Source organism: Schistocerca cancellata, chromosome 2, assembly GCF_023864275.1.
Source record: "Schistocerca cancellata isolate TAMUIC-IGC-003103 chromosome 2, iqSchCanc2.1, whole genome shotgun sequence".
In the NCBI taxonomy this organism is placed as follows: Eukaryota; Metazoa; Arthropoda; class Insecta; order Orthoptera; family Acrididae; genus Schistocerca; species Schistocerca cancellata.
In genome coordinates, this window is record NC_064627.1 from 33704321 (window position 1) to 33848499 (window position 144179).

The window sequence follows — 144179 nt, forward strand, 5'->3', positions numbered from 1 at the left end:
TGGGATGGTGGCAGTTGTACAACATTGTGACATCTTCATACTAGTAAAAAAAGATGCTTTGTAATACAGCTGCTCCAACACAATTAGTAGCAAACATATTGTGATGGAGACAAATTGAGGCATGAATTCTAGGAGATCATTGTGCAAAGATACTTTGTGTTGTTACTGATCAAATAAATGATAGTATAATAGTCTTTTGTGTTTTTCTTACCGTTTTGAAGATGAGTGCGGAAAGTGGTTCGAAAAGAAAGAAAAATACATTAAGAAAACAGAAAATAAAACGAAAACTAATGACTGGTGAGTACAGAATCATCGAGCCTGACCCAGATCTCAAAAGTTCAATTTGGTCAGTGTTTAAGCCCGTAGGAGATAGTGATGGCAACAGTGCTGCCTGTCTTTGTTGTGTGGAGTGCAATGCACTTTACTTGCATGGTAAAGGGTCATGTGACACTTTGCATATTTCACACCATTTGTGTGTGTCTAACACACAGGTGGCATGTGTTGACCAAAAATGCCTTCCCAGTTGTGCTCAGAGCAAATTTACTGGCAAATGCGTGGTTGTGTGTCCACGAGAAGCTATTAGAAGTGAAGGATTTTTGGGTGTGGCTCAGATTATGATGATGATGATGATGTTTGGTTTGTGGGGCGCTCAACTGCGTGGTTATCAGCGCCCGTACAATTACCCAATCTTTGCTCAGTCCAATTTCGCCACTTTCCTGGATGATGATGAAATGATGAGAACAACACAAACACCCAGTCATCTCGAGGCAGGTGAAAATCCCTGACCCCGCCGGGAATCGAACCCGGGACCCCGTGCTCGGGAAGCGAGAACGCGGCTCAGATTAGTAGACATTGCAGTGACTTATGGAAAAATTATACGCAGAACCTTCTAGGCCGCATCCCACTACTCTCTCACAACACATCACAAAAGAAGCAAAAAACCTTAGGAAATTATACCTGAAGTAATTTTTTATGTGAATGAAGGTGAATGTTCAACGATCAGATATGTGGACAGTCTCACAAGGAGAGATCGTTACCTTACATGTACTGTTTCTTATTTTGTTAACTGAGACCTCACATCACACTTCTTGTTTATGACCCCCTTTCCAGATGAGCCTAAAACACTTGAAAATATCAGAGAGGAATTGTTGGAAGATTTATCCCCCTTGGTATTCATGAGAAAAGTCTTGTCAAAGATGTACGTTTTATGACTAAGGTGCCAACATTACTGCCGCTCTTTGTAGATATTCTACACTGATTTGTTCCTGTCACATTCTGAACAGAATACTAAGAAATGTATTTAATACTCCATATATCTCATCCAATTGCTCACAACTATTTTGTTCTGACTTCAGTGAAGGAACGTGTGACATTTGTAAAGCAAAGTGGCCTTGTTCATACAGGGTGTATACGACCTGTGACAACCGGGAGATCCGGGAAAAACCTGGGAATATTTTCATCCAGGAGAAAACTGGGAAAAACCCAGGATTTTTTAGAATTCCGGGAATTTTTCATTGTTTTAGTTTTCAGTTAAATTTTTGTAACATTGACCGGTAAGAACCAATACTCTAACAGTGGATATTACTGTATTTCGCTACTGCAGAATAATACTGCAGCAATAAAACTTGAAAGAGAGAAAAAGAAACGAAAATAAAACTAAGTTGCCAAGGAAATGCGCCATATACAGCAACAAAACACAGTGCTCACAAAAGCGTCTGCCAACAGCAAAATGTGTCAACGGCTTTAGGAAGACTATGCAATGCTTCATAACAGCAAGTTGCCTCCAATGAGCCTGATGTTACTACTGCTTACAGTAGATTCATTTGAGCAGTTGCGAGCGAGCTCTTGCACATGCGTAGTTGAGTCGCGTATGACTAGAACCTTCTCCCGCTTTTTTGCTAGAACGCTACACTGGCAAGGGCCAGTTGTACAGTCCCAGGCTAGCAGCCGCTAAAGTTCTGTTGTGGGAGCAGCGTGGAAAATGCATTGTACGAACACCTAATAATGCCTAACTGGAGAAAAAAAGCGGGATACCGTAATTAAAACGGTGATTGTGGCAGGGTTAGTCAAGTTAATCAGAGAATAAGTGTTAACCATGGCAGGAATAGTTACAGAATTAGTGATGACAAGATTTTTTGTTAGAACGAGGAAGGAGAAGAAACGGGAACACCACACAAATTATGGAAGAATATGACGACTCCAAATTTATATAAAAATTTTGTACTACTGCTTCAGAAGCTAGAGCGTACGAATGAAATGTGAAACTATTACTTAATGTGAAACGTTTTGCTTGTAGTAGACCTAATAGGCATTTGATATTGGTACTTCATGATTATATTCTGTCGTGTTATAAAAATGACTATTTGTGCCAAAACAGTGTCGTTTATTCGGTGTGCGTTACAACTGCTGCAATATTAGGCAGAATAAGATTTCGTGACAAAATACACGTAATCAGATCGAGAAAGCACACTAGTCTTGGGTTCTATTCATGTTAATAGCATTTTCAGTATTAGACAACATTTGGTTTTTTCATGTAGCAAAACATTTAACAAACTTTGATGAGCTAATAGATTTGGTTTTTTCATGTAGCAAAATGTTTGACGAACTTTGATGAGCTAATAGATTCTTACTGAAAAGGAAAGCACGCCATGTAAAGCTGTACTAAGGTTAGTGAGAAAAACAATGCAAGGACTTAAGGACTGAAGAAATGTCTACTGTCTTGCTTGTCTATTGTCTTTACTGGTTTTTGTATCCTATATTTAATTTTATGTCCCACAAAACGTAAAGTTATTAGCTAACAGGCAATAAAGAGTGCAAATTTTCTGAAGAGTTACTGTTCTCCCTGTTACAAATAATCCCATCCAATATTTATTGTGAGTTTTTTAAACAGGGCAGGTTGTCGAACCGGCTGATTGGGAGCAGGAAAGGCACCACAGGAAATTTTAATTTCCACTGTCCTGAATATAGTGTGATGGCACACATTACTAAATGTTACATGTTTGAGTTCCACAGAGTGAAATACAGTGATGTGCGATAGAATGCTGTGTGAATAGGCGTGGAGCTGCACTTTGGCACATTTAAGACCAAAGAATATGTCTTACATTTCAAATGGTTCAAATGGCTCTGAGCACTATGGGACTTTACTTCTTAGGTCATCAGTCCCCTAGAACTTAGAACGACTTAAACCTAACTAATCTAAGGACAGCACACACATCCGTGCCCGAGGCAGGATTCGAACCTGCGACCGTAGCGGTCGCACGGTTCCAGGCTGTAGCGCCTAGAACCGCTCGTCCACCCTGGCTGGCCTCTTACATTTCCTCAAATACGTTTGTTTTATGTATCAGACTCTTCAGAAAGAAGTGCGCTACAAAATGGTCATTTTTTTTGAAAAGTCGATTTTTTTAAATTTTTGGTGTCCTACTTCAAAAGCTCAAGGGAGGGGGGGAGCACCACTATCTGGTATTGCCCCGGTTCAGAAATATCGTAGATCCGGTACAGATCTACAGAGCAATCTTAAGTTGTTATGGGAAAGTGTGTAGTCTCATGTGACCCATGTTTACATTTAGTGATTTTGCTGTTTCCTTTTCGTTTTTTGCTCTTACGTCAAATGAAAACAAAACTGATTTCTGAGTGATTTCTGAAGTGAATTACATAATTGCGGAAGGCTAAAATGTGTTATTAGTTTCAGATTTTATTTTATTTCCCCATTCTGACAGTCGAGCATTAATCACATTGCAGAACAATGAAGTTATTTTCGTCGGTTTGCTAAAGAAATTTGGTTTTTATTAATCTTTTGCGCTGAACCAACCAATTTATTTGAAACGGAATGTTTAATTCCACACTATTGGCTGGTTTCAACTGTTTACGCTGCATTTCAGGTGCATGTTTTCGTCTCCTAGAACGTATGGCATTATGCCATAGTAAAGAACCATACATGAGATAATACAGTACTGGTACCCCAAGAGTATTTACATCCGTATCTGGACATATGAATGTGCACTTTCAAGCCGAATGATGCATTTTAGTACAGTTCACGAAATACCCGTGCTCTTAGAGTATCCTCTGTCTTGTTTCTTTTATGACATTATGTAAGACGCTTGTTATCAGGCGCCCTCTGGCAAGCGCTGAAACAAACCTATTTCTAACAGGTCGCGGGAAAATATTGGGAATGGTGGTTTGAAAACTGTTACTTTCAAAGTAAATTTTCTTTTACGCAATATGAACTATGTGCGAGAATGTACGATGAATTTCATAAATCCCAGAGCTTTTAACTCTTCGTTTAAAAATCAACTCTTTGAGTACGATGATTCAGAAAAATTTCGAGCCCAGAAGATCTAACATTTATGTCGTTCTTAAACATTTTTACTGGCACATTTGTGTGATGTATCTTAAAGTGTAACACGTGCAAAAAGGGGCAATATGATATGTGAAAGCTTTTCTTTTCTTGTGGCAACATTACGTATATTAATTTAAACCATTAACTTTCCCTATTTGTGTGTTCGCGTTACCTAACAGTGATCTTGCTTTTGGCCGACTACATCACGCGTCCTTTTTCTGAATATCCTCTGTTATCGGCTGGCGACATCACGTGACGTGAGCTATGACTGGCTTACAAAAGCGCATCGCAATCACGATTTCAATGCTTCGGAAAGTAACATGCGGTGTTTGGTGGAATGCGAATTTATATTTTTGTAATATGAAAATATGCAGTGTACAAGTTGCTGCACGTCAGACATCTTCCCAAAACGTGTTTGGTTTCCTGAGTTGAGTTTTCTAAACTGCCGGGAAATTCTATGCCCATGTATAAAACCATAACCATTCAAAAGACTAATAAGTTTTACAGTTCCGAGGAAAAGTATACTCTCACTTAACACGGAAAAAGTGTATTTTCACCCGGGAGGAAATGTAATTTTAACTGAGAATTACGGGAAAAATCCATGAATTTTTTTTCCGCGTCCACGTATACACCCTGTCATAGCCTAGAGAGAACACTGGAGCAGTCAGACGATACTTGCTGGAACCCTCGAATGACCATGCCTGAATTTATCAGAAGGCAGTATTCTGTACTGTGTAATAATGCTCTTTGAGAAATGAAAAACAGAGAGGGAATAGAAGGAATTGACACCACATTGGACAGACTGATTTCTGTTCTGATGATATGTACGTTGTGGTATTTTTATAATAAACTGATAATGCATATATTCCCCCCCATGAACCATGGACCTTGCCGTTGGTGGGGAGGCTTGCGTGCCTCAGCGATACAGGTGGCCGTACCGTAGGTGCAACCACAATGGAGGGGTATCTGTTGAGAGGCCAGACCAGCATGTGGTTCCTGAAGAGGGGCGGCAGCCTTTTCAGTAGTTGCAGGGGCAACAGTCTGGATGAGTGACTGATCTGGCCTTGTAACACCCTGTTAACCAAAACGGCCTTGCTGTGCTGGTACTGCGAACGGCTGAAAGCAAGGGGAAACTACGGCCGTAATTTTTCCCGAGGACATGCAGCTCTACTGTATGATTAATAGATGATGGCGTCCTCTTGGGTAAAATATTCCGGTGGTAAAATAGTCCCCCATTCGGATCTCCGGCCGGGGACTACTCAGGAGGATGTCGTTATCAGGAGAAAGAAAACTGGCGTTCTACGGATCGGAGCGTGGAATGTCAGATCCCTTAATCGGGCAGGTAGGTTAGAAAATTTAAAAAGGGAAATGGATAGGTTAAAGTTAGATATAGTGGGAATTAGTGAAGTTCGGTGGCAGGAGGAACAAGACTTTTGGTCAGGTGATTACAGGGTTATAAATACAAAATCAAATAGGGGTAATGCAGGAGTAGGTTTAATAATGAATAAAAAAATAGGAGTGCGGGTTAGCTACTACAAACAGCATAGTGAATGCATTATTGTGGCCAAGATAGACACAAAGCCCATGCCTACTACAGTAGTACAAGTTTATATGCCAACTACCTCTCCAGATGATGAAGAAATAGATGAAATGTATGACGAGATAAAAGCAATTATTCAGGTGGTGAAGGGAGACGAAAATTTAATAGTCATGGGTGACTGGAATTCATCAGTAGGAAAAGGGAGAGAAGGAAACATAGTAGGTGAATATGGATTGGGGGGGAAGGAATGAAAGAGGAAGCCGCCTTGTAGAATTTTGCACAGAGCATAACTTAATCATAGCCAACACTTGGTTCAAGAATCATAAAAGAAGGTTGTATACCTGGAAGAATCCTGGAGATACTAAAAGGTATCAGATAGATAATATAATGGTAAGACAGAGATTTAGGAACCAGGTTTTAAATTGTAAGACATTTCCTGGGGCAGATGTGGATTCTGACCACAATCTATTGGTTATGAACTGCAGATTGAAACTGAAGAAACTGCAAAAAGGTGGGAATTTAAGGAGATGGGACCTGGATAAACTGAAAGAACCAGAGGTTGTAGAGAGTTTCAGGAAGAGCACAAGGGAACAATTGACAGGAATGGGGGAAAGAAATACAGTAGAAGAAGAATGGGTAGCTCTGAGGGATGAAGTAGTGAAGGCAGCAGAGGATCAAGTAGGTAAAAAGACGAGGGCTAATAGAAATCCTTGGGTAACAGAAGAAATATTAAATTTAATTGATGAAAGGAGAAAATATAAAAATGCAGTAAATGAAGCAGGCAAAAAGGAATACAAATGTCTCAAAAATGATATCGACAGGAAGTGCAAAATGGCTAAGCAGGGATGGCTAGAAGGCAAATGTAAGGATGTAGAGGCTTGTCTCACTAGGGGTAAGATAGATACTGCCTACAGGAAAATTAAAGAGACCTTTGGAGAGAGGAGAACCACTTGTATGAATATCAACAGCTCAGATGGCAACCCAGTTCTAAGCAAAGAAGGGAAGGCAGAAAGGTGGAAGGAGTATATAGAGGGTTTATACAAGGGCGATGTACTTGAGGACAATATTATGGAAATGGAAGAGGATGTAGATGAAGACGAAATGGGAGATAAGATACTGTGTGAAGAGTTTGATAGAGCACTGAAAGACCTGAGTCGAAACAAGGCCCCGGGAGTAGACAACATTCCATTTGAACTACTGATGGCCTCGGGAGAGCCAGTCATGACAAAACTCTACCATCTGGTGAGCACGATGTATGAGACAGGAGAAATACCCTCAGACTTCAAGAAGAATATAATAATTCCAATCCCAAAGAAAGCAGGTGTTGACAGATGTGAAAATTACCGAACTATCAGTTTAATAAGTCACAGCTGCAAAATACTAACGCGAATTCTTTACAGACGAATGGAAAAACTGGTAGAAGCCGACCTCGGGGAAGATCAGTTTGGATTCCGTAGAAATGTTGGAACACGTGAGGCAATACTGACCTTACGACTTATCTTAGAAGAAAGATTAAGAAAAGGCAAACCTATATTTCTAGCATTTGTAGACTTAGAGAAAGCTTTTGACAATGTTAACTGGAATACTCTCTTTCAAATTCTGAAGGTGGCAGGGGTAAAATACAGGGAGCGAAAGGCTATTTACAGTTTGTACAGAAACCAGATGGCAGTTATAAGAGTCGAGGGGCATGAAAGGGAAGCAGTGGTTGGGAAAGGAGTAAGACAGGGTTGTAGCCACTCCCCGATGTTATTCAATCTGTATATTGAGCAAGCAGTAAAGGAAACAAAAGAAAAATTCGGAGTAGGTATTAAAATTCATGGAGAAGAAGTAAAAACTTTGAGGTTCGCCGATGACATTGTAATTCTGTCAGAGACAGCAAAGGACTTGGAAGAGCAGTTGAATGGAATGGACAGTGTCTTGAAAGGAGGATATAAGATGAACATCAACAAAAGCAAAACGAGGATAATGGAATGTAGTCAAATTAAGTCGGGTGATGCTGAGGGAATTAGATTAGGAAATGAGACACTTAAAGTAGTAAAGGGGTTTTGCTATTTATGGAGTAAAATAACTGATGATGGTCGAAGTAGAGAGGATATAAAATGCAGACTGGCAATGGCAAGGAAAGCATTTCTCAAGAAGAGGAATTTGTTAACATCAAGTATAGATTTAAGTGTCATGAAGTCATTTCTGAAAGTATTTGTATGGAGTGTAGCCATGTATGGAAGTGAAACATGGACGATAACTAGTTTGGACAAGAAGAGAATAGAAGCTTTCGAAATGTGGTGCTACAGAAGAATGCTGAAGACAAAGTGGGTAGATCACGTAACTAATGAGGAGGTATTGAATAGGATTGGGGAGAAGAGAAGTTTGTGGCACAACTTGACTAGAAGAAGGGATCGGTTGGTAGGACATGTTTTGAGGCATCAAGGGATCACAAATTTAGCATTGGAGGGCAGTGTGGAGGGTAAAAATCGTAGAGGGAGACCAAGAGATGAATACACTAAGCAGATTCAGAAGGATGTAGGTTGCAGTAGATACTGGGAGATGAAGAAGCTTGCACAGGATAGAGTAGCATGGAGAGCTGCATCAAACCAGTCTCAGGACTGAAGACCACAACAACAACAACAACAATGTATATATTAACACATAAATCATTCCAAGAGTTGTAAAGTAGAGATTCTCACATCCCTTCAAGAAGACTTCAAAAGAACTGGAAATGGGAAAAAATTGCTTGCTTTGCTCTCCTGTTGCCATGGAAGATGATGCTCCCGAAACACTTAAACAGGGTGTATACGAACCGGCAAATCCGGGAAAAACCCGGGAATTTTTTCACTTGGAAGAAAATCGGGAAAAGCCCAGGAATTTTATGTTGTTTTACTTTTCAGTTACATTTTTGTAATTTTTGACCGGTAAGGATCGATACTCTAACAAAGGATATTACTGTATCCTGCTACTGCAGAAAAATGCTGCAGCAATAGAACAAGAAAAAAATATTAAAATAAAGCATAAACCACATAGGAAATGTACCATATACAACAACAAAACACAGTGCTCATACAAGCTGTTTGCCAACAGCAAAATGTGTTATAGGCTTTAGGATGTCTATGCAATGCTACATAACAAATTGCCTCCGATGAGCATGATGTCACAACTGTTTACATTAGATTTGTTTTAGCCGTTACCAGTGGGCTCATGTGCATGCGCAGTTGAGTGGTGTATGACCTGTACCTTCTCCCCCTTCTGGCTACATAAATGTTACTGTTGGCTGTGTAAGCAGTCGCAGCTAGATGCAACCAGGAAAAATTTACTGCTGCGCCGTAGCTGCCAGACTCACACATGCACAGCAGGCCCGGATCTATGAGGGTGGGGGACAAACCGAGGTGTCTGACCCAGGCAAGAATTGGGGGAGGGGAGCGCCAAATTCATCTTCTTGAGGGGGGCAAAAAAACCTTGTTTCACAAAGCACCTAGCATCCAGTGCACGATGGTCTATCGATTACTCATACGATTTTGAAACGCATCCCTGTTGGTTGAACACACTCTTAAGTTGATTTCTGAATGAATCACAAGTTGATTTTTGAATGCGTGCATAGTGTACGTGATATCTGTCAGGGGAATCCTAGTTGCATCTATTATTTTCACTTTTCTGACAGTCGTGCATTAATCACATTCTAGAACAAGGCAGCCAATGTGTTTGAAATGTTTAGTTCCACACTATTGGCTTATTTCAACTGCTTGCTGCGTTTCAAGTGCACGTTTTCATCTTATAGCACATGTGGCATTCTGCCATAATAAAGAATCGAAAATGAGTTAATACAGTATTGGTGCTCAAAGAAATTTTACATCCCAAAACCCCCACTGAAAAGCTTAATATCGGGTGGAGGCCAACTTCATTGGGAATCTGGATATACAAATGTGGTCTTTAAGTATGCACTTCAAATGTGCCATTTTAGTACGGTTCAGGAAATTCCGATACTCTTGGAGTATCCTCAGATGTCTTGTTTCTCTTATGACATAATGTAAGATCTTTTAATGTTTTACAAGTACGAACATACGGGCTTCCTGCGTCATCGTAGCTGCCAAAGCGCGGTGGCGCCTGTTATCTGGCGCTTTCTGGTAACTGCTAAAATGAACCTATTTCTAACAGGTCGCGGGAAAATATTGGGAATGGTGGTTTGAAAAGCGTTACTTTCAAAGTAAATTTCCTTTTACGCAAGTTGAACTATGTGCGAGAATGTATGATGAATTTCTTAAATCAGAGCATTTGATGAGGAGCCATTTGGAAGTATTTTGAGCCCAGATGATCAGACATTTATGTTGTTATTATGAGCAAATTGATGTAGTGCTATGGGAAGCTATCCCTCCTCTGTGGTAGCTAATTTATTTGTGGAAAACTGTGAGGACAAGTAACTGGACTCTTCTAAAAATTTTCCTGGCTCCAGTATCAGAGAAAATGAATGAAGGAATAGGTTACTGTAATATTTTTTCACATCACATTTTATGTCCTCTCTAAATTGGTTGTTGATTATTGTGTGTCGGCAATTAGTGTAGTTACAATCATTTTACATGAAAACGCTTAATTTGAATAATCCATTGACATGAAATAGTACTGTGGACCCAGTGTAACGTCACACTCCATTTTTCTTTAGCACAAAACAAAATGGTTTGACATGACAACATGCTTCTCAGAAAACTAGATGTTCAGTGCCTACTTTATGCAGTCACATCAACTCTCAGAAGTTTTTCTTATTTTTATCTGTTCGACCGAACAGAGGAAACAGTGCTGCTTTTGGGTATGTTATAGTATTGCCAGTGTCAGTACATTTCATTGTACTTGTCAGTTTTGGAATTCAGTTCTGGATATGTCAAAATCTAATTTGTCTGTGTAATGGCAGAGAAATCTATAGAAATGCAACCCTTAAAATGAAGATGTTCAAAGTGTAAACAAACATATCTAATCAGATGTGTTAGCAATTGCATGTGTGCATTTTGGCAGCAAATAACATTTCAAAAAAATTACTTCAAATATATTGTTGAGCATTTATTTCGCATACATTGTGTAAAATGAAATTCTTTTCACAGAGAAAAATACTTCGGCCTCATCAGTACTGTGTTAAGTGCTGTCGAAGGTACGTTGGGAAAACCCTCATTGGGAGGAGGTAACAGCACATCTAGAGTGGTAGAGTTCGGTTTGCAGTGTGGGATGTACGTTTGATACGCTGTCCGGCCCATACAGTCTGGTGGGCTGTGGTAGACTGAGCAGCCGAGTGCTACCTGCTGGCAATGTGGCCACGACAGCTGAGGAGTTCAGGCTGTGGACTGGGCTGGTCAAGCCTGTGGGCCAGCATTGCTGCTAGGCGGGCTGCTGTGCAGGATCATGCCACAAATGTTAATGAAGAATCGCACATTCAGGTGGAATGTGACTCAGCAGCAAAGTAATTCATACTTCTTTTCCCATTCAATCTTTTGTTAGATCTCAATCTGACTTCCCTTCAGTGAACTGTCATCTCCACCTGGCTGAGTGAGTAGTTACTCTACAGTTGGCACGGCTCTTCAGGAGACAAAATTCTCAGAGATCCAACTCCTTGCTATTATAAATTGCAAATCCTGTTGTACAACTGGCCTTTACACTGAGAGGGCGACTGCACATGCCTGCATGCTCATACACGCTGACACTTTCACTGAGTAGTTGTCACTGACCAGCAGGTGCCACCAACCTCTGACAGCGACTCCCCTCCCTCCCCCCCCCCCCCCCTCTCTCTCTCTCTCTCTCTCTCTCTCTCTCTCTCTCTCTCTCTCTCTCTCTCTCACACACACACACACACACACACACACACACACACCCCAACCATCGATCTATGGAGCATGCACCACATTTTTCACTTAGGACAGCAAACTCTATAATTTTCGAAACCCAATAGATGCAGCTATCTGAGAGTGTTTCAGGGCACTTAGATGCAAATGCCATCCCTCTGTGGACCAGTTAATGTCATTCAAGAGACTTCAAGTGAAGGCATGCTTTCTATTAAAGAAGAGAAAGCAGGAGCATTGGGAACTGCAACATTTGCCGCCACCCACCATCCACAGTCCCCCAGAGGGCTCGCCACTCTTTCGCAGGTTCATGCTTGGCCACTGCGGGGCTCCAGCCTTTGCAGCATGTTTTCCCTTCTGGGATGCATATCTATCTTCTTGCTATTCTTTACGTCCTCCCTTGGGGAGCATGTGGGGGGTGCTGTTGGGAATGTTCCACATTGTCTGTTGCTGACATGATCACTATTTTCGTTCCCTTTTCCTTTGTTTACCTTCTCCTATCTGTCCTCCACTTCGGCGTTTGACGCTCCTCTTTCTCTTCTTCCTCTCTGTGCGATCCTGAAGGCCGACCCACGTGTCTGATGCGTAACAGGTCACTGGATAACACGTAATTCCCAGCCCCAGGTCAACAGGTAAGGATCACGTGCACATCCTGATACAGGCCAGACACAGGGAGGGATGATTGCCTGTGCTGCTACCTTCCCAAATTTCTGATTGGCCCCTCTGCCAGGTGTTCAGGGAGGTGTGAACAATCACCTAAGGCAGTGAAGGGGGTGCACAGTTGAAAGGAGCGTGCCATCGGACAAACTAGAACCAATCATCTTCACAATCAACATCCACAAAACCTAAACGGAATGAGGCTACAGGTTCAAAGACCCTTCCACCTGCACCACAGTTCCTTGTGATTTCACGTACTGAAGACAGTCAGTCCTTTGCAACGGTAAATCTGTTTATTATTCGAAAAGTTGTTGGTGCCATTGCCGACCCTATGAAATCCTGCTTTAGTTTACGGAATGGCACTTTGCTTTTGGAGACTGGCATAATCTGGATCTTCAGGTGGAAGGGAGGGGGGTGGGGGGGGGGGGGGGGGAGGGGGCTACCTTCGTAGTCTTGGATGTTACTGAATGTAGCATATATTAAAATCCAGGAGTAAGCAAGAAACACATACTTCTTTCTTTTCTCCAAAATACCGGCCTCCAAATATGACACTGGACACACCATTCTGAAGATGTGAATTACGGAAAAATTTTAATATCCTGCTTCTCTGTAACAGTTGTAGATAGTTTGTTAGTTTTTTTATTTTAAAGGTAATAGCTTTATGATTACAATGGTATCCTCTGTTTGGACATTAATCAGTCAAAGTTCTTTCACTATCCCTTTTTGAATTTTTGTAATTGAAAAAAAAAATTTCTCAAAAATGCCAATCCAGAAAGCTTAGATTTTTCTGTTGATTAGTTCCATGTAGTACTATATTCTCTTTAAAGGGGAGCACCCACTTCTAAGTCGGGCAGGTTTTATTTTAAAAAAATAAAAATTAAAAAAAATCATTTTTAACTTTCAAGGGTAATGTATGTCTTAGTAGGTTTTTTACTAATTTCTTTATTACAATGCTTATTTCCGATGTCTCTGTTGCAGTTACTTCTTTTCACTTTCATTGTTGCAGATATTTCTTACAATTTGTTGTGGGTTCTTGTCAGTTTCTTTGTTGTGGTTGTTCATTGCAGGTTTCTGTATTGTAGTTGTTCAGTGCTAATTTGTTTAGTGAAGAGACTACTAAGAAATCTGACACCATCCTGTGAGTTCTGTGTTTCCGTGAGGAATTCGCCAGTAGACAAAGTTGCAGTGTGTTTTGTGGAAAGGACTTACTTCACGCCAGCCTGCGTGAGTTTAAACGCGTGCATTTCGGCCTCCTCTAGGAACACGGTGTTGGCTCATCTGCCAACCCTTCATATTAGGCAAATAAAAACGCAGATTTTGTTCAAGGTGGTGATAAGTTTTCTCATTGGAAGATTCTCTTTCAAAATGGTGTTTCCAGTGACTACTTTTGTGTCCTAAATGTTTTGACAGAATAACAATGATAATATCTGAACAAGGTGAAGTCTCCCATGATGCAGATGATGCAGATTTTGCTTCAGTAGAGGAAGAATTAAATACCCTGAACCAGTCAACTACAGAGGTAGGTGTTAGTCCTGTTAAGAAACCATGGTCAGTGAAGTCGAGTCATAAGCTCTAGGCATCAAGAAAGTGCAGAGAAGTCACTAAAGCTGTGGGTGAATACACTATGCAAAACTGACCACATTCTTCAAAGTAGAAATTCCATCTTCAGAAGAAAATGAAAAAAGCACTCGTGCACCTCTTGCCAGGAATTTTTCACAAATATCAATTCAGCTGCTGAATATTGTGCATCCTACAGTGAAAAGGTGGAAGTTTTAACTATTATTCCAGGGACATTTTGGAAAAGAATTTTGAACCATGTTCCATCAGTATCAGAGTATGTGATAGACAAATCAGGAAATGTGAGGTCTGTAAAAGGAGTCTTTGGAAGACCAGATCCCTATTATTGTCATCCTGTAGAAGCAACTAAAGTTAAAATAGTGCAATCATTTTATGTGGAAGATAAATGGGGCTGTTATCGCCATACTGCCAACAAAACAGTTGAAGGTCATAAAGTTGTGAAAGTGAAGAGAGACATGACTTGCAGTATTAAAGAAGCTTTTGCAATTTGTAAGAGCAACTATACAACTTACATTGGAAGATTAAAATTTTATGCACTATGACCTAAGTGGGTAGTTAATCACTTAGAGATGTCTGTCTGTGTGTACTGTGAGAATTTTTGACTGTGTGGTAACTTTGAAGAACTTATTGGAGCATGTGACATATGACACCTTGGTTGGGTGTCTGAAGTCGTTAGTAGTTTGTGACGTAAAGTGAGAGACTTGTTTGTTTCAAGAATCTGATGACTGCCCTGGAAAGGGGGGACTGTCTTTACAGACACTTGGCCCGGAAGACATAGCAGATAACCCTGCAGAAATTATATACGTGGCTTGGGAGGAAAATGAACTAATTAAGAAAACTGTTGCCTTTGACAGTTTCATTGATGAACTTGGTAAATGGTCAGTTAAAGCAGTACCACACAAACATCTGAAGAAATTGCAACACCACCACATTGCAGAAGTGCTTCACTGTGATTTTGCTGAGAACTGTTCTGTAATTGCTCCACAAGAAGCACAAAGGTTTCAATTTTTACAAGAATGACATTTTTTCAAAACAAGATCACAAGTGTTGCAGTAATAAGCGATGGCACAGGACATGACTCAGTACATGCTTTTCTAGCAATGCGCAAAATTCATCTGCAAACAGGGGCTGAGAAGATCATCATTATTTCTGATGGTGCTCCTAGTCATTTTAAAAATCGTTACCAGCTGTTTGAATTGAGTAAGTTGCTTGTGCCAACTGACTGCGTATACAGTGCTACTGGTCACTGGAAGGGGCCTTGCGATTGTGTAGGCGGCCTGCTGAAGCACCATGCTACAAAACTTAATTTTTCCAGAACAGATACAGCTGTGATTCAGAATGCTGAGGATTTTACGAGAGTCGTGAAATCTTACATATCCATATCCACAGCCCTCATTCTATTGTCTGAAGAGGAAATCGAGGAATTCTTTGAGCAGAAAAAAGAACGGTCGAAACAAACTATTCCTGTGAAAGGAATTCAGAAGACACATTTTTGGACTCGGTGATGGGTGAACTCATATTGCACGCACTTAAAAGAGCAAAAAAGAAGAAATTTAGTTTGTTCGGCCAATACCTCAGAAGCAGCAGCATGATATTCAGATTCACAATCTGAGAGGGGGATGTTTGTGGCGTGTTTATATGAGTGTGACTGGTGGATTGCAGAGATTATAGGCACCAGTTAATCGAAATTGTAGTGAACTTTATGTAAGTCTTTGGATCTTTCAGATACATTTTGAAACCATTTAAAATGCTTGAAAAATGAGTCTCTTACTCATCTTTCAAAACTAAAATTACGTTAAATAAAGCTAGTTTTTTTTATTTTGTTTAATTTTATGAGCCTGTTGTGTTCATACAACAGGTTTTATGTATGGCAAAAATTTCAATTGTTTATAAAACCTGTTCAACCTAAAAGTGGAAGCTCCCTTTTGCATGGCATGTAGAGCTACATGGTACTAATCAACAGAAAAAATCAATTTTATGGATTGTCATTAAAAAAAAATCCCATAAATTATAAAAAAAAGTTCAGAATGCTATAGTAAAAGAACTTGATCTAAGATTTCTTTGTAATCATAAAGCAATAATATTTCAAATAAAAAAAGCAACAAAAATATATAATTGTTCCAGAGATTTAAAAAATTTTTTTTCCAAAATTTGCATCTTCAAAATGGTATGCGCAGTGTCATCTTTGGAGGGCTGCGTCTCGGAGCAGAATTTTTTTTTGCATGAAACAAAAAATATATGTTCCTTACTTAAACCTTCATTTTAACATACATTAAGTTCGATAACATCGGAGAATATGAAGGAAAGATTTTTTCCTAGCCCCTGAATTCATATGGACTATGCCGACTACTTCTGTTTCTTAAGCTCAACAACTGCTTGCCCCCTCGCTTCTCCACAGTTATCTTGTTTGTGTTGATATCCATACAACTTTGAATTCTTCCCATGATGTTATTTACACCAGACTGCTCAATGGTCTGGCTGAGGCTGAAATCCAATCCTCTCTGATCAGGATGTCATTGCTGACCATCGGGTGATGAAAAAGGTAGATTCCTCCTTAGCGCCCACACGCACTCTTTTTCTCATGTTTGATAGAGTGGTGCTTCCGTCTATGATCAAAGCAGGCTATGAAATTATCACAGTCCAGCTCTACATTCTGAACCCGATGCACTGCTACCAGTGTCATTGTTTCAACTACACTAGAATGTCTTGACACCTAGCCAACTGCGTAACCTGTCGTGGGGATGTGTACTAGGGCGATTGTCTGCCTCCTTCCCCCCTGTTGTATCAACTGCAATGGTGGCGATGCCACCTCCTCTCGAGATTGTCCCATGTATCTTGATGAACGGTTTGTCCAGAAGATCTGGGTAAAGGAAAAAGTGCCTTACCTGGTTGCTCGCAAGTTACTGGCTAGCTGCAAACCCTGGATTCTACCATCTGACACTTACAGTAATGTTCTCGCTACATCTCGCTCCGTGAAGGACATAGACCCACACATTGGATCTGAACTTCAGCTCTGATGTTGTGAAATCAGTGTCATAGTAGCATCACCGTCCCCTCGTCCAGCTGTGCAACTGGCCATCACACTCTCACCTCAAGGGGCAAAGCCACCAGCTACACAACCAGCAGGCTGGAAAGGACAGAAGTACTCCTTCTGTGAAGACTTACTACGTCCCTTCAGTCAACCAACACCTGTATTATCCCCTGCTTACCGGAAAGGCTCCAAGAATTCCAACAAAGGAAAACAGTCTTCTCGTTTGCTGACTCGAAGATCCTCTTCGATGGTGTCGCCGTGTGATATCTTCACCCAACCGGCGTCCATGTCGCCAGTGCACACCAGCAACCGTTTTTCTGCTTTGGGCTCCACAGACCGACAGCACAAGACAGCAGAGTCTTCGCAGGTTGTCACTCGGCAGAGAAACCTACATGGGTGAAGCTGTGGGTTTTACGGTGAAACAATAAAAGCATTCAACAAAATTTGTTATGTGAACTTCTAGTGGAGGACATAAGTCATACATAAATTACTTAAGAATGGATGAGCAAGCATTTCAGTATTCGCTCAGTGAACTGTCTCGTTGTATCACGAAGTACAATACTCACTTAAGAACTGCTATACCTGCAGAAGACAGACTCACAATAAGATTTCTTGCAACAAGGGAGTTACTCTGGCTTACAGTACAGCACTCGAATACCACAGTGCACATTAACTAAAATAATACCTTAAATGTGTGAAGCAATTTATAAAGCACTAAAGGACCAATATCTGAAAGTAAATAAATGTTCAGTGCACTTTATGTGCATTAAGAACTATTTTTATCATAGATCAAAGTAATAATTCCATTTTGCCCCACAACTACCAAATGTATGAAGCTGATGAGGTGCTTTACAATGTGGAGCATCCTGAGTAGTGTAAAGTGCCTCATCGGCTTCATACATTTCCATTAATGTTGTAGTTGACGGCACACGCAAATTAAACTTCGCAGCCATGTTAACAACCACTAGTGACAGAACATTGCAACGATGTTAGCGCTACAAGTAGTAACATTTCACATTGCGGTGAACAGAAGACAGGCAACTTTTATGATCAAATCTACTGCGAGGTCATAGATTTGATCATATTTATTTGACGGCAGGTGACATTTGACGAAGTTCCGTATTACACCATGTAATACGGACATAGATATTTCTGTGACATAGATATTTGACATATCAACTTTGATGAAGAAATATGATATTGTAATACTGGCGTTAGCAATGACGGCATAAAACATCCCTTTTCACCCCCACCCCCAAATGACTGTCATTTCAGCTCTCCACAGACCATCTGATTCATTGGAATCTGCAGAGTGCAGTGATTCTGTGCATTGCCAACATCTAATTGTGGAGGTCTTCGACGTACAGAAGGCGTTTCATACCACCTGGTGCCATCATATCCTCTACACTGTGTGTGTGTGTGTGTGTGTGTGTGTGTGTGTGTGTGTGTATGTGGCTTCTAAGGCTATTTACCCATTTTTATTCAGATTTTCCTATCCTTTGTACTGTTCCTGGTCTGGATAGGTTTGACCCACAGCAGCCCAAACTGGGGTCCCTCAAGGATCGGTTCTGAGCATAACTGTTTTTGCCATCGCAATCAGTGGTATTGCGACTGCAGTGGGACCCATGGCATCACTGTCGTGGGTCATGAATGACTTTTGCCTGTGCTGCAGCTTTCCATCATCCGCATAGCCATTGCCAATCTTGGGGATCATACGAAAAGTGCTTACTAGGATCCTGAATCATGGATTTTAGTTTTCTCCCATGAAAACTCACATCATATACTGTAGTTGACTCAGGACTGTCCATTCACATCCAGAGATTTACCACCGCAACTAGTTGATTCAAGTCATTGAAACTTTGAACTTTTTAGACCTTTTATTAATAGGTAAGTTAACATGTTTACCATATGTAAACCAGATCAGGGCAAATTACCCTCACATTTCTCAGTGACACCACCTGGGGCACAGACTGTACCGTTCCTCTCAAATCCTAAAAGATTTTATTTAATCCCATCTGGACTATGGGTTGTTGTGTACGGTTCGGCACCTCCATCAGTACTGTGCTTGTTTTGTTAGACCATGCCCACAATAGCGTTGTGTGGTTGGCAGCTTGGGTGTCCCATATGAGACCTGTCGACAGCCTACTGTTGGAAGCTGGTATCACATCACTGAGGGTCAGATGCAAGGAACTCTTGATCTATGCAGTCACTGTCAGATGCCTACCCATCTGTGTAATATGTCTTATGTTTAACAACCAACAGTTTAGACTTTTTCCAAATTGCCCAAAAATGGGCTGACCAGCTGGGGTACATTGGAAGATCTATGCAGGACCTCAAACTGCTGCCTCTTGTCTATGCTCACAGAGTTCCCTCTTGGTGCCCCCACCCCATGTTGTGGGGTAGTCCTATGATTCAGATGGATCTCCCTTGTGGCACTAAGAAAAATGCTGATCGCACTATTTCTGTTCAGTTCTCAGCGACGACCCAAACTAGACGTCTATCTAAAAGGATTGAAAGTCATTGATAGGATCAGTTTTGCTTTTGCACACCCAAAGGACATAAGAAGTGTTGTGTGTCAAGTACATGTAGAATTGGTTGCCATATAATGGGCTCTGCAGTACATTAAAACTCTTGGCACAAGGGATTTCATATTTGTAGTTACTCCACGAGCTGCTTAAAAGACCAGTTTCAGTGCTACTCCACAAAACCTTTTGTTCGCTAACACTGGAGACCTGTTAGTTGGCTGCCACATCCCCAGAAAGACAGATATATTCACCCCAATACAGAGCCACGTGGGTATTCTGGGAAATGAACTTGTTGGCAAATTAGCTAAAGAAGCAACCACAGAAGATAAACTTCATTTCTGGGCACAGACATAAAGTTGCAACTACATCAGATTGTGAAGACCTGGGATATGGAATGACAGTAACGATGAACCTCAACAAGCTGAGAGCAATCAAGGGGATCACCAAGGCATGGCATGCTTCTCCAGGCCTCCTGGAAAGATGCCTTTGTACTGTGCTGACTGCATATCAGTCACACCAAATTTACTCATGAGTTCCTGTTGTCAAGAGGACTCCTCAATACACCTGTGGTAGTCATCTCAAGATTGTCAATCTGAGACAAGCAATAAACATGTCTACATCACTGTCAGATACTTGCAGATGATGGGTTAGCAGCTACCAAATTCCTACAGTGCCTGAGGCAAAGCGTATTTTATAACAAAATTTAATTGAACCTTCAAGTTTAGTGTAAGGTGTGGTTGTGAGGGGAGTACCTCCCCCTGCATTGTCCCCGAGTGGTATCCGGCTTTTTTATCCCTCCACACTGTCATGCATCTTTTAAATTTTTATGTTCGTATTTTGACTATTCAAGCTAATTAGCTCTTTAGTCCCTATAGTGTGCATTGTCTCACCCAATTGTACCATAGTATTAACCAGAGTATGACGACCTTGATTATGAGACGACCCCTCCCCCCCTCCTCCCCTAAGAGGCCGATTGTGAAAAATTTATTTTTAACATATTCTGACTAATCAGAATTCCAAACTGTTTTATTCACATAAAGTATCTGCCTAAAAGGTTAACATTATACCTGTTCTAAATGTATGCCGTTTGTTAATAGGCTACATTTTGATAGTACAAGGAGATATAAAATTTATGAAAAGAAATGGTGTACATTAATATGCAGACAATTTCCTTTTCTACAGTTTTTGCTTACTGACCCTTTCATTTGTGCTATCGTTATTTTTAATGATCATCATCCCCATTGCCCAGCTAAGAAAATTATATCTTTGTTATAACAAATATTTGGCTGTTCTTTTCAAATATGTTAACTATTTTCGAGTTTGTGATTACTGTAGGACCTGAGAACACAGCTGTTATTATCCAAATCGGTATTGAATTTCTCTTCTATACTGATGTGAGAATGTTACAATGTCTCTTTCTTATAAACATATTGTCTGCCCACTGTTCTTTCATTGGCTGTATAGAACCAGCAGCTGACAGCCCATTTTGCTCCTGTTGTACATCACATTGAGCGTCGAGAACACTGCAGCATGAAATACATAAGTGCACCACTGGCTTCTATCTAGATTTTCACTGTCACCTGCAGAAGTGAATACTCTTGAGTATTTGTGCAATTTTAAAGTCTGTTTAATTCTGACTACAAATGGATTCAGGCAAACTGTAGGTTAAACATGGTGCATGTTCCTGAAAAGCCCAAGTATGTGGTATACATTCCCATGGTTGAAGAAAGACATAATTTGCTGTCTGCTTCTTACTCCCGTCCCTGCCTTCATAGTTATCTGCCAAACTGATGTCATTGTTTCCCCTCCAACCTTTCTGTACTGCAAAGCTTGAGCAGCTGTGAAACAAGGACTGCAATGTATTCCAAGGTACAAGTTGTGCATAGCAAAAGCATAGCAGAAATAAAAGATTGCAATCATGATTCAGTCCAGTTCACGTACTTGCACGTGTCCCACCATCTACTGACATCTATTACCATCTCCAACTGCAGGTCTCATTGCCGGAATTTAATCTTACAGCAAAAATTACAGTCCGTTTTTAATTTGTTAGACATTTCATTCTTGATAAATTTTTGTTCCTTTTTTCATCTGAATGTCAGCACCATGTTCTAAAACTGATTAGAAGCAGTTAACATTTTCACCTGGTATTCTAATTGTGAGCAGTGACTGAATTTCTTATTTGAAACCTAGTTAGTAAATCATTAGTGTCTCATAATCAAATAATATATTGATCTGGTTTCAGAAAAAAAGTAATGTATGTAGAAAAAGAGAATTTTTGCTTTTGAATGTTGTTGTTGTTGTTGTCTTCAGTCCTGGGACTGGTTTGATGCAGCTCTCCATGCTACTCTATCCTGTGCAAGCTTCTTCATCTCCCAGTACCTACTGCAACCTACATCCTTCTGAATCTGCTTAGTGTATTCATCTCTTGGTCTCCCCCTATGATTTTTACCCTCCACGCTGCCTTCCAATACTAAATTGGTGATCTCTTGATGCCTCAGAACATGTCCTACCAACCGATCCCTTCTTCTGGTCAAGTTGTGCCACAAACTTCTCTTCTCCCCAATCCTATTCAATACTTCCTCATTATTTATGTGATCTACCCATCTAATCTTCAGCATTCTTCTGTAGCACCACATTTCAAAAGCTTCTATTCTCTTCTTGTCCAAACTATTTACCGTCCATGTTTCACTTCCATACATGGCTACACTCCATACAAATACTTTCAGAAATGACTTCCTGACACTTAAATCTATACTTGATGTTAACAAATTTCTCTTCTTCAGAAACGCTTTCCTTTCCATTGCCAGTCTACATTTTATATCCTCTCTACTTCGACCATCATCAGTTATTTTGCTCCCCAAATAGCAAAACTCCTTTACTACTTTAAGTTTCTCATTTCCTAATCTAATACCCTCAGCATCACCCGACTTAATTCGACTACATTCCATTATCCTTGTTTTGCTTTTGTTGATGTTCATCTTATATTCTCCCTTCAAGACACCATCCATTCCGTTCAACTGCTCTTCCAAGTCCTTTGCTGTCTCTGACAGAATTACAATGTCATCGGCGAACCTCAAAGTTTTTATTTCTTCTCCATGGATTTTAATACCTACTCCAAATTTTTCTTTTGTTTCCTTTACTGCTTGCTCAATATACAGATTGAATAACATTGGGGAGAGGCTACAACCCTGTCTCACTCCCTTCCCAACCGCTGCTTCCCTCTCATGACCCTCGACTCTTATAACAGCCATCTGGTTTCTGTACAAATTGTAAATAGCCTTTTGCTCCCTGTATTTTACCCCTGCCACCTTTAGAATTTGAAAGAGAGTATTCCAGTCAACATTGTCAAAAGCTTTCTCTAAGTCTACAAATGCTAGAAACATAGGTTTGCCTTTCCTTAATCTTTCTTCTAAGATAAGTCGTAAGGTCAGTATTGCCTCACGTGTTCCAGTATTTATACGGAATCCAAACTGATCTTCCCCGAGATCGGCTTCTACCAGTTTTTCCATTCGTCTGTAAAGAATTCGTGTTAGTATTTTGCTGCTGTGGCTTATTAAACTGATTGTTCGGTAATTTTCACATCTGTCAACACCTGCTTTCTTTGGGATTGGAATGATTATATTCTTCTTGAAGTCTGAGGGTATTTCGCCTGTTTCATACATCTTGCTCACCAGATGGTAGAGTTTTGTCAGGACTGGCTCTCCCAAGGCCGTCAGTAGTTCTACTGGAATGTTGTCTACTCCGGGGGCCTTGTTTCGACTCAGGTCTTTCAGTGCTCTGTCAAACTCTTCACGCAGTATCGTATCTCCCATTTCATCTTCATCTACATCCTCTTCCATTTCCAAAATATTGTCCTCAAGTACATCGCCCTTGTATAGACCCTCTATATACTCCTTCCACCTTTCTGCTTTCCCTTCTTTGCTTAGAACTGGGTTGCCATCTGAGCTCTTGATGATCATACAAGTGGTTCTCTTATCTCCAAAGGTCTCTTTAATTTTCCTGTAGGCAGTATCTATCTTACCCCTAGTGAGATAAGCCTCTACATCCTTACATTTGTCCTCTAGCCATCCCTGCTTAGCCATTCTGCACTTCCTGTCGATCTCATTTTTGAGACGTTTGTATTCCTTTTTGCCTGCTTCATTTACTGCATTTTTATATTTTCTCCTTTCATCAATTAAATTTGAATGTTATCTTGAATTATAAAGCAGCATAGTGTATATACACAGAATCTATTATGCATATGAAAACTTTTATTCCAAACCTGTTCAAATACAAGAGTTTGTAAGATGATAGAATTTGGTGCTATTTCCTCCCATGTTTTCAAAATTATCAAATTTTAACCAGAGCAATTTAAATGTCACATGATTGTTCGAGCAACATCGATACTGTAGTGAGTGCTTTGGCATATCGGGAAACTTTAGCCTATTCGAAGGCGAATTTCATTTGCGCAGTCTGCCCTTCCGAATTCTTAAAAATTAATGTACACATGAGCTCAATAGCCAAAGCTTCATCTGTAGGCTAAATGTGAAATGATCCCTACATACCCTGTTAAATAACATAAAAATTTTAATCTCAGCAGCAGTAGTTTAATCTGTGAATATAATATGACACTGATTTCTTGACGGATGAATAGGGGGAAAAACCTCGTCTTACAATCGGGTAAATTCGCTAGTTTCTTACCCCATTTTAGATGTACTGACTATAATAATCCTTCTTGGTGTATGATTCAGTGACCATTATAGTTTTTAGCTGCCTGGATTTTATCTCATCTTTAACTATCTGCATAAAGCTACTGTCTCACAAATTTTCAACCATGATGATGTGGCTACAGGCCTTGGAACTGAGAATTCTCCTTTTAACATCATTTTCCTGTGAATCGACAGACTGATAAGCAAGGAGTTTAGTCCTCTTAAACAAATAACCGCCACCACTCTGGCGGGTCTTGTAGATAAAAGAATAAAACAAGTGGTGAATATCTTAAGTAATGGTTCAGCATGGCAGTGGCAGAGCCTTTAGTTTGTTGGGAGGATGATTGTAAATCAGGCCTTTTCTTAATGTTGGAAAGGGACCTAGGAAAGAAGGGTGAAATGAAGATGGAAATAAAATTTTTGGAAAGTAACCAGGGGGTGGCTAGGTTAGTGTGGGAGCGGGCCATGGTTGGATGGAGTATGAACTGGAAGACACTGATTCACTTCTTATTACAGAAAAAAAGAATAAATATTGCTTAGACATTATTCTTATATGTGCAGGAGCCATGTATATTTATGTTTACTACTTACCAGGAGGCAAAGATGTATGTGAAATCAACTTAGATACCAGTTCGAAGGCGGAAGAGGAGGAAGCGTTTCCCAGCAGCTATAATTGAAGATGACTTGAACTCCAGTTTTTATTTGTTCAATGCTTTGAATGCTGACAGTATAAAGTAGTTCAAAGCAGACCAGAAATGTAATCCAAAAAAGAAAAGGAAGCCTAAAAAGTTGCAGAATAGTGTCCATTTTGATACAACTACTGTAAGTACCTTGTTTATATTGTGTTGACCTAATTCCAGTATCTCATTTTGTAGGCTAAACTAATTCATTCACCCTGCATACAATTATAGTAGAATTTGTAAATATATCAGGAAAGTTGAATGTTCATTTTGACTGTACAATGCAGTTACAGAATAAAGTTTCCCCAGGTAGATTTGAAAGCAGAGAAAGAGAACAGGAAAAAGAGTAAAATGGAGGGAACTATGAGGAAAGAGGGTGTTGCTGCAGCAAAAAAGTACAAATTTTTCCAGCCAGAAGTAAAGGTCTTCAGCGATGTCACACACAGCCCAAACACAACATTTGATAGGTTACTTCACAGTTCCAGGTAGTTTCAATGAAATTAAATAATAATTACATCATTGTTAACTTAGTTTTCATGTACATGTTACTTTTGTGCTGCATTTACAAACTAAATTCTTAATGCATTATTTGTAATGATCTGTCTTAAAATACACAGGTATAATACAGTCAATGAAACATTCATTTGAAAGTGCAGATTCCGTTTCATTAACTCTCTAATTGAGACTGTTAGGGGAATTTCATATTAATTAAAATGAAAGTAATTTGAGAAGAAAACAGTACAGTATAATAGGTTACTATTATTCATGCATGAAAAATGCTTAACCCTCTGCCAGGCACTATTCTGGAACTCCTGTGTTCGGGGACAAGGAGCTTGAAGGACAAAGGTTTTGAAATTGGCTATATATCTCATATTTTCAACTTTAGTAACCTAAATGTAACTAGTGGCTTTCGTGGGAATGTGTCGAAGCAGAACATGAGGCTAAAAAAAAAAAAAAACTTTTATTAAAAACAAAAGAATAAAATATAAATGACTGAAATTTTAAATCCACTACCGAACAGTTACAGTTTTCAGCACATAAATTTTAGTAAACAGTAAATTTATGTAAAAACGTCCCGTTTCAAGGCACTATTTTGGTGCTGGTGCCTTTCCCACTCACTGAGGATTACTGGAAGATATACATTGGGGGGGGGGGGGGGGGGGCAGAGTAGCAAAGTTGGCAGACCATGTTTGCATGGAATAAACAGATTGCATTGTGGCAGTTTTTACATTTGTAGTTTGACATTCTTTTGCGACACATTTCTATAGTGCAAGTGATGCATCTACGTTTTTTAGTATGTGAGAGAGGTGGTGACTTCTCTCTGTCTTTTGTGGGGATTAATCTTTTGAGTTGCCTTTGCAAGCTGGAGTTCATTCCAATCTTCTTCTTACTACTTCTGCATAGCTCTCTAAGAACAATTTTGATGTTCCATCAGTTTTAGGTACACTCCTCTATGTAGTTTCTTCAGTTGATTTCCAAGGAAAGTAACTTGGAAGTTGATACCACCCACATTCAGCAGGATGTGAAAAAAATAATCATTGGCCAGTACTTTGTTTCTCTGCTCACACTGTTAAGTAGCATGCATATGATCTGTGGTATCAACATCTTTTGTTGAATTGTAGTGTGTGACTGTATTTGGTTTATTGTTCTCTCCAGATTAAGGATCAGTGACATTGTCATTGTGAAACAAAGATATAAGAATCACATTGTTGTTCTGGTGTGGTATGTAGGAAACCAAAACCTTCCCATCATTAATGCCAAACATTCTGCAGTATTGTTTCTTTGTTTTACATCAACAAAATCTGATGGCAATTGTCTTCTATTTTTTGTGACAGGTTCAAATAGCCAGTGAGGTCAAAAATCAGAAAATCAACTATCAGCAGTGATATTTCGACTGCAACCAAATACAGATTTAGTCATTCTCTTGACAACTTCATTTGGTTTGTTGCTGACAGAAAGGACCTGCAGGCTGTAGTGCAACATAGATCTCCATGTTTACAGTGTGTATCATTTTAGCCGCAACAAGAGCAAAAAGTTTTATTCAATATTTGTTTGGTTTTGAGAGTATGTACTGCTGAAAAACACATCTTCCACGAAAACCAGGAAGCATAGGACAATAGCTCTTCTGATAATTTTCCACAAATGTTTCAAAAAGTCACAAATAAGAGCTAGACAGCCAAATTCTTTTCGTTGGTCTCTGATAGTTCAGTCATCAAAATGAAATCAAGGTAACAGTCGTAAACTGTCTGACTTTTATCAAGAGACCATTATTCAGCGCAAAGACCTTCGGTCCCCAAAGTTCCTCCAGGCTTTGACAATTCCCTAGGTGCAACAAACCAATAAATGCTTTTAGTTCAATTACATCTGTGGAACTGATTTTCTCTCTCTCTCTCTCTCTCTCTCTCTCTCTCTCTCTCTCTAGAAACAACCAGTGATAGTGTCAGTGTATTGATTTGCATATTTTTATTCCCGTATTCAACTGCACTTTTAGTGTTCTTAGCATTTGCTATGACTCCAGGGAGGTGAGTGGTGGTGATGTCTGATTCCATATGATGTGCCTTCCCGGGTGGCTTTTTGGCTGCCATGGTCTTCTTATTTCTTCCCAAATTAAGTTCATTTTATTCTCTCTTTCTTTTTCATTGTCAGCAGTATCCTCACCATCCTGCTCTGTTACAGAATTGCATTCACATTCTTCCACCTCGTCTTCTGAATAAATGTCTCCTCACCAAGATCCTCAGATAGCATGGGGTCTTCATTGTCATCACACTTCAGCAAATCCTGTATTCCTTCAAGGTGATGTGGATTAGACAAGTCGTAATAATTATGAGCCTTGTCTGTGGAAAATATGTAGTGTAAAAGAGAGACAACAAGTATAACAACATTATTCAGGCACAATGTGCCTGAAAGGCTTAGCTCACTGTACTCTACATTTTCACAAGCAATTCACATTACTCATCCATCAAGCGAGTAAAACAACAACTCTGGTTGAAAAGAACCAAAACTACACACCTCTGTAAGTGAGATGTATTCGAGCGCACTGAGCTCGAGAGGCCATTTTCTGCTCTCCCCGAAGGTTGTGGAAAAGCTAGTGGAGCGTTGTAAACAGCACCTCAAGATAAGAAGGTACCAATGGCGGGGAAATCCCATGCCGACTATTTGGGGAGAGGGGAACAAAAACATTTCAGCTGCGCCTATCAGGCCGATTGCACTCGATGAAGGGTTAAGAGAAATAATATAGTTCGAAAAACAGCCTGAAATTGAAATACATCATTGACAAAAATGTAAATTGAAAGTGGAGAGAGGGGGGGGGGGGGAGAAAGGAAAGGGGGGGGGGGGGAGTGGAGTGACACTGCTGTCAGCTGCATTAGGACATTACGCAGAATCGGCTGAGACAACTGAAAATGGGTACTTGACTGGGATTTGAAGCCAGGATCTCTTGCTTACTAGGCATGTGTGGTAACCACTGCGCCATCTGGGACACAGTGTTATTGCAGCTGCACAGACTATCTCAGCTTGCCTCACGGCCGGTCCACACTCCCATCAAGCACCACCTATCCGCAGCCACTGTCCATTTCCTCCCTATGCCCTCTTCTGATTGTGAGTTTGCCAGGAGGTCGGATGTATTTGTGCATTCTCACTGAAGGAGGTGGATTCACTGCCCAGCTAGGTGTAGCAAATTATGAATGTGTGGTGACTGTTTCTTTGGACATGTCAGAACAGACACCACACATTCATACATTGACCACAAGTAAGTACTCTGGTGTAGCCTACAAATAGTGAAGATTCATGTGAATCATAGATCTCTACACGAATAAAGCACAGTGAGATGTTTTTAAAAGTGCAGAAGAAAAGTGTGAATATGATATGTTATGATGTAAGCCTCTTGGACATAAAATTTCTTTTGTCGTCCTAGCTTCATCCTTTCTAAATTCTGTGTTCATGTTTACAGGAAACCATTGGTCGACAAAAATTCGTTGAGTGGTGTGAAACATCAGGTTGAACACAATGACTCAGGTGAGATCCAAAGTTAAAATATATGTATATGTGCTTTCTTTCTTGTAGCTCAAGTGTTATCCTAACAAGAATTAATGCTGCCCATAATATTTTGGATTTGTAAGGGGGGGGAGACGAAATTGTTTATCACTACTTTCTGCTGCTTCCGAAGAATATACTGAGAGAGATTCAGATTTCATCTACAACAACTCATAATGTGGATGTAGTGTTTCAAACTTGGGGTAGACGAATCTTTAAGACATAATTGGAGGCATAGATGATGCATTCAACTTTGTGTATGAAATGTGAAGAATAGAACCTGAATTTTTATTAATTTGCATATGCACATGAAAAATGTAACTGTTCCTGGATTTTTTACCAGTGTTAATTTTTCATTTTATTGTTGTGTATTAATATATTGCTTGTCTTACGTATTAGTGCTTTTTTACCGTACTACTTACACCTTGTCCTCCGTTCGCCGCTCCTAGAAAAATTACACTTTATTAACAACACTTGAATTTTCACACCACAAAAGGGAGTTGATAGTTTCCTTCTTCCATCTACATAATTAATGAGCTTTCGTTGGCGTCTTCTGTCATATCCTGTAAGCATTAAAATGCATAAAATCAAAATTATTAGACAACTCATTGGCATGTGTTGTCTCAAGGAATCTCATTAATGGGTACCAGTAACACTGGATTTTAGTAATAAATTTATACGTGCCATTTCCGCATAATTGTTTTCAACTTTCCTACCAAATGCTGACTTTTTACTCCATTTAATTTCTTTATTTCATTTTCCATAGTGCAGCCACTTCAAATGCAGCTGATTGCAAAAGTTTTTCTTCAAGATTCTAACAACTTGTTGCGGTTTTTTTTAGTCAGCATGCTTTGCATTATGAAGAATTCCATATCCTTCATATTTTTCGATAACCATTGTGATGGTACCCACACACGAAATACTTTCGATCGTTATTTTATAGGTGAAAGGTGTAAAGGAAATGAAGTGCCAAGCATACAATTGCAACCTTTTATGAAAGTGAGTACGTTGCTCAGATTTTTGTCAAAGATCTTTGATAAAAGAAATCTTTTATAAAAGCACACATAGAATTGACTTTCAAAGATTTGACCAACAAGCATTTATAAAAAAAACTTTGTCAAAGATCTTTCATGGTATAATATGAGCCTTAATGAGAGGGTTTATGTGGATTGAAGCTGTTGATGTTATGAATAACATTTTCAGGCTGTGAAATCTGCTTTAAGTACATGATGCGCTAAATGCTATCATTGTACCTTCAATCAAAAATGCTATGGTGTACATCCATAGCAACTTTGACTTCCTTGTTGGCACCGTTAAAGAATTTGAATCCATCAGCTTGCCTTCACAGAAATTGATTGGAATGTTAATTGCAAGCTCATTGATGTTAGAAGTGATATTAGGCAGAGGGTAGTAATTAAGTTTGACACTGTCTGCAAGAAATCCAGGCCATTCAACTTTTGATACTGTGCAGTAACGTCAGTGGGGGAGAAGTAGGTGCTGTAGTGGACATCTCTCGAGGAATATTTAATCTCCAAAAATTATTACCATCATCATCTTGTGATGATTTTCAAAAGTTTGCAGGTATGACAGTGTCAAAAATTTAGTTGCTAAGACACACAGCAAGTTTTTTAAATGAAGAAACCTGCCAAATTTGTAGTATAGCTAGCCACACAAGTGCAGAAGTGTACTCTCTTACCCTAGCCAAAGCAGACAGTACATGAGCAACACTGCAGATCCACATCCTTGGTTGATGGCATGTAAGTAAACAGACAACTCGGTACAGTACTACTGTGATGTGTAACGTGAATTTTAGTTTCCATTGATAATTTTTCTTACACAATTGCTCAGGTACTATTTGCTCAAGTTTGCAACTCACTTAATATCCCTAATGACCAACTGTTGCCTTTGCAGTATTGCAAGTGTTAACCATGGCAGTAAAGCTACCCCCTGCCACCCATATGCTTGCTAATAGCATCTGTCTTTGTGCAGGTTGCAGATTTCCCAGCAATGTGAAATCCAATTAATGTTCTCAACTTTGTAAAGGTGAAATATGAAGACATTCATTCAAATGATCTCAGTATTTTGTTAGAAATTGTGAAAACATGAGAAGAAACTGGAGGTAACTCTGAATCTGTGAAATGTGGCTCGAACAAAGGAAAACATGTAAAGTAATAGATTTGAGTAACAAAGAAGAGATTTTAAATTATTTGATTACATGAAGGAGAGAGAAAAAGCCTAAAGTTAAGCAGTGTGCAGTCAGTTTCGTTTCGAAAAATTGGAACATGTATAAACCTAGGAGGCTTTACATCAAGCACGAAATATGTGCCAAAATGAAGCTTGAAAAAGTGTGAAAGGAGAAAAATTCGGAAGGTTTACAACTGTTAATGAGCATCAGTGTACCATTACTGAGGGAGATTACTGATTTCCAGTTTTCTTTGACCCGGTTAAACAGATACAAGAAATTACACTGAAAAGGAAGTCAGAAAATTATGAACTTTCCTTAAAGTAAACATGTAGAGGAGATAGCTAATAGTATAGAGCAATTCGTAATTGATGTGAAGACAAAGCTTCTTGCTGTTCATAAAACTAATTAGTCAGGTTTTGTTCAAGAACGGCGTGCAAACTACTTTATTTTGAGCAAAAAACAGTCAGTTGCTTGTGCAATCAATGCTTACTATGACATGTTTCATTACTCTCATCTCACTTTTCCAGATTTTACTATGTCGATTACAAGATTTTTGTCCCTAAACACTACTTGTTTTAAATTTTGGTCCTAATGTGCCTTGATGTGAAGAGAGATATAAAACTGTGTAATCCACTCATGCTTACCACAGGCACTGGCTGTTTAATGGCAAATATCGTGTAATTGTGGTAAAATCTGGAAAAAAGGGAGAGAATAATTTGATCAATATTACGTCTGAAACGCCTTCTTCCCATTTTCAGAAAACAATGCATTGCTTTTATTGGAGTTTTGACCTGGACATGACATCTCCATCTTTTGGATGATGATGATGATGATGAAAAGACTGTTAATATAATTTGGATTCCACCCAGAACTAATAGTGCGGTTCAGCCTCTCCATAAAGTAGTTGTTTGACAGAAGAAAGCAGTTTCTAGAAAATTGTTGGACAACATAAATTCCAATAGCTCTTTGTACTTTCAGGTTTACCATTGGAACAGTATTGTTAAACTTCTGTCATTTGTGCATTGTCACTTTGCGTCAGCACATTTTGTTACGAGGGTTTCACAGAAAGTAATGTACCACATTTTTTCCTTCAACATATCTTTATTGAATATAATGAGAATTATAATCACAAAAGAATGGTGTTTAAGCCACATACCATATTTTTCCACATAATTTCAATCCGATTCTATGGCCTTCTTCCACTGTGAAACAAGGGCGTTTATGCCTCTTCAGTACCAGTCCTTGTCCTAGTGGCAGAGCCAGTGCTTCACTGTATGAATCACAGCCTCATCATCCTCAAAATGTCTTCCACGAATAGCATCGTTTAATGGCCCAAACAAGTGGAAGTCTGAGGGGGCTAGGTCAGGGCTGTAGGTTGGGTGGGGTAGCACTGTTCAACCCTGTTTTGCAATGTGTTCAGCTGTCCTCAGACTTGTGTGGGGCTGAGTATTATCGTGTTGCTGCAAAACATCTCCTGGGTTGCTGTGGTGCCAAAGTCACTGGAAGTGAGTCTTTGAGTTTTGTTAATGTGTTGACATATGCTTATGAATTAATGGTACCAACTCTTGGCATCACATCAATGAGAATCACACCTTCACTGTCTCAGAACACAGTGATTATGACCTTGCTGGTGGAAGCAGTTGCTTTGAATTTTTCTTCTGTGGGGAGTGGGAATGGCGCCATTCCAGCAACTGCCCCCCCCCCCCCCTCCCCCCTGGACTCAGAATGATGAACCCAGGTTTCTTCACCTGTCACAGTCCGGGACAAAGATGCCTCACCTCAGCTTCAAAATGTTGCGTCAAATCAAGACTAATGTTTTTCTGTGCAATTTGATCCACTGCTAGACGCCACGGGACCCATTTTGCACACACTTCTGGATATCTGAGTGTTTGGATAATTGCATCCACACTTTGTTTGCTGATCGACAGATGCAGCACCAACTGCCGAGTCATAATGCGTCAGTCTTCGCGAATGACATCAGCAGCTCAGTGCAACATGTCTGGTGTGACAGCCATGGGTGGTTACCTAGACCGCCTTCTGATGACCTCACCCTCTGTGGCCAACAGCTAATTGTACTTCTGTTGACAGCATATGCTTTGTAGACTTTGAACAAGTGTTTGTGAATATTCCCCACAGTTTTTCTTTGCAGTGAGAAATTAAATGACAGTACGTTGTTTGTAATGTACAAACTGTCCTGCAGCTTCGCTATCTCTCGGAAGTGATGGAAACTTGGCATGCTTACCCAAGAGATTTCAAATAATACATACGTAATGTTTCACATTCAGAGCATTGTTTTTGTATGAGAAAAAAATGTGGTGCATTACTTTCTGGGCAACTCTCATAATTTGGACATGTACACCTGGTATGCAGCACAATGTACAGAACATGGTCATGACTGTTTCTTACTCCATCCCAATTCTGTCTAAATAAAATTAGTAAGCACTGAATTTTGTTTTGTGACATTTGCCTGGTGTAAGGAAGATATTGATTTTTGTCATCCAGTGCACACATTCTATTTTTGTGACAACCACAGGGAATAAACAAGGAAATGTTTCATTGTTTCTGAAATATACATTATTCAAAAATTATCATAAGAACTGTGCTTCAGGAATTATTATTAAAAATGTTTAATGTCAACAAATTAGTCTCAAATGATGGAAGCATATTTAGTATAACCTCATAAACTGCATTGATTTTCTTTCCTCTGCTAGTCACTTATGCAATACTTACATTTGCAGCAGCTTAGCTGACAGTATGATCTGCAAGTTATTCCAAACGTTAATGATGTGAGAGACAATGGTGTGGCGTAAGTGCTTAAAATTTGTGTGCGCGCAGTTTAGACTTCATACTACATGGTCCTACATTCTTGTAATGGCCACAACTGCTTGTTTTTCGATTCCCATCTAGGCAGAAGGGCTGTACAAATTACTACTTCAAGCAGTTTTTCACGTGACAAATACTTTTTTAAATACTTGCAATGTGCCTTAGCAACTAAAATTTGGACAGTGAATTTCTTTGGCAAAATCTTTCTGTAGGCAAAATTTTAGGGTAGATTTTTGACATATCAGATTGGAGCAATCCCACATTAGTAAGTTCACGAAAGATGGACATTTTAGTAAAAAAAGGAGACCAAAGAAATTTTTCAGTAATGCAGGATGGACTTCCAAAATAAAAATTAATGTAAAATTACCATCTTTGTGCACATTCCTTGTTTCTGGTTAATTAACATTGCATATTATGACAGTATAGTAGGCTATGGTGTAATTTGAAAGTTGATTTCAATTTAAATTGTCTTATGTTCAATTTTTAATACAATATTTTTGGAGTCATGTTTTACTGTTAGTTATTTTTACTGCTTCATATTAAGAAATTATATAATTTAATTTGTTGTAAAAACAGTAGTCTGTATTTTGAGCAATATATTTGATTAATTTATTTATTTGCTTTTCAGTGCTACTTTCACCTTGGCATTGTCTACCAATAGACAAAGGAAGTAACAGAACACGCTCTCCAATTTTGATTTCACCTGTTTTCCCAGCAGTTTCAGTTCGTAATAAACGAAGGAACAACAATAATGATCTGAAGAGAGATGGCAGAAATATGTTGACACAGGAGTTAAGGAATAGTATTGAAAATATTGAGAAATCTTCCCAACACCACTCTTCCATTTTGGCTGCCTCTGATTCCACCTTTTCACCTTTACCGCTTCTGTGTGATGCAGATGACACTGATGGATCCAATGTGGTCAGATTTCTTGAATCACGTGGACATATTTTTGAATGTTTTTGTAACTAAATTGTAGAACAGTGTAAATGTGAGGATAGTCCCTTCTCCCAGATTGCAAAAATGAATAGAAATAGTATTGAAAATGAGAACATTGATTACAAAATTACACATCAAGATTCTTCTGGAAATATTTCAGGAACGAGAATGAGATCGAGGAGAACTACGGCAAGTGAAAATGAAGGGCCTAATAATACTGATAACTCATTTAATCCTGATGAAAGCTATTCATCAATCAAAATAAAACATAAAAGGAATAAGAAAACAAAGAATGGACGTGACAAAGTTGATAACACTCGAAGTTCTGATGATTTCCTTTCGCCAATTTTCACAAGATCTAAGAGAACTAGTGAGAGTCAGGGTGTAAGTGAGAAAGCTATTGGAGTTCAGGAATTTATAAGTGTTCATGATTCTAATAAAAGGTCTGGTAGTGACAGTGTGTATAATATAGGTAAAAGCAATTGTCGAAGGCATACCTTCGTCAGTCAGAATTAAACATAAGAGAATTGAGAACAGATATCAAACATGTTCTAGTCATCAACATCGTGAGAGTTACTTGGTGCCACTAGTTAGCGGTTCCCAGCACAATGAAAGTGGAAGCAATGGTGACAGCACAACTTGGGATAGACCAGAGTTTGGCCAACTTCAATTTGCAATGACTTGTGAAAGTCCTGACATGTTCTCTTCTGTGGATGAGATTGAAACTGATATGGTTGCATTTCAATGAGGAACTGTAGTTCAAAAGAACCATTTGAACTTCCATGACGAAAGTGCCTCAAGTAGAAATTTGTCTTCAGACTCTGTTATTACAAACAATTCTCATGAGTACCATAGGTCACTCATGTCAAGTGTTGCACATTCATTTAATTTACATGTAAGAAAAGCAGAGTTCAGCCACTCAGTATCTTCAGTGGAAATCAAAGGTAACAGTGACGTGGATAGGAAGTCAATAGGTAACATCATTAACTTATCTTCACAGGTTAGCAATACACTTAACCTCACCAGACCAGTACATGCAGGACTATCAGATTCAATAATTACTTCAGTACAGAGTTCAGACTGTGATAATGTAGTAAATGAAGTGTGTGCTAATAGAAGTAAGTCATTAGAGGCAGAATTTGACAATGGTGGCTATTTTAGAGCTACTACTGCAATTAAAAATTTAATGCCAGTTGATCCTGAAGTAAATCGGTGCAGCAGAATAACTTGGAAGTCTGCTCGTAGTTCTTAAAGTGCTGCAGTGTTATCGTCCGCTTCACACATTGAGACATGCATACCTTCACACAAAGATACGTGTACAACTAACATGTTGTCACAGGCAACTTATCAAGAAGAAGAATCAGAGAATTTGTCTGATATTTTATATCGAGCTGCTGACAGCCACGAATTGAGCTATTGTAAAGGTTCGTTCAGAGTAACATTGTAAAGACATGTAGTCATGTTTTGTGTACCCCTCAACTGAAATTGAAAATACTATACTTCCTCATAAGCCTGTCTTCAGAAGTTTTTTGATTTGTCACATAAATGTTTGTATTTCTAAATTTTCCCAAGTGTTTGTAGTGATCGTTGAAATAAGATTGCCATAGTCAAGCTGCTGAAAGAGCGTCCCTCGCATTTCACACACATGGAGCGCATTGTTAATTTCTCTCAAGCCCAGGAAAGTAGGTTGTTACCTTAAATATTCAGTCTCATAAACCTATGTGTAATATACAGTGATATTCTGAGAAAGAAAGATAGTGTTGGCCCTCTTACACCTTTGTTGAAAGTTGTCAAATGAGTAGTTGAAGCTCTGAAAATTAGAATGAACTCTATGAAGAAAATAATGAGGGAGAAATGTGCTGGAGAAGTACTGCCACTCTTTCTACTCCAGGAAAAATCAGAGTATGTGCTGCCAGAAGGCAGAACTCGGGAATTTTCAAGAGAATGGTCTTCGGCAACACATGTAGAACTGTTAAACACGGAAAGAATCTCTCACCCGGAAGAAGCTCCTGGTCTTAACATGAGATAGTCAGTTGTTTTTCTGAGGAAAAACCAAGCCTTGAGTGATACTAAAGAAGATAGGGATTTGATGGAAAACATTTTGTGGAAGAAGAATTCTGCGTGGATGGAAGGATATCATTGCCAGAATATGCTGCATTCTGAGGGAAGTATCCAAATGCAAATGTTAATAAATCGTATGGTTGGATGAAGCATGAGTAACCCGTGATCATTCCAGGCTGACTGCAAGGATTGATGACACTGCATGAGAAACAATCAAAGCATCAGTTGCAAAAGGCAGTTGGCCGACTCGACTGGAACAATCAGTGGGTTTATTCTAAATGCTTCGTTGTTTACATTAAAGAATCTGAGGATTTTAGAGGAAAAATGGTGACAATGAATTTTAAAGTGTGTTTCATACACCCTTTGCTGCCAAACAAAGAAAATAACTGCACTATAAGATCAGATTGTGGACCATAACACTCCTCTCAGTTAAATGAAGAACCTACATGCAGAAGCAGGAAGAATGTCATATTGGATTGGCTAGAAAACAACAATATAGATTTATTTGATAGGGAAATGGAAGAGTCAGAAATGCTGGAAATAATGAGGGCATATGTCATATAATCTCTTACGTCATTGACAAAATTGCAGAAGAAAATGGTCGTAGTGTGTTGTCTTCTACAATATCATTGACATTTCAGTGCAATGGAAGTCGTGTGGACTCAATTGAAATTGGGTTCTCTCTCCCGACAGAAATAAAAGTTTTAAAGTAAGACATTGGGCAATATTACTCCCACAACACAGAACAGTGTGGTCATACACTCTTAGCACATCTTAGAAAAGATTATATCAGCAGAAGCAGGAGGGAAGATAGTGATTGTGACATAGGAAATGTGGCTAACGAATACGCTCTCATTGACTTTGAAATAAATTTGCTGAGTGCGAATAACTTACTTGCAGCTGTGTTAGGTATAGATGTTCTACTATTTTCATATGTCACCAATAGGTAGTGCATCTGTACCTAACACAGCTGAAGCCAAGTTATTCGTGTTTGGCGAATTTATTTCAAAGTAATTTTGGATGACTTTCTATTGTCTGCAGTACCTGTTCATCCAGACATGCAAGTAAATCACATTAAAGACTGTGGTTCTCTATCCTCTTCCTTGTGATAACAAGTAAGAGATTAACCAGTGCATTAAAATATGTACTTAAATAGTGAAAATATTGTAGTCTTCCTCTCAACATACATTTCCAAACGTTAAATTCTTCTTAATTACAGAGAAAGGGTGTTTCATTTCTCCAAGGTTGTCAGTGGTTTTCCGTGCTTCAGTAGTACGGCACTGCAACAGCTCTACAATTTACATTCATAATCGGGTGATAGACATGGCATAATAGCAGCATTGGCAACATAGCTGCCGGCTGTTGTGGACGTCCTTTTGGCAGCTCTAGTATAAGTGCTTGACTTGTTTTAGTTTATATATGTCCCTACATTTTATGATGAAGTATTACCAGTTTTATTTATGGTCTTGTTAGTAAGCAGTGTCTTCCAGAACACCCCTTTCATACACAACACACATAGGCATGTGTTTTATATTTGTCAGAAATTCTTGAATTTGTCATTGTGGTTGGGTCATTCTGTGCTTAGTGTTGATTGATGTTGACCCTTGACACTTTTGCAAATCCAATTTCAGAAATTACTCTAACTCTTATTAGTCATGGCCAATTTTGTGTACTGATTTACCAGTTGCATAACAACAATAGAGTACAGTATTTAATATATTAGTTGACTAGTCTGTCATTCATACAATCTTTCTGCAGGGCAAAATTTGGCCCACAGCACGAGTCTGTACTGTGGAAAAAATGCAGAACTGTCATATCGTAATCCCAGCAGGAGGTCCAGTCTGTGCAGGAGGCTTTCACATGTGGTAATTCCAGAAAGGTGGACACGAGGAAGTAATAATTCAAATGGATCATTGCCAGCATCTGATAAAGGATCTGTCCCCCTTTCAGGTATGTCTGCCAGTTTTGATATTTGAGCAAGTGTACACAACTTTGTGTGCAAAGTGATATTAACCTGTGGGTTTGTGTTTTACATTTTTCCCAAATAATGGATTTTATCGTCTCTGTAATAATAGAGGAAGATGAAGATGAACTGGCTCCTGAAGTTGTGACTCAAGGACTAGTTTCTGCAAGGGACATGGCACTGGACAGGTGTAACCAGCCGAACCCCTTAATTTTTGAGAAGGCCTTTCCACCCAGGTATGACACCCTTCCTCATTTAATGCATTTGTAAATGAGTCACATTATTTTGATTTAATTTGACAGTTAAAAAAATTTAAGGCACCATACATACTTTGCAAGTAGTGAGCATTAATGACGTTTGCAGTAACTTTTCTGTGTACACTATAGTGTGACATAGCTGTTAGTATCAAAAAGTTAGTAGACATACAGAAAGACAATATCCTACATTGAACTGACTGGTCTACAGCCTGCTTCAAATAATATGGCACTTCCATGCATAGAGGCGGGGCGATAAGAAGGCGTTGGGGGGATGAGGTTCGTACATGCACTGCGGCACAGAGATGTAGACGAAGTCTGTGTTGCTGAACTGTGTTAATGTGGACAACAATCAGGTTCATTTGCATTCGGTACATTGTATTCTACGTTCAAATCTATGAGGGAATAATGCATTTTAAAACAGATTTCGATCATTCGTCTACATGAGAGAAATCTTACTTCTGAGTCTTGAGGTTGTATCCACTGCTTCACAACAATTAGTCTGTGTGACATCAGAAGGCGAGAACAGCTGATACAGTTTTGTGAAGATGTCGAGCAATTTTTCTCAAAAAGACGATTGTCTAATGACTTGTTGAAAATAATTGCAATAATTGCCATTTATTGCAATTTATTGCAATTTGGACTGTATTATAAGTAAAAATGTAATAAGTAACAAAATAAACTACAAACTCAAACTGAAATCATTATATTTGTTCGACAACTGCTTCTGCTCCACATAATTTTTTTCAATGGGTACGATGCGCTTATGTAGGTGTGTTTCACTGCTGTTCAGTGTAAACCACTATGTGTAAAAAAGAATCACTGGTAGCACACACTAGAGCAAAAGACTATCATAAAAATTGTCAGTATGATATCATATTTTTCGGTGTCAACAGGTATTATGAGTTTAAACTAACTTGTTCATTACAGTGGGAGAATGCATTTATGATCCATTGAACAAGCTAACAATTAGCCATCTTCTAAGAATAACTCAACGGAATGCTGACTGATAACGTCGAAAGCCACCGATATCTCAACAGGTAACCCCCCCCCCCCTTTTCATTTTTAGGCATTTTCCAATTTGTGCTATGAAAATGGCAGGGGTTTACATGTCAAAATACTGGGGTGTTTGATGAATTTATCCACCCGCATTCTCACAAGTGATACTGTATGCTAGGAAAAGCTTAACTTTTCCTTGGGCAAAGTGTTGAACATTATAGTTTAAATACTTCACAGGCTACTCATTCCTAATCAATGAAAGCTAGGAAGTTCTCATGTGCAGTGTATGCAGTTAATATGTTGACAAAGTTTTTAAACCATGCATCTTTAAAACCAAGAAAGATCATTACTTTGCTTCAGTCTACATCGTAATACCATCTACTATGTGAGTCCATGTCCAAACCATCTGATTGTAAATTTACGATTATATGTTCAAGACATTTATCCATCTTTACCTTCCTGTGAAAGTATATTTTTGAAACTTTTCAGTGTGCCCACGATGAAGGGGATGCTGTCTATTGCTGCAAGCCTAAGCCTTTCAGTGTCTGTTATCTTATATGCCCCCCCCCCCCCCAACACACACACACACACACACACACACACACACACACACACACACACGCGGAATGATTCTGATTCACCCGTGTTCCATCAAAGTAACACACTCTAGAACTACCTCCTCCACTTGTCTCGTGCATCTCTATAATGGAAGTGCTTCGTGCTGCTTCCATGCCACTTCTTTCAATTAAAAGTTCTCTTCTTAACACCGAGCGAGTTGGTGCAGTGGCTAGCACACTGGACTCGCATTCGGGAGGACGACGGTTCGATCCCGCGTCCGGCCATCCTGATTTAGGTTTTCCGTGATTTCCCTAAATCGCTTCAGGCAGATGCTAGGATGGTTCCTGTGAAAGGGCAAGGCCGACTTCCTTCCCCATTCTTCCCTAGTCCAATGAGACCGATAACCTCGCAGTTTGGTCTCCTCCCCCAAATCAACCCAACCCAACCCTTCTCTTCTTAACATGTTTGAAATCAATGTATTTTAAAATTCTTTACATTGATGAAATGCTACATTTGAAGCCAATTTGCTCAGGCATAATTGTAACAAGTTTTTGTGATGTTGGGTATTCCCTTGTTATATGCATTTCAAACATAGAGTGCTTTAAAACATCATTGTCAAAACCATCTATTTGTGTTACAGATTTCTTGCGACTTTGATGATTTTCAGGCGACACGAAAACAAAATTTCCTGAGTTTTTTACAGCTCCATCAGTTTTGTTTACTATTCTCTGTCCAGTTCTCTTGAGTGTTGAAAATGTCCAAAGTAGAAGTATCGGTCTCAGATTCAAATTTGAAGTTATAAATGTGGGACGTAAACTACCTCGACTGCTTGTGAAGCATTTACATCTACATAATTACTCTGCAATTCACAATTAAGTGCCTGGCAGAGTGTTCATAGATTCATCTTCAAGCTGTTTCTCTACTGTTCCCCTCTCGAATAGCGCACATGAAACATGAACACTTTTATCTTTCTTTGAAAACTCTAATTTATCTTATTTTACTATGATGAACATTCCTCCTTATGTAGGTGGTCACCAACAAAGTATTTTCACACTCTGAGAGAAAGTTAGTGACTGAAATTTCATGAGAAAATCTTGCCGCAACAAAAAAGCCATTGATTTGATGATTGCCACCTCAATTCTTGTATCATATCTGTGGCAGTCTCTCCCCTATTTCACGGAAATACAAATTGAGCTGCCCTTCTTCGAACTTTTTCGATCAGTTCTATCTATGGTGGATCTCTCACCTAACAGCAATACTCCAGAAGGAGGCAGAAAAGTGTGGTGTAAGTAGTCTCTTTAGAGGACCTGTTGCATTTTCTAAGTGTTCTACCAATAAATCCTACCAATAAATTGCAGTCTTTGGTTTGCTTTCTGCACCATGCTATCGTTGTGATAGTTGCATCTTAATCTATTCGTAATCATAATCCCTAAGTGTTTACTCGAATTTACAGCCTTTAGAATTGTGTGTTTTATCCTGTAAATCTAATTTAGCAGATTTCTTTTAGTAATCATTCAGACGACTTCAGACTTTCATTATTTAGACAACTGCCACTTTTCTCACCATACAGATATGTCATTTTCTGATTTGTTTAATCTCTGATGACTTTATAAGATGGTAAATCACAGCATCATATGTGACAGTTTAAGAGGGCTAAGTTGTTTATTAGATCAGGAACAGGGAGTGCCTATCACACTTCCTTGCAAAAGCCAGATATCACTTCTGTTTTACTCCATGATTTTCTGTTGATTACATAGGTGTTGCATAGGTGTGCAATTTAATTAAAGTTGCTTCTGAGGAACTTCACGTTTATTGCCGTCACATTACATTTTCACTTGGAAATCACACTGTTTACAGATACACATCCACATCTATGCTGCTACAAGAAAGTAACATCAACATCTGAATGAATAATTCGGTCGCTCTGTGAATGAAACTGCAATGTCGCAAAATACGGCAACAGCGCAGCACGTGGGAGAGATTCTCACAGTCTAGTTTGTAACTCGCAGTTAGCCACTCGGAAAGAGAATGAATCTTATTGGCTACTAGCAGTTAACAGTGGGGGATGTGCAAGAAGGCTGAAAATACAGTGGGGATGCGCAGGAAGGCTGAAAATAGGGCCGCCTTCCAACATGATGCGAGCTATAGTGTTGTCAATATTTATGCAATTTCATAAGGGCAGAAACATTACATAGCAGACAAATGTTAGACCTTGCTATGGTTGCCTCATTGGCTAAGGTTTCGGTTCTTGTTTGTGCTTTCCAATTAATAGGTCCAAAGTTTTTTGTTTCAGTAAGTCACTGGAATATTGTTGCTTTTTGACAACATCAGTAATTATTCATAAATTCTTGACGCTTTCTAAAACTCCACTTCTTAAGTGAATTACTTGTGCAACATTTCATCACAACACAAATAACTTGATAGTTACATAGACCAATCTTGACAACAGCTGAAACTATTGTGGCATGTTTGGTGCCTAAAATTAGTATTAGTATTGCATACATAACTTTCAGATACTTCTAGAACAGAATGTAGTTAAAATGAATTTTATTATGACTATCTCAACTGAAATTGCTTCACAGGTATAAATTACATAATGTTTTCTGGAAATAATTATTTATATGTCTAATAATTAATAACGAAAGTTGCAAATTTTGACAATACAAAAACTCAGCTTCCTGTCTGTGTGTAACTGTCAATTGAATTATTGATCGCAAAATCAGAAAAAATTTCTTTACATTACGACTAAATCATAATGTTTAGTCTCACTGTAGCAGTATTATGAAAAGGAAAGTTGCTACTCACCAAATAGGGAAGACACTGAGTCGCGGGTGGCCACAACAAAAATACTGTCACAATAATAGCTCACACACCTGACTGCAGCCTCTGGCAGCATTGCAATCAACAGCTTCAGTGCATGATGGGAGTGGCAACTGGGTGGGGGTCTACATCTACATGGTTACCGTATTTACTCGAATCTAAGCCGCACTTTTTTCCGTTTTTTTTTTTAAATCCAAAAAACCGCCTGTGGCTTAGAATCAAGTGCAACGTAAGCGGAAGTTCTGAAAAATGTTGGTAGGTGCTGCCACAACTGACTTCTGCCATCAAATATATGTAGCACTACACAGGCATGCTTTGCAGGCACAAAGATAAATACTGGCGCCAAAACCTCTGCGTCAGTAAATAAATTTAAAAAAGGTGGAAGACGAGCTTTTTTTCTCCGCCCCGAGTTTCGACCAATGCATTTTCATACATTATCCATCGAAGTAAATACAAATTCCGTGTTGTTCATCTTTGAATGTATCAGCATTTCAATGTACTATGACAATCCGACTGGCAAGACGTTTGGGATGTTTGTCAATATGGCCAACTCTACGTTCTGAATTTTTTCCTACCTGTGAGAAGAGATGGTTGCTAATAGGAACTTTAATGAACTGTGAATCACATGCAGTATTCTCTTCACCATAAGAATAATATGAATATAAACATTTTGCCATGTATTGTTTCGTGTTTGCTGGCATCTCATTTAAATCCTGTCTGCCTAATAAACTACGAAACTAGAGTGAGACAACAGCAAACGTGGAAGAATATACATATCATGTCATGTTTAAATTCATATTATTCTTATGCCTAATAGTGATACAGTCAGAAATGAAGCATGGCAATTGACTAGATTTTTAAATCTAAGGTGACTCTAATTTCTGCGCGGAATGTTATGTACTAAAGAGGCGTCTGCAAAGATTTTCAAACGGAGAAAAATTTTCGCTGAACTCTCGTTCAAAACTTCTATCATATGCAGTATATTGTTTGGTTCTTGTTGATCATTGTCAAAGAAAGCAGCAGTGTAAGTAATATCAAAGATCAGTCTCTTGCCATTGTTTCGCTAACGAGATGATTCCTTTTTTTAAGCGGCTGTAGCGTGCACAAAAGCAAGCCATGCCGCGAGTGGCAACAGGCAGTAAACACTCATTATCAGAATGCTACAAACAGTGCATGACACAGTACAGTAATACATTTTCAGCTTAGAGTGACGTAAACACCTGTAACAAAGAGAACGGCGCTTATTAGATCAAAGAAAAATAAACAATCAATTCAAACCAGACGAAGCACGTAAAAAAGAAAGGGTACCCGTATAAATACAGATGGAGCGCCTGAAGCATAGCAATGGCTACCTGGTAAGGCTTAACTGCTAAGCTTACGACTCCAAGCAAACTACTGTAGCTGTATCGTCATTCATTCGACCTAAATTGTGTTTCATATTACAATGGACCAAATTAGTTTCGATTTGGATGTGTGGCCTAAAACTTTTCTCTCCCCTTGAATTTCGAGTCTCAAATTTCAGGTGCAGCTTAGATTGGGGAAATTTTTTTTTTCCTTGATTTAATCTCGTTTTTTAGGTGTGGCTTAGATTCGAGTAAATACGGTACTCTGCAATTCACACTTGGTGTCTGGCAGAGGGCTCATCGAACCATTTTTGTACACTCTCTCTCTCTCTCTCTCTATTCGTTTAGTCGGTTCCGACTCTTCGTGATCCCATGAACCAAATCACGCCACTTTTTCCTGTCTTGCACTTTCTGCCGTAGACCTTCCACGTTGGAACACCTTGCTTCTGTGATGCCATCGATCCATCTCATCCTCTGACGTCCTCTTCTTCTAGTTCCTTCAATCTTCCCCAGCATTAATGTTTTTTCCAGCGGGGCATGCCTTCGCATTGTGTGTCCAAAGTAGGTCAGCTTTTGTTTTAACATTAGACCCTCCAGGGATAAATCTGGTTTAATTTGCTCCAATATTGATCTGTTGGTTCTCTTTGCAGTCCATGGAACTCTAAGAAGTTTCCTCCAACACCACAATTCGAAGGAGTCAATTCTTCGCCGTTCAGCGTTTCTAATGGTCCAGGTCTCACATCCATACATCACAACTGGAAAGACCATAGCCCTCACAATACAGATCTTTGTTGCTAGAGTTATATCTCTGGACCTTATAATCTTGTCAAGGTTTGACATCGCCTGTCTACCAAGCAACAGGCGTCTCCGGATTTCATGGCTGCAGTCGCCATCTGCAGAGATCGGGGAACCGAGATAACTGAATGTGGTCACCACCTCCATGGTTTCTCCTGCTATATCCCATGAATTGGTAGGTGTAGTTGCCATAATTTTCATTTTCTTCACATTCAGCATAAGACCGACCTTTTCACTTTCATCTTTCACCTTCAGTAAGAGTGTTCTCAATTCTTCTTCACTTTCTGCCAACAGGATCGTATCATCCACGTACCTGAGGCTGTTTACATCTATTCCAGCTATTTTAATTCCTGTTTCTCCTTCATCTAGCCTCGCATTCCTCATGACATGTTCTGCATACAGATTGAATAAGTACGGTGACAGTATGCAGCCTTGCCGGACCCTTTTCTGAATCTTTATCCATTTCGTTGTTCCATGCATAGATCTTACTGTGGCTTCTTGGTCAAGGTATAAACTCTGTATCAGATGAATGAGGTGATCTGGTACACCCATGTTTTTCAGTATGTTCCATAATTTGTTGTGATCGACGCAGTCAAAGGCTTTGGCATAGTCAATAAAGCAGAGGTACACATCTTTCTGGAATTCTCTCGCTTTTTCCATAATCCACCAAATGTTAGCAATTTGATCTCTAGTTCCTCTTCCTTTCCTAAATTCAGCTTGTTCTTCTGGTAGCTCTCAATCTAGATATTGGCGAAGTCTATTTTGTAAGATTTTCAACATAACTTTGCTAGCATGTGAAATAAGTGCAATTGTTCGGTAATCTGAGCATTCTTTAGGACTTCTCTTCTTTGGAATGGGGATGAATACTGATCTTTTCCAGTCTTCTGGCCACTGCTGTGTGATCCATATTTTTTGACATATTGAGTGCAGCACTTTCACTGCATCCTTTCCAGTGGCTTTAAACAATTCTGCTGGTATTTCGTCATGTCCACTAGTTTTGTTATCAGCCATATTTTCAAGGGCCCACTGGATTTCACTTTCCAAAATATCTGGCTCTAGTTCTAAATTAACATTTTGTACTACTTCTCTACAATTCCACTCTCAAATAGTGTGTAGGAAAAAGGAACACCTAAATCCTTCCGTTCCAGCTCTGATTTCTCTTATTTTATCATGATGATCATTTCTCCCTATGTAGGTGGGTGTCAATAAAATATTTTTGCATTCGGAAGAGAAAGTTGGTGATTGAAATTTCATAAATAGATCTCGCTACAAAGAAAACCGCCTTTCAGTGACTGCCACCCCAACTCGCGTATCATACCAGTGACACTATCATCCCTATTGCATGGTAACACAAAACGAGCTGCCCTTCTTTGCATTTTTTGGATGTCCTCCGTCAGTCCTACCTGGTAAGAATCCCACACCAAGCAGCAGTGTTCCAGCAGAGGACGGACAAGTGTAATGTAGGCTGTCTCTCTATTGCATTTGTCGCATCTTCTAAGTGTTCTGCCAACAAAGCACAGTTTTGGCTTCACCTTCCCCACAATATTATCATGTGATCTTTCTAATTTAAGTTGCTCATAATTGTAATTCCCAGGTATTCAGTCGAATTAACAGCCCTTAGATTTGTGTGATTTATCGGATTTCTTTCAGTATCCATGTGAATGACCTAGCACTTTTCTTTGTTTAGTACCAGTTGCCACTTTTCGCACCATGCAGAAATTCTCTCTAGATCATTTTGTGATTGGAATCGATCGTCTGACGATTTTATTTGACGGTAAATTATGTCATCATCTGCAAACAATCTAAGGAGGCTACTCAGATTATCACCTAGATCATTTATGTAAATCTGGAACAGCAGGGGCCTATGACACTACCTTGTGAAATGCCAGATATCACTTCTGTTCTACTCAATAATTTACCGTCTATCACTACAAACTGTGACCTGCCTGAGAGGAAATCACAAATCCAGTCACACAACTGAGATGATACTCCATAAGCACGTAATGTGATTAATAATCACTTGTGAGGAAGTCTTCTTGAAAAATAGGAATCCGGAATCAATCTGAGATCCCTTGTCGACAGCACTCATTACTTCGTGGGAATGAAGAGCTAGTTCCATTGCAAAAGAATATTTTCTGAATCCGTGTTGGTTATGTATCAATAAGTCATTTCCTTCAAGGTTGGAGTACAGTATATGCTTTAGGACGACTGTGCAGTGCTTCTTAACAACAAATTGCCTCCAATGAGCGTCACGTGACAGTTTTTTTACATTAGATTCGTTTTAATGCGAGATCTTCTAATGTTTCACACGTACGAACATGCGGCCTTCCTGCGTCATCGTAGCTGCGCAAGTGCAGTGACGCGCCTGTTATCTGCGCTCTGTGGAAACAGCTGAAACGTACCTTTGTGATAGGTCACGGAAAAATATTGCGAATATTGCATTGAAAAGCGTCACTTTCAAAGTAAATTTCTTTTTATGCAAGATAAACTGTGTGAGAGTGTGTACGACAAATTTCTTAAATCACAGAGCGTTTGACTCATTTAAAAATCAACTCTTTGGGGATGACCATATGACGAATTTCGAGCCCAGAAGATCAGACATTTACGTTGTTATTAAAAAATGTTACTGGCACATTTATGTGATGTATGGCGTGCAAAAAGATGAAGAATATATGTGGAAGCTTAGCTTCTCTTGCAGCTTATTAATCTTAGAGACCAATATTATATTTGATAGCTAATCTTTTCTTGTAGCAACAATTATACATTAATTTAAGCCATTAATTTTTCTTATTTGTGTGTTCGCGCTACTTAAGAGTGATCTTGCTATTGGCTGACTACATCACGTTTCAAATGCTGTCATCAGCTGGCGAGATCATGTGACATGAGCTGTGACTGGCTTACAAAAGCGCGCCGCAATCTCGTTTTTAATGCTTCGGAAAGTAACATGCGGTGTTTGGTGGAATTCGAATTTATACCTTCGTAACACGGAAATATGTGCTGTATATGTTGCTGCACATCAAAATCTTTCCAAAACGTGTTTTTTCCCCTGAGTTTCATTTTCTAAAGTGCCGGGAAATTCTACGCCGGTGTATAAAACCATAAACGGATTGATAAGTGCAGAGAAAAAGGATACTGTCACTTAACATGGAAAAAAATGTATTTTCACCCGGGAGAAAGTGTATTTTCAACCGGGAAATCCGGGAAAAATCTGGGAATTATTTTTCCTTGTCCATGTAGACCCCTGTAAACATCTAGGAAGGTGGTTTGTTGGGTTGAGTAGGACCAGGTGAAGCATATGGTTGAGAAGCTGTTTAGGTTCTGGAGGAATGAGGATGAGGTGTCCTCAACCTTGATCCAGATTGCAAAGATGTCATCAGGGAATCTGAACCAGGTGAGGGGCTTAGGATTCTGGGTGTTTAGGAAGGATTTCTCTAGATGGCCCATGAATAGGTTGGTGTGGGATGGTGCCATTAGGATGCCCTCAGCTATACCCTGGATTTGTTTGTAGGTAATGCCTTCAAAGGAGAAATAATTGTGAGTGGGAGAATGTATTTGGTCATAGCGACTAGGGAGGAGGTTGCTGCTTTGGTATCCTTCAGGTATTGGGAAAGGTAGTGTTCAGTAGTGTTAAGGCCATGGGAATTAGGAAACTTAGTGTACACGGAGGTGGCATCAAAAGTGACTACCAGGGCACCATGTAGTAAAGGGACAGGATCTGTGGAGAGTCAGTGGAGAAAATGGTCAGTATATTTTGTGTAGGAGGGTAGGTTCTGGGTAATAGGCTGAAGTTGTTGGTCCCAGAGAGCAGAGATTATTTGTGGGGGCACAGTAACAGGCCACAGTGGGGCATCCTAGATTGTTGTGTTTAAGGACCTCAGGAACCATGTAGAAGGTAGGAGTGCAGGGAGTGGTAGTGGTGAGCAGAGAGATGGACTCCAGTGAGAGGTTCTGGGATGGACCTAAGGATTTGAGGAAACTCGAGATCCTGCAGGATTTCTGGAATGTGCTCACTTTGGCAAGGATTGTAGGTGGATGTATCTGAAAGCTGGCAGAGTCCTTCTCCCGGGATTTTCCGTAGTTTCACTGTAAAGTGGTTTTGATTCATTTAAGTCAGCAGTTGTGATTACTGATATTCATAGTTAAAGATCGATGTTGCTGAATGGATCGATATATACAAGTTACGCACGATATTTACGTGAGTATAAGACTACCCTGAATATGATTCTCTGTCTCTCTCTCTCTCTCTCTCTCTCTCTCTCTCTCTCTCTCTAAAGGCTCCTTGTGAAAAATTTATTTTTACCATACTCTGACTAGTGTAAATTACAAACTGTTTTATTGACATAAATGTCACAAAGTTAACATTGCTCCTATTCTGAACTTTTACCATTTATTGATGTCTACATGTTGCCCAAACTAGGAGAAATAAAACAAACAAAAAGAAAGGGTTTACGTGGATTTTTGGCCCTTTTCTACCTTTTTTGCACATTAACCATGGCCTTGGTACCGCCTTTTTTAATCATCATCATCGAAATAGCACAACTGGGAAATTTATATCATTGTTGTTCCGAATATTAGGCTTTTCTTTTGAATGTGTTGCTATTTTTGAGGTTGTCGTTATGGTGGGACCTAAGAACGCAGCTGTTTTTTCCAGAATACCTATCAGATTTCTCTTCTATACTGTTGTCACGTCACAGGGAGCATCAACAACATTGCAACAAGCAACATGTAAATACGGCACTGGCTCCATTGATTTGTACCATCTCCTGCAGAAGTTGTTGTTGTTGTTGTTGAGTGTTTGTCCAATTTTAAAGTCACCTCAGTTCCAGTTATAAATGGATTCAGGCATACTGCAGTTAAAATATTGTAGATGTTCATAAAAAGCCAAAGTATGTGGACAGATTCCCATGGTTGGCAACATGACAAAATTTGTTGTGTACTCATTGCTCCCCTCTCAGCCAGGCTGGTGTCACTGTCCCCTTTCCAATCCTTCTGTATTGCCGAGCTTTCCTTCACGTTACAACTGAATTTCACCACATTTTAAAGCTGATGAAAAGCTAGTAATGTTATTACCTAGTGTTCTAATACGTGAACAGTGACCAAATTTCTTATTTTCAGTCTACTAAGTAAATCATTACAGTGTCCTATAACCAAATAAAATATTGGTCTGGTTTCTAAAGCAACTTAAGTTTTTTGAAGGACAATAATTTCATTTTTGAATGTTATCTTTATTAAAAAGTGACATTAATATTCATATACAGTATCCCTAGATGTATGAAAACATTTATTGCAGACCTGTTCAAATGCAACAAAAGTTTGTAAGGTAATAGAATTTAATGCTATTTCCTCCTGTGTTTCACAGAACTGTGAAATTTTTATGAGAACAAGAGACTGTTGCAGTGGCTAGTTCATAGTTTCTCACGTATCCTGCTAGAGCTGCACGAGTCTGTCACGTGATTGAGTGAGTGAAGTTGATACTATATCAAGCACTTCAGAATATTGGAAAAATTGAGCCTGTTGGAATGCGAGTATCGTTTGCTGAGCCCTGCCCTATCGAATCCTTCAAAATAAATCTACCAGTGTCTTCAGTAGCCATAGCTTTATGTAAGATGAACCCTACTAAAAACAAAAAAATGTCGACCTCAGCTGCAATTGTTTAATCTGCAAGTGTAAGACATCCCTGTGTTTTTCAAATGACAAATTTGGGAAAAACCTCTTTTTATTATGGTGTTAATTAGGTAATCAAATTAACTCAAGTTGGGTGGAAATTTAAATGAAATTGAACATTTCTATTGAAGTATGAAAGTTCTGAGTAGACAGGATTCATTACACCACACAGCTATTTATCTGCCAAGCATAAAATGAGTCATTGATCCTACTTTAAATATACAGATCATTCAAGTCAGTATTCGTAAGGTAGCCAAAAGTTTATGTGAAAACTGGCACACACAGAACAAATGGTGAGGAGTGAATGTCATTCAATTGCACACTATGCAATGGTAATTTTCTAATGGATTTATGTAAAGAAAAGTATGGAAGACAAAACTATTGACCACTTGTAAGAAAATGGCTGTTCATTGCATTTATTAATATATGTAGTTCAACCATGAATTCTTTGGTTCATAGCATTCCACTTTAATTTTGTGCTGTAACACTTTACTGGACACTTAAATTTCGCCGGCCAGGGTGGCCGAGCGGTTTTAGGTGCTACAGTCTGGAACCGTGTGACCACTACAGTCGCAGGTTCGAATCTTGCCTCAGGCATGGATGTTTGTGATGTCATTAGGTTAGTTAGGTTTAAGTAGTTCTAAGTTCTCGGGGACGGATGACCTCAGAAGTTAAGTCCCATAATTCTCAGCTCATTTGAACTTGCATTGCTGTATTCTCTTTTATTTTTCGGATCTGTTAGTGATGAGAATCCACATATTTTCCACAAATACATAACACAATGGTCATTTATTAATAAAATAAGTAGGTACGTTGTCCATCCAGAGTGAGCATCATAACTTGTACCACAGTTACCAAATGACTCAGAACAAACACTAGAAATTGGAATAAACACAACAGCTTAACCTGCAATTTTAAAATAGATATTGTTGTGACTTTAACTTTCTTAGCAAAATGCCCAGAGAACTGTGCATCAAAATAAAATGGCAACAAGTTGCCAACATCTGGCATTACTGCCAAAGTGTCACATAGATCCTTTCGGTGTATATCCACAGTTACAACTAAAATACAGAGCAATTTTTTAAAATTCAGTTGAAATGTATCTGTAGTTGACAACCAGCACCAAGTTTGCTGGTAAAACATGACAAAGTCCAGTACCAAAATAACTATATGCTTTATGGGGGAATTTGTTCATTTTGTGTTTGCGTATATACTTCGCATTTTACCGAACGGTTCTTGGATGGTCTAAAGTTGGTGGCCAGAGACATTGGTCATATGTAAGAGTTTTGTGTGTGTGTGTGTGTGTGTGTGTGTGTGTGTGTGTTTTGTCTAATTCAAAAGGAGGCTTTTAGGCTGAAAGCTTAAGTGTTCAGCAGTCTTTTTGTTGTGCCTGTCTGCAACCCAACATATCCAACATGGGTAAATAGCAATCTATAATTTTCGTAATATTGCCATTATTCCATCCTGGATTTTTCATTGTTTGATTTTGAACTATTACAAAAGTTGATTCTACAGTTTCCAAGAACATTCATTACATTTCAACTTTTGAATGAAACACATTGTTTATATATAATAGTTTTGAAGATGTTCCCTTTAACCTAACATACCAAATTACCATTTGAGGTATGTTTTACATCTTAAAGGGGCAGATGGGCAGAAACAAAAAAAAAATATGTTTTGCATTATTTGGACCTCTCCATATACCTGCCAAGTTAGTCCATTGTTGATGTACAGCAGTACAGGGGATACGCAAAACAATGTGAACAGTGGTAGTAATTTAATGATAGTGTTTGATGGTCAACAATGCTGGTAAGGCACATGTCAATTTGAACTGTGCGTGTTCAGTACAGACTGGGCATCAGTGCAGGTTGTTTACGAGTAGTCCACACTTCTTAATTGCATTCAGAGGCCAAGGTTCAACATGCAATGAAAGACCTAACAGAGTTCCAAAAAGAGCAGATTGAGGTGGCTCGATGAGCTTTAGCATCAGTAACCAATACAACAAACTCATTGAATGTTTAAAGAGCAGTCGTTTCAACACTCATGACAGCCTACACAAAACATTGAAAGACATCATTGTGTACACGTAATAGTGGGCACAAATCAAAACTAAATGACAGAGATCGTCATACTCTAACACGAGATGTGTCTAAACAACACAAAACTACGGCAGCTAAAGTGGCTGTGGAGCTCAATAGCCATCTTCAAGACCCTGTATATATCAACACTGTCCGCCGAGAACTCCATAAAGCGAATATTCATGGATGAGCTGTTATAATGAAATCATTACTGATGACACCCAATGCAAAGAAGCTTAAAACATAGTGTCAGGAGCGTAAATCGTGGACAGCTGAGCAGTGGAAACACGTAATATGGTCCAATAAGTCAACGTTTTCATTATTTCCAACATCGGGTTGGGTTTACATCCGGAAAACGCCAGAAGCAGCCTACAATCCTGATTGCTTGATTCCAACGGTTAAGCATGCAGATGGAAGTGTGGTGGTGAGGATAGCCATATCATGGCGTTCTGCTGGTCTCATCATTACTCTCAAAGGCCGTGTTACAGCCAACAATTATGTGAACATTTTGGGTGATCAGGTGCAGTTGTTCCCCAACAGTGTTGACATATTTCATTACAATAATGCACCCATTCACACAGTCAGGACAGTACAGTTGTGGTATGAGGAACTTGCGACTGAACTGCTGCGTCTTCCCTGTGCAGCACAGTGCCTGGACTTGAACATAATTGAATCCTTTCAGGGGGTCCACAATTCTTTTGTGGATACGTGCGTCGTGAGCACGGGACCCTGAACTAGTGCGGCTCTTCCCTTTCCGGCCTGCATACCTTTCTTTTCCACATCCTCCCCCCCCTCCCCAGTCATCGCCCCCCCCCCCCTCACCTCTGCCCCTTCCCTTCCCCTTCTCCCCCTATGGGAGTATGTTTCGTCCCTACATCCGGCGACGAACAGTTGTAACTGTAAGACATAATCTCTCTCTCTTCTTTGCTTTCTATGCTGGAAAGTCTCTGTCCTTCCTTTGTCCTCCTCTTTTCCTTGCCTCTTCTGTTTACCCTCTTATCCGCTGCGGCGTTTGAGACCTCTCTTCCTTCCTTTTCTGTGTTCCTCCCTTTCTCCTTCTTTCCTTCCTGTGCGTGTCTGAAGGCTGACCCACACGTAACCAGTGACGGGGTAACATGTAATTCCCCGCCCCGGGTAGACAGGTAGGACACGTACGTACCCCTGGTAATGGCCAGGCCCAGGGAGGGTGGATTACCCAAGCTGGAACCTTCCGAATGTCCGTTTCTCGGGAGGCGTGACCTGAGGTGTGAACAATCACCTAAGGTGGGAGTGCCCTGAGCGAGCGCTCCCACAAGGAAAGAGCATGCCATCGGAGATGCTGGTAATCCTGGGGGATACTTCCACAATGGTTTCCTCTAAGTCTACAATTTTTCTCACAAGCGAAAGTTAGATGAGTCTCAGCCACGGACAATTCTTCCATCAGTGCCACAGTTCCTTGTTGTTGCTCGGTTGGACGAAGGTCAAGACTTCTTCACAGTCAACCCTTTCATTATTCAGAAAGCTGTCTATGCAATTGCAGGTCCTGTAAGGTCTTGGTCCAGATTATGAAATGGCACCTTGTTGTTAGAAACAGTCAGTGTCCTCCAGGCACAAAAATTGCTGCTAAATCGACTGCTACACACACTCCCTGTCCAGGTGGAAGCACACTGCACTTTAATGGTGAATTGCTGTTTAGCTTGGTGGCTGGAGTCCTGCAGTCTTTTAACACCTGCCCAATGTGGTTTCCGAAAGCATCGTTCTGCAGTTGACCATCTTGTTGCTCTCTCTATCATGAACAATTTTCTCCGGAAACTCCAAACAGTAGCAATATTTTTTGATCTAGAGAGAGCATACGATACCTGTTGGAGGACAGGCATCCTCCGCACACTGTTCTCTTGGGGCTTTTGAGGTCGGCTGCCCCTTTTTTTTCACAAATTTATGGCAGAGCGCACATTTAGAGTGCGGGTGAACACCACTCTCTCCCGTACTTTCTCCCAAGAAAACGGGGTACCCCAGGGCTCCGTGCTGAGTGTTGTACTGTTTGCCATTGCCATAAATCTGATTCTGGATTGTCTCCTTCCTGATGTCTCGGGCTCCCTCGTTGTGGACGATTTTGCGATCTACTACAGCTCTCAATGGACCAGCCTTCTTGAATGACGTCTTCGAGGATGTCTCGATCGCCTCCACTCTTGGAGCATCGAAACTGGCTTCTACTTTTCTCTCAGTAAGACCGTTTGTGTCAATTTTTGGCGTCGTACAGAGTTTCTTCTGCCTTCCCTACATCTAGGCCCTGTCAATTTTCCGTTTGTGGACGTTGCTAAATTCTTGGGACTTACGTTTGACTGAAAACTGTGCTTGTCCTCCCACGTTTCCTATTTTTCGGCTTGCTGTCTGTGATCCGTCAACACCCTCAGTGCTCTGAATGGTACCTCCTGGGGAGTGGACCGAGTTGTCCTTCTCCACCTATATCGCGCCTTAGTGCACTCGAAATTGGACTATGGAAGCATAATTTACTCCTCTGCTCAGCCGTCTGTTCTGCAGCACCTCAACTCTGTCCACCACCGTGAATTTCGTTCAGTGCCTGGAGCTTTTTACGCCAGCCATGTGGAAAGCCTTTAAGCTGAGACTGCTGAACCTCCTCTCCCTAATCGGCGAGCTGCCCTTCTGAGTCGTTATGCTAGCCACCTGTCTTCCATGCCTGCTAATCCAGCCTATGACTTTTTTTTAATGCCTCCTTGGGTTTAGGGTATGCAGGCTGCCCTTAATCTCTGCTGCCACTGGGAGTCCACTTCCGTGTCAACTGCTACGTTTTCATGCCTTCCACTTTCCTAAAACTTTCGTGACAAATGGGGGGGTACAGCACTGCGTTGGCTCTGCCCCCGGACCTGCCTGCTCCGTGACCTTCGTCAGCTTCCCAAGGAAGGTACCCCTTCTCTCGTGTATCATCGGGCATTTGCTGCTCTAAGTGCACAAATGAAGGATGCCACATTTATTTACACTGACTGCTCAAAAACATCATTTGGTGTTGGGAGTGGCTTCATTGTTGGCAACACCCCTAATAGATTTCGGCTTCCTGACCAGTGTTCAGTTTTTACTGCGGAGCTTTATGCTGTTCTCCAGGCTTTCCAATACATCCATCGCCATCAGCGTGTACAGTATATTATATGCTCAGATTCGCTCAGCTCTCTCCTCGGTCTCCAAGCTCTTTACCCTGTCCACCCTCTGGTCCACTGGATCCAGGACTGCCTCCACTTGGTCCACTTGGGGGGCGTCTCTGTGGAATTCCTCTGGATCCCAGGACATGTTGGTATCCATGGAAACGAGGCGGCTGGTACAGCGGCCAAGGCTGCAGTCCCTCTTCCTCAGCCTGCTGTTCGCATGGTTCCCTTCGTCGATCTAGAGTGTGTTTTATATCGTTGTGGTGCTCTTTTATGGCATGCACATTGGTCTACACTTCCCAATAATACATTGTGGGATGTGAAAGCTCTTCCCTGTGCTCGGACCTCTTCCTCTCAAATTCGTCATCGGGAGGAGGTAATTTTAATTAGACTCCAGATAGGGCATTGTCTTTTTAGCCATCGACATCTTTCAAGTGGCGTTCCTCCCCCACTTTGTCCCCACTGCTCTCAACTGTGGACGGTGAGATACCTTTTACTTCAGTGCCCCTATTTTACTCCGCTACATGCCCATTTACAGCTGTCGCCTGATCTATCTTCCATTTTAACAGATAACGTGCTCAGCCGATCGCGTACTCGAGTTTGTGTCAGTGAGATGATGTCGGTCATTTGAAGCTCTTTTTGTGGAAAACAACCACCCCCCCCCCCCCCACCCTTCTATAGTGGATTTATAATCTTTCCTTCTGTTTTTTAGTTTCCCCACTTTTTGGATTTTGCTCCCTCAAGACTGGTAGTGTGGTGTATTTTTGTTTATACAGTGAAACTTGCACTAAGTGGAATGTGTATAATTCCAAACTCTGCTCAAACTGCACAAGTATTATGGTACCAATGCATTGAGTAGACTTTCAAATGCTAATTTTTATACAAAGCGGAACATGCTTAATGTGGAAATGGGATGCAAATTTCAAAACTTATTAATAATGTATTGTATAATGTGGTAAAGAACTTACGCTATTATACTGTAGGTTAGTTATTCATGACTCTACAAGGATGCTACTCGTAACACAATAACGGTACAGCCCTGACAATGCTGTGAGCGAATGAAAACCGAGAAAAGAGCCTCAGCTTCGTGCAGTGCTGTGCTGCAGGTCTAGACATCAAACCATGCTGCTCTGTGCAACATCAAATAGGTTATGCTCAGTGTTGGTACATCAAAGGAGCACTCCGTTTGTCTGTGTTTCTCGTTTTGCAATATTATATTTTGGATGCTTGTGGGCACACACTTGTCCGTTTTTGTGCACCTACAAACACTCTGCTGCAATCTACCCAGTGAAAAAGGTGGGGTGGTGTTAAGTTAAACAATGGTTTCACCTGGCAAGGTTCAGCATTCCAAAGAAATGCACCACCTGCTTTACTTTCTGGCAGTTTCAGTTCTCTAGTAGCACGTTACATGATAATACAATGTTGAACAAAAAGTGTGTGTCACTAACATTTAACAAAATGGTTAAGGTAATAAAGGTGAATGAGAAAAACACTTTCTGTGTGTGAAATAATGTTGCGTTTCAAATGTGCCAGTATACAAATTTGATATTTTCAGAAACAAGGATAAGATGCAGGATAAATGGATGAAAGGAAATGGGCAAAGGAAAAGAAAGCCAAGGAAATGAAGGAATTAATGAGATAATGTGGGAATGGTTCATACATGCACTGGCAAGAAACTTACCTTTGGATCCACATTACAGGGTGAAGCTCGGAAAGTCGCTAAAGAGCTTGGAAATACTGAGTTTAAGGCATTCACAGGTTGGCTGGACAGTTTCAATGCTAGGCACAACACTGCGGAATGAAGTGTGTGGGGAAGTTAGAGATGTGGGAGGAAGTGTAGCAAAAGACTGGAAGGCAATATTGTACTGTAATCTAATTGCAAATTATGAACTGAAAGACACGTTCATTGTCGATGAAGCAGGGCTGTTTTATTGTGCACTGCTTCCGAAATCTCTAGCAATTTGAAGTGAAAAGTCGTCTAGTAAAAAAACGGCCAAGGAAAGATTCACTATGCTGCTGTGTGGAAACATGTTAGGTGAAATAGAGAAGCCACTGGTGATCGGAAAAGTTACAAAACTGTTTTGTTTCAAAAATGTAGATGTAAGTAAGCTTTCAGTTACGTGATAAACAGTAAAAAGAAGTGGGTGGTTAATGGTCTTTGGAAAAATGACTGGGCTCTTTGTGCCAAAATGAAGAAAGGAAATTGCAAAGTACTCCTTTTCCGAGACAATACAACCTGACACCTGAAAGTCAAATTATCGAACATGAAACTGCCTTGCTTCCCACCAGGTTGAACTAGCCTCACACAATCCATGGACCATGCACATCTCATAATAGGTAATCCCTGATGCAGTCTCTTATTCTTAATATTGGAGAAGCTGAAAGTGCGTTTGTTCTGGCATGGTCGGTTTCTGTCCTGGAGGCAGTAAATGGATTTGTTTGCCAGTAAGGGAAATAAAGCCTGAAACTGTTAAAAAGTGCTTCAACAAAGTGGCATTTGGAAGTCAAAAACAACACAGTTCTCCAACTATCAAACCTCAAGAAAATGCAGCAGCAGTTGCTGAATTAATTGAAATGTAAAACATTTCATGTGTGGATAATTATGTTTGAAGTGATTGCTGTCAGCCAGCTCACAGTACTTTTACTTTAATAACAGATTTAATAGAAATCCGCAACACAGATGATGATGATGATCAAGAAGAAACAAAGGAAGAAGAAGAGTAAGATGATAGCCCTAGAAAAATTAATGTCTGAAGGAGCTGTTGCACACACAGTTACAAAATTCACAGCATACACAAATTCTCCCAAACTGTTTCAACTATCATATAATACAAGAAGTTGTCTAGAAAAAACAGTTCTTAATGGGAAATTGTAACAAGTTTCCTCACTTGATATGTGGCAAAAAAAAAAAAAAAAAAAAAAAAAAAAAAAAAAAAAAAAAAAAAAAAAAAAAAAAAAAAATTTGAACTGCAAAGCAAATAAACATGGAAATAATATGTTGTATTGCTAGAGAAGGCCGAAATGCATGCGTTTAAACTCACGCAGGCTGGCGTGAGGTCTGCAACAGGATACGTAATGAACGCTATAAAGAAAAGTACGTAGCTGCTGGAATACTTAACTTTAATCCATCATCGGTGTACATCGCTCTTGACGATACAAGTTAGACTCTTTAGATACATGCAATATACTGTTTATGGCGCCTTGCTAGGTCGTAGCCATTGACTTAGCTGAAGGCTATGCGAACTAGGTTCTCGGCAAATGAGCGAGTCTTCGTCAGTGTAGTCTACATCTACATCTACATCTACATTTATACTCCGCAAGCCACCCAATGGTGTGTGGCGGAGGGCACTTTACGTGCCACTGTCATTACCTCCCTTTCCTGTTCCAGTCGCGTATGGTTCGCGGGAAGAACGACTGTCTGAAAGCCTCTGTGCGCACTCTAATCACTCTAATTTTACATTCGTGATCTCCTCGGGAGGTATAAGTAGGGGGAAGCAATATATTCGATACCTCATCCAGAAACGCACCCTCTCGAAACCTGGCGAGCAAGCTACACCGCGATTCAGAGCGCCTCTCTTGCAGAGTCTGCCACTTGAGTTTGTTAAACATCTCTGTAACGCTATCACGGTTACCAAATAACCCTGTGACGAAACGCGCCGCTCTTCTTTGAATCTTCTCTATCTCCTCCGTCAACCCGATCTGGTACGGATCCCACACTGATGAGCAATACTCAAGTATAGGTCGAACGAGTGTTTTGTAAGCCACCTCCTTTGTTGATGGACTACATTTTCCAAGGACTCTCCCAATGAATCTCAACCTGGTACCCGCCTTACCAACAATTAATTTTGGTCCCATAACACTCCCCTGTGGCACACCAGAGGTTACTTTAATGTCTGTAGACGTCTCTCCGTTGATAACAACATGCTGTGTTCTGTTTGCTAAAAACTCTTCAATCCAGCCACACAGCTGGTCTGATATTCCGTAGGCTCTTATTTTGTTTATCAGACGACAGTGTGGAACTGTATCAAATGCCTTCCGGAAGTCAAGAAAAATAGCATCTACCTGGGAGCCTGTATCTAATATTTTCTGGGTCTCATGAACAAATAAAGCGAGTTGGGTCTCACACGATCGCTGTTTCCGGAATCCATGTTGATTCCTACATAGTAGATTCTGAGTTTCCAAAAACGACATGATATTCGAGCAAAAAACATGTTCTAAAATTCTACAACAGATCGACGTCAGAGATATAGGTCTATAGTTTTGTGCATCTGCTCGACGACCCTTCTTGAAGACTGGGGCTACCTGTGCTCTTTTCCAATCATTTGGAACCTTCCGTTCCTCTAGAGACTTGCGGTATACGGCTGTTAGAAGGGGGGCAAGTTCTTTCGCGTACTCTGTGTAGAATCGAATTGGTATCCCATCAGGTCCAGTGGACTTTCCTCTGTTGAGTGATTCCAGTTGCTTTTCTATTCCTTGGACACTTATTTCGATGTCAGCCATTTTTTCATTTGTGCGAGGATTTAGAGAAGGAACTGCAGTGCAGTCTTCCTCTGTGAAACAGCTTTGGAAAAAGGTGTTTAGTATTTCAACTTTATGCGTGTCATCCTCTGTTTCAATGCCTTCATCATCCCGGAGTGTCTGGATATGCTGTTTCGATCCACTTACTGATTTAACGTAAGACCAGAACTTCCTAGGATTTTCTGTCAAGTCGGTACATAGAATTTTACTTTCGAATTCACTGAACGCTTCTCGCATAGCCCTCCTTACGCCAACTTTGACATCGTTTAGCTTCTGTTGGTCTGAGAGGTTTTGGCTGCGTTTAAACTTGCAGTGAAGCTCTCTTTGCTTTCGCAGTAGTTTCCTAACTTTGTTGTTGTACCACGGTGGGTTTTTCCCGTCCCTCACAGTTTTACTCGGCACGTACCTGTCTAAAACGCATTTTACGATTGCCTTGAACTTTTTCCATAAACACTCAACATTGTCAGTGTAGGAACAGAAATTTTCGCTTTGATCTGTTAGGTAGTCTGAAATCTGCCTTCTATTACTCTTGCTAAACAGATAAACCTTCCGCCCTTTTTTTATATTCCTATTAACTTCCGTATTCAGGGATGCTGCAACGGCCTTATGATCACTGATTCCCTGTTCTGCACTTACGGAGTCGAAAAGTTCGGGTCTGTTTGTTATCAGTAGGTCCAAGATGTTATCTCCACGAGTCGGATCTCTGTTTAATTGCTCGAGGCAATTTTCGGATAGTGCACTCAGTATAATGTCACTCGATGCTCTGTCCCTACCACCCGTCCTAAACATCTGAGTGTCCCAGTCTATATCTGGTAAATTGAAATCTCCACCTAAGACTATAATACGCTGAGAAAATTTATGTGAAATCCATTCCAAATTTTCTCTCAGTTGTTCTGCCACTAATGCTGCAGAGTCGGGAGGTCAGTAAAAGAAGCCAATTATTAACCTAGCTCGGTTGTTGAGTGTAACCTCCACCAATAATATTTCACAGGAACTATCCACTTTTACTTCACTGCAGGATAAACTACTACTAACAGCGACGAACACTCCACCACCGGTTGCATGCAATCTATCCTTTCTAAACACCGTCTGTACTTTTGTAAAAATTTCGGCAGAATTTATCTCTGGCTTCAGCCAGCTTTCTGTACCTATAACAATTTCAGCTTCAGTGCTTTCTATCAGCGCTTGAAGTTCCGGTACTTTACCAACGCAGCAAAGTCATCCGTACAACTGGGAGGAGTGCTAGTAAGTCTCTCAAGACCTGCCGTGTGGTGGTGCTCGGTTTGCTATCACTGACAGTGGCGACACGCAGGTCCGACATGTACTAATGGACCGCGGCTGATTTAAAGCTACCACCTAGCAAGTGTGGTGTCTGGCGGTGACACCACATAATATATATGTACTTACAACAGTTAACGAATTTAAACGTAGAGTAATGGTACAGAAATACCATATCATTTATTAATTAGTATAATAGCCTAGTGTTTTATTGTACAACGTCCAGTAAATGAATAACTACTGTGCAAGAGTGAAGGAACATAAATACTACATAATTACAAAATTAAATCTTTGTGTATGATAACTGACAAGTTTTATATAGCCTAGTGAGTTTTAATGCAGATACTTGCCAAATTTTGAAAATTATCTTAGTCCTATGTGCTTCTGTTTTGAGTAAGTTTTACTGTGTCAATCTTTTTCTACTCAGAATTTTTGTGAATGTTAATTTGATTATCTGTAATAACATTTAAGTATTAGGAAAAACTGATCAGTTAAAAAGAGAAATAATCTATTTCTATTAACTGTGTAATGATAAAAATAATGTATTTTTCATTACAAAATCCTTATTTTTTTATTTTTTATGGTGGTAACTGTGCGCATATTTAAAACAGCCTAAATTCCTATTGCACTATGCACAAAGTTACCTAGATGAAGATGTAAAAGTGAGGAATAGAAATAATGAATGCAGTAACATGGATGAAGAAATAACAGGTTGAATTGAAACTAATGCATAAAATTAATTAAAATCGCACGAAAAAAGATTTAAAGCAGTAAAAAAATGTAGGAAGCAAAAACAGAGGAAATGAAGTAGTTGGTATGATTAAAATGATGTGACAAAGGAATAAAAATAAAATATTATATTTAAACCAACTGAGTAACAGTATTGAGCAATGTAATTTAGATAAAAAATTAAGTATTAAAATAAAGTACCTGATGAGATTTGAATCCATGAACTTCTGTGTGAAGCCATGACACTCTCCATTACACCACACAATTGGCCAACATGATACTACATTTTTACTGCTATACATTTCCTTTGGCGGGTTGCAGAAGGCGTCCGCCAGCGGTTTGTTATCAGTAAGAATGAAGAAAGGACAGCCCTCGATGTCAGTGCGGAAATGTTTGACGGCCTCGTACACTACCAGAAGCTTTCTATTAAAAGCAGAATATTTCTTCTGGGCTGTAGACAGTTTTTTGGAGAAGAAATGAAGTGGTGAAACTGTGTCGCCTTTTCTTTTTGTAATATTGCCCCGACCGCGATGTCGCTGGTGTCCGTAGTGATGAACAAATCGGCAGACGGTTCAGGGTGGGTGATTAAGACTGTGTGAGCTAAAGCTGTTTTAATAGCCCTGAAAGCCTCTAGCACGGGTTCAGTCCAACGGACTGGTTTAACGCCTGAAGTTTGTTTGCCAGAGACCGAGTCCGTCAGAGGGGCCTGCACGGCGGCGGCAGAAGATAGATGACGGTGGTAGTAATTTATAGTACCTATGAAATGTCGGAGTTCTTTGTACATAGCTGGGGGTGGTAATGACGTGGTAGCCTATACGCAGGATTTGGGAGGCTGTATTTCATCTGTGGATACAGTGTAACCCAGAAATGTCACGGAAGACTGACGCAGTTGGAATTTTTCTTTGTTGACCTCGACACCATTGGATGCCAAAGTCTGGAGGTCCTGGAATAAATGATCTTTATGATCTGCGGTCGATTTACTGAAAATGAGTATGTCATCCAGGTATGCGAAGCAGAACTTGAATCATTGTAAGATTGAGTCAATGAAACATTGCCACATTTGTGTGTGCTGCATTCTTTAAACCGAATGGCTTGAAGTTGTAATGGAACAAACTGAGCAGCGTGATGATACCAGTTTTTGGAATGTCTTCTGGCACTAAGGGAATTTGGTGATAGCACGTTTGCAATCACACTGAAGATTGCAGTACCCGATAACATATGAGTGACATCGTTTATTTTTGGCACGGGGTAATTGTCCGTGACAGTGCTAGAACTTAAACGTCTATAATCACCACACATTTGAAAAGAACCGTCATGTTTGGTGATGAGGTGAACTGGTGAAGACCAATTGCTGTCTGATAGCTCTAGGATGCCTGCCTCCAGAAGTTCGTTAATTTGCTGCCGGGCCACTCGCAATTTAGTGCGTTTGAGGTGTCTAACCTTCTGTCTAATAGGAGGCGCGGCAGTGGTAATTATTTTGTGTGTTCCATCAGTGACAGAAGAGACTTATGAACTGTACACGAGACTGAGTGAGGTTCTGACGTTGTTTTTTGGGACGAGTGGGGTGCGATGAGGCGTGGCTGTTAGCGCGAGCAGGAAAAGGCAGCACGAAAGTCACATGCCTACTACGCATGCGCGTCATTGCGGGGAGGGGGGGGGGGGGGGGGGGGGGGAAGGTGGGGGTGCAGCTTAAAGTGCTAACAATGAGAGTTTTCCGCGCACACTGGCCATGCATCCTTCGTGGTAGGACCACAAAACACTGGTGAATTCTGCCGGCAGTCGTACTGTCGTTGTACAAGGTTGCTGGGTGAAAAAGCTATGTTGAGTGCAGTCGTACGCACTTGGTTGCGAAACTGGGCCGCCGATCGGGTGGTTTGTTCTAGCGAACTGGAGGCATAAAAATGTCTGTTATTGATTTGTGAGGAAGGTGAGGCTGGCGTAGCTCGGTAATAGTTGACTGCGTGTGCATTTTGCACAAATGGCGGCGTTGCACATGCACTACTGTAACAGGCGTCGTGGCGCGTACAGAATCAAAGCACGTGTGCGAATTTTGGTCCCTTCGAACTTGGTACGGGCGATCGATCGTCGCACTATTTAGATCATCCACTTCACTTTTCACTAGTGGTTGTGTGTAATCCAGCGAAACAAAACCCGAGTCCATTATTTGAGGTAATTGTGTAACACTCGGTTGTTGTGGAGTTACTGAAGTAGGGGTTATCCTCGTATAAAATCGGAGATCATTGTCCGTTAGCTGCGAAATAACTGACGGTGGGGGGTTTTGTTGGCCTGGTTGTAAGAGCTGGGCCTCCAAATCTTCGTAAAGAATGTTCGATGATGTAGCCAAGGCGTCGTACATGAAACCTGTTGATTCTGTATGACCGGCGCGGAAGATGTAGAACTTTTTGTCCAGGGTCATCAATATGGGATTAGGGATACGGGTCATAATATACGCAATAAACAGTTCCCAAGTTTTCTATATACACCTATATTTTACCATAAAGACTGATACACATAAACACTGCATGAAGTACAAAGGCAGACTGAATTAAACACGGCGGTGTGTCAGAGAAGTTAATGTTCTAATGTGTGGTCGATGTGACCTACTGTCGCCACACCCTCATAGTCTCGGATGTCATTGAATTTAGCATGCTAAAATTCTAGAGTAAGTAAGAAACACGTACTTTTTTCTTTTCTCTAAAAAAATTCATGCTCAGAGATACAGACCTTCAAAGTGCAGACACCATTTTGAAGATGTTAATATGCTGTTTCACTGTAACAGTTGTAGATATTTTGTTAGTGTTGGTTTTTTTATTTTATTTTATTTGAAAGATAATAGCTTTATGATTACAATGGTATCATCTGGACATATGTCAAAGTTCTTCTACTGTTGCTTTTTGAATTTATTGTAGTTTACAGATTTTTATTTATTTATTTATTTTTTCCCAAAAATGCCAATCCAGAAAAGTTAGATTTTTTCCTGTTGATTAGTTCCATGTAGTACAATATTCTCTGTAAAGGAGAGCACCCACTTCTAAGTGAGGCAGGTTTTATTTTTTAAAAATCATTTTTTAACTTTCAAGGGTAATGTATGTCATCACTGAAGTTGTCTTTACCAATTTCTTCATTACAATGCTTATTTCTGTTGTCTTTGCTGTGTTACTTCTTTTCACTGTCTTTCTTTAGTTATTTCTTTTGACTTTCATTGTGGCAGATATTTCCTAAACTTTGTTGTAGATTCTTGTCAGTTTCTTTGTTGTGGTTGTTCATTGCAGGTTTCTGTATTGTAGTTGTTCAGTGCTAATTTGTTTAGTGAAGAGACTTCTAAGAAATCTGACACCATCCTGTGAGTTCTGTGTTTTCGTGAGGAATTCGCCAGTAGACAAAGTTGCAGTGTATTTTGTAGAAAGGACTTCGAAATGTCTTCTGACTGGGGCCACAGGAGAGTGAAGTGTGCTGACTATTTGCATATCCATAAAAGAGTGATATATAAGGCAAATAAAAACGCAGATTTTGTTCAAGGTGGTGATAAGTTTTCTCATTTGAAGATTCTCTTTCAAAATTGTGTTTCCAGTGACTACTTTTTGTGACCTAAATGTTTTGACAGAATAACAACAATGATAATATGTGAACAAGGTGAAGTCTCCCTTGGTGCAGATGATGCAGATTTTGCTTCAGTAGAGGAAGAATTAAATACCCTGAACCAGTCAACTACAGAGGTAGGTGATAGTCCTGTTAAGAAACGATGTTCAGTGAAGTCGAGTCATACGCTCTAGGGATCAAAGTGCAGAGAAGTCACTAAAGCTGTGGGTGAATACACTATGCAAAACTGACCACATTCTTCAAAGTAGAAATTCCATCTTCAGAAGAAAATGAAAAAAGCACTCGTGCACCTCTTGCCAGGAATTTTTCACAAATATCAATTCAGCTGCTGAATATTGTGCATCCTACAGTGAAAAGGTGGAAGTTTTAACTATTATTCCAGGGACATTTTGGAAAAGAATTTTGAACCATGTTCCATCAGTATCAGAGTATGTGATAGACAAATCAGGAAATGTGAGGTCTGTAAAAGGAGTCTTTGGAAGACCAGATCCCTATTATTGTCATCCTGTAGAAGCAACTAAAGTTAAAATAGTGCAATCATTTTATGTGGAAGATAAATGGGGCTGTTATCGCCATACTGCCAACAAAACAGTTGAAGGTCATAAAGTTGTGAAAGTGAAGAGAGACATGACTTGCAGTATTAAAGAAGCTTTTGCAATTTGTAAGAGCAACTATACAACTTACATTGGAAGATTAAAATTTTATGCACTATGACCTAAGTGGGTAGTTAATCACTTAGAGATGTCTGTCTGTGTGTACTGTGAGAATTTTTGACTGTGTGGTAACTTTGAAGAACTTATTGGAGCATGTGACATATGACACCTTGGTTGGGTGTCTGAAGTCGTTAGTAGTTTGTGACGTAAAGTGAGAGACTTGTTTGTTTCAAGAATCTGATGACTGCCCTGGAAAGGGGGGACTGTCTTTACAGACACTTGGCCCGGAAGACACAGCAGATAACCCTGCAGAAATTATATACGTGGCTTGGGAGGAAAATGAACTAATTAAGAAAACTGTTGCCTTTGACAGTTTCATTGATGAACTTGGTAAATGGTCAGTTAAAGCAGTACCACACAAACATCTGAAGAAATTGCAACACCACCACATTGCAGAAGTGCTTCACTGTGATTTTGCTGAGAACTGTTCTGTAATTGCTCCACAAGAAGCACAAAGGTTTCAATTTTTGCAAGAATGACATTTTTTCAAAACAAGATCACAAGTGTTGCAGTAATAAGCGATGGCACAGGACATGACTCAGTACATGCTTTTCTAGCAATGCGCAAAATTCATCTGCAAACAGGGGCTGAGAAGATCATCATTATTTCTGATGGTGCTCCTAGTCATTTTAAAAATCGTTACCAGCTGTTTGAATTGAGTAAGTTGCTTGTGCCAACTGACTGCGTATACAGTGCTACTGGTCACGGGAAGGGGTACAGCTGTGATTCAGAATGCTGAGGATTTTACGAGAGTCGTGAAATCTTACACATCCACAGCCCTCATTCTATTGTCCGAAGAGGAAATCGAGGAATTCTGTGAGCAGAAAAAAGAACGGTCCAAACAAACTATTCCTGTGAAAGGAATTCAGAAGACACATTGTTGGACTCAGTGATGGGTGAATTCATATTGCACGCACTTTAAAGAGCAAGAAAGAAGAAATTTCGTTTGTTTGGCCAACACCTCAGAAGCAGCAGGACGATATTCAGATTCACAACCTGAGAAGGGGGATGTTTGTGGCATGTGTATATGGATGTGACTGGTGGATTGCAGAGATTATAGACACCAGTTAAGAGTTAAATCAAATTGTAATGAAATTTATGCAAGTTTTTGGATCTTTCAGATACAGTTTGAAACCATTTAAAATGCTTGAAAAATGAGTCTCTTACTCATCTTCCAAAACTAAAATTACGTTAAAATAAAGCTAGTGTTTTATTTTGTTTTATTTTTATGAGCCTGTTGTGTTCATACAACAGGTTTTATGTATGGCAAAAACTTCAGTTGTTTATAAAACCTGTTCAACCTAAAAGCGAAAACTCTCCTTTGTAGGGAATGTGGAACTATATGGTACTAATCAACAGAAGAAAATAAAAATTTTATGTATTGGCATTTTTTGAAAAAAATTCATAAATTATTAAAAAGTTCAGGATACTGTAGTAAATGAATTTTGATAGGTCAGTCCAAATGGAGGATTTCTTTGTAATCATAAAGAAATTATATTTCAGATAAAAAACCAGCACAATATCTAGAGATACTGCATTTTAAATTTTTTTCCAAAATTTGCATCTTCATAATGGTGTATGCAGTGTCATCTTTGGAGGGCTGTATCTTGGAGCAGAAATTTAGTCCTTCATTTTAACATACGCTAAATTCAGTAACATCCGAGACTATGAAGGTAAGATTTTTTCCTAGTCTGTCTGAATTGATAAGGACTGTGCCAAAAGTAGAAGTTGCCAAAATAATACTTTATTTGTTTGTAAGTTGGATATTCAGACATATACTGAAGTTAGTTTGTTGTCTATTTAAACTGCTTTGGGTGGCAGATTTAAATCATGTGTTTAAACTTTAATGAATTGAGCTTCACTGTGCTGCTGCTTTTTTGGGATGATAAACTACTGATCAAAAAGAACATCTACCTTAAAGCCTTTATTTCATATTGGAGTGTAGAAAATCCTAATTTGGAAAATTCAGAGGTTTAAAAAAAGTTGTAAGTTACATTACTTCTGTTTCTGAAGTTACAGATCTAGAGAGGGATGTTTCTGTATGATTTTTAATCTGAGGTTTCAGTTTCTACTATTTGCTTATGAGGCTAAATACAAACAAGAAAATACACAAGATGCATTTGCTAGTATGTGCTGAAATGTTACTTACAGCTGGTCCAGTATACTATTCTGTACTCTGAACTGGTGGTGTATGCCACACGAGTTCAGAAATAACATTAAGCTCTGTGAACTGTTAACTTCATTCACGAGTTGCGGCTGTTGCAACTTTTAATGTTCTTCTAAATTATATTCACCCTGTGATTCCTTATACATGCATAGATGTAATGGTGTTGCCATGAATTCAACGTTAGATAAATAAATTAATTTCCATATGATTACTGAAAACAAATAGCCATTATTAATTTTCCTGGTTTTATTTTAAAGTTTCAACATTTATTGCGTGATTACAGTAATTATTGCATTTTTTTAGTTTGCAGTAACTGCAAACTAGGAACAGTATTAAAATTACCAAGTAGTTTTCTTTACTTTTACCATCCTTTCTCTCTCTTTTGTTGGAAAGAAAGCATGGCTAGAGGAGATACCTCATTACTTCTTGTTCACATTTTACATAATTGCTGTGTTAGAAATCAGTCTCCCTCCCCGATGTATTTGGTAAGTGATTTTTCATTATTTTGTGAAATCAAGTGGTGCTTTTTTTTCTTCAGGTTTTTTGACAATTGTAAGAAGATAGGTGAAGGCTTATATGGAGAAGTGTTTTTCTGTCAGTATAATTGTACCTCTGGCAGGGTGCTTAAAATTATCCCCATTGAAGGTCATATCTTGGTGAATGGGGAGAAACAAAAAAAGTATGATGAAGTCCTTTCAGAATTGGTTATTGCTATGTAAGTAAACAATTGTCATGGTATTATGATACATGAGTGTCCTCCTATTCTTAAAATGTTTTCTTGTTCATATAGGGAATTGAGTAATTTACATCATGATGCACAGTTCAAAACTAGCTGCTATGTGGAGGTTGCTCGTTGTGTGTGTGTTAAAGGAAAATATCCACAGAGGCTTACTGATCTCTGGAATGAATATCACGAGGAAAAAGGTGAGAATATATTCCATTAATTACTTTTATAACATTTTTTTCGTATCTTGGGCTCCTCGGCAAATGTTCTCATTATCACAAAATGTTCAATTTTCCTCTGATTTCACTGTATCTGTAAAGTTAAGTATTAACACCAGGATCAAAGAGCATAAGCGACATTGCAGGTTGGGGCAGGTGGAGAAATCGGCCGTGACAGAGCACGCACTGAATGAGACCGACCACGTAATAAAATTCGCCGACACGGAAGTTCTGTCTGTAGAGAAGCACTATCACACGCGCTTGTTCAGAGAAGCTGTAGAAATCCAAAAACATGTGAACAGTTTCAACAAGAAAGAGGAAAGCCTTAAGGTAAATGGATCCTGGCTTCCCGTACTGCAGCGAACGACCGTCGCAGGTAGCAAGAGGAGAAACGCACCGGAAATGACCGCGGAGAAGCCCTCGGACGTTGGCGCGCCAGGTACATATAGCCTGCGGCCGCGAGCTCGCCTCCGGTTCACCACCGGCAATGGAGGGTGAAGCTTTGACAATGCCAGCCACTCGTGCTGGCGAAACGTCAGAAAAATCATTAGATGAAGGTTGGCCGAAGAACCCGAAACAGAAGCCAGTAGGCAGTTTGTCAACAAGTGGCCACGAAAGCCTTAACAATTTTGTATAAAGTTAAGTATGTTAGGAACCCAATATAATCATTACATTTCAACTGTTGTGCTGGTTAAGTGTTTGGAATTAAAATTCACTCAGGGTTCACATGTGAATATTGATGATCAAAAGAAAATTGGACTTAAATATTTTGAGCCTGCTAGTTGCGTGTGCAGCGAGTGTATGTAATAGCTAAGTTAATTAAGCCATAGAATTAGAAAAAGAAACTTCTTTCCTCTCAAAACGTTTGGGGTCAGTTCAGTTAAAGTTAACCTGTACTGTTGCCATCATGTTACATGGAAGAGATAAGTTTCACTTAAGTTGGGAAGCAGTCAAGGAGATTAATGAAAGAGAAACTGTTGATGTGAAATGAACTTTGGTCATGCTGAAATCTGCAATAGGTTGAATGGTCTTACATGGAAAGTTGATGACCTAAAGTACTTACGGATATTGCTCAAGAAGCATTATGAATGATAAGAGGTTTGAGAGTACTAGCGATAACACTCCAAAAATTTGTCAGAGAATACAATTAAATTTTCCAATAGAATACTACTATGTCGCTCAATGCATATTATGCTGACATGCGTGAGACAATGGCTGCAGCTCTCTGATGGTAGTGCGGCACAATATGCCAAGCAAGCAGAACTGCTCAATGAGCAGCTGCGGCAGAACTGCGCCACGCAGTAGCAGGGGACGCCGACCGACAGCTAGCTGCTGCCGTTCAGCACCAGCCTGATGAAGCTGTGCCAAGTCACTGATGACACGGTACAGCAGAGGGCGTAAGTCAACACACTGTGTTTGCCACACTGGACTTCATTATTATGACGACCATGGCACTGGCACGGTATCTTCTTGCACAATACCCACCATTAACAAAACCTACCCTTGCATGAACTGTCGCAGTCAGAAAGACATCTACTGCTCTTACTTCCTAACCTAACTATTGCAGAGGTTTTTTTCCCTTGGCGCTTGCCTTGGCACTTGTTCCCCTCTGCCGTACGAACTGCTACCCTTCGTTCAACTTTCGACCCAATCTATCTCCATATGAGCACGTATAAATAGTTAATCTGAAAACTAATCCTTATGCAGAGATGGCAGTAGAGCTTTTGAATTGGCCATCATGTCGGTGTGGGTGAGTAGGGGCTCCACCTCTATTAAAAAAAAATTCAAAGTTCAGTTTTAACTTTAGTTGTAGTATTATCTAGTTCATGAGAAATTGAACTGTTCTGCTTATTGTTATTCACAACAGCTGTAAAACAGGAAAAATAACACATTTAGAGCACTATCTACTAAATTTGCCACTGATAATGCCTTTAAAATAATAAAGGCGAAATGCATACGGCACAAAAAAATTTTATTCATTCGGTTGTAATTAGGTGAACCCACACTATTACTGGCAACCGAAGACGACAAAATTTGGAGATGAAAATAAGTAATAATTTTGCAAGTGATGTATTATGGATCTTTTTATGTCAAGAGAGCCTGTAGTCACAACCTAACAATTTTCAATTTGAATGAAACTGAGCTGTGAAAATTATGACCCGCAATTACAAAAATTTTGGAAGCTTGAGGCGACTCTGTGTGTGTGTGAGTGGGGGGGGGGGGGGGGGGGGGGGGCAATGTCATGCTGCAGTAAGAATTTAAGGCTGCATAAAATTCAGACTGTTAGTAATCTTGTGGTGCTCAACACGACATTAAAGTTTTAACAGCTTGTCATTTACTGTTGCTTTGGTACGAGGTTCTCAAAGTTGATGAAATATTAATTACTGTAATTTTGTAATGAAGGTTGCCAAGCAGTGTGAAATGGAATGAACCAGTCAGGTTGGTAGTTGGGAAGGCGAATGCTAGACTTCATTTTATGGGGTGATTTTGGGGAAGTGCAGGTCATCTATAAAGGAGACAGCTTATAGAATGCTAGTGAAACCCATTCTTGAGTACTGATAGTGTGTTGGAGATCCTCACCATGTCGGATTAAAGGAAGACATTGAAGCAATTTGGAGGTGTGCTGTTGGATTTGTTACTGGTAGGTTCAGTCAGTGTCAAAGTAAGAGGGCTATCCACAAAGTACATTATGTTTTGGAATTAAAAATAAATAAAGTATTGGAATTTTTTTTTATTATATACAGATGAAAGCCACACTTAAATACTACTTTTCTACATAGTTGCCATTTAAATTAAGGCAATTATCGTAGTGATGGATGAGCTCGTCCATTGCTACAATAAGTGCCTTAATTTAAATGGAAAACTATGTAGAAAAGTATTATTTAAGTGTGGCTTTCATCTGTATATAATAAAAAAAATTTCCAATACTTTATTTTTGATTCCAAAACCTAATGTACTTTGTGGATAGCCCTCATATTACAGAAATGCTTTGTGAGCTCCATAATGGGAATCTCTGGAAGGAAGATGGTCTTTTTGTGAGGCATTATTGCAGATATTTACAGACCCAGCTTTTGAGGCTGACCGGAGATGATTCGGCTGCCGCCAGTGGACATTTCATGTAAGGACCACGAAGATAAGGGGAGAGAAATTAGGGTTCATATGGTGGTTTGTAGACAGTTGTTCTTTTCCTTGCTTTGTTGGCTAGCGGACCAGGAAAAGAAATGACCAGTAGTGGTAAATGGTGCCCTCTGCCCTGCATCCAAGGCTGCACACACACACACACACACACACACACACACACACACACACACACACACACACACACACACACACACACACACACACACACACACACAAAAAAAAAAACCTCTTCCTCCTCCCCCCCCCCCCCTGCCTCTCAGGGAGAGGAAAAAAATATAGCATTATGAGGTTTTTATTTCAAGAAATTGATAAATGTCAGTATTACACAGGTATTCAATAGAGTCTGAACAGGAACTTCCTTATGGCTGCAAACAAGTCACCATTTCTCTCTCAAAATATTAAAAGAACTCCATACCACCCCACCCTGCCCCCACCCCACAGACTATTGTCTGAGTGCCCTTACATGCACTGTATGGTGGCTTGCGGAGACTAAACAGCTTCAGAAAGATGTAGGTTGCATTAGGTACTGGGAGATGAAGAAGCTTGCACAGGATAGAGTAAACTGGAGAGCTGAATCAAACCAGTCTGTGGACTGAAGGCCACAACAACAAACAAGGGTGGCTTGCAGAGTATGTATATAGATACAGAGGAAAAGCGTTAATATTATACCTATTCTAAACTTATGATCTTTGTTACCCACTCTTTGATAATAGGACAAAGGAATTGAACAAAAGAAATGATTTAGATAAATTTTTAGGGTTCTGTGTGTCAGTCTGCGTAATCAGAGCTCTTATAGGATTGTTTTGTTGCTCATCTGTATGTATGACTCTTAAGAACCCTTTTTCTCAGGAACGGGTAGATGTATGTGTTTCAAATTTGTCATATATGAAGGTCAACCGACTCTTGGAGGTGTAAAAGTTTAGGTCACCTCAATCAAAACATTCGGCTATTTACGTCACATATTTTGATACTCCACCTACAGGGTGATTCCTGTTGACCTAGAATCGTAAAATTTGGCAAGAAGAGGGTTTCACAGTACAAGTAAAGGGAAAGAAACTCAGATTTTTAAATTGCATACTGACACACACAATCTTTTGCCATTTGAACATGAATTCCATTCACAATCCTTCAAAAGCAAAATAGCAAACATTACTGCATGCCAGCACAAAATGTAAGTTGTAGTCATGATTCAGTAAATAAATAAAAAATGTATTATTAAATCTATCTCTCTCTCTCTCTTCATGTATAGATTAAAGTCCCGTGCTCACTTTTTTCCATGTGTCTGGGCTAGTCTAAGGAACTACTAAAGAGTCGACAGACACACAAACGAACACAAACATACGCACAAAATTCAAGCTTTCGCAACAAACTGTTGCCTCATCAGGAAAGAGGGAAGGAGAGGGAAAGACGAAAGGATGTGGGTTTTAAGGGAGAGGGTAAGGAGTCATTCCAGTCCCGGGAGCGGAAAGACTTACCTTAGGGGGAAAATGACTCCTTACCCTCTCCCTTAAAACCCACATCCTTTCGTCTTTCCCTCTCCTTCCCTCTTTCCTGATGAGGCAACAGTTTGTTGCGAAAGCTTGAATTTTGTGCGTATGTTTGTGTTCGTTTGTGTGTCTGTCGACCTGCCAGCACTTTCATTTGGTTAGTCACATCATCTTTGTTTTTAGGTATATTTTTCCTTCGTGGAATGTTTCCTTCTATTAGAACTACTAAAGAGATTTTGATACAGTCTTGCAATTCCTGTGACCAGTGTCTTGCCAGTATTGATATCAATAACAGGCAGTTTTAACAGTATTGATCATCATCATCATCATTTAAGACTGATTATGCCTTTCAGTGTTCAGTCTGGAGCATAGCCCCCCTTATAAAATTCCTCCATGATCCCCTTCAGTGCTAACATTGGTGCCTCTTCTGATGTTAAACCTATTACTTCAAAATCATTCTTAACCGAATCCAGGTACCTTCTCCTTGGTCTGCCCTGACTCCTCCTACCCTCTACTGCTGAACCCATGAGTCTCTTGGGTAACCTTGTTTCTCCCATGCGTGTAACATGACCCCACCATCTAAGCCTGTTCGCCCTGACTGCTGCATCTATAGAGTTCATTCCCAGTTTTTCTTTGATTTCCTCATAGTGGACACCCTCCTGCCATTGTTCCCATCTACTAGTACCTGCAATCATCCTAGCTACTTTCATATCCGTAACCTCAACCTTGCTGATAAGGTAACCTGAATCCACCCAGCTTTCGCTCCCATATAGCAAAGTTGGTCAAAAGATTGAACGGTGCACAGATAACTTAGTCTTGGTACTGACTTCCTTCTTGCAGAAGAGAGTAGATCGTAGCTGAGTGCTCACTGCATTAGCTTTGCTACACCTCGCTTCCAGTTCTTTCACTATGTTGCCATCCTGCGAGAATATGCATCCTAAGTACTTGAAACCGTCCACCTCTTCTAACTTTGTTCCTCCTATTTGGCACTCAATCCGTTTATATTTCTTTCCCACTGCCATTACTTTCGTTTTGGAGATGCTAATCTTCATACCATATTCCTTACATTTCTGATCTAGCTCTAAAATATTACTTTGCAAACTTTCAATCGAATCTGCCATCACAACTAAGTCATCCACATATGCGAGACTGCTTATTTTGTGTCACATATCTTAATCTCACCCAGCCAGTCTATTGTTTTCAACATATGATCCATAAATAATATGAACAACAGTGGAGACAGGTTGCAGCCTTGTCTTACCCCTGAAACTACTCTGAACCAAGAAAATTTATCGTCAACTCTAACTGCTGCCTGACTATCCATGTAAAGACCTTTAATTGCTTGCAAAAGTTTGCCTCCTATTCCATAATCTCGTAGAACAGACAATAACTTCCTCCTAGGAACCCGTTCATATGCCTTTTCTAGATCTATAAAGCATAGATACAATTCCGTGTTCCACTCATAACACTTCTCCATTATTTGCCATAAGCTAAAGATCTGGTCCTGACAACCTCTAAGAGGCCTAAACCCACACTGATTTTCATCCAGTTTGTCCTCAACTAATACTCGCACTTCCCTTTCAACAATACCTGAGAAAATTTTACCCACAACGCTGATTAAAGAGATACCTCTGTATTTGTTACAATCTTTTCTGTTTCCATGTTTAAAGATTGGTGTGATTACTGCTTTTGTCCAGTCTGATGGAACCTGTCCCGACTCCCAGGCCATTTCAATTATCCTGTGTAGCCATTTAAGACCTGACATTCCACTGTATTTGATGAGTTCTGACTTAATTTCATCCACTCCAGCTGCTTTATTGCACTGCAATCTATTGACCATTTTCTCCACCTCCTCAAATGTGATCCTATTTCCATCATCAGTATTGATAACAGGCAAAAATCACTGAAATTCTAGATCCCCAGGATGGCTGAACTATATATACAGGTAGTTTGTACAGAACCCTTAGTGTTGGAGACCTACCTGCACTTGTCTAATTTTTATCTTTCCTTGCCTTCCACTTTAAAAGGTTTAATCACAACAGCCATGCTGCCATGAATTATTACCAAATCTGTGTTATTCTCTGATATCAGATCCTTAGCTTTCGGGGTGAAGTGTGAAAAAATCCGGCACAAACATTTTCTTTCTGTTAAATAAAAACTGGCATTCTTTTCCAAACAACATTCACTCAATCTAGCATCAGGTCATCTGTCATCCAACCATTTTCTTGGCATATAACAGTTAGTCCATCAGCTAGCTTCCTTTTGGTATCTTTTCCTCTGAAGAATCACATTTGGTGGTGCTTCCTGCCATCCGCTAGTGCACCCAACATCGTTATTCTGGCCTTTCCATTGCCAGAACATCTTACGGGAACAATTTTAATGCCCTGCACTTCGGCAGTAATATTTGGCTTTGGATTGGAGTAAACAGGTATCTGATTGACGTTGCACATAGGGTGTAGCAGATGGTTGTTCTGTTTCCTTAGATTGGTTATGAGACAGTGATGTGGTAGTTTTCTCATACGCCACGTGAAGTCAAGGAGCTAGTGTTGTTCTGCATTGTAACATAAGCTCCACTCTCATCATCATCATCATCATCACACACACACACACCAGCCCACACTTATTTTGAATTCTATGGTGCCTTTGTCTAGCCAATTTTTCTTTCATGTAATTTCTCAAATAACCGGTAAGTCTTCATTGGATTTCTCTTGCACATACTGATCAAGGAGCTGCTCAGATTTGTGGAACCTTCCTGCTTCGGTCCCCTGAAAGCTTGATGTGTGTTATTGCCTGCCTTTAATTTAGTCTTTGTTCCAGGACACCAAATTTTCTTCCTGCACAGTTGTTTGTGATCTCTACTTCATGGATTACCATTAACATTAGTGTCGTATTGTCTGTGTGAACCTATTGTGAAATGCGAACTCATAGATCCGTGTTCCTCGACCAGTCGAGGCTGTATTTGCATGCAATATCAGTTGCTACAATTTACAGTTCTTATAGAGCTGGCAGTATAAGTAAACTGAGTGTGAGTACATTGTTCCCTTGGCTCCCTACAGTTGAACCCACAGAACTGCCATCACGTAGGATTAACACTAGCCAATGTAGAACATAAAAAATGCTGTTAAGTATCAGCAGTGTTTGTGTTATTGGAACCAGGGTTGTCACAAGTTCTGGAAATCAAGGAATATCAGAGAATTTCAAATGTGTCAGAAATCAGGGAAATTTCAAGGAAAAAAACTGGAAAAATCTCATTGGTCTCACTTCATCAACAGGTGTCTGTGACACGTGAATAGCTGGCCACACAATTCGACTTACACCACAGGCAAAAAACGCAGACCATTTCTGGGGGTATCTCTAACAGATAGGGCCCGCTGATCTGAAGCCCATCATTTCCCACTAATTGGTAAGCCCTGCCCACCGATCTGCCTGCAGTCTGGGTCTGTTTGTGTGTGGCATAATGTGGCAAATTTTCACGGTTTATCCGAGGACCCAGGTCTGTGGTGCTTCTTGGCAGGCCAGAGGCGACGGAATTAAGACATTGTACAGTGCGGTGTTTAAGACATTTTATTTATTCTAGTACATTTTGGCACTTTAAAATAATTTCTATATTAGAAATTATGGAAGATAATAAGAAGAAATTTGTGGCAGTCACTGGCAATTTGTACACTTTGTACTCGTACATTTCTCGAAAGAAAAATTACGCAATACCTGTAAAATAATAGACATAACACAGTTACTAATAACCGACAATGAACATAGTAGAACCATTGTTTTATTAATGGTCACCCATAGTGTTGGTTTACACAACTCTTCCCTCCTTTATACACTCTTTTGAAGAGGCCTACTTTTTTCTGAGGGTTATTTCTGAAATCAGTGAAGGTATTTTAAAATCTGTCTTGCACTTCCAAGGAAATGCATATTTTTGTCAGAAATGTGTTTCATTTTATTGAAATAAAATAACAGTGGTCTTATTGGAACACACAAACCATTGGCCTTCCTTTCTCAATTTAAAAACAGTTCATTACAAAAGATGTCGATGTTAGTACTTCGCTCACACGGGGGAAAAATCTATCGCGGGGCCCCAGCCTTCGCAGCATCTTTTCCTTTATGTGCTGCATCTGTCCTCTTGCTTTTCTTTTTCCCCTCCTGTGGGGGACACGACTGGGGTGTTTCTGGGAATGTTCTGAGCTGTCCGTAGCTGACGTAAGAACGGTCTCACCAATGTTTTTTCATTCCATTTTCCTTTCTTCATTCACCTTCTCCTATCCTTCCTCCGCTTCAGTGTTCGAGGCTCCTCTTTTTCTTCTTCGTTCCTGCGCACTGCTGAAGGCAGCCCCATGCATCTGACATGTAACAGGTGACTGGGTAACGTGTAATTCCCAGCCCCGGGTTGACAGTAGAGTTCACACATACCCCTGGTACAGGCCAGGCCCAGAAAGGGGTGATTGCCTGAGCTGCTACCTTCCCAAATTGCCAATCGATCCCTCTGTCAGGTGCAAGGGAGGTGTGACCTGAGGTGTGAACAGTTACCTGAGGCAGGTACACCCCCTTGTGAAGGGAGACTCCAGTTGGAGGGAGCATGCCATCAGAGACGTCGGCAATCGTGGGGATTTTCTCACATCGAGCCAGTCGTCTTCAGAATCGGTGTACTCGACATAAACTGAATGAGGCTAACGATTCAAATACCCTGCTAGCAGCACCGTGTTTCCTCATGGTTTCATGTACTGAAGACGGTCAGTCCTTCACAATGGTAAATCCATTCATTATTCAGAAATGTGTTGATGCAGCAGCTGGACCTGTGAAATCCTGCTCTTGTTTACAGAATGACACTTCGCTTTTGAAGACTACTTCTGGTTCTCAAGCACAACTACTTGCCGCTTCACTTCTCCACAACTATACTGTTCATGTGGAGGCCCATCAAACACGGAATTCTTCCTGTGGTGTTCTTTACACTAGGTTGCTTGATTGTCTGAACGAGGCCAACATCCATACATACCTTTCTGATCAGGATGTCCATTGGGTGATAAAAAAGACAGCTACCTCTTGTGTAATGCCAACACACACTCTTTTCCTCTCCTTTGATAGTGGTGCTTCCTTCCAAGATCAAAGCAGGCTGTGAGGTTCTCACAGTCTAACCGTACATCCCGAACCTGATGCGCTACTATCAGTATCATCATTTCAACCACACTAGAATTTCTTGTCAACGCCGGGCCAAATGTGTAACCTGTGGTAGGGATGCACATGGGGCGATTATCCACCTCCTCCTCCTCCCTGCTGTATCAACTGCAATGGCGACCATGCTGCTTCCTGTCGAGATTGTTCCATGTACCTTGATGAGTGGGCAGTCCAAGAGATGCGGGTAGAGGAAAAAGTTCCTTACCCCATTGCTCGTAAGGTGTTGGCTAGTTGCAAACCTTGCGTTCTACTGTCTGACACAGTACTGTTCTTGCTACATCTCGCGCTATGAAGGACATAGCCACACAGACATGCAACCTCTACCTCAGCTCTGAGGTTGTGAAATCACGCAGTGTCATGGTAGCTTCACAGTCCCCTTGTCCAGCTGTGCAACAAGCGTGCAAATTTTCACCTCACAGGAAGTCACCAGCTACACAACTGACAGGCTGGAAAGGACAGAAGGAATGTTCCTGTGACACTCCAGCCAACCAACACCCAGAACTTCCTCTGCTAACCGGAAAGGCTCGAAGAAGTCAAACAAAGGCCATTGTTCTTCTCCTTCGCCGACTCGAAGATCCTCTTCGACGGTTTTGCCCTGTGATGCCTTCGCCTGGTTGGTCTCCGTGTTACCAGTGCACACCGCCAACTGTTTTTCTGCTTTGGACTCCACAGACCAGCAGGAGAAGAAAGCCTATGCTTCTGTTGACCTCGTGGAGCAAGATCCTGCTGTCTCGGTGCCCTGCAGCAGCGAGTCTTCGCAGGCTGGCACTCGGCAGCTGCCGATGTGACACCACTTCCTCATGACACTCTTCCAACGGAAAGGTCATGGTCCTTGATCCAACAAAGAGGATTTATGGCTGCTTTTAGAATTGCAGTGTCCACTTGTACTCTGCCTTCAGGAAACAAAATTGCAGTCTTCACGACTGCTTTGAGCTTCGGCATTTCCTCCTGGTCTATTTTTACGTTACACCAGAGGTCAACATTCCATCTCATGGGGGAGTCTTGCTGCTTGTGTGGGATGACATTCATAGTCACCCCATTTCCCTGACTACCTGTCTTCTCGAGCTATTGCAGGTTGCCTTTTTCCTTCCTTACTTGACCTTTTCCCTTTGTACCATTTACATCCCTCCGTCATTCAGTGTCACCAGGGTCCAGCTTATTGGGCAGCTACCTCATCCATTTTTGCTGCCCACCATCCTATTTGGGGTTCTCCCAGAATCTGTCAGAGAGGTGCCCTTCTTGATCAACTTAACCTTTTCTGCCTTAACGCAGGAGCACCCACATTCCTTTCAGTCTCCTTGCACACCTATTCCCATTTGGACCTATCCTCCTGCACTGCCCATCTCGCCCATCGTCTTGAATAGTCCACTGTGTCACCTACTCGAGTGACCGTTTCCCATTTGCTATCCATTTGTTGACTCCTACCCCACCTCCATGCACACACAAATTGCAGCTTACTAAGGCTGACTGGAGGCTTTCCTGCTCCCAGGCGACCTTTGACGAACACAGTTTCCCCAATTGTGATGACCAGGTGGAGTATCTTACAAACATTATCCTTCCGCCTCAGAATGTTCCATTCCCAACACTTCCTCTTTACCATGCCATGTCCTGGCTCGTTGGTGGACAGAGGCATGCCGCGACATAGTTCGCACGTGGGGACATGCTGTCCACATTTTTAACCGTCGTCCTATGATGGCAAACTGCATTCATTATAAACAGGCACATGCACAGTATTGTCACGTTCTTCGGGTTAGCAAAAAAGCTAGCTGAATTTCATTCACTAGTTCTTTTAACAGTTCCACTCCCTCTTCTGTTGCATGGGCCAACCTCTGACAGTTCTCTGGGACCAAGATCCATTCCCCCAGTGTTCAGTCTGACAGTAGCAGATGTCATCATGGACCCTATTGCTGTTTCCAACACATCGGGGCTCCATTTCGTGGAATTTTCGAACTTCTCCCACTATCACCCTGCCTTTCTCCATTGGAAACGAGCGGAGGATACTGTCTCTTCTCAGAATTGTGAGTGGTACAATGCCATCTTTATTATGTGGGAGTTCGATCATGCTCTCACTTCATCCAGATCCTCTGCACCAGGGCCAGACGCTGTTCACCTTCAGATGTTGCAGTTCCTTTCTCTTGCGGGCAAGCACTTTCTGCTTAATACGTACAACTGCATCGTGGCAGAGAGCAAGTTTCCCAGGTGCTGGCGTGAAGCCAGTCATGCCCATATCCAAGCCTGGTAAGGAGAAACACCTACCTTCTAGCTACTCCTCCATCTCTCTCACTAGTTGTTTTTACGAGGTGATGGAATGCATGATTGATGCTCGGCTGGTATGGTGGCTAGAGTCTCACAATTTACTAACCACTGCACAGTGTGGTTTTTGAGTTCGCTGTGCTGCAGTTGACCATCTTGTCACTTTGTCCACCCACGCCATGAATAGTTTTTGCAGAAATCCCAGACTGGCCGTGTTTTTAAATTTGAAGAAAGCCTATGACACCTGTTGGAACACTGGTATACTCCGCCTCTGTAATCTCTACATGTTGAGCTTCTCTGGCCGCCTGCCCCATCTCCTTCAGGAATTTTTAAAAGACCCAGCTTTCAATGTGGGTGTGGGTTCTGCCTTTACACCTGTATCCAGGAAAACGGTGTGCCTCAGGGTTCTGTCCTGAATGTGGTCTTCTTTGCTATCGCCATTAACCTTGTCTCCTGCCAGGTGTCTTCGGCTTCCTTTTTGTTGACAATTTTGCCCACTATTGCATTCTTCATAGACCTGTCTCATTGAGTGGCATCTTCAGCAATGTCTCGATTGTCTTTACTCATGGAGCATCAACAATGGCTTTAGTCTTTCACGGCAGAGCTCTGTGCCCTATATTAGGCCACAGAGTTCATCGGGCAAAACGGGCTTTTCAGTTGTCATCTGCTCAGACTCTCTCAGCACCATTCAAAGCCTCTGTGTACTGAACACCATCCATCTCTCAGTGCAATGGGTACAGGAAAGTTTGCACTTGCTCATTCTTGATGGAACCACTGTGATGTTTATGTGGGTTCCTGGTCATGTCGGTCTGACAGGAAAGGAAGCTGTTCATGCTGCTGCCAAATCTGCAGTCCTCGTACCTCAGCCCACTAGTTCTTACATTCCCTTCAATGATTTCCGGGTTGCCATCTGTCAGAAGGTGGTGAGACTTCAGTATCGCCAGTGGTCCTCCCTCCATGGGAATAAGGTCTGGTTATTAATAAGCCCATGCTGGCTATTGCCAAGACGAGAGAAGATAATTTCAGTAGTCTCAAACCCATTTCGAAGAAGAACGGAAAATTCAAAGAAGAAGGAACTAAGCCATTTAGCATTTGCTCTAGGTGGCAGCTCAGAGAGAGAGAGAGAGAGAGAGAGATTTTTCAGTCACGGCTGAAAGAGCCTTCATTCTCACTGGGCAAATGATGGCAAGGTGGCTGTGCTGACAGTGATTTGACCCATGCGAGTGTGAACTGGTTGATTGTTGACACATCAACTAAAAGGCACAGTATGAGACAGATGGACTCTTTGTAACTAGTGTTCAAAGCCTGGGACACCTTGTACATCTCCTATCTCCCTCTATGAATTCACCGCAGGTGAACTCTACAATCTCAGTGGGGCTTTAGACAGGTGACAATATTTGAATTTCATGTAATAATTCAAATCTTAGAATATGAGCGTACAGGGTGGCGATTCTTCTGGAAGATTTGTAATTCTTAGGAACTTAAATTTTACTTGAAAACAAAGAAGGAATTTTCAAGTAATTCTTTTTTTTTTAAACTAATGTTTAATTAAGTTTTATTGAGCTTTATATATTTCAAGGTGTGTTTAATTATTTTATTATTAGTCTATACAAATTGAGGTTGAAAAACTCCAGCTAACTACATCCTAGAGGAAAGAAAAGTCGTTGATGTGCTGAACCCCCCTTCTCCCCCCACTCACCACTAATTTCTCAGGAGCTTCTTTGGACATCTTCACCCCCACACTACGAATTCTCAGGTATTTTAATTTATTTTATTTTGTTTTATTTTTTCAAGTGTGAATACCCACCCTGGTGTAATTGTTATATCACCGACATAGAACTGTGATGGTGACAGCGTAACACACATAGCTGAAGCTGGTTTCAGAGACAGCTTTGAAGAGTTCGAGCAACTGGAATACTCTTACGAGGAGTAGGATGGAACATAAACATTATCAACAAGTGTTTACAGGTTGGGTTTTTTTAATTTATTTTTCACTTTCTTTTTTCATTGTTTTAGTTTTCAGCTAAATTTTTGTGATTTTCAACTGGTAAGAACCAATACTCTAACAAAGGATATTACTGTATCCCTCTATTGCAGGATAATACTGCAGCAACAAAATTTGTAGGGGGAGGTAATGGGCACAATGTAGCTTGTAATAGAATAGGAACCACACGATGTTGAAAATAGGGTGTATACGACCCGGGACATCCGGGAAAAACCCGGGAATTTTTTCATCTGGGAGAAAACCAGGAAAAACCCAGGAATTTTTCATTGTTTTAGTTTTCGGCTAAATTTTTGTGATTTTCAACTGGTAAGAACCAATACTCTAACAAAGGATATTACTGTATCCCTCTATTGCAGGATAATACCGCAGCAACAAAACATGGACGAGAGGCAAGAAACAAAAATAAAACTTAAGTTGCAAAGGAAATGCGCTGTATAGAACAACAAAAAACAGTGCTCATACAAGCGTCTGCCAACTGCAAAGTGTGTCAAAGACTTTAGGAAGACTATGCAATGCTTCCTAACAACAAATTGCCTCCGATGACCGTGACGTGACAACTGTTTAAATTGGATTTGTTTGAGCAGTGGCGGGCGAGCTCTTGTGTATGCGCAGTTGAGTCGCGTATGAATAGTATCTTCTTTCGCTTCTGGTTACAGAAGTATGGCTGGGCGCCACTACTTAATATTGACCCGGTTCGGAAATACAGTAAATCTGGCGCTGATGCCCAGAACAGTCTGAGTTGTTGTGGGGAGATGGATCGTCTCCACGTGACCTGTGTTTACGTTCAATGATTTTGTTGTTTGCTCTTAGTTTATTGCTCTCACGTTAAATGATAACAAACGGATTTTTGCAGCCGGGAGTTATCAAATTAATTAAAATATGTTCGCATAATTACAAAACGCTAAAATTGTTATTAGTCTTAGATTTTATTTCCTCCTTCCTGACAGTCGAGCATTAATCGCCTTGCATAACAATGAAGTTATTTTTGTCGGTTTGCTAAAAAGATTTGGCTTTCATTAATCTTTTCTGTTAGATTTGAAATGAAGTGTTTAATTTCACTCTGTTGGCGAGTTTCAACTGTTCGCTGCATTTCAAGTGCACGTATGGCATTATGCCATAATAAAGAACCAAACATGAGATAATACGGTACTGGTACTCCAAGAAAATTCACATACGAATCTGGACATATGAATGTGCATTTTAAGCCGAATTATGCATTTTCGCATGGGTCACGAAATTGCGATGGTCTTGAAGTATCCTCTGATGTCTTGTTTCTTTTATGACATAATGTAAGATCTTTTAATGTTTTACGCGTTCGAACATATGGGCTACCTGTGTCATCGTAATTGCATAAGCGTGGTTTCCCCTTATTATCTAGCGCTCTCTTCCAGCTGCTGAAACAAACCTATTTCTAACAGGCCGCAGGAGAATATTGCGAATGGTGGTTTGAAAAGCATTACATTCAAACCAAATTTCCTTTTACACTAGATGAACTATGTGCGAGAATGTACAATGAATTACTTAAATCACAAAACGTTTGACTCTCATTTAAAAAATCAGCTCTTTGATTACGACCATTTAGAAGAATTTCGAGCCCAGAAGATCAAACATTTACGTCGTTATTAAAAGTTTTACTGGCACATTTATGTGATGTATCTTAAAGTGTAACACGCGCAAAAAAGATCGACATTATATGTGGAAGCTTAGCTTCTCTTCCAGCTTATTAATCTTAGAGACCAATATTATATGTGAGTGCTATGTATATTAATTTAAACCATTAACTTTTCTTACTTGTGTGTTCGCACTACTGAAGAGTGATCTTGCTATTTGCTTACAACATCACGTGTCCGTGCTGTCATCAGCTGGCGAGATCACATGACAATGAGCTATGACTGGCTTACAAAATCGCCTCGCGATCTCGATTTCAATGTCGTCTTAGTGACAAGCGGTGTTTGGTGGAATTCAAATTTATACCTTTGCAATACGGAAATATGCAGCGTACAAGTTGCCGCACATCACAGGTCTTTCAAAACGTCAATATATAAAAACATAAACATTCAAAGGATTGATGAGTTTTAGTGCCGAGGAAGAGTATACTGTCACTTGGCAATTTGTATGTGGTACCTCAAGGCTGAAAAGAGGGTGAATTCTGCATCCTGATCCTGACACATACACCAGAGACATAGAAAGCAGCGTGATCTTGTAATTAATACAAGGTTCTCAAACTTGAGCAATGGGTTGCACGAGTGATTTGTAAGCAATCTCCTTTGTAGACTGCTTGTAATTCCCCAGTATTTTACCAGTAAACAGAAATCTACCAACTTCTTTACCCACAACTGAGCCTGTATGATCATTCCATTTCATATCCCTACAAAGTGTTTTTTTTTTATGAGTTGGCTGATTCCAACCGTGACTCACTGCTACTGTATTCATAAATCTTACGTTTTTTTTCCATTTTATGAAGTGCGCATTTGTACATTTTTGAATGTTTAATGCAAGTTGCTTACCTTTGCACCACTTTGGAATTTTGTCAAGCTGTGATTGAACATTAGTGCAGCTTTGTTCAGACTGTGCTTCATTGTAGGGAGTGCATCATCTGTGGATTGTCTGAGGCTACTATTATTGTTAACTCAAGATCAGTAATGTACAGTATGTACACTAGGGGCTCAACACATTTACCCGACATGAACCCGAAGTTCTTTCTACATCTGTGGATGACTCTCCATCCCAGATAACATGCTGCATCTTCCCTACCAAAAAGTCATCAATCCAGTCACAAATTTCACTTGATACACCATATAATTGTACGTTTGACAATAAGCATAACTGCAGTACTGAGCTAAATGCTTTTCGGAAATCAAGAAAAACTGCATCTTTCTGACTGCATTGGTCCAAAGCTTTCAGTAGGTCATGTGAGTAAAGTGTGAATCGAATTTCAGATAATCATTGTTTTTGAAATCCATACTGGTTGGCATGGAGGTGTTCATTTTGTTTACACACCTCATTGTGTACAACAAATTGATATCAAGGATATTAGACGATAAGTTTTGTGGAAAACTTCCATTACCCTTCTTACAGATGGTGTGACCTATGCTTTCTTCCAAGTACAAAGCACGGTTTTTTGTTTGAGAGGTCTGTGATACATTGTATCTAGAGGAGGGGATAACTCAGCCGCAAATTCAGTAGAAGATCTGATTAGGTTTCCATCGGCCCTGGAGCTTTGTTCAATTTTAGCTGTTTGTCAACACCATTGACAGTAACTTATGTCACCGATCCTTTCAGCGGTACAAGGATTAAATTGTTGAAATTCTCCTGGGCTTTACTTTGTAAAGGAACATTTGAAAACAGAGTTGAGCATTTCAACTTCTGCTCTGGTACTCTCATTTCAAATTCTCTCACATTCACTGGAGACTGGACACGAAGTTTGGTGCTACTAACACCCTTTACATATGACTAGAATTTCTTTGGTTTTTGTGAGAGGTCATTTGATAATGTTCTCTGTGGTAGTCATTGAAGGCTTCATGTTTGCTCTCTTGACAGCCAAATGGGTTTCATTCACCATTGATCTATCTGTAGCCCTGTGTGTTGTTTTAAAGTTTCTTTCCAGTGACTGTATACCATAGAGGGTCTCTCCCATTATGAACTTTTCTACTGGATACACACTTATCAAGTACCATAGTTTCTCTACATGCTCCTGTCTTGTGCTGAAAGTTGGAAGTTGGTCATAGAAGTATGATCATCTTTCTTATGTAGTTTACTGAACACACATATCTTTCTACTTTTTTTAGTTGTTGTTTGTACTTCAGTAACCATTGTTGCCACAACTACGTCATGGTCATAGATACTAGCTTTGATATGGACATCCTGGAAGAGGTCAGGTCTATTTGTTGTCATTAGATCCAGTATATATCCATCATCAGTACGGTTTTGAACTATCTGCTCTAGATAGTTTTTGGAGAAGGTATTTAGTCATGTTTTGCAGGATGTCTTTCCACACCCACTACTAACAATACTGTAATTTTCCCAGTGGTTGTTGGACGATTGAAGTCTCCATTGACGATTATAGTATGATTCGGGAACTTAAACAAACTGAGGTGTTTTCGGTTACATCAGGAGACAAGTCTGGTGGAAGGTAGGAAGATCCAGTTACCATTTTAGGCCCACCCCTACTGAGTCTTGCCCAAGCAGTCTCACATGCAGCTTCAATTTCTCTCTTGTTGGATCTGAGATTCTTTTCTAAATCTCATCGCTATCAATTAGAGGTTTTAACCAGCTTTCTGTTCCTAGTATTAAGTGAGCTTCACTATTTTTCAGGAGCACTTCGAGCTCCGGCACTTTGTTGTGAATGCTCCAGCAGTTAACCCACTAGGATTTTAATACTCTCACCTGTGGGAGACATTTCATACTTCTCAGTTCCCTACAGCTATCATTGTTAGCATTGGTTGGGGAGTCACCAAATCTAAGAAACCTTGGTGTACAACCCACTACCTGGGTAGTGGCTCCTGATGTGCAGTGCACACCTTGACACATTTAGTGGGACCCTCCAGTTCTCAATCCTATGGAAAAAGCCAAAGACATTGCAGCCTTCAGCCTATTCTGATGTGAACAGGCTGATTGCTGTCACATCAGCTGAAAGGCAATGGGGGAAATAGGCCCGGGGCCAGGGGCACATTGTACAACATGGCTGACATTATGATCATAGTTAAAATCGCATACATATGGAACATTTTTTTTGCACCGTGTGACACCTGGCTTTGGATTTGGTGTTGGTAATACATGTTCTCCTACTGTTTCCTATTTGTACCACGTATTCTGAAACAGAAAGTTCTTTTATGGGTTTGTCACACGCAAATTCTGTATGGTAAAGCTCATTTTTTAGTTGGTCTATATTCCTCTTTCTCCATCTTTTTGCACTCTTCTTTTACAAGTTGTGCCACACAAAAATGCTTCTAACACGGAGACAATCTCTTTCAATTTATGCGTTTGATACTTTCTCCCATGTTGAAGCTTCTTTTTCTTCCCAAAAGATTTAACTAAAAATTGAAGGTTAGTATTTAAAGAATGTACTGTCAGATGTGATGCTATATCATCTTCACTTATCACAAGTCTGGAATTACGTAGCACAGCTGAGGCAACACGTGCATGGGTTGATGAATTTTGTGATGTTTGCTTTCTATTTTGTCTAATAATAGAATAGGATACTTGTTTACCATCTATTCCGGAACATTTCTCAAATCCTTCTGAATTCCTGCATGACCTTTAAATAGATTGGAACTATATAATTTTGGCTTGAAATCTATTTTTGCAAAGTGCTACAAAATTAGTTGAAATAAATCAGTTTTTACAAAGTACTACTAAAATAGTTGAAATAAGTCTCTCTGATAGGCTGTTCACAGCAAGAAATGTTCAGCAATTTGTCAGAATGGTAGTGGCTTTTTGGAATTTTGCCATTGGTACACCGTCTTGATGTTTCCTGTGTTTATGATAGCACACTGGAGCAGTAATCCGCCCCCTCCCCACCAAAGAAATTGAAGATGGAGTGCTGTGAGGTCGATAAATTACCCTGAATGTGTATATATTCTTAGTGACCTGTCACGCTGCATATCAATGTACTCCTTACCTTTTCGGTGCTTAAGAGTTTCACTACTATATCTGGAATAGAACCATAATTATACTCATTTATGTTCAGACATGCACATGTAAAATTCATTTAATTTCTGATCTTTGCAGACCTGTAACTTTCTTCACAGTTGTCATATACATACACCTCTGAAAAATGAAAATTTTTCAGTTTTGATGTGAACCATTGAATGCACCAAAATTTGAAATAAATCTGAATGAGTTGGGTTGAGTGCTGCATTGAATTGTCATGGAATTACTCCTATTTTGTGAAAGCCACCTACCAGTCGGCCCTATTGTACAAATTTTGTGCATGTGCGAGCTTCGTGGCCACACATGGCCAGTGGTGTATGGTTGTTTACACTTACGGCCTGGCTGCAAGATTGCTCACAGGTCAGGTGTTTTCCCCATCCTTGCTAACCTGTGTCCGTGCCTGCCTTGTTGCCTCAGGTAGGCATAGTAGCGGTAAAAGCCTGGTCTAAAACCCCACAAAGTTTGTTGGTGTCTGTCTGTTACACCTGTTATATTCAAACCACTCGTTGCAGCCAGGCTCACTTTTTATTTAATTTTATGTTACACAAGCCTTGTTTCTGCAAATGATCCCTATAATCTAGTGTTTTTTTCTGATTCTATGATAGCTTACCAAGTGCGTGTGGATGTGCGCTGCATTATTGATGAGACTTAATTGTTACACAAAAACTCAACAAATTTATCATTATTAATGTATATTGTCCTCTAGATACTGGCAGATGTGGAAGTAATTAGATGTTCAGAATTTTGAATGTTTTGTTACACCCAAAACTCACACTACTTGTAAACTAAAGCAAAATCACTTTCACATTTGTCAGTCTAGAAAATGGTTTTAATTTCTTTATAATACTGGTGTTTAAGGTCTTGTGACATCTAAGAATATGAAATGTGTAAAACAGCTATTTTTGAAAGAAAAATGCTTATCATACAAAAAAAAAAAAAAAATTTCCTCAAATATTGATGGGACAGTCGTTTGTGAAGCAGTAAAAGATGTAACATACACCAGTAATGAGTTCAAAGTCTTTGTTGTCTAACAGCCGTGTGTTATAGAATGACATGTTATGGGATGATGTGTTACAGGGCGACATATTGACAGTATTTCCTGGCTCAATTGTTTGTTAATGTAATCGATTGAATATCCTTAACGGCTTTATCATCATGAGTTTTGGAAACCATAATTTTATTACTTTACAGTGGGTGAGTGTATATAAAAGTTGTCACTCTAAATCTAGATTAAGGATGATATAGTGCTATCCCTGTTTTATGACTTTCATATATTATGTATTAAGTTTGCTGCAAATTTCCATACTACCTTTTTTTTCTCTCTGCTAGTGTCTGAAAATGATTCACCAACTATCTTTGATGACAGCCAACTCTTTCTCATATTTGAATTGGCTGATGGTGGCAAAGCATTGGAAAATTACTGTTTTACATCAGCTGCCCAAGCATTTTCAGCCTTTGTTCAGGTATGTTTAATGCTCCAGCATTCTGCTTCCACGTAAATTGGATATCGGTGTTCATGTAGTAGTTTTATAATGTGTGTCCTCTGTGATGTATAGGGTTTGGTGTTTATAAATCAGAGAATGTACAGTATTTCATGAAACTGTGCTCTAGATTCACAGAGATACTTACACTTTCTGGTACAGTGTTTGAGACACACAGCAGTAGTTTTTTGAAAGCACTGTTAATAAACACATGTAATTTACAAACAGTGGAAAGTTATGTGTGTAATAACAGTGTAATGAAAAAGATAAAGTCCTACTCAACATATTCTTCTGCTCTGCAATTTCAAATTCCTGTAGCCCATCTGTCACATTGCTCTTGCCCTCCAGGAACTACAGCAGCATGCTTGAAGTCACTTGAAAAACACACTCCAACCTGTTCATCTCCTACTACCTCCTTGGACTAGTGCTATTCACCACTACAAGAACATCCTCCAAATTGCTCCAATACACCCTCATAGCAGACGAACCCTGCCTCAGAGACCTAGTGTATTTACCACATCTTCAGAACCTCTTCCACCACCATACAGAACCCAGTAGCTTAAATCCGAAATGCAGTTGTGAACTTTTCCTCCAAAAGCATTAGTCCCATTGAAGTATAAGTCCTTTCCAAAGGCATTACATTTTGCGCCATTCCCAGATTCAGTCAAGCTGGACTTCCCTGTCTCCTTCTCCTGGTCCCAACATTGAAACACTTTTCTGACACTGAATTTACCAATCTGACTCAAGCAAAGACCAATGTTGAACACTGCTTGACTCAGTTCACTCCTTCACCCACCATGATCCATCCCCACTGCACCCAAATGACCTCCTTAACGTTCCAGAATTTCTTAACCTCAAACCTTGCCTTATCATCATTCCCCAAATCCCTCAACATGTATGCTAACTTCACATTCGGAGAAAGAACTGCAATCCTCCACCTGAAAATTGATCCTGATCTTATAATCCTGCCTGTTGACATTAGGCTCCACCACTGTGGAGAATGGAAAAACTAGTAGAAGCCGACCTCGGGGAAGATCAGTTTGGATTCCGTAGAAATACTGGAACACGTGAGGCAATACTGACCTTACGACTTATCTTAGAAGAAAGATTAAGGAAAGACAAACCTACGTTTCTAGCATTTGTAGACTTAGAGAAAGCTTTTGACAATGTTGATTGGAATACTCTCTTTCAAATTCTAAAGGTGGCAGGGGTAAAATACAGGGAGCGAAAGGCTATTTACAATTTGTACAGAAACCAGATGGCAGTTATAAGAGTCGAGGGACATAAAAGGGAAGCAGTGGTTGGGAAGGGAGTAAGACAGGGTTGTAGCCTCTCCCCGATGTTATTCAATCTGTATATCGAGCAAGCAGTAAAGGAAACAAAAGAAAAATTCGGAGTAGGTATTAAAATCCATGGAGAAGAAATAAAAACCTTGAAGTTCGCCGATGACATTGTAATTCTGTCAGAGACAGCAAAGGACCTGGAAGTGCAGTTGAATGGAATGGACAGTGTCTTGAAAGGAGGATATAAGATGAACATCAACAAAAGCAAAACGAGGATAATGGAATGTAGTCGAATTAAGTCGGGTGATGCTGAGGGAATTAGATTAGGAAATGAGACACTTAAAGTAGTAAAGGAGTTTTGCTATTTGGGGAGCAAAATAACTGATGATGGTCGAAGTAGAGAGGACATAAAATGTAGACTGGCAATGGCAAGGAAAGCGTTTCTGAAGAAGAGAAATTTGTTAACATCGAGTATAGATTTAAGTGTCAGGAAGTCGTTTCTGTAAGTATTTGTGTGGAGTGTAGCCATGTATGGAAGTGAAACATGGACGATAAATAGTTTGGAAACGAAGAGAATAGAAGCTTTCGAAATGTGGTGCTACAGAAGAATGCTGAAGATTAGATGGGTAGATCACATAACTAATGAGGAAGTATTGAATAGGACTGGGGAGAAGAGAAGTTTGTGGCACAACTTGACCAGAAGAAGGGATCGGTTAGTAGGACATGTTCTGAGGCATCAAGGGATCACCAATTTAGTACTGGAGGGCAGCGTGGAGGGTAAAAATCGTAGGGGGAGACCAAGAGATGAATACACTAAGCAGATTCAGAAGGATGTAGGTTGCAGTAGGTACTGGGAGATGAAGAAGCTCGCACAGGATAGAGTAGCATGGAGAGCTGCATCAAACCAGTCTCAGGACTGAAGACCACAACAACAACAACAACTGTGGTTTTGAACTGCAAGGATTACCTGACAGAAGGACTCTGCCAGTTGTAAGATTCAAAACCTACAAACCCTGCCACAGTGACCTCATTCCAGGAGTCTAGTAGGCTCTCCAGTCTCTCCAAAAATCCTTAGGTCCATCCTAGAACCATTCCCCTGAGTGTGTCTCATCTCATCTCCTCACCTCACCTCACCCACTCCGCATTCCTACCTTTCCCTCTACTCTAACATCTCTCATGCCATTTGCCCTGCCAATATTGACACTACCTTTTCCAATGACTGATTCCAAACCTACATCCTCCTTCCTGGTCACCACGACCAACTATATCCTCATCCACAATTACTTCACCTTTGAAGGCATCAGCTACAAACAAATCCTGGGTGGAAATGAGCACTTGCATGCACCAACCTATTTGTGGGCCATGTAAAGGAATCTAGCCACCCAGAATCCCAAATCCCTCATCTGGTTCAGATTATTGAGGACATCTTCAGAATCTATTTCAAGGGTGAGGACACCCTATACACGTTACTCCAGAACCTCAGCACCTTCTCCCCCATTCACTTCACCCAGTCTTCCTCGACCCAACAAGCCACTGTCTTTGATGGTGGCCGCCCTCTCAAAGACGGCTACAATGACACCTCCATCCACATCAAATCCACCAACCACCAGTAATACCACCACTTTGACAGCCGACACCCATTCTATACTGAGAAGAGTCCCATTTGTATAGCATAAGCACCTGTGACTGTTGCATCTGTAGTATCAAGCAGTCCCCCTCCAAATATACAAACGGTCTCACAGAAGTCTTCACAGACTGAAATTACCTTCCCAGCTTTGTACAGAAACAGATTTCCTGTGCTTTATTTATACAGTTATCCACTGCCTCTCTCAGAACCACTGTCCAGCCACAGAGGAGCATTCCCGCTCGTGACTCATTACCACCTAGGATTGGAGCAACTGAATCACAGTCTCTGGCAGGGTTTCAACTACCTCTTGTAATGCGCTGAAATGAGGAATATCCTGTCCACTATCCTTCCCACCTCCCACAATGGTATCTTGCCACCTACCAAAATCCCTGTCCATCTTCACTTCTACTCCCAACCCCAGGCCTCATGGCTCATATCCTTGTAATAGACCCAGATGCAAGACCTGTCGCATACATCCTTCCCCCACCACCTATTCCAGTCTGGCCACAAGCATCACCTGTCCCATCAAAGGCAGGGTTACCTGTGAAAGCAGGCATGGGATCTACAAAGTAAGCTGCAACCACTGTGCCGTGTTCTACATGGGCATGGTAACCTACTAGTTGTCTGTCCACATGAGTGGCTACTGCCAAACTGTGACCAAGATACAGCTGGACCCCCCAGATGCTGAGTGTGCTGCACAACACAACTTTCTTCACTTCAGCGACTGCCTCACAACCTGTGCCATCTGGATTCTTCATATAAACACCAGCTTTCCTGAATTTCACAGGTGGGAACTCTCCCTGCAATATATCCTATGTTCCTGTAACTCCCCTTGGCCCCAACCTTCATTAGTCCCTCTGCTTCCCCCACCTGTCCCCTTTCTTGCTTCCACTCCAGCACTATACCACCTGCAGTTCCAGCGACATACCTACCAGTCTTCTTTTTGTCTCCTCTACTCTCACTCTCTCTCCGTCTAACCTCCCTATTGTTCCTAGCTACCCTACCCTACCCTGTCCCCACCATGTCCTTGCACGCTCCTACAGGAAACACTTCACTGCCCGTCAACCCTACCCTGCTATCCTTGCCCCTCCCCACCACAGCCTCCTCCTTACCCCCACTACCAAGATTGCTTCTCCCATCATTTGCAGCTGCTCGCAATCTGGCGTCAGTGGCCAGAGGCTGTTGTTGCTGCTGCTGTTATTTGTGTGTTTGCGTGTGTTTTCTACTTCGGAAAAAAAACCATTTGACTGAAAGCTTACATTTATAGCTGTGTTTGTTGTTCCTGCCTGTGACTCAACTTCTTCAGTATATGGTAAGCAGCAATCAACCCATTTCATAACACATTTAATTTTTATTTATGAAATATGATACTGATATTTTGATCGATAAAATGTCAAAAAAGCATTTCAGTTGCTCCACTGCAACGTTTCTGCATTGTGTATTTAAATGTTTCTTTACAGACTGTGATTGGTGACTGAGTGTTGTGTGTAAAATAATCATGTGTTTGGATTGTGTAGTTATGTCTCTTGGAATAATGATCATTGTAAAACTCTAGATTAGTGTAAAATTTGATAAGTCTTTAATGGATGTGTTTCTGTGTCCATTCACACGTTAAAGTAAAATGTGGACATGGTAGAGGCCCCATCTGACGCTCAAATCACTTGTTGTATATATATATATATATATATATATATATATATATATATATATATATATATATATATATATATATATATATATATATATATATATATATATATATATATAGAGCAGTTTGTTCCAACACTAAACCTGCATTGAAAAAAAAAAAATGGATGAATAGTACAGCTGTTGTGTATTTTTGGAGTAGCAGACAGATCAAAGTTCAAGCATTGTATACATCAGTTCCTGTTTGCCAGTGAACAAGGGACTTAAGATATTACAGCTTGTCAGTTCCACACCATTTGCAATGTGAGCACCATAGGCCATAGATGCAGCCAGATAAGCTAGCCCTTGCGTTATTGTTTGACAACATCATACCTCCCTGTGGAATACAGATACACAAACATTTATTTGTAATTTTCTACACAGTAGTATTTACAAATACTGTCTAATAAGATCACTGCATAGATGCAGATTGACCTTCTTACTGCACAGTCTCCCATAGTACTGGGTAAATCCCTGACCTGATGGTGCTAGTCCCCGGTGTGGAAGAGTGGGGCAGGGCATTGAGCTGCCAAGCTACTCCTCAAATATACTAAACAGGTTCAAATGGTTATAGTTGACAGTAGTTACGAAGAGATGGGAGTCTGGCACAGGAATGATTAGTGTGGATATTGGCATCAAACTATTTGTCAGATTAAAAACTACAATAAGCCAACTGCGAAGAAATAAGTCAGTCTAAGCTGGATTATATGGTGTCACTCAGCTGAGGTAAACACCATACAATTGTGCAATGGAACAGAACACCTCTGCCTCCCATTGGTGACCTTTGCCAGATATTACATGTTGCTGGCTGTCAAAGCATGCTATCCGATCCAAGGTAAAGACTGCACTCTCTGCTGTCTATCTTGTAGTAGTGAAATTTTTGGCCGACTTGTAAACCTGTTGATCACTATTTGGCAGTAGCAGAAGTTGTGAGAAGCAGGTAGCTGGCCGATGAGATTCACATGCAAATGTGCAAAATGGGGGGGGGGGATAAGTTCCTGAGCAGTGCCAGTAAATGGCATGGCATTTTGCAGTTCTGGCAGGCTGACGCACTCCTAATATTTTTGATGACAAGGATGTGTGAAGTTGGATTGCAACCTTCCCACTTCTTTTACACGAGTGGACTTGCTTGGGTATGCTCAACCGATCTTCTTCTCTACATAACCAGCTATGTCGGTCTCTAAAAACTTCTCCGAAGAATGATGCTAGTTAAAGGAAGATATGTCTCCCTCTCTCTCTCTCCCTCTCCCTCTCCTCATGAAATAAGTAGGTACTTGGAGAATACTTTTAATTCACTGTCTGTATATTTCACTTCCTTAAAGAACAACATAGCATTTCTCACATAAATATTAGACTTCTCGTAAGTTGCCTGTGTCACGTCACATTAAACACAAATTAGATACATTTACAACAAATGTTGGTTTAACAGCCACAGAAATCGTGAACATGTCTTGCCTCTAGCAAGTTAGTTAAGTTTTTCCTCTCAATTGTTCTTTTGTCACTAACAACAGCCACAGTTACAAAACAGCACAGAATAACAAAGAAGTTCCTCGGTTCTGCCTTGCGCTGTCATTAAGACTTCCAGGGACCGACCAACAAGTACTTTTCGGTGCTGTTTGACCGCTGTGTCTACTGTCTTCTCACGATAAACTTCGGACCTGCACACACAGACAGGTGACATGTAGTAGATAGGGTTCCTACCTCCCACGCACATCTAAAATATTGTCTGCTCGAGACGGTGGAAGGCCGAGTGGCTCTAGAATTTTCGCCGAAATTCTCAGAGCACTACATCCTGTGTCCAGACAGTCCTATGCCATGCTATCACCAGAACTGACTGCAACTGGCCTGCGATTTCATCACAGTGAAGGCTACATCTATTGCCACCTGGTGGTGGTGTATGCTACAATTGAGTCACTACCTCTGGACAGTGTTGACAGCAATGACATTTTTGCACCACTGATTTGCCAAATGTGAGTCTCGAATTGGGCAATGAAATTCATTTGTTCCACTGGGACTGACAGTTGTCGAAAGGTCTGCAAAAATACAAATGTCAGCTGCAGACACCTTCGTCTCACAACTTAAATATTTCGTGGCAGCCTGGAGCTTTATATGAAATAGTGGCCGTGGGCACGGTTTCTCTGTCAGCTTTTTGGAGGAAGAGTCCCAATTCCCATCCCCCGTTAAAACACTGCTGCAGAAATGCACTTACAGAACAGGCTTAAGCATACAAATAGGTCACAAGGGGACCTCACCAACAGAATGGGCAAACAGTGGATTCCACCCGGTGTTCATCTGGCTCAAAGTGCAGTACTGACAGCCTTGTACTTCCAGATGGGAATGCTGTGGCTTCCTAAACCATTACATCAGATTCCATTTTGGCAGTCTGAAGTTCATCAGGTTGCAGATGAGGTAATTGTGAGAAGGCTGGATGTAGTCTGTGTGTGGTGCTCTGCCCTTGTGGCTGAAATTAATGAGCGGTCTCTGAGTCAGGAGTGCACATAAGAATACACACCGTGCCTAAGACCGTGTCACCTAAAATGTAAGCAGTTAGCATGTAGGGGGGGAATTTCCTCTGCACATGCTTAGATTACGGATTGTGTAGAGATGACGCAAGAAGCATGAGCGTAGGACATTGGCGAGGCACAATACCGTTGAGAGTCTACCTGTTGCGGAAGTGGCGTTTGTACTTATGTGTTGTTGCTTGACTCTGTGAAAATGAAAATACCAGCAGAAGCAGTTGAAAGAAGCTGAGGATAAATGTCTCTCTCTTATGTTCTATTTTGAGATTCACTTCAGATATGTTGTTCTGAGAAATAATAGATTAGTCAAGTAACATTGTAAATATTAAATGTGAGAACAAACAAATACGGAAGTGTTTGCTAAAAAAGACAATTACGTCTTTTCGTAGCAAGTTAGTGTAGATGTGAGCGCTCTTACAGCTTTCGACACTCTGCACCGAGAGATGAAATCACACGGTGCGAGGAGTGGCAACTGCATGGTCTAAGAGAAAGGGACCGTAAGAAAGTAATAAAGGTAAAAGTGCTCGTGAACATCGGGGAGACATCACGAGTGATGTTGTCGGTTCAGTTATGACCCGTAACTTGAGCCCCGTGACACTTCTGTGTGCCTGCCTCCAAAGTGTCTATCATGGTAACACTCCTTCCAGACTGGTGTGGGTGAGAATCGTGCACTGCTGAATCCACGAGATCCGATACATTCCTTTTTCTTGCAAACAATGGTTGGGCATCTCCATTTGTACACAGAGAGCCACATCCTGGTGCACGAGCTCACATAGCTGTGATGTTAAATTCTCCATAGATTCATTACGACCTACTACAAGTGATAGACTGGCAAGATCTGAAATTTTGTCCAAATTGTCAGCGCCCATGTGCCGTACAATCTCTTCTTCCAACTGCACGTACGTGTCCTCCTCTGGAGGCTTCATGAACCCATTACTCATTCTGGCAATCTAATTGTAGCATCATATGACTACAACTTTTTTTTAAAATGTGATGTTATACTTGTTACAGTGAAATGGCTCTTGATGTGACTGGACCCTAGGATTGAGCAGGCAGCATAGAGTGGCAGTGCTTTGAAAGCAACATGATGCAACTGCATCCTTAACCGCATAAACATTGTGGTTGTGGCAGACCAGCCTTCCCCTCGAGGAAGGTAGTGGCTGGCTCAAAGGGTCTGTCACTGTGCAACTTGTCTCGCATCTATTGTGCTGATTTGTTGCTGGCTTAGATGCATTAGCGTGTGCTAAAAATTGTGCTTGAGGTCGGAGCAATCTTTCCGATTCTGTTGTCGCTGATGTTTCTGCACGATTGTACTGACGCACCTGTCAAATATGTCTTCTCAGCTGCTTCAAATTTGCATCTGACAGTGGCGGGGCGTCACTGTTTACATCTTGCAGAATGTCAGTACCTGTATTGTAGATAGCTGGCACTCTTGACTGAGAGATAAGAAATCTGCAGTATTTGTGCAATATACGTGCAAAGTTTGTCATTTGTGTAGGTCATTATTTGTGTGATAGAAATATGCATATACCATATGTAGTAGCACACAGATCTTTTGTGGAACTTGGAATATAGTAACATCTATACCTAGACTGTGGCCAGGTCACTGATCAGGTTCACTCTGATGTCCTTTCTGCAGGTGGTCTTCTCTAATACCAGGTAAAACTCTGTTGTGGGTTCTGTAGCGTGGTGTGGGGATCATTGCACCTCAGCACTGTTTTGTTCTGTCCTGTTGCAGAATGTTAGTATTAGTAGTGTTTCCCCACCAGACCGCTGCATTGATAAAATCTACTTCTCTAATTGTAAGTCCAGCAACATCACCTTAAATATGAATTTTGAGTCTGCACTGCTTCACAAATAAGCAATTTGCTAAATCAAGAAATGCAATAGTGACATGTAAGTGCTTCAAACTGTCAAAAATGGAGTTCTTGTTGACAATAATGTAATACTGAACTCTACAAATATTTGGAAGTCCAGTGGTGTTTACCATGACCACACCTTACTTAAGCCGTTCTTCAAACCTAAGCGGCAAAGGCACGTCACATCTATATGGTTCCACAAATGCCCCTCAATCCCCTGCTTTTCATCAAAATGTGTTAACATATATAAAAATGGCCCCTCATTCAAAACTAGCAAAGGGTCATAAGACAATCACTTTCCAGGTTATTACTGGTGTTTTAACATGTCATCATATTTTATTTTTACAATAATGCCGACGCAGAAAATATATTTGTACAAGTTGGAAACTTTGCCAGCAATCAACGGAAGTGTTATGGCCACAAAGCACATCAAAGAAAAGAGCTGCTTGTTTCTGTGGTTACACTGGATGTGTTGCAACCGCAGCAGGGTTGCATAGGCCACCACCTGTTAGTTGCTTTTCGCCCACCACTTGTGTGCTGGCAGCCGGCCTCACCGTTCCTTCTTGTAACTATTCACATAGCCTGCCCACAGCCTGTCTTCCACCCCCTTCCCCAAACTTAGACAGTACTATGGTCACAGCAATAAGAGCAACATGCAGTGAGCTATTCATAAACATACTTACTAATGTGTTCAGCTTCTTGCAACAAAGGTAAGCTACAGTTTCTGTGCGCGTGTAAGCATTTAATTCGGAGACAATTTTGTCAGAATTGCGTAGAAATATCAGTTGAAGATTTTTCAGGAGTCATCTAATCATTTTGAAAAAATTCAATTGAACTGGATGGCTGTGCGGTGGAATATAACACTGACGAATTGGAAAATATAAACAACATGTAATCTCTTTGGTTTTCTTGGTGTGGCTGATTAATGGTGTGTAACCTTGGTTTTTCACCACCACAAGTGGCATGCACCTAACATGTTTCAATCAGGAGTGATGGAAAAGTGAAGTCCCATGTCTGCACCTCATCACTACAGTGGAATCTCAAAAATATAGCACAATGGTATGCCATCTCTTTCTAAATGTAACTAGGTGAGAAAGTAGCATGTAGGAAGCTTGAGTAGGGTTTCGAAAACAAGGTTTTGTCATTGTAGCACCGTAAAGGTGGTGTGCAACAAACGACAAATGGGCATATCGTATTCGACATGCCTGGGTATGCAAATGATCGGCATTTCAGCGCAGCACACAACGCAGATAGAAATACCACCGTATGCAAGGGCGCAAGTGTGAAAACAAGGTCTTGTCCAGGACACAAGTGTTTCCTGAACACAAAACCAGCATCAAAGATAAACACTGCAGAGGACGACCATCAGTAGCATGAAAAAATGACAACACAGCCAGAGTGAATGAACGTATGTGAGCTGATCAAAAATTTAATGAGAGAATGATTACAAACCAACTGAACATTTATCAGAAAACTGTTCACCTGATATCGACTGAAAACTGAGAATAGGAAAACTTTATGCCAAAATGGTTCACAAAAATCTCGCAAAGCAACAATATGATCAACAGAGGTGGTGTGGATGCTGATCTGTTGGAATAGGTCGAATTGAAACCAAAATCACTAAACAGAGTTGTCATTGGTGATGAAAGTTCGATTTTCCAGAATGATCCCGAGACAAATCGTCAAAGTTCGTAATGGTGTTTGAGGGAATCGATGAAATTCATGCTTACATGTTCGACTCCATGGGTATTGTGCATGAAGAGTAGTTACCTCCAGGACAGTCAGTAAATCAGTGTTACTACAAAGAAATTCTGTAAACACATACAAAACAAGTCTGCTCGCACATTGCTAACAACTTGATCCTGCATCAGAATAATGTACCATCTCATACTGCATTGTCTGTTGAGCAGTGTTTGATGACAAAGTACATTGCAGTGCTAGCACAACCACCATGTTACCCCAACATCACTGTGTGTGATTTTGTCGTTGAGCCTTTTATTATGGCAGGCTTGCTCGTAGCAGTCCGTGCTGAGGCAGCTTTTGTTATGGCTGTATTGCTTGCCAAATGCTGGTGCCTGTATTCCAGCCTATATGAAATGCTTATCTGGGTTTTTGAAAACTATCAAGTGAAAAAAGTTCGAATCTTGCATATCTTACAGTCTGATATCTTCACTTGATAAAGTACTAACATTGTTACTTATTTCAGTTCCAGAATAATTATCCTTGTGAGCACCAAATGCTATGTCTAAGTGGCAACTACAGTGAGATGAAAAACCCTCCTTTTACACAGTAATAATTAACCATAGAAAACTGGTGTTCGGCCAATTACGCATTAGTCAAATAAGTGAGCAGGCGACCACTCCCAGGTTCTTTGACAGTATGATGATGCACTGTCACTGCCCCATGGTTGGAAAGGACACAATGATGCAGAGTACATCTGCAACACTCTAAGGTTGTCCATGAATCACAAGTGATGGCCAGGACACAATAGCAAAGTAACACCGATAAGATACAGAACAGAGATCAACAAGCCAGGGAATAAGTCTCACACAAGTGTCAGTACGAGGTGCATTCAAGTTCTAAGACCTCCAATTTTTTTTCTAATTAACTACTCACCCGAAATCGATGAAACTGGCGTTACTTCTCGACGTAATCGCCCTGCAGACGTACACATTTTTCACAACGCTGACGCCATGATTCCATGGCAGCGGCGAAGGCTTCTTTAGGAGTCTGTTTTGACCACTGGAAAATTGCTGAGGCAATAGCAGCACAGCTGGTGAATGTGTGGCCACGGAGAGTGTCTTTCATTGTTGGAAAAAGCCAAAAGCCACTAGGAGCCAAGTCAGGTGAGTAGGGAGCATGAGGAATCACTTCAAAGTTGTTATCACGAAGAAACTGTTGCGTAACGTTAGCTCGATGAGCGGGTGCGTTGTCTTGGTGAAACAGCACACGCGCAGCCCTTCCCGGATGTTCTTGTTGCAGTGCAGGAAGGAATTTGTTCTTCAAAACATTTTCGTAGGATGCACCTTTTACCGTAGTGCCCTTTGGAATGCAATGGGTAAGGATTACGCCCTTGCTGTCCCAGAACATGGACACCATCATTTTTTCAGCACTGGCGGTTACCCGAGATTTTTTTGGTGACGGTGAATCTGTGTGCTTCCATTGAGCTGACTGGCGCTTTGTTTCTGGATTGAAAAATGGCATCCACGTCTCATCCATTGTCACAACTGACGAAAAGAAAGTCCCATTCATGCTGTCGTTGCGTGTCAACATTGCTTGGCAACATGCCACACGGGCAGCTATGTGGTCGTCTGTCGGCATTCGTCACAACCACCTGGATGACACTTTAGTGTCAATGCCAAATTAACTGAAGCAATTGCGCGACATCACATATTTGTAAAATTGCATTCCCCACTTCTCTGACCAACGAAGCTTCATTTCTTTTCCTCTGGATTCAGTGGCACCTCTAACATAGAATAGCAAGAAAGGCATTAAGCATTTCCAATGGTAAGGTCCATTCATCATCTCTCAATGCACTATGTGCCTCTGTGTGAATTTGTGTGAGAATGAGTTTGTCAGTAAACAAATGCAATCACTTGAGAGCAAATATGATGCATTTTAAATTTTCAAGTTCGTCAGTACTAATATAAAGTATTGAAAATATTTTTTATATAGGTAACCTGTAATGGGGGTTTTCAGTAATTGTCTGCATGGCTCAAGAGGTACTTCACAAGTACTACAAGAGACAGCCATCACCACATAGGCACAATCACAAACCTGGCACCTCTCGGTTCTGAGCAGCAGACAGTTCTCATAAATCCAGACCACATTTTGCTTCCTGTGCCCACATCCATCAGCACGTTATATTCATATGCCAATAGTGTTACCAGCTGCCAAAGAGAATGCTGTCAACCAGTGACTATATTGCTTCCACCTTGTACTGGCCAAATGGCACAAAGGATGTACCTACAACCAGCTCAGTGAAGTTCATAAAATTATGCTTGGCTCATGGTACAGCAAGTCCCATTGAGAAGACAACATTCCAACTTGGCAGTCACTATTTACAGAGAACTAGGACAGTTGGTGTCTGCATAATTACTTTGTCATATTGACAATAGCATGAGACTGACAAGTTATCTAGATAACTTTGTATTATATTTAGGACATAAAGTGCCACACATCACTGTTACCAACAATTAAGTAACATTTATGAGTAAAATGTTCTTGATCATTTATTATTGTGTTGCCCATTTCTACTGTGGTGATGTCCTAACAGGGAAGTTAGTTAATAGGACTAGTGTGCAATGGCCAGTCATTGTTATGGACGTTAGCAGTAAACATAATTTTTTGCTACTGTCTATGTTTGGGCTGAAGGAATATTAACATTGTTATAACATCCCAACACTAAATTGGTGTGATGTTAAATTCTAGCTATGCTTTCATGTTCGAATCTAACCAATACCTTAGCAATCGGAATATATCTCAGGTATGATTTTATTTAAATACTGTTGCTTTTTGCTTCACTCACAGCTATGTAAATTGGGATATTAAGTCCAAATCTAACCACCAACTTGGAAATCAGAACCAATTCCGGAAAAAGAAACTATGGTGCACACCTCTTGATAACATCTTGCTGCAAATCAGAGTTATTGCAGTTTTTATTATCAACAATGGTTCAAAACTTGTTTGTATATTTTCTAAGTCATTACCATAGCTCCTGTTTATCATTGTCATCATAACTATGAACAGTGTTACATACAATATAGTTACTGATAGATTGGTAGTGTTAGGAGAAAAAGCACTAGTAGCATGAGATTCGAGAAAGTTAACTGCGTAATGTTTGTAAACACCATTTGAAAGCTGATGCCTTTCTAGTGTCAGTTAAAGTGTATCGTCTGCCCCCGTCCCCCAAATCTTCCCTCATTAACATTGTTTCAACATGGTGGGATGTTTGTAATCATGGTAACACACAAGTGAGGGCAAATTGTGTCTACAAAAAATTGAAGATCCAATTAAGAATGTGACAAAGAGCAGGAAGACTCTAATTTTGGGAATGTAAAGGTGAAGTTGTACTGTGTGGTACTGGCTCTTTAAGGTCAAATAAGTTTGTCTCGTGATGATCTGCGTGGATACCATTACATCCTACTTCTTTATTTGTAGTTACTTTACAGAGCACTTTCTGACAATTGTTCCAAATCAGTGTCCAACATAATTTATTTGGACTAAATTCTGCAGCCTAGACATACATAGTTAATCGAAGTAATGAATGCTGTTTAAAAATTCAACGTGCTCTGGTTTTAATTACAAAAGAAAATCCAGTTTCAAGGTTGTTGTTTTTATACAATGTGAACAAGTTAATACAGCCCACCAAAGACACCTTAGCCACTGTTAATATGTCCTCTTCAATTATTGTATTGTATTGTATTGAGAGATGTAAATACCTGTCAACAACCTTGAAATTGTGCTATGAAGATAATTATGTTTTTACTTTGTTGTAATGAAGAATTATCACGCACGTAATAAACATTTCATAATAAGGCATGAGTAGAATAGTTAATTTCATGTGCCTTCTCTGATTTTGTCTGTTGGCCATGATCTTCCATGTAAAAGTGTAGTGCTTGTCCATTGCTCGACATACTTAGATTTCCATAATAAACATCTATATAATTTTAAAATATTGTTTGTAGTATTAAATTGTTACAGCTGGTGTTTTTACAACTGATACAGAAGAGGTCTTGTTAATGAATTATTAGCACAATGGGATTGTGCATGTGTTCTGATCCAGTATGATGATTGCTGAGATACAATGTGCAAATCTGGATGGCACTGAAGGTTGGGAGACAAGTTTTCATTGGATGGGTGTGGGTCTGGTGCATGTGGTAGTAATTCATGATTATAGTCCGTGAGACGAGTGATTGGTACTGACAGTTCCGGCGGGCAGACGGCGCTGTTGCCGAACGTGGCTCACAGCACATGGCACCCTGTCTGCTACACGCATTCTCTAGCAGCAGAAATAAAAGCGAGACAAAATACAAGTTGTATTGGTACGCGTGAATTTATTTAAAGTTGATGCTTGAAATATATTAACTCGAAAACTGATAAGAGCTATTTAGTACAAGTATCTAAGATGCTGAAACATAATAAAGTTATTTGTTAAACTTCACAACTGAAATGATAACTATTTTCGCAAGTTGTTGAACATTAGCAGTTTTGGTTTCTATTGTTAAGTATTAGCATTATTAATTTGTTCTACTACAAGCTACAGAATAATTGGTCAGTGTATTAAGAATTATAATCTGAAGAAAGTACTCACAATATGATGATCTGGTTGTAGATCGATAGCAAACTCCCTCCTTACATTCCTGAATACGTTGTAGTTACTGTAATGGAAAAACACCGCTCACATCACCGTCAGAATCTGATTTGACATTGTCTTCCTCAGCACTACTCGAACTATCACTGCTCTCTCCCAGATGTATAATTAAATTTTCGGTTTTGGCCACCTCTCTGATGGCACTTGCAGTGCTGTTTACAATTTTAGCCCACGTCTCGCTTGTCACTTTATTGATAGCTGCTGGAAGGAGGCGCGTAATGGGGCCCTTTAGGGATATGGCAGCAAGGGAGGGGAAGAAAACCAAAGTGCACTCCGTGTGCATACCGGGGGGAGTCATTCCAGATGTGGAAAGGGTCTTTCCGGATGCCATGAACGGTACAGGGTGCACCCATCTGCAGGTGGTTGCTCATGTCGGCACCAATGATGTGTGTCGCTATGGATCGGAGGAAATCCTCTCTGGCTTCCGGCGGCTATCTGATTTGGTGAAGACTGCCAGTCTCGCTAGCGGGATGAAAGCAGAGCTCACCATCTGCAGCATCGTCGACAGGACTGACTGCGGACCTTTGGTACAGAGCCGAGTGGAGGGTCTGAATCAGAGGCTGAGACGGTTCTGCGACCGTGTGGGCTGCAGATTCCTCGACTTGCGCCATAGGGTGGTGGGGTTTCGGGTTCCGCTGGATAGGTCAGGAGTCCACTACACGCAACAAGCGGCTACACGGGTAGCAGGGGTTGTGTGGCGTGGGGTGGGCGGTTTTTTAGGTTAGATGGCCTCGGGCAAGTGCAGAAAGGGCAACAGCCTCAACGGGTGCGGGGCAAAGTCAGGACATGCGGGGACCAAGCAGCAATCGGTATTGTAATTGTAAACTGTCGAAGCTGCGTTGGTAAAGTACCGGAACTTCAAGCGCTGATAGAAAGCACCGAAGCTGAAATCGTTATAGGTACAGAAAGCTGGCTGAAGCCAGAGATAAATTCTGCTGAAATTTTTACAAAGGCACAGACGGTGTTTAGAAAGGATAGATTGCATGCAACCAGTGGTGGAGTGTTCGTCGCTGTTAGTAGTAGAATCCTGTAGAAGTGGATAGTTCCTGTGAATTATTATGGGTGGAGGTTACACTCAACAACCAAGCTAGGTTAATAATTGGCTCCTTTTACCGACCCCCCCCCCGACTCAGCAGCATTAGTGGCAGAACAACTGAGAGAAAATTTGGAAAACATTTCACATAAATTTTCTCAGCATGTTATGGTCTTAGGTGGAGATTTCAATTTACCAGATATAGACTGGGACACTCAGATGTTTAGGACGGGTGGTAGGGACAGAGCACGAGTGACATTATACTGAGTGCACTATCCGAAAATTACCTCGAGCAATTAAACAGAGAACCGACTCGTGGAGATAACATCTTGGACCTACTGATAACAAACAGACCCGAACTTTTCGACTCTGTAAGTGCAGAACAGGGAATCAGTGATCATAAGGCCGTTGCAGCATCCCTGAATATGGAAGTTAATAGGAATATAAAAAAAGGGAGGAAGGTTTATCTGTTTAGCAAGAGTAATAGAAGGCAGATTTCAGACTACCTAACAGATCAAAATGAAAATTTCTGTTCCGACACTGACAATGTTGAGTGTTTATGGAAAAAGTTCAAGGCAATCGTAAAATGTGTTTTAGACAGGTACGTGCCAAGTAAAACTGTGAGGGACGGGAAAAACCCACCGTGGTACAACAACAGAGTTAGGAAACTACTGCGAAAGCAAAGAGAGCTTCACTCCAAGTTTAAACGCAGCCAAAACCTCTCAGACAAACAGAAGCTAAACAATGTCAAAGTTAGCGTAAGGAGGGCTATGCGTGAAGCGTTCAGTGAATTCGAAAGTAAAATACTAGGTACCGACTTGACAGAAAATCCTAGGAAGTTCTGGTCTTACGTTAAATCAGTAAGTGGCTCGAAACATCATGTCCAGACACTCCGGGATGATGATGGCATTGAAACAGAGGATGACAAGCGTAAAGCTGAAATACTAAACACCTTTTTCCAAAGCTGTTTCACAGAGGAAGACCGCACTGCAGTTCCTTCTCTAAATCCTCGCACCAACGAAAAAATGGCTGACATCGAAATAAGTGTCCAAGGAATAGAAAAGCAACTGGAATCACTCAACAGAGGAAAGTCCACTGGACCTGACGGGATACGAATTCGATTCTACAGAGTACGCGAAAGAACTTGCCCCCCTTCTAACAGCCGTGTACCGCAAGTCTCTAGAGGAACAGAAGGTTCCAAACGATTGGAAAAGAGCACAGGTAGTCCCAGTCTTCAAGAAAAGTCATCGAGCAGATGCGCAAAACTATAGACCTATATCTCTGACGTCGATCTGTTGTACAATTTTAGAACATGTGTTTTGCTCGAGTACCATGTCGTTTTTGGAAACTCAGAATCTACTATGTAGGAATCAACATGGATTCCGGAAACAGCGATCGTGTGAAACCCAACTCGCTTTATTTGTTCATGAGACCCAGAAAATATTAGATACAGGCTCCCAGGTAGATGCTATTTTTCTTGACTTCCGGAAGGCGTTTGATACAGTTCCGCACTGTCGCCTGATAAACAAAGTAAGAGCCTACAGAATATCAGACCAGCTGTGTGGCTGGATTGAAGAGTTTTTAGCAAACAGAACACAGCATGTTGTTATCAACGGAGAGACGTCTACAGACATTAAAGTAACCTCTGGCGTGCCACAGGGGAGTGTTATGGGACCATTGCTTTTCACAATATATATAAATGACCTAGTAGATTGTGTCGAAAGTTCCATGCGGCTTTTCGCGGATGATGCTGTAGTATACAGAGAAGTTGCAGCATTAGAAAATTGTAGCGAAATGCAGGAAGATCTGCAGCGGATAGGCACTTGGTGCAGGGAGTGGCAACTGACCCTTAACATAGACAAATGTAATGTATTGCGAATACATAGAAAGAAGGATCCTTTATTGTATGATTATATGATAGCGGAACAAACACTGGTAGCGGTTACTTCTGTAAAATATCTGGGAGTATGTGTGCGGAACGATTTGAAGTGGAATGATCATATAAAATTAATTGTTGGTAAGGCGGGTACCAGGTTGAGATTCATTGGGAGAGTCCTTAGAAAATGTAGTCCATCAACAAAGGAGGTGGCTTATAAAACACTCGTTCGACCTATACTTGAGTATTGCTCATCAGTGTGGGATCCGTACCAGATCGGGTTGACGGAGGAGATAGAGAAGAGCGGCGCGTTTCGTCACAGTGTTATTTGGTAACCGTGATAGCATTACGGAGATGTTTAACAAACTCAAGTGGCAGACTCTGCAAGAGAGGCACTCTGCATCGCGGTGTAGCTTGCTCGCCAGGTTTCGAGAGGGTGCGTTTCTGGATGAGGTATCGAATATATTGCTTCCCCCTACTTGTACCTCCCAAGGAGATCACGAATGTAAAATTAGAGAGATTAGAGCGCGCACAGAGGCTTTCAGACAGTCGTTCTTCCCGCGAACCATACGCGACTGGAACAGGAAAGGGAGATAATGACAGTGGCACGTAAAGTGCCCTCCGCCACACACCGTTGGGTGGCTTGCGGAGTATAAATGTAGATGTAGATGTAGAGTTTCCACTTCAGAGATCGTGAATTTTTTATGTTTGCAGCAATGTAATTTTTTATCTGCGCCCACACTCCTTCAATTGCATTGAAGTGACAGTGGTATGGAGGAAGCCGAACTATTTCGTGCCCGTGCCTTTTAGCAATCTCGTCAGTTACATATGTTGGAAATTGGGGTTTCTTTTGTGCCACAATTTCGAGCAGTTTTGCCTTCCTTAAATCTTCTCTGAAATCTTCTTCTCGCCGTTTCAACCACTGAATGATATCGTCTTTTTTTGTCGCCAAGGTTGGTGCCTTATTGTGAACAACGGAATGATAAGGCGCATTGTCCATAACAATCACTGATGGACTTGTCAGATTCGTCATAAGCGATGTCTCGAACCATTCTTGAAATACTACACTGTTCATTTCTTCATGGTAATCTCCCGTCTTTTTTGATCGAAACATTTTCAAGCAGTTTGGCACAAAACCTTTCGATGTTCCTGCATGTAAGACAATAATACGCCCTCCTTTGCCAACAGGCACTGCCATTGTCCCCTCGGGCGTTCCATCATTCCAGCCTCTACGTAAAGAATGGCTGGCATTGACCCAAGTTTCATCTAACCACACTATACTTTCGAATTCCACACCCATGATCCTGCGCAGAAATCTGCACCGCCATGCAACTACATCTGTCCTTTTCCATTAATATTTTGCGTCCATTAAACAGTGAATAGCTGAAGCCTATGTCTTTCAATACTGTACGCAATGAAAATTTGCTCCCTTTAAGAAGATCGTCTTTCTGAAGCGACACCAGTAATTTAGATAGAGTGGGATGTTCCCTTCTCTTGTAATAGCTGTATATATGACAACGAATAGCGTCTTTCTGAAAATCGTCCAAAGCTGTCACCTGCTTATTTCTCGGTCGCTTCTTTCCTGGTGTGTGCAGCTTCATTGTGCACTCTCGTCACAATCTACACTATACTGTTCTTTCCCTATCTTTACAACAGTGTTCTCACTTATTTTCAATGCTGCTGCAGTTCTCTTCACAACCTGAACAACAGGAATTAAGGGCCCACCTTTGTCCTTTTCTTTCTCAAAGTAATCCCTCACAGAGCACACAAATTCACGGGCCTGGGTGTGTAGCACACTTTTCTTCCTCCGTTTCACTTCTTGTGTTGGACTGGTACTATCCGCCGCTGGCCGAAGTGGCCAAGCAGTTAAAGGCGCTGCAGTCTGGAACCGCACGACCACTATGGTCGCAGGTTCGAATCCTGCCTCGGGCATGGATGTGTGTGATGTCCTTAGGTTAGTTAGGTTTAAGTAGTTCTAAGTTCTAGGGGACTTATGACCACAGCAGTTGAGTCCCATAGTGCTCAGAGCCATTTGAACCATACTACCCGCCACACTAGACATTGTTTACAATGAAACATAAACAAAGAAACACTAAAAACAACAAAAACGAAATAAACTGCGATTTCAACTTCAGACGAACTAAGTTTCATAAGCGCGCATGACCGGGTTTCAGAGCGGCAACGTGGCCCTTGCTACCCACTCAAAGTCAGGCCATCATTGGCTGCCTGCCTGCGGTCGCTAGGCAACAGAAAGATGCTACCGAGCTGTCAATACCAAAGACTCGTCTCCCAGACTATAGATTCACACTCATCCTATGAGAATTGTCAACATTGTCTTTTACTTGAGTGAATTGTACATGCCTTTCCAATTTGGTCCTTACATTTTTCTCTGCAACATTTCTAGCATTGTTAACTAGTAAAATAATCACAATTTGAAACTGCAGTTGTAAGTGCTTGAACATTAATTCCATCGCTTCAACATTTCAAGTTTTACAGAGAAAGACAAAAAAATGGCACATGCTATTGTGGAATGAGATTCCTTCGTCCTGCAAAATAGCAATAAGAGATTGGATGACACGGTGTAGTTGAATTTTTTATCTTCTATCTTGCTTGGCTTAATGCTGTTGAAGTTTTTTACTTTATTCCTACACACTAATTTCCTCAAATCCTATCCTCTCTTTGCTAAATGTAAGGGTTCTTGTTCTGAAAAATAGTGTGTGTTTTGTAGCTTATGCGATTGTTCATGTGGTTCATGTTGCTATGCCTTGAAAGCTGCTGCGTAGTAGCCAAAGAATATCACATATGCTCTTGTGAAAATTGTTGGCTTTCATTTCAAGCAAATATTAATTAGATCTGTACATACAATAATGCTACTTTTTGGTTGTATTAGTAATATTGAAATACCTTAACAGTAATTTTTTTGCAGCATTTTTATCGACCTTGCAACTTTGAAGTGATAGAGGTGTTAGTGATGAAGCTATGTATTTGTTCCATGGGTAGTTTGCATGATTATGTGGCGTGAGTGTGTGTGACAATATCTATACATGGTATATATGTATGGCTTCATTCTGGCTATTTATGTGGCACTAAATAGCACAGTGACTTGTATGTAGTAATCATTGCCATACTAAATCTTGTAGTTACTCATTGACAAGTTAAATATTTAACAACAAAGTGCACATAAATTTTTACTGTACACCACATACTACCAGTATTTTACTAAATATTCCTATATGGAGTCAGAATTGCCCAGGAGAAATAATTTTAGATTATTGGTGAGATTGATAATCCGCTTAAGTTGCAAATGATAATTTTTTTACTTCATGATTAGTTGAAGAGACCTGAAGCTCAATCATTGGGCATTGCATTAACATTACAGGTAAAACCTTGGTTAACAGCTACTTGCTCACATGGTTTAAGCCATGGGTGTGGGATGGGTGGGCCAGTTAATTGCAAAACCTGCAAGTCATGGCTATGCGACATTAGGAACAGCAATTGAAAACGCTATGCTGAAGGGAGACACACACCTTAGATCAAAATCAGAAATACAAAGATGCACGTGTATGTGCTGCAGCAGTGAGAGGGAGCACCTTCTTTACCAGTGCACAAGGATCTAAATGGTGAGGCCTATTGGCTTACCAGCTGGATGTGGTGGCCCAGGTGATTGACATACGAACTGGTGTGAATGATGAAAAGAAAACCACAAGAATTTTGAGTACAGGACTGTCTACTTATATTAATATCAAGACCCAGACAATAAAAATGAGGCAAATAATGGATTAGATATCATTATTGTTCTTCGTTGCTTGTCCAAGATACTGTATCGTATACGGCTACATGTTGAACTGCTTCAGAACCACAGGCAGCTTTAGTAGTGAGTAATGGGTAATTCCCATTTTTCTTCTAGTGTTGCATGTGTGCTATGCTTCAAATTATGATGGGTTCTTTATAGGGAGAGAGTAGTTTTCCATTAATGATAAAGTAAAAAGTAACAAGAAATTGTCTATTTTTACAAACTGTTGTGTAACTTGAAATTTTACTCATTCTCTTGTAAAAATTTGAAGGCAGCAGTTTCCTATTATTACTAACTGATAGTTATTTAATGATGAAATTGAATCTTGACTATTTTCTCATAACACTTATTTCGTGTCTAACCATAAAATGACCACTCCTTTCCCACGTAAGAACTGAAGCTGACCTCAAACTACACTACAGATTAGGTTGTCATCAGAACCATCATTTCAGAAAATAGTATTGAACAAACATTGAAATATACATTCTCAGTGTTCTGTTGTACCACCAGAATCATGCTTGTGTGAAGTCACATGTGCTCCTCTATGACTGATCAAAGAAGCGCATTTAGGCATTTATACTTATACTTTTCTCCAACAAAGACATGCAGTTTTACATGCCACGTTGTCCAAATGCTTATGTGCTTGAAGAGGCCCTTACAGGGAGGTGGACAAAAATACGAAAACGTTGCGAGAAATGCTTCCTTGGCTGTAGATGCAGATGTTAGCCAAGCCTGCAGTTGGTGCTGTTGTATTTAACCATGAACTGCACCTGTGCAATTCCATCAATAGGTTGAAAATGCCAGTCATGGTCAGAACAGTGTTCTGTGTAGCGAGTGCATTATGCCGGAGCTAAGTGAATGTGGACGTTGGCAAAGTGTGGGTGCTCATTTGGCGGGTCCTTCCATAACAAAGGGTGTGCCCCATTGTTTCTCTGCAGAGTTGCATTACTTCCAAGGATTATCTGATCATTTTGGCTGTCAGGTCCATCCTTGGGTACCATATTTGTTTCCCCATGTGGTGCTGTGCTCAAAGACTACATGACCCCTGTTCACACAGCTTCCATTGTTCAACATTGGTGTTGGGAACACCAGGATGATTTCCAGAATGAAATTTTCACTCTGCAGCGGAGTGTGCGCTGATATGAAACTTCCTGGCAGATTAAAACTGTGCACACAGTTTTAATCTGCCAGGAAGTTTCACCAGGATGATTTGTCACATCTCCCTCGGCCACAAGTCACCAGATGTCAATAAAATGAGCCTACAATACCAAGGTTGGGAAGAACAGTGCATGATTGCTATCTACCTCCCTCACCCTTATCTGAACAACTTGCTACTATTTTGCAGGAAGAATTATGAGATTCCCTTGAAAATCATATTGGACCTGCACTTACGCATTTCAAAACAACTGGATGCTGTTTTAAATGCCTACAGTTTTCCTACACCAAATTAGGCATGCTAATATATTGTGCATTGGTGTTTACACTTTTTTCTCCACACCCTGCACAAGATGACTGGATGAGAACCACTTACTATTGTTACTGATCACTTCTGTGCAGTCAAAACTTCTTCCTCTGAAGATTATACCATAAGGCTTTTAATGATGAGTGGAAATATGTGAAATGGTGATTTGCTTATTTGCCAAATTAGAAACTATGCAAAGAGCAAAACATGCAGAACATAGTTATATAAGAAACTTGGGAACACGTTTCTTCTAATTTTTAAAACGCTGGTTTGGTATTTGGGAAGCAGGCTTTAAACACCTGCCTGGCCACACAGATTTAGATTTTTCAGTGGTTTCTTTAAACCCTTAAGTCAAATGCTGGGATAGTTCCTTTGCAAAACCAGACGATTTTCTTCTTTGTACGTTTTGTTTCTTAATGAAGTTCCATTTTCCTTCCTTTTATAACATGCACTGATAGAATTAGTTACTGTTTTTTTTTTTTTAGTCAATAAGTGTAATTTGTAATATTCTACAGGTCTAAGCTGATAAAATTTGTAATCTAAGAAAATATTCCAATGCAAGTATAATTTGTGGCCAATGGATGATTATTTGGATACATTTATGTTACAGTTATCATTTGCTTTGGCAGTAGCAGAGATCACTCTGAAATTTTAGCACAGAGATTTACACTGGGGTAATGTGTTAATAAAGAAGACATCAGAAAAGCATATTACTTTCAAATTAAGTGGAAAGGAATTTTCAGTTCCAGCAAATGGAATAAAGGTATGAAAGACTCAATATTTTATAAATAGTGCAATGGTAAATGTGTAAATCTGAGAATGTCTTAAATGAGTTTCAATGAGTGGTTGGAATTTTAGTGATTACAATTTCTTTAAGTGGTACTAAATGGTAGGGAATGTATGCCAGTGTTAGCATGTTGAAGGTTTAAAGTACTAGCACTACATGGTGTGGTAACATCTTGACCCTCAAAGGTTGGTGTGCTGTTGTTGAATTGCATGTTTCTGTCAACCCCTTAGCCCTGACTTCCACACACCTCCTGCCAACTCTTTCATTTTCATAAATGTACTGGCCAGTCATTCATAGTGTGATTTTAGAATGTGCACCTGGAACCAGAAAAGTAAGGTTTAAAAAATTGTATTTTGTTTCTAAGTATGAATTCCTTGTTGTATCAGTTTTGTTCTGTTGTCCTTCATACATCACTAAACTCCAGTAATTCGGTTTATTGCCGCACATGGGTAGGAGCCGTATGTTAATTCATTGTGAAAACAGAAATGAACCACAAAAAATGACATTTCTAGGAAAAGTGACAACTTAATCATGATGAAGACTCTGCACTGATTCTGCTCATAGTAAAAAAGATCAACACAAGCTGTTCGGCAATGACAGGTATGTTTTTCTGGTTGCTGCCGATATTAGTTAACGCTCACATTATATGCAGCAGAATAGCAGTAGCTGTTATGTTCATATACTACATTGTCATCTTAGTAATCTTTTATCAGATATTAGTATTGATGAATAGATAAGTTGTTCTTAGGTCAGCATAGATGTCCTTTACCGTGATATGGTCTCTGAAACACGGGGTCATCTTTTGATTTTACAGTACGCAGATAATAGCATCAGAAGTGGGAGAGGAAGTTTTTGTTACTTCACTCTGCTTCTCTCCTCCTGGCAGTCTTTGTATGGGGTGAAGTACACTAACATGCAGTTCAGACAGCCAATATATAGAGAGACTGTCTACTGTGGATCAACTGTGCAGTGGATAATTGAATGTTATAGTTAAATTTTTGAATTTGCTTTCTTCGGAATGTGGAGGTTTCTTCCCTCTTCCTGCCTTGCTACCTGCAAACTCCCCTTTTAGGAAAATAGAACATCTTGTCACATTCACACACTCTCTCTACAAAATAAAAACATCATCTACGTCATGCTTATAGTGTGTAGTTTTCTTATTAAGTGCTTTATAGTTTAAGAAACAAAACAAAAAATTCTCTCAGGTAATTAAAGAAAATTTCTGCTTGCATACTTCTAAGACTTGCCTATAGCGATTCATTCTTCCTGGTAATAAATTTTCGCATTAAATGCAAAATAATAGGTAAAAGACAGCTGTAATAATTCTGCCAGCTTGGTGGTTTCACCGGCTTGGTGGTTTCACCAGTACTGGGCCGCCGACCGGTGTGGCAGAGTGGTTTAAGTAGTTCTAGGAGACTGATGACCTCAGGTGTTAAGTCCCATAGTGCTCAGAGTAATTTTTGTACTGGGCTTTTTAAATAACAATTTCTGTAGGATGATCTGTATGCTTTCTTTCACAGGGACATTAGTGTAAAGAGTGGCAGTATCTAAAAATGCTAAATTAACATCATCTGGTAGTTTGATAACTGTCACATATTTTATGAGCTCATACTTACAGTTTACATGAGTAGAATGTTCGAATGTGTATGTTTGCTTCAATTCCTTGTTCAGTATTTTATTTAGTTTATGATTTGGGGAAGTAATGTTAACAGTGGGTCCAATTGCTTTATTTTGCTTATTTTTATTTGGGAAGTTATAATGTACTAAGGGTTCAGTGTTTTAACGGCTTTCTGTTTTGTTAGGTCAGGAGGAGGATTGTGTTATCAGGAAAATACTGTATTTACCAGATTTCCACAATTTGTCATTCAAAAAATACAGGGTCATCCCATATTCACAGATTAAAGTATTGCTGCTGATGTTAACGTTTCTAAGTATATAGTGGTCCTCTACATTTACAGATGAAGCTTTGGCTATTGAGGTCACGTGCAGATTTATTTTGAAGAATTTGGTAAGGCAGGACTGGGCAAATGATACTCACCTTCGAACAGGCTCGAGATTTCCCAATACGCTGAAGCACTCGGTTTCAGTATTGATGTTGCTCGAGCAATCATTTGACATTTGCAGTACTGACATTGCTCGTACAATCACTTGACATTGACTCCCTTGGCACTAGTGCAAGGTATATGAACTACGCACCACAACAGTCCACAGCTCAGCTTCAAATTTGATAATTTCGTGAAAAGTGTGAGTAGCACAAAATTCAATTGTCTTACAAATTCTTACTGAATTTGAACAAGTTTGCAATAAAAGTTCTGATACGTAAACATTATGCAAATTTTAAACTAAAGGTAACGTTTAAAAACCAGAAATGTTGTTCTTCCAAAAAATTACTTGGTTCTGAACTCGGATCAATATTTCATTTGAATTTTAGTGACAGTAATTAGAACATGATGTTAACATTCAGATAAACGAGGAAAATTTATCGAGAATGAAATGTTCAACAAACGAAATAGATCATATTGACTATTTGTTGTGAGAATAAATTACAGTGGCAAAACACATTGTGGAGATAGTACCAACAGACATCAGTAGATCGCGGTATAAGGGCAATTTCGAGAATTGGGCTGAATCGTGGTTATTATCTTTTGTTTATGCACGAGTTGCTGTTGTTACATGTGACTTGCACTGTAGATGATTTTGCATTCCATGCTTCAGATGCTCAAGCACAGCACTGCCGGGGACCAGAATAGTGAGTGGGCAGCAAATCGTGTCGTGTTGCCAACCATGGGAATGTGCACTCCATACGTTGGCTATTTAGGAACATCTGCCATGTTTAAAGTGCAGTTTGCCTGAATCCATTGACAAAATTGGACAAATGCTCAACAAGAATACTCAATTATGCAACATACTATCATCTAGTCTTGTCCTGTACTCACTCCAGCAGTGTGTGTGTGTGTGTGTGTGTGTGTGTGTGTGTGTGTGTGTAATAGAGGGAAACATTCCACATGGGGAAAATATATCTAAAAACAAAGATGATGTAACTTACCAAACGAAAGCATGGGTATGTTGATAGACACACTAACAAACACAAAACACACAAAATTCAAGCTTTTGCAACCCACGGTTGCTTCATCAGGAAAGAGGGAAGGAGAGGGAAATACGAAAGGATATGTGTTTTAAGGGAGAGGGTAAGGAGTTATTCCAATCCCTGGAGCAGAAAGACTTACCTTAGGGGGGAAAAAGGACAGGTATACGCTCGCTCGCGCACGCGCACGCACACGCACACGCACACGCACACGCACGCACGCACGCACACACACACACACACACACACACACACACACACACAAGCAGACAAATGTATAGGCAAAGAGTTTGGGCAGGCTGAAGTGCAGAGGCAAAGATGTTGTTGAATGACAGGTGAGGTATGAGCAGCTGCAACTTGAGATTAGAGGCCTGGTGGGTAATGGGAAGAGAGGATATATTGAAGGGCAAGTTCCCATCTCCGCAGTTCTGATAGGTTGGTGTTAGTGGGAAGTGTCCAAATAACCTGGACGGTGTAACACTGTGCCAAGATGTGCTGGCCATGCACCAAGGCATGTTTAGCCACAGGGTGATCCTCATTACCAACAAATACTGTCTGCCTATGTCCATTCATGCGAGTGGACAGTTTGTTGCTGGTAATTCTAATCAACACAATCTGGAACCACAACACCCTAATTCAGTAGTTAACCTTTCCTCCAAACCTCTCTCCCAATCCGAAACCTCTGTCCTATCCTTCAGCCCTACGCCCAGATTCAACCAGACAGCCCTAGTCAAAGATTTACTGTCCTTCACTCGTACTCTCTGCTGGAAATATCACTTTACCATGAAGAAAAATAATCCTAATCCTGCTCCTAATGATCCAACTCCCCAAGACACTATCCAAATTGAACCCTGCCTGGAACAGTTCCGTCCTCCGTCACAGCGGGACCCACCTCCTCTTCCTCAAAATCACCTTCCCCAAACCTTCCAGCAATTTCTCACTTCCAGCCTTGCCTCTCAATCCTTCTTGAAAAACCTTAATACTACTCACTACAGCTGAAGCCCAGGCTATCAGTGATCTGAAGGCTGACCGATCCATCGTCATTCTTCTGGCGGACAAGGGTTCCACGACCTTGGTACTTGATCACCGGGAATATGTGGCTGAGGGACTGCGTCAGCTTTCAGACAACACTACTTACAAAGTTTGCCAAGGTAATCCCATTCCTGATGTCCAGCGGAGCTTCAAGGAATCCTCAGAACCTTAGGCCCCCTACAAAACGTTTCACCTGACTCCATCAACCTCCTAACCCCGCTGACACCCCGCATCCCTACCTTCTACCTACTTCCTAAAATTCACAAACCCAAACATCCTGGCCGCCCCATTGTAGCTGGTTACCAAGCCCCCAAAGAATGTATCTCTGCCTACGTAGATCAACACCTTCAACCCATTACATGCAGTCTCCCATCCTTCATCAAAGACACCAACCACTTTCTCGAACGCCTGGAATCCTTACCTGATCTGTTACCCCCAGAAACCATCCTTGTAACCATTGATGCCACTTCCTTATACACAAATATTCCGCATGTCCAGGGCCTTGCTGCGATGGAGTACTTCCTTTCATGCCACTCATCTGCCACCCTACCTAAAACCTCTTTCCTCATTACCTTAGCCAGCTTCATCCTGACCCACAACTTCTTCACTTTTGAAGGCCAGACATACCAACAATTAAAGGGAACAGCCATGGGTACTAGGATGGCCCCCCTCATACGCCAACCTATTTATGGGTCGCTTAGAGGAAGCCTTCTTGGTTACCCAGGCCTGCCAACCCAAAGTTTCGTAATGATTTATTGATGACATCTTCATGATCTGGACTCACAGTGAAGAAGAACTCCAGAATTTCCTCTCCAACCTCAACTCCTTTGGTTTCACCAGATTCACCTGGTCCTACTCCAAATCCCATGCCACTTTCCTTGACGTTGACCTCCATCTGTCCAATGGCCAGCTTCACACATCCGTCCACATCAAACCCACCAACAAGCCACAGTACCTCCATTATGACAGCTGCCACCCATTCCGTATCAAACTGTCCCTTCCCTACAGCCTAGGTCTTAGTGGCAGACGAATCTGCTCCAGTCCTGAATCCCTGAACCATTACACCAACAACCTGAAAACAGCTTTCGCATCCCGCAACTACCCTCCTGACCTGGTACAGAAGCAAATAACCAGAGCCACTTCTTCATCCCCTAAAATCCAGAACCTCCCACAGAAGAACCTCAAAAGTGCCCCACTTGTGACAGGATACTTTCCGGGACTGGATCAGACTGAATGTGGCTCTCCAGCAGGGATACGACTTCCTCAAATGCTGCCCTGAAATGAGATCCATCCTTCATGAAATCCTCTCCACTCCACCAAGAGTGTGTTTCCGCCATCCACCTAACCTTCGTAACCTTTTGTTTCATCCCTATGAAATCCCCAAACCACCTTCCCTACCCTCTGGCTCCTACCCTTGTAACCACCCCCAGTGTAAAACCTGTCCCATGCACCCTCCCCCCACCAACTACTCCAGTCCTGTAACCCAGAAGGTGTACATGGATCAAAGGCAGACCCACGTGTGAAAGCACCCACGTGATTTACCAACTGACCTGCCTACACTGTGGAGCTTTCTGTGTGGGAATGACCAGCAACAAACTGTCCATTCGCGTGAATGGACACAGGCAGACAGTGTTTGTTGGTAGTGAGGATCACCCTGTGGCTAAACATGCCTTGGTGCACGGCCAGCACATCTTGGCACCGTGTTACACCGTCCGGGTTATCTGGATACTTCCCACCAACACCAACCTATCCGAACTCCGGAGATGGGAACTTTCTCTTCAATATATCCTCTCTTCCCATTACCCACCAGGCCTCAATCTCCGCTAATTTCAAGTTGCCGCCACTCACACCTCACCTGCCATTCAACAACATCTTTGCCTCTGCACTTCCGCCTCGACTGACATCTCTGCCCAAACTCTTTGTCTTTAAATATGTCTGCTTGTATCTGTATATGTGTGGATGGATATATATGTGTGTGTGTGTGTGTGTGTGTGTGTGTGTGTGTGTGTGTGTGCGCGCGCTAGTGTATACCCGTCCTTTTTTCCCCCCTAAGGTAAGTCTTTCCATTCCCAGGATTGGAATGACTCCTTACCCTCTCCCTTAAAACCCACATCCTTTCGTCTTTCCCTCTCCTTCCCTCTTTCCTGATGAAGGAACCGTGGGTTGTGAAAGCTTGATATATACTAAAAGTGGAATGATACAGACAAGATCAGCATGGTCCCTGCACAAGGATGACATGCAAAATCATGAAGCATTCCACATTTTTTAAAATAAAGCTGGGGCCTGTCACGTACTTCAGAGTTTCATGTTGTCGACGCTCACCATGGCGTATGACGGGAATGAAATGAGTTGTGAGTAGTAGGCATAATTGTGTCTATAAACAAAAGAATTTTTTTTGTGTTGCTTGCTCAAAGCTCACTTATCAGAAGCCTCCCTTAGCATACCGTGACTCAGCTACAGTTTTGTGGACCTTAAACTTATCACAGATCCTTTTGTTCCTTTAAATCAGCCAAACACAGTAGAACACGATATACAAAAATCAGCAACATCAATCACACCATTGCAATCGCAAAAACATCACATCGCAGAACTAGGTGCAACTAGTGGTGTAAGTGTGTACTGTTGATTGTTTAGGTGTAATATTAAAATTCTCATAAATTAGAAATTTTTGATAGAACTTCATAATCTTATAAGTTCAGCTCCCTTATCCTTGTTTTCTTAGATGTATTTTTGTTGGTTTCTAGTTGTCTCATATTAGTTTTGTATTCATTTGAATTAACACATCTTCGTCACAAGTAAGTAAATAATTAGTTAATGTTAGATGCTCATCTTGCAATCCTTTTTTGAATGTAAAACAGATTATCAGAACACATTCATGCTGTAAATCATCTGTAATCCTTTTAGTATTAGGCTCTAATAATTATAATTGATGTTGGGCTGACTCGTCACTGTTAAAATTTTGTTCAATGTTGCAGGTCACAGTTATAGATTACACTTTATTGAGAATGTCATATGTTGGCTGTTGCATTTTCAATTATCTGGCTGTGGACCCAGTCCTCTTCATCTCACAAGGAGATTATCAGTTTGAAGTGTACCGCTTAATGCAAAATACAGTGAAGTTAGTATTCACCGAATTTATCTCTCTCTTTCTCATTGTATCAGTAGAAATTTTATACTATTAATTAGAATCGCGACATATCTGAGCTCTAAGAACTTAGACGAGTAGAAAATACTGTATGTAATGCATGTAACATGCCAGTAAATAGCATGATTTCAAATTCACTCATTAGTTGTCTTTAGCTCAGTGTGTCATTTCTGCTTTACTTAAACAGTGTCTCATAGCTAACATGTTGTTGACTAGTTTGTGACATTAAATATTTAATTGTGCTAGGACTTTTCATGTTAGTAAAGTTGTTTACTAAGATCATTTACATTCTGGGTAAGTTACCAGAGAGGGAGACTGACTGCATGAACGTCATGTAAATAAAGGAAAAGGTTGGAACGAACATAATTTTGAGTGAATAATTCTCAATAAATTAGGGTCCGCAGCTGTGATAAATTTTTTGAATAATTTCTTGAAGCCTTCAGCTGCCATTTTCTTTATTTCCTGTACAATTTCGGCCTTAGGCCATTTTCAAGTATCTAAAACGGAAGTTTCATACAATGGATTAGTGACACTTGTGCTTTTGATATAGAAACAAGTCATATCTGTAGATACACTAGGTGCATTAAAACTTTCTTTATGGAATATTTTTTTGTAACAGATTGTCATATACATCGTTGCTCGTGTGACATAATATCATGCTCATAAACTAGTTCGGGTGTTCACGCTATTTTAGGAGCACGCAACTTTCGAGCAGTTGTTGCAAAGCTCTTATATGTAATGCACTTAACACTAGGAAGATTATAATTATCTGTTGCCAAAAAAATCATCCATAAAGTAAGTTATAATGCGCGTAGTATATCTACAGATATGACTTTGTTCATATATCAAAAACACAAGTCCCACTAATGTATCCACTGTATGAAACTTATGTTTTAGATACTTGAAAATGGCCTAAGGCCAAAATTGTACAATCGTACAGGAAATACAGAAAATGGCAGCTGAAGGCTTCAAGAAATCATTCAAAAAATAATTTTGAGTGGTTGGAAATAATTATAATCACGAATGCCAAAGTGTCTGAGGTAGTTCAAAATTGGGATGTGTTTTACAGATCTGGAAATTCACTGCAGAAAATTCGAAGAAATTGTTTAAAATACAGAAAGAAAGACCAGTACTTATCATGTGTCACAATTATTAATACTATCAATAAAATAACTTAAAACACAAAAAATACTAAAGTGTGCGTCATTTGTGACGGCGGCCAAGTTTAGGTTCGTTCTGCGCTTCTGACGTCACAAAACACAGTCATCCAATGAACAGAGAACGACGTTGCCAGAGCTCGACTGCAATGCACAGCACGGACGAGTGTCTTCAGTTTTAGAAACATTCAGTCATAAATAAAGTAACTGAATAAAAGCTATGTCTTTATAGCAGACTTTCTTTTAGAGAAAGTTTGGAAAAAGCATTCTTTATACCAATTGCTTCATATTCTATTAATTAATTAAACCAAACAAGCAAAAAGCCTCCTAATTCAGGCGATAGCAAGGAAAGATGTTTGTATAATTCTCACTAACTGCTTTTTCGCAATAAAGAACAGCGGTAATTGTTTATTTCCTATTGTACTTTGACGAAACGTGAGTAATTCATAGTCATACCAACAGTGTTTGTCGGTATTTTGCGTGATATTTTAAAGTCCTCTGGGAGCTGTAATGAAAACGAGCTGCATTAGCATAATGGTTAAGGTGTAGGGCAAGCTAAGCGAAAGGTTTAAGAGTTCAAATCTTATTCAGTGCTTAATTATTTTTTTTTAATTTTTTAATTTTATTTAAAAACAATATCGAAGTGTCTTACTTCATGAATTTTATTCATTTGAATGTAATTTTTTGAAATTTCTAGTGGCAACTAAAATCAACCATATGGAAAGTATATGCTATGGACTTTTACCTCTGCAAACTCATCAAAATTTCGTGCAATGGTTTACTACATCTAATGCTGCACAATAACTGTGTTGAACATCGAAACAAAATAAAGTCATTTATGGGGGGAAGGTATCAGTCAAGAAGATATGTAAAAATCAAATTTTTGGGCCAAATAGTTTTTGTGAAATCGAATGATGAAGTGTGTCAAAGCAGTCGAAACACCATGTGTCTGCACAGGCGAGCAGTGCAATGATGACAAAATCGCACGGAATGCGGGGAGCACACCTCTAGCAGCGAAAGGGTTAATGCGGCCGTGGTGGCTTTACTTCATAAACTGCGCGCTCCCCCCTAAACGTAAGTTTGCGAACTATACTATGGTGCTGCTTCTCTTGGCGCATACAACTGGCAACGCAGCAATCTCCTGCATCTGGGCGGGCATGCGCGAACTGCCAAGATAAAAGAATTGAACTATAGTGACCTTTTGGAATTTTATGCCATTTCTTCATGGATGAAAAATTCATCAATTGGAGGGGTGAAATATCAGGTGACGCCCCAGGATAAGGAAACAACTAAATGGGCGTGGGAGAGGCCATTTACCACAAGTCATTTGTTACTTCTCAGAAGTACAATCTTTTATTGCACAGATACTAAAAACACTAATAAAATAGAAATGATTCAGGCAGTCACTTAAAAATTTCTTCAGTTTAACCAATTGATGAGTAATTAGTCAATTTAAACAAAGAAAATGCACCAGTTACGAAGAACTTACAAGCAAATAATACAATTGCATATAACATGCACGCAGTTAGCACTGAGCAAACTACGACAGCAATTTTGCTAAAGATTATAGTTCCAACATTTGGCTGGCCAAAAGAGGTGTTTGACATTAATAAATATTACTTAAACAGGCTATATATGCTCAGGGAAATCTGGGAAAAACCCGGGAATATTTTTATCCGAGAGAAAACCAGTAAAAACAGGAATTTTTCATTGTTTTAGTCTTCAGTTCAGTTTTTGTGATTTTGACTGTTAAGAACTGATAGTCTAACAAAAAATTCTGCTGTGTTCCACTACTGCAGTGGTAAAATGTAAACGACAGAATAAAACCAAAATAAAACTCAAGTTGCAAACAAAATGCGCCATTTACAACAACAAAACACAGTGCACACACGTGCGCCTGCTAAAAGCAAAATGTGTCAGCTGCTTTAGGACTAAGATTATGGAGTACTTCGTAACAGCAAATTGCTTCTGATGAGAATGACATCATGGTTGTTCACATAAAGTTCATTTTGAGCACTTGTCAGAGAGATCATGTGCATGAGCAGTTGAGTTGTGTATGAGCAGTACCTTCTCCTGCTTGTGGCTGCAGTAGTAGCAGGAGGCAGTCACGCCACCCACAAACATTTTTTTGGCATACCCAAGCTGCCTGATTCGTGCATGCGTATAGCAGTATTGGTCGTAGTGGGAGGGGGGTAGTGGCCCATGTTTATGTCCGGTGATTTTGCTGTTTCATTTACATTAACAGTTCAATCGTCAAATGGAAACAAAACGGATTTCTGTGACTGCGAACTATCAAGTGAATTATTATACATTCACATAATTATGGAAGGCTAAAATATGTTATTGGTTTCAGTTGTCTGATTTTCTTTCCATGTTTTTGGCAGTCAAGCATTAATCGCCTTGCACAAAAATGAAGTTATTTTTGTTGATTTGCTAAATAAATGTGGTTTCTATTAATCTTTTCTGCAGATGCAGTCAGTTTATAAGAAACAAAATGTTTCATTCCACACTATTGGCTAGGTTCACTCGATTTCAAGTGCACATGTTAAACTTCTGGCACGCATTATGCCATAATAAAGAACCAAACATGAGACAATACAGTACTGGTACTCTTAGAAAATTTGCATCCCAAAAAGCGCACTGGAAAGCTTAATATCAGGTTGTGGCCTACTTCATTGTGAATCTGGGCATATGAACGTATCCTTCATGCCGAATCATGCATTTTAGTGTGGTTTACAAAATTCCTATGATCTTGGAGTATCCTTTGATGTCCTATTTCTTTTATGAAGTCATGGAAGTTCTCTTAATGCTAAATGTGTACAAACATATGGGCTTCTTAAGGCATTGTAGCTGCCCATGCGCAGTAAAACCTGCTGTCTGGTGCACTCTGGCACCTGCTGAAACGAACTGATGTCCAAGAGGTCGCAGGAAAATATTGCAAATGGTTCGTTGAATAGCATTATTTTCAAAGTAAATTTCTTTTTACACAAGACGAATTATGTTACGTGTGAGAATGTGCAATGAATTTCTTAAATCACAGACTCTCATTTAAAATGTAACACTTTGAATACCAGCCACTTAGAATGATTTTGAGCTCAGAAGACAAGACATTGTCATTGTTTAAATTTTTTTACGTTTGTGTGATGTATCTTAAAGTGTAACACACACTAAAAATACCTTATTATGAAAGCTTAGCTTTACTTGTGCTATACTATGTACATTAATTTAAACCATTAACTTTTCCTGTTTCTGTGTTCACGCTACTTAAAGTTGATGTTGCTATTGGCTGACTACATCACATGTCCTATGCTTTGAATATCTGCTGTCATAGGTTGGCAAAATCAGTGAGATGAGCTAGTGCAATCTCTAATTTCAACGCTTTGACAACTAACATGCTGTGTTTGGTGGAATTCAATTTTATACTATCGTAATATGAAAATATGCAGCATACATATTGCTGTATGTCAAAGATCTTTCCAAAATGCATGACCCCCTTTCCCCGTTGCTGATTTTGATTTTATAAAGTGCCAGGAAAATTACAATTCAAAGGATTTATATTTTTATGGCTCCAAAGGAAAGTACAGTGTTGCTTATCATGCAATAAGCGTATTTTCACCTTAGAAGAAATTTATTTTCACATGGGAAAAGTGTGTCTTTAACTTGGAGATAGGGGAAAAATCCAGGAATTTTTCTTATTGTCCAAGTATACACCCTGTTACAAGAAATATAGTTACATAAAATTACACAAATTTGGTGTCTGACAAGCTGAGGCCTGTTGAGTATTAATATTTTATGCAGTGAGCACAAAGACAATTCTGTACACAAATATTCAATATTTGATTAGTCAGAGAAGCCGCTTGGGTGTGAAAAAATAATAAAGAACAAATAAAAATAATAAAACACCATTTAGCAGATTGAGAATTACAGCAATATTAAAACTATTACATTAAAACCAAAATTCAAGCAGGCAAAACATGGAAGGGGCAGGTAAGGAAGGGCAGGCCTGAAGAAGATGGTTTAAAGTAACGGACAGAACTGGTTAAATTAAAGCCCGATTCCTAAGAGATAGAAACTCAACTTATGAGGGATGCCATAGCAAGCCAGAAGGTGGCAACCTCTCCGAGACTACTGTGAGATGGGAAGCAGTGCCCTGGCCGCGCGCACATACACAGTCGATGCGGACAGGCTACGCCTGATGAACCTGCAGGTAATAGATAACACCGTGGGGCAACACCTAATGCTGTGAACAGCTCAGAAAGCTTAGAGCAAACACATAATTTATGCATAATAATCATAGAACGTACGAAAATGCTGAGACCAAGACAAGAAACTCGACGCGAGTGTGGCTCCAAGCCCCAAACCAACCTTAGGTATTACGACTAGAATACTACAGTAAGAATTACTAAAAGGATTAACCGGCTAATCTTACAGTAAAATATAACAAGAAGTTAATGTAATAACCAATAAATCACAGATTATTCAAACACATTAACTTCAGAGACGTGGCGTAACAGCCAAGTCTCGAGGGCTAACAGACAGACAGCTACAATAATAATTAATATAAAACAATAAATATTAATTTTGTTGAAAGGGACAAAATCTCTGTAGATATATGGAACTTACTTACCCACGTGGCCCAATATTCACTAGGCCACTAGCATTTTCTTACCACGGCTGTAGACAATTTTATAGTCACTGGTTACTGCATCACTCAGGGAAGCAAGAACTTCCACACACACACACACACACACACACACACACACGGAATGAGCCAACATGGGTCCTGTATGTTGTCATGTGGAAGAGAGGCAAAAGGTAAGGGGAAGGTGTCGGAGAGTTCATAATCAGCACTTTGTCTCCTCCCTTGGTTCTTTGTCAAGGGTGTGGGCTACACTATGCACCCTTCAAGGTTGCCAACCATGTCTTCCATCCCCATTTTGCAATGGCATCAGTGCCGACCTCCTCTCCAGATGCCTTCCCCCTCCAGAAACAGTGGACTGAAGCTTCCCACTTACAATTTCTCTCTGTTCAGGGGGAATCCTACAATAAACCTTTTACCGAACGGGAACATCTTTTGGTCCTTTCCTCCTCCCAAACTGCAGACCCCAGTGCCAATTCCACCCATAACCAATTGCTGCAAGACATCAGTCGCCCACTATTGTATCTCCTTGCGGTGTTTGTGTTATGCTCAAAGGGGTTTTCCCCTCGTGATGGAGGAACAGTATTGTGATTCCTATCCATAAGCCCAATAAGGATCCGTTGTCCCTCTATAGTTACCGGCTGGTCGGTCTGATCAACATTCATTGCAAGTTATCTGAACAGGTGGTGGCTCTGTGGGATCTTAGAATTTTGGAACCCTTTGTCTCCTCACCAATGTGGCTTTCAGGATGGAAGGTCTCCAATCGATCATCTGCTTCAGCTGGAAATCACAGTTCATCAGGCATTTTCTCAGCTCTGCATCTTGTCGCAGTTTTCTTCGATCTTTGTAAGGCCTACGACATGGTTTGGTACCATCACATCTTATTTACACTTCTTGATTGGGATCTTCAGGGTCCCTTCCTCGTTTTTATTTACCAGTTCCTGTCCCACTGGTTGTTCAGAGTTAAGCTTGTCATCATTCTCAGCCTTGCACAGACCCAGGGGAATGGCATTCCACAGGGTTCTGTATTAAGTGTCCTTTTCCTTATTGTTGTTAATGGACTCATGGCATGGCTGTGCTGTAAGTGAAAGATTTCTGTACCTGGGCTAGTTTTCACTCAGTGGCCTCTGTGGAGCGGAAGCTCCAGGTTGTCATCCAGTGCACTTCTGCATCGACACACACACACGATTTGCAATTCTCCCACCCTTGTATATTGCAGGTGGTCCATTTCTGTTGCCGTCCTATGGTCAATCCCAGTTCCGAGCTCTACGTCAATGCCCAACATCTGACCGTGGTTTTGTTTCTTTGATCTTCTTTGTTGGCAACAGGCTTACTTGGTTGCTCCATATCAGCCTTCTGAAGATCGGCTGTTTACAGAAACTCAGTCCTGTGGATATTCTTCAGGTTGACACTGGGATACCCCCACTCCCCAGCTCCTGGTCTCCTATGCCATTGCTCTCCGCTCTTTCCCTGTTCACCCCTCCTATTCTTTCATCACTTCAGGATATCACCAGCCTTAGAGTGGGTTTACCAGTTGGTCTCTGTCTCACTTCTCTCTGCTGCAATTTCCATCTCCCCCCTGTGTCCTCTTCTCCACATTATTTTCTGGAGATCCCAGGTTCGGATAGATCTCTTCCCGGGGTCTGAATGGCTCCATCACTCCAACAGTGTTCCACTTTTTATTCGACCCGCTCTTAGGAGAGTTTTGGGATGCTATTGTTTTTTACAGCGATTGCTCGAATTCCAATGATCACATGGTATACACCTTTATTTCTGCTGTTGGCATAGAACATTATCTCTTGCCTGCCACATGTGGGGGTGTTCATCATGGAACTGTTGGTCATTTACTGGGCCCTCCACTTTATTAACAGTGGGTTGGGACTGTGCTGGGTCCACATTGCATGTAGCAACTCTGTGGCACTCCCTGTGCTCCCCCCCCCTCCCCCTCACCTCCCCTATTCTTTACCCTTCTGCCACCCTGATGGTTGTCACCCCAACAATACTGGTCTCACCGTACTTCATTTCATGATTATATTTGAGTGGCAGTATTTGGTGACAGCTCACTTACTCAGTTGTTTTAGTTGGGTACTTCGCTGATGTTCGTCGCATCTCTCCTCAGCTGTTCTGACAGTCTGTCCCGCATAAGTCATACAGTAATAGCATGGAATGCAATACTCACCTGTCTTTTAGAGACTTAGATCATCTCTAATTTTACGAAGAACACTTTATCGTAATTATTCCATAGAAGTAGACTAGACTGATCTTTCTGGATATTGAACCAGTGTAAAGTAGTCAGGTGCTTTTTCGCTTCTCCTCCTTGGTCTGTCTCACCCTGTTTCTCAGGTGTTGTTGGTTTTGAATGCATTGCCTGTTCAATTTGATGCTGTGATTAACCATTGTTTCAGAACATGATTCGCGGGTGTTGTAAATCTTTAGTAAGGCTTTCCTTTCCAGCAAGTGTTAGATCTCTTGGACCAGAGTCTTTATCACTGAATTTCTTTGCCCCCACAGGGCTTGCTGCTGCTTTGTGGATTCGAGCTTGGCTACCACGGGGCCCCAGTCTCTGCAGCGTCTTTTCCCTTCCACACCGCATGCCTGTCCTCTTGCTATTCCTTTCCCCCTCCCTTGGGGAATATGTCTGCGATGTTTTTGTGACTGTGTTCCACATTTTCACTAGCTGACATAAGAACAGTCTCACAACTGTTTTTTTGTTCCTTTCATTGTTTACCACACCCTATATCCTTCCTCCACTTCGGTATTTGAGACCACTCTTTTCTTCTGCCTCTATGTGCGCTCCTGAAGGCTGGCCCACACATCTGTCACGTAACAGGTGACTGGGTAATGCGGAATTCTCAGCCCCAGGCTGACAGGTAGGGTTTGCACATACCCATGGTATATGCTGGGTCCAGGGAGGGGTGATTGCCTGAGCTGCTGCCTTCCAAAATTGCCAATTGGTCCCTCTGTTAGGTGTTTGTAAGGTGCGACCTGAGTTGTGAACAATCACCTAAGGCACGGGAGTCCCCTTCTGAGGGAGGGTGGGGGGTGAGACCAATTGGAGGGAGTGCACCATCGAAGACGCTGCAATCATGGGGGATTTTCTCGCAATGAGCCAATCATCATCTTCACAGTCCATGTAAATGGAAGGAAGCTCCCAGTTCAAAGGCCCTTCCAGCTTCACCATGATTCCTTATGGTTCCAAGTGCTGAAGACGGTCAGTCCTTTGCAACAGTAAATCCGCTTCATATTCAGGCAGGTGTTGATGCAATTGCTGGCCCTGTGAAGTTGCACTCTTGTTTCCACAATAGCACTTTGCTTTTGGAGACTACTTCTGATTCTCAAGCACAACAACTGCTTGCCGTCTTGCTTCTCCACAACTATCCTGTTCGTGTAGAGCAATGGAATACCGGAGGTCCATAGGTTGCTGAGAACATCTCATCTACACTGAGCATAGAATTTTTTAGGACACCACTCATGAAGGGAAAACTCATCAACCCTTTTATTTCAACACTATCTGTTGCTGAATGAAACCACTGGACCGTATTGTACTTTTGCCTAGATTTCTCGATTTCAAGATTTGTGTACAAAACAATTTTTTCTATAAATTTCGAATCTGTGAATAATAAAAATATTTCCAATTCACTAGTGACCCCCCTTCCTTCCCCACGTGGACCAGGGAGATTAGTAATAATATTTGACGCTGGTGTCCTAGAAAATTTTGAATGCATGGGTTTGTTGGTCCATATTGTCTCTAAGTCTTTACCTAGCTCAAAATTTCTCTCATCATCTACATCTGACTGAGAATTAATCAAACTCAACTGCTCCTGCCGCACAATGAAGTAAATCATCCTCATCATCAGTATTACATAATACGTCATCCTCAGTTTCTGAACAGTTTTCTGCATCGATATTGTCGCCATCCTCTGACTCAGCCTCCTGTGAGAAACTCGTTGTATATCTCCTCAGGAGTTCTAAGGAGTTGATGCGCCACTTCAGTAAGATACTAGTAGAGAAAACGAAACTTAGATGTAATATAAACATCAATATGGGGTTGAATCCTCCCCACAAAAGAAACTAATAAGTGTGACGTAAACAGTAAGGTGGGGTCGGATCCAACCTGAGTGCGGGTAATGTAGGTTTCGGATAGAGAGGGTAGGTGCAGGTCACTCACCAGACTGACGTGGCCTCCTCGGCATTCTCGGGACGACTGGCTGGTAGGGTAGCTGGAACCACAGCGCACTCAGAAAAGGGAGTGGGAATTAAAAAACAAAACAGACTCGCTAGGGTCAGATCCAACCCCCAACCTTACCATTAGAGGGTTAATAGAATGCAGGAGACATCTAATTTCTTATTGAAATGACAAAACTTGTGTGGGGACAAAAATATTAATGTAAATGTCCTTGATGTAGTCCTTACCCAAGAGTTTAAAAATCAGGCAACAGAAAGTTTATTGAAACCATTATCCAGAATGGCAGAAGCAGTAGAACTGAAGTAAGCAGGGAAGAACATAATGATAAAAGTACCTTTTATGGAAGCTACAGTAGGCACGAATCCCAGTGGGTCAGTCATGTAATGATATTGAAGACAGGATGGAGAAACCCTAATTTGATATAACATTTAGAAAATGTTTGCTTTTCACCATATTATGAATTTATTTTCATATTCTTTGTAACTTCATACTTAAACATCACACATATATTCTGAAAAGTTAAAAGATAACACTGTAAAAGTCAACCATTGGTACAGTTAACAGCTAGAACTTATCTAATAAGTATGAAAAATAAAGTGTAAAGAACAGTAATTGGTTCACTAAAGTATGGTTGTGTTAAGAAATTTGTGGATTTTTTTATTTAGAAGTATGCTTCCACTGTGCATCTTCTCAAGTAGTTCTCAAATGTGACTCATCTAATTGTTAGCCAGTCACCTTTTTATGTGCTTATAATTGTTCTATTGTTTAACTGACATGTCATTTCTTGTGTGTGTTTCAGAAATGAATGGAGAAATTTCAGGCCCTACACGAATATTCTTTGGTTGCACTACACCTTGGGCAAAATGTTGCAAGGTGTCAATTACAAAAACATCTCCACAAAGATTCACAAGAAATTTAGAACAAAGCTAGATAACTGTTATAATGATGTACTGAAGTATAATAGTGCTCATGATTTAGCGACTAATGGGAATTTACTGGAAATGATTAAATAATATCTTACAAAAATGAGTATTTCTGTTGAAATGGTTATACACAGCTGAAGTTTCTTTGCACAGAATGTATAATAGTATTAGGGTCTGATTTTCTATTGTTACAAAGTTAAAAAAAAAAAATACTAACAGATATTAACATTTTGCCGTCTGAGGCACAATGAATAAACCAGCTATTCTTTAGAAATTGGCATGAAAATCAATTGCATATGACAAGCATTGTATGTTCACAATTGTATGTTTTTTGTCACATCCTGTAACTTTTTCACCTGGTATTCTGCTTTTGGGGAAAGTATCTTCCAAACATGTGTCAAATAACGTTCCACAAAACATGGCAGTAATTAACTTCTGATTGCTTCATTTTTATTTATAATTTATGTTCTGTGTGAGGTGATCAGCATTGTCACTAGTAAAAGGTGGACAACTACATTCATAGGCAACATATCGCAAAGTTCTCAAGTGTTGAAACTTCCTGGCAGATTAAAACTGTGTGCCCGACCGAGACTCGAACTCGGGACCTTTGCCTTTCGCGGGCAAGTGCTCTACCATCTGAGCTACCAAATCACGACTCACGCCTGGTACTCACAGCTTTACTTCTGCCAGTACCTCGTCTCCTACCTTCCAAACTTTACAGAAGCGAACCTGCGCAGAAGAGCTTCTGTAAAGTTTGGAAGGTAGGGGACGAGGTACTGGCAGAAGTAAAGCTGTGAGTACTGGGTGTGAGTTGTGCTTCGGTAGCTCAGATGGTAGAGCACTTGCCCGTGAAAGGCAAAGGTCCCTAGTTCGAGTCTCGGTCGGGCACACAGTTTTAATCTGCCAGGAAGTTTCATACCAGTGCACACTCCACTGCAGAGTGAAAATCTCATTCTCAAGTGGTGGTCATAATTTTTCCAAAGGCCAAAGGGGTTCACATTTTACACAATCCGTCGTCAATTGACTGGTATTAACACACTGCTTTTGTTGCATTTTTATGTTTGATCACAGACTTTCTCAAAGTAAAATTACACTTGCTTGCACAGTGAAAGCTAATCTGTGGTTGGTTGATAACAACACAGATATTGACAGTTTGATTGACTTATAATGAGGTGCTGTATGCCACACACCTATTTATAGTACAACATAATATGAAAAATCATAAAATGTTGAATTAAAGGTACTGTATTTTTAATGTTACTATAAAAGATTGCAAAACTAGAAAGTTCATTTAACCAAGAGCTGTATAAATAGAGAATACGGGAATGCCCACATGCTGCCAAGGCTTGTTTGATTAAGCTGCAGAAGTTTCGCAGTAAGTCATTACACAGCCTCCATATAGTCGGAATCTCTCTCCGAGCAATTTCCATGTTCTTGACCCCTGAAAAAAAGAAGTTCATGGCCATTGATTTGCATCGAATGAAAAGGTGCATGCCGCATGCCTGGGTACAATCATGATTCCATAGGCATCCACAGACATTTTTTGCGCAAAGGCATAGACAGTCTTGTCTCAGTGGGATAATTGTATTAACAATTGTGGCTATTAATATTTAAATAATAAACAGTTTCGCCAAACTTCCTATCTTTCTCGTTTCCATTTGACTACCCTCTACAATAGCAGACTCTTCATCGAGAATGCCTGTGGGAAGGACAGAAGGAGATCGTCATTAAATTAAGTTTTGAATTTAGATTACTGACGTCCCATTTAATGTCAGTTTTTTTAATTCATTTCAGTACTAATTTTGGCCTGTTGTCACCAGACTCAAAAATAACTTAATGTTACCAGCAAGGATCTTTGACAGTAGAAGATGGGACTTCCATTATTTCTGTTATGTGCACGTAGTGAAGAGGACACCTTTCACTCAATAATGGAAAACACTATTTTTCCCTGATAACAATAGTAGTTATTTCCCCAAACATTAATTTAGCAGGAGCAAAACCAGTCAATTAATTCCATAAATTGGTTACTGTGTTTTCAAAATTCTGTATGTGATTTGCCTATTACATATGTAGGGTGTAATTAGCAAATTTTCTTCGTTTTCCTCTCACCATTATTTCCCTCTGAAAAATCGGTTGAAATCTTCATATGTTTGGGTTTATACATTCCCAAACATTGCATAAACATTTGAAATGAACTGTGGCCCATTGCCTGATGATGATGAATAAGGAATTGTCATCTCACAAATGTAGTCCTTTTCTAATTTGCTATTATTGTTCTAGTCCTGTAATGACCATAACTTTCATGTAAATAATCCATAAGGTTGTCAAAATGCTGTTCAGGGAAACAACTCCCATTCCTGATGAAAGATTTTGTTCTGAATAATAACCCTTTGTGAATAATATAAACTGCAAACCATGGAAACTCCAGGTACGAATATCAACACTGTAAAGAAAGATAGATTGCTACTTAATACTGCTTTAGTTTTGGAAGATAGGAGTAGTTAATAATAAACGTGAATTGTGTGAAATAGTAAAGAGGTACAGGAAGATTATTATGCTGTTTCTATTTTTCCCACAGTTATTTTTGCGTTGGTTATTGGTTATAACTTTAATTTGATGAGATAAGGTGTGTTTGGGCCCTCTGAAACCTATCACACCCTTGTTCATAAATTGTTAAATATTACTGTTTCTTGTAATTTTTCCATTACTTCTGAATTACCTTCTTCACTGTTAATATCAAAATATTATGTAGGTGATGCCATTGACATTTTTTCACTTACTTTACTTTTTCTCTGTCCAGATCAAATTTTATTTTTCCAATAGTTAGCCACCGCACATGAGCAGATGTGCCTCGTCTTGTACCTCTCCGCATCCGCAAATAACGTCGCCGTCGTTAGTCAGCAGTCCCCACTTGCACAGATTAGTTTTGCATCTGTGTACACCAGCCCTCAGCCTATTTAGTGTTCTCCACACTGTATAAGGGAGACCAGTCGGCTGGAGGACGATGTATTGAATCTCAACGCAATTTGTGTGTTCCATCGTCATTAGCAGGGTCGGAACGTTACAATTAACTGTCAGTTTTGCATCGGATTCGAAAAACTAGATTCACAGTGTAACGTCGGAAATGCATATCCTCCTATTTCCATCTATTGTACTATAAATTTGTTTTCCTTATTTTTGTTACCTGAAAATATGACATTTCTGTGTCTTAAATATTGTAATTGTTTATATATATATATATATATATATATATATATATATATATATATATATATATATATATATATATAATAGAAGGAAACATTCCACGAGGGAAAAATATACCTAAAAACAAAGATGATGTGACTTACCAAATGAAAGTGCTGGCAAGTCGACAGACACACATACACACAAAATTCAAGCTTTCGCAACAAACTGTTGCCTCATCAGGAAAGAGGGAAAGACGAAAGGATGTGGGTTTTTTGGGGAGAGGGTAAGGAGTCATTCCAGTCCCGGGAGGGGAAAGACTTACCTTAGGGGGAAAAAAGGACGAGATACACTCGCACACACACACATATCCATCCACACATATACAGACACGAGCAGACAAACCCACATCCTTTCGTCTTTCCCTCTCCTTCCCTCTTTCCTGATGAGGCAACAGTTTGTTGCAAAAGCTTGAATTTTGTGTGTATGTTTGTGTTCGTATGTGTGTCTGTCGACCTGCCAGCACTTTCATTTGGTAAGTCACATCATCTTTGTTTTTAGGTGTATATATATATATATATATATATATATATATATATATATATATATATATATAATACAGGGAAACATTCCACGTGGGAAAAATATATTTAAAAAGAAAGATGATGAGACTTACCAAACAAAAGCGCTGGCAGGTCGATAGACACACAAACATACACACAAAATTCTAGCTTTCGCAACCAACAGTTGCCTCGTCAGGAAAGAGGGAAGGAGAGGGAAAGACAAAAGGATTTGGGTTTTAAGGGAGAGGGTAAGGAGTCATTCCAATCCTGGGAGCGGAAAGACTTACCTTTGGGGGAAAAAAGGACAGGTATACACTCGCGCACACACACACATATCCATCCGCATATACACGGACACAAGCAGACATTTGTAAAGGCAAAGAGTTTGGGCAGAGATGTCAGTCAGGGCGGAAGTACAGAGGCAAAGATGATGTTGAAAGACAGGTGAGGTATGAGCGGCGGCAAATTGAAATTAGAAATTAGCGGAGATTGAGGCCTGGCGGATAGCGAGAAGAGAGGATATGCTGAAGGGCAAGTTCCCATCTCCGGAGTTCTGACAGGTTGGTGTTAGTGGGAAGTATCCAGATAACCCGGACGGTGTAACACTGTGCCAAGATGTGCTGGCCGTGCACCAAGGCATGTTTAGCCACAGGGTGATCCTCATTACCAACAAACACTGTCTGCCTGTGTCCGTTCATGCGAATGGGCAGTTTGTTGCTGGTCATTCCCACATAGAACGCTTCACAGTGTAGGCAGGTCAGTTGGTAAATCACATGGGTGATTTCACACGTGGCTCTGCCTTTGATCGTGTACACCTCCCGGGTTACAGGCCTGGAATAGGTGGTGGTGGGAGGGTGCATGGGACAGATTTTACACCGGCGGTGGTTACAGGGGTAGGAGCCAGAGGGTAGGGAAGGTGGTTTGGGGATTTCATAGGGATGAAACAAAAGGTTACGAAGGTTAGGTGGACGGCGGAAACACAATCTTGGTGGAGTGGAGAGGATTTCATGAAGGATGGATCTCATTTCAGGGCAGGATTTGAGGAAGTCGTATCCCTGCTGGAGAGCCACATTCAGTCTGATCCAGTCCCGGAAAGTATCCTGTCACAAGTGGGGCACTTTTGAGGTTCTTCTGTGGGAGGTTCTGGATTTTAGGGGATGAAGAAGTGGCTCAGTTTATTTGCTTCTGTACCAGGTCAGGAGGGTAGTTGCGGGATGCGAAAGCTGTTTTCAGGTTATTGGTGTAATGGTTCATGGATTCAGGACTGGAGCAGATTCGTTTGCCACTAAGACCTAGGCTATAGGGAAGGGACAATTTGATACGGAATGGGTGGCAGCTGTCATAATGGAGGTACTGTGGCTTGTTGGGGGGTTTGATGTGGACGGATGTGTGAAGCTGGCCATTGGACAGATGGAGGTCAACGTCAAGGAAAGTGGCATGGGATTTAGAGTAGGATCAGGTGAATCTGATGGAACCAAAGGAGTTGAGGTTGGAGAGGAAATTCTGGAGTTCTTCTTCACTGTGAATCCAGATCATGAAAATGTCATCAATAAATCTGTACCAAACTTTGGGTTGGCAGGCCTTGGTAACCAAGAAGGCTTCCTCTAAGCGACCCATGAATAGGTTGGCGTACGAGGGGGCCATCCTGGTACCCATGGCTGTTCCCTTTCATTGCTGGTATGTCTGGCCTTCAAAAGTGAAGAAGTTGTGGGTCAGGATGAAGCTGGCTAAGGTAATGAGGAAAGAGGTTTTAGGTAGGGCGGCAGGTGATCGGCGTGAAAGGAAGTGCTCCATCGCAGCGAGGCCCTGGACATGCGGAATATTTGTGTATAAGGAAGTGGCATCAATGGTTACAAGGATGGTTCCGGGGGTAACAGACTGGGTAGGGAGCTTCAAGGAATCCTCAGAACCTTAGGCCCCCTACAAAACCTTTCACCTGACTCCATCAACCTCCTGACCCCACCAACACCCCGCACCCCTACCTTCTACCTTCTTCCCAAAATTCACAAACCCAATCATCCCGGCCATCCCATTGTAGCTGGTTACCAAGCCCCCACAGAACACATCTCTGCCTACGTAGATCAACACCTTCAACCCATTACATGCAGACTCCCATCCTTCATCAAAGACACCGACCACTTTCTCAAACGCCTTTGATTAAAATGATGGTATCATCTACATATCTGTAGTAGTAGATGATATTTTTGAGGAGATGGTTATTGGAATTCAGGATTTTGTCTTCTATGTTACTTATAAATATTTGTGCTAGCAATCCGGAAAGATTTGAGCCCATTGCCAGACCATCTGTTTGTTTGTAGATTTTATTGTTAAATTTGAAATAGTTGTGTGAAAGTGTAAATTCAAGCAGGTCCATTAGTTCATTAATGTAAGTTGAAGGGATTTTTTGTGTTTATGTAGGTTGGCATTGATTATCTGTAGTGTGGGATCTATTGGCACAGAGGAATAAAGGTTTTGTATGTCAAATGAGGCAAGTGTGTCTCCATCAGGTACTTGTATGTTTTTGACATATTGTGTGAATTCTGTTGAGTTTTTAAGTGTTCTCTCATTATTGAATGTGTATGCTTGTTTGAGAATTCTGAAGAGTATTTTATTGAGCTTGAATGCTGGGCTGTTCCTACAGCTCACTATAGGCCTGATGGGGGTCCCATTTTTGTGGATCTTTGGTTGTGATCTAAGGTAAGGTGCTTGTGGGCTCATTGTTACATGTTTCTTGCTTCTTGGATGGTGAGTAGAAAGTTAATGTTGTTTGAAACGTGTTTACTCTCCTTTTGTATTCTGGCTGTTGGATCTTTATGTATTTCAGTTATGTTGCTGGTTTGGAAGAAGTCTAAAGTTTTTTCTCTGTATGCTGTTCTGTCAATTACAACAGTTGTGTTGCCCTTGTCAGCTTTTACAATTATTGCATTATTCATGTTTAATTTAGTCTTAATGGTACGTGTAAGGGCTACTTCTCTTTTCTTGTATGCTGGGAATGGTTTTGCAATTTCCTTTTCAATTATTCATTAATTTTGTGGCAGGCTGATATTCTGTCAGTTTGCTTCTTAAAGGCGATAGTCGAGAGATCTGTGTGACACGAGTGATGAGCTTTTCTCGGTTCTTTTGGTCCAGCGGAGCTTGAAGATTGTGTTTCAAGCCTTTGCAGAGTATTGCCTCTTCTTCTGCAGTGAATATTATGTTCGTGTTATTGAGGAAAGGTGTGTAGAATGTGTGTTTCTTTTGGCTGTTTTGGTAGGTAATTGTTGCTTTATAAGATCGGCTAGTTTTTTCTTCTGTGTAACTTTCACTTTCTGAACTGTGTACTCTTTGACTTTTTTGGTTACGGAATCATATTCTAATCTATTAAGCAACTTTCCCAACTGTAATTCTACATTATAAACCTGTGTGTCCAACATTTGTTTTTTAATATAAAGTTCTTTCGGTTCATTTTTCACCCAGAGTTTTCGTGCGATTTCCGGTGTTCTCTTCGCAGTTGTCGTGTTTGTTTTAATGCCAATCTTGACATAATTTGGAATGACGTTATTCTTGAGACAATTCCTATTGAAGTGTATGCCTTGTGTCGTCATTGCGACCTTTTTTGTACTCTAAAATAGCCTCGATTGCCTGACTGGGCAGATTAACTTTAAATGCGAACATTTTTAGGTTAGGCTTTACTGTGACTGTTACTGACATTAAATGAAACTACAAGTTTGCTGTTACCAGTCACCATTTTATTTATTTCCACGACGCGTTTCGAAGGTTTAAACCTCCATCATCGGGTGGATTTACATTAGTTAGTATGACATTTGTGTGTGTGTTGTGTTACGATTTAATTTTTTGTCATTAATAGTCCTAAATCTTCTTCTGAAATAGTTTCTCCACTAGGCAGTGCCACAAGTTCCTGTTAACTCCCGAGGTATCTCACAACCTCCAGCTGTCTCAGGTGAGCTCAAACTCATTCAGTGGTCTGTCAAATTTAACAGCTATTTCAGTACACCAAGCGGAGAGAAATTTCTACTGCGAACAGATTAACAGTCTGGGAGCTAAGGGAATCTTCTGATCTAAAAGCCTGGAAGTGAAAGTTTTGAACTATTTACTGTTTTTTTTTTTTGTTATGGTTTTAGGGCGCAAAACTGCTAAGGTCATTAGCGCCCGGTCTATGACTTTGGAAACAGTAAAAAAACGAAAACGGAAACTAGCAGCAATGGAAATGAAAGTCATAAAATTGGAGAAACTAATAGCAGAAGGAAGGCTTAAAAATTCACTACAGAAGGGGGTGGTTGTCCCAAAAAAAAACTTCAAATGACTGACGACATTTCAGTGGCATGAATGAACTCTAGAACGCGATCGGCTGATCGCGTGTCATCTGCTAAAATTGACGATATATCAGGCGACAGCCGTAGACGGGCGCGTAACAGAGTAAAACAGGGGCACTCAATTAAAAGGTGTCTTACCGTCCACAACTGAGAGCAGTGGGGACAGAGTGGGGGAGGATCGCCGCTTAAAAGATGTCTATGGCTAAAAAGACAGTGCACTATCCGGAGTCTAGTTAAAATTACCTCCTCCCGACGACGCGTTCGGGAGGAAGAGGTCCAAGTACAAGGAAGAGTTTTCACATCCCGCAATTTATTTTGGGGAAGTGTCGACCAGTGCGCGTGCCATAACTGAACAACACGACGACATAAAACGCGTCGTAGATCGGCGACGGGAATCGATGGAATAGCTGGCCGAAGAAGAGAGACTGCAGCCTTGGCTGCAATATCGGCCGCCTCATTTCCGCAGATACCAGCGTGTCCCGGGAGCCAGAGGAACGCCACCGAGACGCCCCCCAGGTGGAGCAAGCGCAGACAGTCCTGAATCCGGTGGACCAGAGGGTGCACAGGGTAAAGAGCTTGGAGACTGAGGAGAGAGCTGAGAGAATCGGAGCAGATAACATACTGTATCCGCTGATGGCGGCGGATGTAGTGGACAGCCCGGAGAACAGCGTAAAGCTCCGCAGTATAGACCGAACACTGGTCGGGAAGCTGAAAGTGATTTGGGGTGTCGCCAACAACATAGGCACTCCCTACACCTAACGATGTTTTTGAGCCATCGGTGTAAATAAATGTGGCTTCCGTCATTTGTGCACACAGAGCAGCAAATGCCCGACGATAAACAAGTGAAGGGGTACCATCCTTGGGAAATTGACAAAGGTCACGGAGCAGGCAGATCCAGGGACGGAGCCAAGGCGGTGCTGTACCCCAAGTTGTCAAGAAGGTTGTAGGAAAGCGGAAGGAAAGAGAATGGAGCAGTCGACGGAAGCGGACTCCCGGTGGTAGTAGGGAGGAGGGGCGGCCTGCATACCCTACATCAAAGGAGGCGTCGAAAAATACGTCATGGGCTGGATTAGCAGGCATGGAAGACAGATAGCTGGCATAACGGCTCAGAAGGACTGCTCGCCGATTGGACAGCGGAGGTTCAGCAGTCTCAGCATAAAGGCTTTCCACAGGGCGGGTGTAAAAAGCTCCAGACACTAAACGTAATCCACGGTGGTGGATAGAGTCGAGACGCCGAACGAAGAATAGACGGCCGAGCAGAGGAGTAGACTATGCTTCCATAGTCCAATTTCGAGCACACTAAGGCGCGATAGAGGCGGAGAAGGACCACTCGGTCCGCTCCCCAGGAGGTACCATTCAGGACACGGAGGGTGTTGAGGGATCGCAGACAGCGAGCCGAAAGATACGAAATGTGGGAGGACCAGCATAGTTTTGTGTCAAACATAAGACCCAAGAATTTAGCAACGTCCGAAAACGGAAGGTTGACAGGTCCTAGATGTAATGAGGGTGGAAGAAACTCCTTACGTCGCCAAAAATTAACACAAACGGTCTTACTGGGAGAAAAACGGAAACCAGTTTCGATGCTCCAAGAGTGGAGGTGATCGAGACATCCTTGAAGACGTCTTTCAAGAAGGCTGGTCCATTGAGAGCTGTAGTAGATCGCAAAATCGTCCACAAAGATGGAGCCCGAGACATCAGGAAGAAGATGGCAATGGCAAACAGTACAACACTCATCACGGAGCCCTGGGGTACCCCGTTTTCTTGGGAGAAAGTACAGGAGAGAGTAGTGTTCACCCGCACCCTAAATGTGCGCTCTGCCATAAATTCGCGAAGAAAAAGGGGCAGCTGACCTCGAAAGCCCCAAGAGAACAGTGTGCGGAGGAAACCTGTCCTCCAACAGGTATCGTATGCTCTCTCCAGATCAAAAAATATTGCTACTGTTTGGCGTTTCCGGAGAAAATTATTCATGATATAAGTGGAGAGAGCAACAAGATGGTCAACGGCAGAAGGATGCT

General features: G+C 40.6%; 2 long non-coding RNA genes and 1 other non-coding gene across 3 annotated transcripts; all 3 read left to right on the plus strand.

The window, feature by feature from the left end:
• Window positions 1-24774: 24774 nt before the first annotated feature.
• On the plus strand, window positions 24775-28859 carry LOC126161314 (uncharacterized). The gene is made up of 3 exons (XR_007534892.1): window positions 24775-24987; window positions 25155-25330; window positions 28795-28859. It is a non-coding gene; the product is annotated as an uncharacterized LOC126161314 (long non-coding RNA).
• A 22132-nt stretch (window positions 28860-50991) lies between these two features.
• On the plus strand, window positions 50992-115907 carry LOC126161315 (uncharacterized). The gene is made up of 5 exons (XR_007534893.1): window positions 50992-51075; window positions 70040-70216; window positions 70292-70425; window positions 91486-91619; window positions 115759-115907. It is a non-coding gene; the product is annotated as an uncharacterized LOC126161315 (long non-coding RNA).
• Window positions 115908-122214: 6307 nt separating this feature from the next.
• Window positions 122215-122318, plus strand: LOC126163340 (U6 spliceosomal RNA). Its single transcript, XR_007535229.1, has one exon. It is a non-coding gene; the product is annotated as a U6 spliceosomal RNA (small nuclear RNA).
• The last annotated feature ends 21861 nt before the right edge of the window (window positions 122319-144179 follow it).